The 144,179-nt window shown below is 40.4% G+C and overlaps 1 long non-coding RNA gene across 1 annotated transcript; it reads right to left on the reverse strand.

The window, feature by feature from the left end:
• Positions 1 to 53,328: 53,328 nt before the first annotated feature.
• On the reverse strand, positions 53,329 to 115,326 carry LOC124286224. The gene is made up of 2 exons (XR_006900986.1): positions 115,159 to 115,326; positions 53,329 to 54,057 (listed from the first exon to the last, which is right to left on the reverse strand). It is a non-coding gene; the product is annotated as an uncharacterized LOC124286224 (long non-coding RNA).
• Between the last annotated feature and the right edge of the window lie 28,853 nt (positions 115,327 to 144,179).

Raw genomic sequence — 144,179 nt, forward strand, 5'->3', positions numbered from 1 at the left:
TCAGTATTGCACTGAACACGTATACCATTTCTTTGTTTTCTCTTGTTCCAGGAGTTTGATGTTTACTACTGCCCCTCAATAATTGTTATGTCTAATATATACAAATATTTTGTCCTCAATTCCAATAAGATGAATATTTTTCCAGATTGTCAAGATTGTCTGGTAATTAAACAAATTAAACACGTCCTTGAATGGAAACATAAACTAAGAAATTACTTGGCTCTTATTGTAATTTAAAGGTACCAAATCACTATGATCAGTCTTGATTAAGATAGCCGATCACTGCATAGGCACATTTTATCGAAAGGACTTTTTCTCAGATTAGTCGTGCTTTTGAATAATTATTTATGATCAAAGTCTACGAAATGCAAAAGTATGTGTCTATCAAATTTTGGGTACTAATAATTAAAAAGTACATTACAAAACAATGGGGTATTATTATTATTTGTTTTGAACAGTCGTTACAATTTAAGGCTTCTGTTACCTACAGCCCAAAGCAGCTGACGACACAGCCTGGTGTGATGACACAAATCTGGAAGGGGTATAGTGCAAGAAGATCAGGTTCCCTTAACCGTATTTTGATAGCATAGAATTGAAAGATGATAAATAGGTTCATTCAAGTGTCCTGGTATTTGATGTGGCCAGTTTCTGTTATATTAGATACGGCGCTAACATTACACTGTCCTTCGTGAGAGTAATTCAGCAACGCAATTGGTCCCTTCACTTTGTGAAATACCGGCAATGAGACGTGACATTTCAACTCAATCATCTCCTCTGATATTTTGGGGGGAACAGAGAGCTTGAGACCCTGACACTTTTCATTTCCAGTGTGACGTCTTTATAGACGTTGTAGAAAGCACTGTAAATCTTGATATATTTTTGTTAGGAGGGCTGGTTGATGGTGAACTGAGAGTGTCAGTGTTACAAACATTTAATACCTTCATAGACACGAGTTATGGATGACAGAAACATACACTGCTTCAGCACAGAAAGTGTCACTTTTGTCTGGTATGTTTATATCGTATTATACAGAATGTATGCTGTTGAGCTAAATATCAAACGGATAAAGGAACTCATCTAAAAAACTACAACGGCACACTTCAGAAAGCTTACATAGCTACCTTACGGTGTAGAAATGCTAATTCAATTTAGCATATTGAAATGTAATCAAGCTGCATCTGATTCTCTTAACATATGCAAGCTGCGAAGATGCAAAGTCTTTGAAACGTACATAAAATGCGTTTCCAATCCTGAAGAATTGATTAATTAATACGTTGATCAAGCAAAACGGTATAAACATGACATTTGCTGGTTTTCTCTGTTCAAAGTGATCATGTATGAGATGGAATATATAGCATTTCGTTATGGAGATCCTTTCCCATCTCTTGATTTTTCCGAAATGATTACATTTTCTTGCAGAACAAATGCTTTAGGCTGACATGTCATATAAGCAAATGAATTACAACGTTAATTAAACCCGCGTGTCTGGTCCGTTGAGGCACTGGTTTTAACAAATAACCTACCGAGCCACAAAGGGCTAATTCCTTAAAATGTAAGAGTCTATATGCCCAAACACATAGTATCAGAGGTATCATGTATCGCGCTGTAATTTTGCACCATGTGTGTATGTTCGTACGGGTGTGTACATGTGTATGCCTGTGTGTTCTCAAGGAACTATTTTATATGATCTGATTCGTGGATAGAGCAGCAAGAATAGTGGAAGTACATATGTAACTATATCAACATGATACACAAAACCATCAATGACAATAGTATTACTGTTTTATTGCATTCAATGTAAGTTTAATGATTAGTGCATAGTATGGTATGGAAAGAATCAATGTTCTATAATCGGCCAAAAATAGCTAATGAGTCGATGTGTTTTCAGTATGGACGAGAAAATCACCGGGAAAGCTAGTCACATTCATAACTTATATATACCACTCTCAACGTTTTTAACTCCCTTACCTTGACCGATTAGATTGATATCCCTTCGAGCGGCGCTAACTGATCAAAATGTCATAGTCATAATGCGATCAGTTGTACTACAATTCGACCTGTACGTGTCTGTGCGTGTGCGTGAGTCTGAGTCTTTGTGTGTGTGCATGAATGCATGCGTGCAGACGTGTCTGTGTATGTGTGTACGTGTGTAGCAATGTTTGTATCACTCATGATGGAATCTTTAGGTAAACACAATGGCAGTAGGTGTTTCACAGCAAGAACAATACCTTTTCGGACCAGGCATAGCAGTGTTTGTCATAAAGGAGGGTGTAGTTTAGAATGGCTGTGAACCAAGAACTATAAGATATACATACATGCATAAATCACACTTTTAGCTCGTCTTCCATATTCAGTAGGTAAATCAGTTCAGGTGGGAATGTCACACAATAGATAAGTATTATTTCATTATCATTCGAGAAAAGTAGCTTAATAAGTATAGAGAAAGTATGGAAGGACATCCTGTGATGTTTCTTTCCACGGTTATGCAGGTAGTAGTATATACAATGGGGGTTCTGGACCACTTTCAACCAAAGCCTCTGCAAAGCCTTATTTCACAAGTAAGGCTTTGGTCGGGCCCTTAGCTCTTGCTACCATTACCCCTACTATGAAAAAGTTTGGGACGATAGCGGGACCTCCTAGCCGCGCTACCGGGGGCATGGGTGAAGTAACGGGACACCGCTATGCTGGAGGTAACACTGTGCCGTACGGTACGATCAATAATTCCGCTCTTACAAACCCCCTACCTGGCCCATCCCTCAAGTAGTACAAGTTAGGCTCGTCTGCTTTGATGTCCACTTTATCTATGTTGTAAGTTTTGACTGACCATATAGGATCAGTGGCTCGCTTACGGCTATCACCCTCGTGTTCCCCTGGCTGGTATAGATACCTCACTAGGGCCCTATCTGGTATCTGTTTCTCCTTCCCACGCAATGGAGCAGCCGGCTCTGCAACTATTGATTTTAGTTTGATAGCGTCTGCAGGTTTCTTATCAGTGAGCCGGGTGGTTTCATGGTTGATTGCCGACACCACCTTGGGTAACCTCGCGACCCATTCAGTCGATCGTTTTCCGGGTTGCCATCTCCCTAGCATACTGATGTCCGAATAAGCGCCAGCCAAAGTCCTATTAAATCTCTCAACTATGGCTTGGCTGCTGCGATGGGCTCCAGCCGTGCCACGCCTGACCTTTGTATCGTGTTTGTCTAGCAGTTGTGACACGGCACCCATGAACTCCTCCGTCCGGGTCATCTTGCAGCTCTGTTGGCCACGTCAGCGGACTGCGCTTGTATATGCGTTCGAATCCTCTGGCTACCTGGGCCGAATCTTTCGTGGTCAAGGGCTCGGCTTCCTTTGTAGCGACTGGCTACGTCCACTACGGTTAAGGCATACTTGTACCTCTTGTCGTCGGGTAGGAACAGTAGGTCTGCCTGGTGAACGCTTATTAGGTATGTTAATACCGAACCTCCTTCTAGGCACGTAGCGTGGTGCCGGCAAATAGATCTGCCACAGGGCTTGTTTTTCAAGCCACGCTTTGGCCTCTCCGGGTACTTCGCGCCATTTTAGCCAGCTTATCTACAGCGCTAGCTCCTTTCCAGTACCCACGCGGACTATAGTAAATAGCCTCAAACTTTCTCTGGTTCCGTGACATGTTCAATTTTCTCATGCCCATACGCGTACGTGTTTATCCCATCAATAGCTATCCAACGTTTAGTGTCCATAGGCGACAGGGACGTCTTGTTTATAGTCAGTCCGTATATCTTATGGCCATCACTTCTAAGTGTGTTCATTTTATGCCTAAAGGTACGGGTCTTGAACAGTGCTTCCTTGAATCTGGCGTGTTTGATGTGTTGTTTCACCACGTACTTCTTAACACCCTTAGCCTTCCGGATTTCACCATTGTCGGCCTTCAGTATGGAGTAAATCTTAGGCCTCAACCCTATGTACTCGGCTATGGGCGTGCCGGCACACTCGTCCTTCATCTTACCTAGGACCTTTTTATTTACCGTGCTGTGTATGGCATGGTCCTTGGGGTAGTCGCTGGTGTCATACAAATCGAGGTGTTTTTTCATGTCCTCGTACACGTCCTCGGTTCGAATCTCCATCAGCAGGGAATCCGTGTCAGTGTACAGCACTTCGCACCTGTCGTCGTACTGTTTCTTAAGCTCGTTGTAGTAAAAGTCGTACATCAGGTGTTTGATAAGTCGAGGATGCTCATCCCCACGCAAAACAGGCCGGTTGAATTTTATGTGGCTTTTCTTCATGTGTAGGGCAACTAGGTCATCGGTGAATATTTTGCTCCGGTTGAATGCCGGGCTGGCTATCAGTCTCCTGAGCTTGTCTTCCTCATTCGACCGAACCAGCTTCACGGTCACGCGTTTCCTAAGGTTCTCCATAGTCTTACCAAACACCGAGTTGTTCATGAGCTTGTAGAGATTTTTCTCAAAGTCACTGGTTGCAAGCTTTCGGAGGTCTGTGTTCATTCTGATGTAAGGCTCCATCCATGGGCTCTGGTTGAACACGAGCACCCTGTGTATTTTGGTCAGCCTCATACCCAACGACAGGTACAGCTGTAGGTTGCGATAGTGAACGATGTACTTGGTCTTATTCATTAAGTTGGGCACGAGTTTTTCAACGTCTGTCACCCGCCCACCTAACAAGTTATGTTGGTACTCAGACATCCAGTCTGGGTTAACCCTCATACGTTCGGGGGCCAGGGGGTAGCTGTTGTGTGATGTGTGTAATGCCTTGGGGTATTCCAAGTCAACCTCGAGGATATAACCTTTATTCGAATCTGGTGCGATGCTCATAACATCGACCTCCTGTGACGCCCATTCGAATCCCCCTGTGGGTAGATACTGGCTCATGGCCCAGCCGTACAGGTTGTTGGCGTGGAGGTAGAGAATGTGATTGGTTGGCTTGCTAGGGTCGTAGCCCTTAACGTATTGATTATTTGCTTTTCGCGTGTGACGCTTGGTTGCCATGGAGATCCCACCTCGCAAGCCTTTCTCAATGAATAGGTGCATGTCATAATCTGTAAGCAATTCCAACTTAACTCCGGTCTTTTTAAGCAAGGCATCCCACGACAGACCTGGGCTGGGTGTAATACCATGCGGGTCGAGTTTATACTGCTTGAAACACGTCCGCCTAAACGTCTCAAACACGTCGGCTAACAGCAGTACATCTGTCCTCAAGTACAGGTCGTGATAATCCCCCAGGTTCTTACAACCTAGTTTATTCCATATATTAATAGCGTGCGAGTAATCGTCTTGGGATATTTCCGAGTCTGTCAGATTGCTGTAAAATTCTCTGATGGGGGATAGTCTGGTCTCGGTGAACTTGACCCAACTATCCATGTACTCATAAGGGTACACACCCTTCCTCATAAGCAGGGGTCTAGTCTCGGCGTCTGTGTATCGGTCGGTGATAGGGAAGGTATCGTTGGCCTTGACCAGACTGTCTAATGAAGACAATAGAAATTGTACTGAATCTATGAACCTAAGGCCGTTTAAGCTGAAGGAGATGTATCTCTCCATGTTGTTGGGGATGCACGTTATATTACCATCGATTTTCGCGATGGCCTGCATGATTAAGTGAGAGTCGTACCCTCTCAAGTTGTGAAAGACCACGGGATGTTTATTGTCTTAGGGATGATTCTAAGCTTGAGGTTACACGCTGTGAGCGCCTTATACTCTACCGGTTACGTGGCAGTGATCTCTCACCGAATCACCATTCAGTGGTGAGTCACACACGTGACAGTTAGTGCTACAGGCGTGAGCTAGCCTGTCGGCTCGGGTCATACGCATGGGAGCGACTCTATACAGTGCATTCCTAATAATTTTTTCTTCCTCCTGCAAACACTTAAGAAACCTCTCAGCCGCGTCAGGGCCCCTATACACTACCGGAGCTTTCGTTTGCCCATCACATCGGACGACAATGTATCCAAACCCACAGGCTTCATGCTCCTGTGTTTTGAGTGTGGTGGGGGTACCCCCAACAGCCTCAACTGGTTTGACCAAGGCTTCAAAGTCGGCGTATATGATATAAGGCACAGACATTTGGTTCTTGTGGTTACCGAATTTTAGGATATTGTCACCTTCTTTAGGCATGTCGACTCGTATAGCCGTCTGCCCCACACCTTGGCAATCCTCCCGGTGGGATTCTAATAAATCAGCTCGTGTGAAGCCATGAAGGCACCGTTCGCAGAAGTGGGTCTTTTCTCTGTGTGCCGATTGGTCATACAACAGCCTGCTAAAGTGTTTTATCCAAGTGTAGTGGCACTTGTCACCTCGCTGGATCATGAATATATTGATAACACGAGGCCCCTGCCCCCCCTGTTGGGGTTTCCCCAACGATGGGCTGACTCTGTGCACTATTGTTGTGTTACCTTCGTGCCCAAAGACATTTATAGCTAGATTATTCTGTTTTTCGATTTTAGTGATCTGGGATATGGGGGTTGGTTCATCTATACCATCCCAGTTGAGCCCATCGTCTTGGGGATAGCTAGAAAGCCTGTCTGAATGAGTGTCAGCTGGAAACAAGGCTGACCTGATAGCTATCCTCAGGCAATCGTCTCCTCTATTCTTGACATTGACCATGGCATGTTTTTTCCTATAGTAGGGAGGCAAGTCTAGGTATGACCCGCCTCTGAACGGCACGTAGTTAGCTATGTCTAGATAGACATTATCGATTTTATCTACAGTCCACCCGGACCCCAGGTGTGTGTAGCGTTCTAGGTATTCCGTGATCTGCTGAAAACTGGTATCGATTGATGCGTCAATGGTCTCTATATGGGTCACGACCTGTTGTTTGCCACGGAAGTAAGGCTGAACGTACTCAGTGACACCTCCCCCCACTTGCTTATCGAGCGACATTTTCACTGTGATTTGAAATTTGATACTTCCTAGACTGTTTAGTTCCTGGTTTATTTTATCAGCTATCAGAGGCTTGATATCAGTAATGTCTATGTTCCTATCAATATGCATGCGCCAGCCTCTCAAATAGTTGCCTACAGCGCGCTCAGTGGGTATGAACTGTAGGTCAATAGCTCTATTCTGCCGTAATAGTTCTACAAGCTGTGGTTTCCTCATTCGGGAATACCCACCTAAACCCAAATCACGTGCCTGAACTTTCAGTTCTTTTACAGTGGGAGGTTTTGCCACGGGGTCATGTGATAACAATGCGACTAACCCGGCTCTCCCCAGGTTTGAATAACCCGTGTGCCCAAGCTGTTTTGCTTGAGCTTTTAATTGTTTTACCGTGGGAGGGGTTTGTATGTTAAGTAATTTCAACAAGGCTGGCTTCCGCATTCGAGAATACCCAATAACACCTCTCTGCCTGGCGACCCGCTTAAGTTCACCAACAGTAGTCATAGTTGCGTACACACCTAAGAGAACCAATGTCTAATTGGCCCACCGTAAGGTAAAAAATCAAGATACACCTTATCGATTATTCCCTCAACCCACCCGGAATATGCGCAGCATAGTAGGGTGTTTTGTATTACTTGCAACGAGTCGCCAACAAGTATATCTATATCCCCATGCACATCTACTCGCCCACCATCAAAGTAATTCCAAGTGTGCCCAGCCCATGGCACATCAAACCCTACTTTACAATGATTGTAAACGAGCACCCCTTATATAGTTCCCTAATAATCATGGGTTTGAGGACACTAATATCTATACTTTTCCCCACATCCATCTGCCAGCTGCTCAGGCAACCTTCCTGGGCTCAATTTCCACAAACATAGCTATATCGTAGGTGTGTATAATCTCTAATTGGGGCACTGGCAAAGGGACCTGCCTTACACTGCTATCTTGAGAAGTCGCCCACGTTCTTTTATGTAGGCCTTTTATTCTCGTAGATGAGGTGATGTTCGACTCACGTTCGCCCCGTGAGCTTTACATAGACAGTAGTGCCCTTTAACCCCTATACCGCACACAGAACACACGTAGTTAGGGCTTCCCATGTGGAAACAACAGTACCCCTGAGTCCTGCATTTCCTACCACAGGCCTCGGTCTTCCCCATAAGTATGTATTCGCATCGGTATGGAGCAGGTCTCATGTTTAGCATACTTATATGGGTATTTAGTCTAATTGTTTCGCAACCAACGCAGTCGCTGCTATACCCAGCGCTATGAAGCCCAGTTCACGGTCCATTTGCCCCTTGGATGGTGTGTAGTACTGAGCGAGTGTGGGTTTATTGAGTGGTTGCAACTGTTGACCAGTTAATAAGTAGTATTCTTTCGCTGCCTCGTCAACATCGTGTTAGACATTATGTATATGATATAAAAATATTAAATTATAACATGATATGCGGGTCGACCTCTAATTGTGGGTGAGGGTTTCCCTCCCCGGAATCCCTGTGTGGGTCTCCCTCCCTGGGATTCCTGTGTCGTGTATATAACCACGAGATAGCCACGGCAGCAGTTGCGCATACAACTAACAAGAGGCGCTCCGGGTGAGTCACCCTGATAATTTTATGTTGGTTACACCACCGTTTTTTACCGGCAGCTACTCTCTTAGGATTCTTCTGCCTGGTTACTGTTTCCCCCAACTTTGGGGTCTCCACCGCCACCTGTGAAGGGGTCGCCTCCAGTTGGGGTTTCCCCAACGTGGGGGTTTCCTCCAGTTGTTGGGGCTTCCCCAACGTGGGGGTTTCCTCCAGTTGGGGTTCCCCCAACTTTGGTGTCTCCTGTGCAGCATCCATCTATACTATTATTATTTTTCCTCTCAAATTGACAATGCTTTGTTGTAATAATCGCCGCCGGCCACCGGGCTAACAACATACCGCTTTTTGTGGTACAGCTCGCAGCTAATAGAGCTCAAGGCGTGTTCGATAAAAGGGTCTTTCTCGAGGTCTTCCCACAATCGACGCTCCTGGGGAATGGGAAGGAAGTATGCCGCAATACCAGTGTATATCTGGGTCATAGCCGATCCTATTGTCTTTGTCATCTCTGCTCCGAGCCGGGACTCGTATCTAGCGTACAGCTTATCGATTTCTTCGGCTGACATTTTGTGAATTTTATCTGGAGTGTACTCCCCAAAGTAATGTTTGGCTTTGCCACCAACAGCCAACGCCACCAGTTTCTCTCGCTTGTCATCGTCCACCTGTGGTGATTGGGGTACCAACAATTGTTCGAGCAATTCCTCACACTCCATCTTATAATATAACAAGTAAGATTTAGTTTTAACTATATAATACCCGATGCAGGCAAAACACAGGGAAATGAAGGTTAAGTTGCACACGACGCACACTTCAAATATCATAGCTATAACTAAATGCTAAGCATTGCTAAGCTTTGCTAAGCTTTGCTAAGCTTTGCTAAGCATTTACTAAGCATTGCTAAGCTAAAACACCCTATATGCTACTGGTTGGTCGGTCTTGAGCACGAGCTTAGCGTGTTTAGTTTCAGAGAGCTGTTTCTTCACCCGTCCCCGTTCCAATTTGCTCATCACATCGTTCTCTCTCAAACACTCCTCGAACGAATCCCTGTCCTTGCAATGAAATAAGGCCACCCATCGCGTCTGCTCCCTGAGGTCTTTCAACACCGAGTTGAACTTCTGCGTTAGCACCCAGACACTGTGATTTGCGTGCCGGCCGTAGAAGGCCAGGTACGATAGCATGTCTCTCTTTTTTGTTATCTCACGATTAGCGCTGCAGTCGTCCAGTATGAACAGCGTCGGTTCCCCTTTAAATTTCTCGTGAAGAGCTTTCAACCAGTCCTGCAGGCGTGTTCCCGGGTCGACTTTGTGTACGTCCGGGTCCGTCATCACCCAAGGTCTTTCCGTGTACGTTTTATTCATGCTCAGAGTAGGGCACATGATAACAATGTTATCAAACACATCCTTGTAGTAACCCTCCAACATATCCAGCACGAAAACGGTCTTCCCACAGCCAGTCTGCCCGCACACTATAGCGCAGTGTGGGTCGCGGGGCAAATCAGTAGGCAGTGATGGCTTGCCGGCAGGCAAATCAGTAGATGGCCTGCACGAATCTCCCATTGTCTATATTAAGTTGCGCGTCCATAATAACGTACAGATATAATTTCAACTTACCAGCGGGTTGAGCCTTCTTGGTAATCTGGATAGTAATCCCCTCGCTGCCATTGTCTATGCGACGGCCGCTACCATGGAGTTTATCGTCATCCGTGGATCGCATGTCCAACCATAGGGCGTACTTGGTGGTCAGGTATTCACCGATCTTCACGGAGGATAGGTCCAGGTCCTTGGTTATGTGGTGTTGTTTGGCTGGTAGCTTTTTTATCTCATCCCACTGCTGGTATGGCCTCATACCATGACTGAACAGCTGGTTGGGCACGCCCTCGATGGTCACTTCCACCTTTTCAATCTCGGGGTTGAAAAACTTCTCGCTGTCCCTCCGGAACGGCTCGTAATCCTCCACGGGGACGACCAGGATGCCTTTCATCGATCGCGCCGGCACGTTCAGGTTGATATTCCACACAGTGTCGCTCTTATCTCGCACGACTGATCTATGCCTCAGTATGCGGTCGTACAGGATGGCCATCTTCCCAGAGTACTGGCTTCGAACCTGCCTGGCCAGCTCCGGGCTAGTGACCATGTCAAACTCCAGAGAGATGTTGTCTATGGCGTAACTGGCCTCATCGCCGTTCGGCGTACGCACTACTTTGCTGTAGTCATTAAACGTTAGCTCGTATTCAAGCCTATCACCCAGCGCGGCCTGGTAAAACGGCGCGTGTCCCGTGAGCAACTCGAAGTCGAGCGGCACGCAGAACCGGTTCCCGTACGCTTGAGCGATGGCCTTTTCACCGTCCGTGATCTTGTCTAGCTGGTCTTGCGTGAAGGCATACCCTATGCGCGACCGGGTTGATTTGCTGATACCCTGGTACACATCATTGACACGTTCTCCCTCGCTTTTCCAGAGGTCCCCGTAGCAGTGAAACACGTCGCTGTCGTCGATGCTCAGCACCTCGTTACCACTGATCTTGATGGTGGTTTTCTTGATAATGGCCCGACCTACGTTCCGCACTAGCTCACGTTTGTCGTTGGTGGAGGTCAACGTGAGGTTGAACGCAAGTCGAACCGTGCCTGGTACAATGAGGTCATTCTCGCCAAGGTTTGGAAATCTAACCAGCAGCGTTTGATTCTGGTCTATCTTGCTGGGATTGTTGGTGATGGTCACCGACTGGCGCACGGCTCTGGCACCTAGAGGCTCTCTTGATCTTCTGAAAGGATCTAGTTTTCTACCGTACATTGTTATATAAATGAAATATATTTTAATACTAAATAATGGCAGAGTACATACCTATGGATGATATGTGGGATGATAGTGCCCAGGCATTCGAGGATGACACCACATTCACTACCCCCTTAAGTACTGAACTTGTACAGCCTGCTGTCGACGATTATTACAACGCAGTTGAAAATAGAGACAACATCAAGCCGTTGGGAAGGGACTATTCCAAGTTTACCGTCGATAAGAAGGGCACGCTGCGATTGAAGGCTCACCCGGGGGTCGATATCATAAAAAGACGGGAAGCCGTGATGCTTTGTCAACACTCACCAGTCGCCATGGTGGGGGTCAGCTGATCCGTGATGAACTAGGTTTCATAGATTACGGCGGCAAGACGGCCAAAGCTTCCCCGAAGGCCGTCCAAGATCTGCAAGCAGCCAGACCAAAGACGATACTGGGATGCTAAAGAAACGTCAGACAGTATCGAAAATATTGGCCACGTACCATGACAAACCCTTGCCGGGTCTCGAATTTCCCCTGAGGGAACTGCGAGGCCTAGACGAAGCCTTGAAACATGTACGCGGAGAACTAGTGAACAACATGGGGAAACTTAATGAAATCGATGAGCACATCGCTCGCGAGAAAATAAAACTCACCGAAGCGGATGGTGATATGAAACGGCGTATTGAGGAGAGAATAAAAAACTTGGAAGACGAGAGACGGACTCGGTTGGAATCCGCTTCCTCTAACCGGGAAGCCCTCCGATCCCAGATCAGTCGCGTACGGGAAACCATCGATCGAGTCCTAAATGAAGACACCACGCTAGCTGACAGGATTCGGATCCTGTTCCGGGAGCAAGGCATCACCATCGCCAGCATTCTGACCGCATTGGGCTTCATCATATCAACCCTGGTGGTGTCACTGACAGGGGGTACCCCCACGCCTGCCGGCGGCAGTGGCACACCACCAAGTGGTGGGGATGTTAAAGACTGGATTAAAAAACACCTGAAATCCCTCGGGGAGGCCCTGGCTAAACTGGCTGGTAAGGCTGCCGAAGCCCTGCCCGGCATCCTGGGTAGCATCGTCTCGTGGCTGCTGGGTGCTCTGGCTAAAACTGCCACGTGGCTTAGTCAAAACCTGTGGGCAGCCATTGTCACCATGGTGGGTTTGGTGTACGTAGCGGCTAAGAAATTTTTAACCAAATGAGCCCCAAAGCTACCCCACCAACCACCAGGGCTGTTTTACGGTCGATGTGCTGTGAACCCACAGTGGGTGACCCCACAGGGGGTGTGTGTTGAACCCTAGGCTCCGGGGGTGGCGCTACTATACCCGTTTCACCGGTCGTGGGTGGTGGGACGTGGGGGATGTTGACATCGAGGTTGACGCCCAACTTTTGGCCCGCCGTGGCTATAACTATTTCGTTGTTGTAGCCCACCACTTTTTTTACTCTCAGTTGCATATCGCTCGGAGCCATGTACAACCCCACGTCGAACACGTAGTCGACTTTCGACCTGGCATATTCCAACACGTCTTGGTAGCGTTTGATAGCACTCGGGAGATCAACTGGAGCATTGATAGCATCCTCAACGTTGACAACGAACTGTTTCTGAGCGTCGTAAGCAGTCCCCTTACCGATAATACTGGAACGCGTTTGCGTCTGCGCACCCAACAGCGCCCACACGTACGTTCGAATCGAGTCGTTTAACCTGATTACCCCGGCACGAGTGAACCCTTTCGACGTGTCCAACATGAACTTTTTCCAGTCATCCGCTGCCCCTCCCTGATCAAACCTCCAGACTCGGTAATCCTTGCTGTCATTGAAAGCCATGTAACGGTCATCCCACTCGTTGGTTGTTAGGTGATGATACGACTTGTATCCCCATTCTTTCAACTTCTCGCTGGCTTCCACGAGGGGCATTTGGTGAACGATGGGGATACCCAACCCGTGGTTCGGCCCCGGCAAACGCCAATCCGTCTTCGGGTTTAGTTCGAATTCGTTGCAAATACGTTCGTAGGCCCGTCTATTGTACTGGTTGTTTACTGCGTCCCATGCTTTGTCCTGTGGGAGCGGGGCACTGATCTCTTTGAGGATACGTCTGACCTGGTAGTACACGTGAAACATGAACACAGACTGACTCAGCGGTCCACGCCGAGTGTCGGTTAATGCCACACCACACCCCGTTGTAGCACACCACACGGCAAAGTTGAGTTGATTCTGCCAGAACTGCATAGGGTTGTTGAACCAAGCGTGGACTGCCTTGACGTTAGTCACCGAAAGCTTATACAAGCTGAACACATCTAAAAGCTGGGAGTCGAAATGCACCCCATCAGCGACCGCGATCTTCATGGGTGAGAAATCTACGTCCAGTTTAGGGTAAAACACACCAGGGGAGTAAGACACTCCTTGAGAGGATGCTCCTCTTTGGGAATACATTTTAAAACTATTATATAATGAGCATATATACTCTAACATGTACATAACACTTCCAGGAATAACGAGCGGTGAGGCCGTTCAGCTGACGCACGCGATCGATAATACGTCCGGTCAACTCGAAGTCGCACTCTGCGATATCACCTACCTACCGCAATGGACTAACATCAACGCCAGCAACAATAAGCTGTTCGTTAGTGGAGCCCGCAGCCAGATAACTGACGGTTACTACAGCGTGTGCTCTCTAAGCGATGAGGTCTTCAAACCCCTGGGAGCCGAACTCAAGATGAACGACTCAAACGGCACAGTGGTGTTAATCAACAACGGAAGAAACTCCTTGAGACTCGGCCGGCCATTGGCGAGGACACTCGGTATGACGCCTGACGAGATAAAACCAACAACAACCGTCACAGGTACGAAGTTACCCGACCTAGTACCGTACCGAGAGCTGTACATTCATCTCGGTCAGGTGAGCACAACGTACAACATTCAAGGGGGTCACCCTTCCACTATACTGAGAGCCGTGCGGTGAAAACAGAGAAATACAACGACGGTAGAACTGAGTCATTTTCACCGCGGCAGTATAAGAGGTTAACCCAGGGTAACATACCTGAGCTGATAACATCGGTGTTAGATATAAATCATAATCCCGTGAATATAGGATACCTCAGCTTAACGCTTCACATAAAATGACCAGCGCACAAGGGCCCGGGGTAAAAAAATGCATCAATGTGGGGATCTCCGACCTCGGGGACACCGCAGCGGTTTCGACGCCCTCGAGTAGATGGTAAATTGTAACGCCTTGCAACTGAAAAACAACATTTACAAACGCGTTGAAGTCCCCTCCGGTGGAGCCCTAGGTGATATAGTAGATACCGCAAGAGCGGTTGTCAACACTAAGTACACCCTTGTCAACACCGGTGATGATAACTGGATAATATACCCATCGTTCGGGGGCAAATTGTTCGACTTAGACGATGTTGAGAGCACTACCGTCGCCCGAAACAAGCCATATACACTCGTCTTCACCGAAGATGACAAGTGGGTGTTGTTACCTGATAAAGACGACTGGTTTCTCAATATTAGGCTCGGCTCCCCCTACGTGTTCACGGATAACAAAGACAACCACCTAAACAAAGTCGTTAACAACGGAACCCTGCTCGTGGCTTACGTCCCGACTCAGAGACGTAGCGTAGCCATCAGCCCAGTCGCCAGTATGGCGGCCCATATGCTATCGAGTAAACCGAACATGCAAAACGTGACATTGCAGTTGGTGTCTGAATTCGAAGGCGTGGTCAGGATACTGGAGAGTCTACCGGCAAACTCAACACTGATCATCAAAGTCTACCTAGGGGAACCATCGCGGGTGATGTCGAGATTGTGAAGGGGATCAAACTCGGGTGGGGGAAACGACACCAGTATCAAGTTTGCACAGTTTACGTGCGGGTGGGTGTCGGCTCCAACACCAGTCTGCAGGGTGTCACCGTGATCGTGGAAAACACGATATCACTAACCAAGATCTTCCTACCCGACAACATACACTTCATGGGGGTGAAGTTCACCCCCTGAACTATTATCAGAAAACCAGTTGGAAATTATCTCGTAATAGTATTATAGCAATGACCAGTCATCGGCCCAACACTACGCTTAATGACCTAGGGGACACGGAGGGATTTGATCAACCTGGTGAGGAAGGCTCATACGTCCTACACTTGAAAGACAACGTGTATAGGCGGGCAGCATTGGTCGATCATCTACCCAAGCCCACACTCGAGGGCCTAGGGGACACGGAGGGATTTGATCAATCTGGTGAGGACGACTTATACCTCCTACACTTGAAAGACAACGTGTATAGGCGGGTGCCGTTATTTTATTTTAAAGAGCCTGAATGGTTACTCAACTTAACCCTCGCCTCACCTTATATCTCATTAGACAAAGATGGTTATGTCTCTGAAATTAAGAACAACGGTACCTTGATCACGTCTTTCATTCCAACTGGAAAGGTGATACTTTCTGACTCCGAATATTTACCTAGGGACACCCTGTTAATTTCACCCAGGCAATCCCAGTTAATAGCCACCCACCATCATAACATAGTAGGGGTTAAGGCTATGGAACCAGGCTCCACACTCATCGTAGAAGTCGCTCACAAGGGTAAGTTTGATTCGAATAGAAATGTCCCATCCCCAAACTTGCAGATTTTACCCGGTGTAACAATACGTTGGAGTGACTTAACTGCAGGAAGTGGTTTTACACGTTGCAGATTCGTTATACGATTTGGAAGCTCCCAACAGGGATTACTACCCCCAATAATATACTGCTTTGGTGTTGAGATATACCAAAAGTTACCTATTGACCCTTCCCTTATCTATACATACGAGAATCTCAGTTTTATAAACCTCAGGTACATTGACCGACTACTAAATGAAGCCCAATTAAAATATTTTTTTGTAATATATATTATAGGATGGGGCTATACCCAGTCGTAGAGGAAGTAGCGAAGACACTGGAAACCGTAGATGGGTTCCGCTTGAGGCAGTTATGTGATGTGAAACGCCAACTAGAACAAGACCGCGACACGCGGAAAGCACTATGTAAAAAAGTACCATAGAGCTTTCAATATCGTGGACGGGGCTGACACTGCCCTTATGGCAACCAGCATGGGACTAGGGGCGGCAGGTGTTGGGTTGTTAGCTACCATCGTGGCTGCACCTATAGTGCTAGGCATTGAAATAACAGCTGGGGTGGCAGGGGTGTTAGGGTTGGCGCTTAAGTTGGCATCACGCAGACTGCATCGTAAGGCATTGAAACACGACCAGATCAGGGTTCTGGCTGAAGCAAAGCTGAACACAGTAAGTGAGCGTATTTCCACTGCACTCACTGACAGTAAGATCTCAGAGGAGGAGTTTAGTTCAATCCTCTCTGAACTCACAAAATATAACAAAATGAAACAAGAGATTCGATCCAAGTCTCGTAAGTCTACTATCAGCGAGGACGAGAAAAAAAAAAGTACATAGAACAAGGGGTGAAAAAAGCCCGGCAAGCCTTTATTACAAACACCAAAGAGATCATAGGCGATTCACATTAAACTGTTTCATCGAGGTAAACATGGCATAGTGTCATAGCGGCACGTTAGACGCAGCCCAGTATTGGATGGTGCAATACCTGTTAAACCGACCTGCTTCAACCATACCCCCGGTAGCCCAGTAGCGCGGTTGTGAGGTGCGATCGCATCCCCCAACTTTTTCATAGTAGGGGTAATGGTAGCAAGAGCTAAGGGCCCGACCAAAGCCTTACTTGTGAAATAAGGCTTTGCAGAGGCTTTGGTTGAAAGTGGTCCAGAACCCCCATTGTATATACTACTCAGGTAATATTCTATGTGTGGCAAATGCCTGTGTGCTGTTTAAGCTATAACCCCTGAAATATGACATTTTATATGTATGTTTGGGAGCAGAGACATAAACCTCGCACACATACACTGCTTCAGCATACAAAGTGTGACATTTTGTCTGGCGTTTATACACAGGGGGTAAGCCCTGTCTATGCTCAACCTGAAGTTAGTCGTCATCTACCATCGGCTTGTACAGTTATTGTTGTCGTTAATATCTCAGTTTGTATGTTTTGACAGAAGCTGACATCTTGACACAGCGGCTACATAACCTTATTTAGCCTAAAAAATGCACAATACGTGACATGAATTCACTTGATTATGTTGTAAAGACGTCGAAAGTGCTCGATTTCTGGGCTTTTCTGATTCGCGCCGACAGACGTGTCAAGAAATGTTTCATATGTAAATAAAATATAATGTGTCATTGCAAAATGATATAGGGGTGATAATCAATGACCATTCAGCTTATAAGTCAAGTCGATTTCATAAACATTTACTACTTGGAAATGTCAAAATCTTGCAAAGTTTGGGACTCCCTCTCTATCGGGATCAACTGCCTATCGGGGAAATGGCATGTATGGCGACCAACTTCCGGTTGGGCATAGACAGGGCTTAACCCCTGTGTTATATATCGTATTATACAAAATGTATGCTGTTGAACTAAATATCATCGACCGGAAAACGGAGCTCATTTAGACCTACCACGACACACTTCAGAAAAACATATATAGCTACCTTACACTGCATGTATAAATGCTAACTCATTTCAGCATGTTGAAATGTAACAAGCTCCTTTTTTGAAAAGTGCAAGCTGTGAAAATGCTTTATAGTCCTGAAGAATCGATTAGTTAATACGTTGATCAAGCAAAACGGTATAAACATTACGTTTGTTGGTTTTCTCTGTTCAAAGTGATCATGTTTGAGATGGAATGTTTAGCATTTCGTTATGGAGAACCTTTCCCATCTTTTGAATTTTCCGAAATGAATACATTTTCTTGCAAAACAAATACTTTAGGCTGACATGTCATATAAGCAAATGAAATGCAACGGACATAGTCTTACATCACAACTCAAATAATACTTATTTGATATTTGATTATATAAGTATACTATGCATTTTGTCAGAATAGATTTTACTAGAACGGGGTGGCGGGGTAATATAGTGCTTAATGTGGTCGTTTTTCACTCACTCACAACCACACACTCACTCACAGCCACCCACCCACTCAACTCACTCGCTCACTCACTCACTCACACAAAGCGAAAACAACTGACAGACGTTGAAAGTGATGTTTCAGATATCAAAGACATGTCTAATATATTATTCAGAAATGGTGAATAATGTGTTATTTCTTTTGCAATTTTTCTAGGTTCACTGACCTGAACCAACTGGCTACCGGAAGAGTGAGTGAGCTTAGCTTTATTCCAGCAATATTATGGTGGGGGACACCAGAAACGGGCTTCACACATGGGGGAATCGAACCCGTGTCTTCAGCATGAGAAGCGGACGCTTTAACCAGTAAGCTACCCCACCGCCCCGGCTACTGGGAGAACCTGGGGCCTGAATATGTATACATAGTAGGAACCAAAGTTTAACTATTTTCACTCAGATATTTTAAGTAAGTCTGCCAAGGCCTTCTGATTTGATTTGTCTGTTGTTAACCCAGTGACGTGACATGATCTGGGTTTGTGTTCATACCTTACTTTATGTAACAACACATAAAGATGTTCGCTGTTTCTATTGGGGCAGTGTTTAGTTACATTAAATTTGGAGAAAGATAAAGTCTAGACAATTTGCAATAATTTGAGCTTCTGGTCATTATGCATATTCCGCTGGAACTCACGTGACCTTTACGCTCGTGACGTCATATATGACATGGGCCCGCAATATTGTCAAAGAACAAGCGCTACAGTAATACACATCGTGTTGTTTCTTTCTTTTTTGTAAATGGCACGATGGTGTATTCCGATGCCTGGGGATGCACGGAATCATCGAACAATGGAAAGAGCCACCATGTCTTCCGTTTTCAAGTAAAGAGACAGATTTAGGCAGGAGAAATGCTCCGATCATTCTGAGTCGGACGCATATAAAAGAGACATGCACACATGCATGGGGTATGAAAATCCCAAAACTATGCTGAAGAAGGAAGAAGTACCAAAGAGATTCATTTATACTCCATCATTCCCTGTTACAACTTAATGTAAGTGGTATTTTCAACATAAATTAGATTAAAGTCAGATTGCCAGTCGAAGTGCCCCCGCTACAAATTGCCCCTGCAAATTTAGTCAAATTTCCCCAAAGTTTTGGTCAAATTGCCCCAAGGGGTAGTCGAAATGCCCCAATTTATTTAAAATGATTAGATATAGGCCATAAATGGATAGTTTTGTCAACTTTGATATACTATTCCAAACAAGAAACGCATAACCCTGAAATCTGTTGCGAAAATGTTGTATTTTCAAACATGTATAACTCGTCCACAAATATACTTTAGGACATGAATTTTTACATCAGTTTAGAAGAAGGTAATGTTTATATATCCAAGTGGATAATTTTAGATAACGGAGACGTTGAGAGCGATGGTGACCACGTAGCATGGTCCCGACGTCGGGTCTCCTGGCTCTCAGTCCAAATCTCTCAACCTGTTCCGTACAGTTTGACCGGATATCCTCCGAAGTCCAGGCACCCTGGCTGCTGTGCTCTCACCCGTGGCAGTACGATCACGCAAATGTAGTACCCGGATGTACCGATCTTGGGGTGCAGTGGTGGTCTGCCTGTACGGGGACGGTCATTTGTTATACCTGTTTGGTTGTAACGAGCTGCAAGCAGTGATATCGTGCTCAGACTAACATTCAGACGCCTGGCAACAGAAAATTGGTAATCTCCAATGTGGATTCTTTCAATGGCGATGTTCCGTGTCGCAGCGTCAAGACGCGGCGTAGTGATTTGACCTTGAAACACATTCAAAACGAATGCCGATTTCCGAAAATAATCTGATTGTTTTATAGCCAGACAGTGCCTGCCCTTTGCTGCACAATTTATAAAATATATGTACAAAATAAGTGATCCCCTGCATAGCATGTACAAAACTGATACATGACCACCCTCCCGTCCCCATAATTTCTAAGCATAATTTTATGCTGACCACCCCCCAACCCCCTACTACATGTGTACAAAATTGCCGATCCTCTCCCCAGCTCCCCAGAACAAAATGGCTCACCCCTTAAAGTCATCATGACCCTCATAGCATTAAAATATGAACGGTCCCTAATAGAACTTTTTCAGAAATATTACTTCCTAATAACTTTTTTACGAATAATATAATATCAAAAACTATGCATTTACGGCATATGTTTAATAATTTTAAATAAATTTGACCAAATTAGAATGAATGACCAAATTTGCTGGGGCATTTTGTAGCTAGGGCAGTTCGACTGGTACCCATGAGATACATATTATAAAAATCAGTAAGAGATTTCACATGAGCTTGAAAATGTTTCGCTAAAACGTTCTTTTCGGTTTGGAGCCCTAAATGGAGTCTACCCGAAACAAATACAACGGCATATTATGAAGTACTTGTTGCTTTCATTCAATTTGTTTTCCATTTTGTCCAATTACACACGTCGGCATCACACTCGCTATTTGTCAGTAGTGTGTGCCATGAAAGTTGTTCTGTATTCTCATTGGCTGACAAGATGTCATTCTAAGGCTATGACCGAGTACCATAACTATTTCCATAACCAAAAACTAGGGAAACATACATTGTCCTGACTAGTATAATTCATCAGTTTGGGGGAATAACTTATCTGCGTTGCGAATATTATCTCTGCTTGCCCAGGCTTGGATATTGTATGGAGACTTGATACGTTATTAATGAGAACTAGGATCCTAATTTTTTTCAACAAAATAATTCCATGTAATCCCTTTTTTGTAGCAGATAGTTTCTAACCCAGACTTCCACCCTCAACACAAAGGAACTGCAATCACATTTCTTAAAGTATAAATTGGGCATGGTTTGCTGGTTGAACTGTATCACATTTTGCTGACAAACAGTATTCTTATAAATGATATGGTCTATTTTTAAATTTATTTTGACCTCAAACGGTGCCTCCGTTTCGCTTGATTCTTCTTCAGCATCTTCACTGGAAGGTTGTCTTGCAAGAGGTATTGACACGGTCTTGCAAGATCGTATTGATGCGGTCTAACATCCATTTCAGAAGTGACATCACGAGCATCTTTTACTGCTTCAGAATCCTTGGACACTGTTAAGTTGTGAGGTAAAATCAAAGAGGAAGCCATCAGCAACAGGCACATATGACGTCATGTCACGTGATATCCCCTCTGCACATTAACTGTCGGGTGTTTCCGTAATAGGCGTTAATGCGGGCGGCTCCCGTTTTGCCGGACGATTTTGTTCTAGATAAAAATTCACTGATGCGCGATAATCCTTAAACAATAGGGGATTAACTTATAGTCTTTTTCGGCTATATGTACACACTATAACTTCATCTCGATGTTTTCATTTCAGCAATTCAACATTTTTGTGTATTTTCTCTTCATGATAAAATTCATAAATACACATTTCGTACATTTTCAGAAAATGAGAAAATGGTAACTGAAGACATATAAATAAATATGCATAAATATTTTTCCATAAATATACATAAAGATTTTTGTTCATAAATATACATAAATAATAATTATTCCAACACAGGGACACCAACTAGGTCTGACACAAGATCCCCTTGAATTTGGAATGAACTGAATTTTGCAATGAGGGAACCATGTCTACATTCTTTATATACAGGCACAATGGCAGAAATAATCATTTGAATAAGTTTCACTCAATTTAGCTGATATAATTCGAGTTCACTCAAATTAGTTACTAGAAATCGAGTTCACCCAAAACAAATTGGTGCCTTGTAATTATTGAGTTCGAACTCTGCCAAACGCTCATGTCCCCCAAATGAGACTATGGGTGACAACTACTCACTGAAAACAGACTATAGCCAGCAAACTAGCGGACCGTTACTCTTAATCCGTGATAATCACATCAGCTGTCCGGCAATGTGGGGTATGACCGTAGAAACGAGTACGTTTTTTTGTGTTTTTATTGCTATTTTACAAACTTTTAGTTCAATGTTAATCACTGAATGTGACTTTTAGAATATCCTTTACATTATATCTAAAGTTTTGTTTTTGTTCGTATTCTCCTTTAACGATGTCCTTTTATTTAAAATAATAATAAATGTTTGATTGAACCATACTATTAAGAAACGGCGAATAATGTGCTCTTTGTTTTGCAGTTTGTCTTGGTGATAGGTTTGTTGGTTTCAGGTTGGGTATGTAGGTTTCAGCTTTGGTATGTAGGTTTCAACTTGGGTATGTAGGTTTCAATTTAGGTATGTAGGTTTCAACCTGGGTCAGAAAACAAAACAAAATGTATATCTCAATGTTGTGTTTGAGTGGGTGAGTAGTTTCAGTCTGAATGAACCTGACAAAGTCATTTGGATACCATCTGGGACGTGGAGGCGCTGGTTCGTTTTAACTGATAATCCTAATTGCTCAAAATGTTACAGTATTTATGCTCAAACACATAATATGAGAGGCATCATATTTCGCAGCACGTCAAGCGTGTGCATCTTCGCGAGTGTGTGCCTGCGTTCGTGCATGCGATTGTGTTCTCCATTATTTGATATGAGTCATGAATAGAGCACAATGAATAGTGGAATTACAAATGTAACGATATAAATATGACACAAAAAGCCATCAATGACAATAGTATTACTATTCTATTGTATTCCAAAGAGGTTTAAATTAAGTAATGTGATAGGATAGGGAGCCCCTGAGATGTTTTCAAGTGTTATGTGATATTTGAATGGATCAGAGTTCCAACCTCGCTTTACAATAGCCAGGGAGCGGTTCCCGTGAACAATTTATCGAGTAGTTTATGATATTTGATTACTAACTACCAGCTTCCCGGGGATAAAACGTAGATAGATCCATTATACTGAGACTAGAAGTTCAGGTGGGAATGTCTCCTGATAGATGGGTATTGTTTCATTATAGCTTGAGAAAAGGCAGAAGCAGATTTGATAATTAACAAGACAGTATGGAAGGAATATGTGCGCTGTTAACCCCTGAAATGTGACAGCCTATATGTATATTTGGGAGTAGTGACATGTACCTGTGCATATCACCTGGCCGACTATGGATTTGAACCCACAATCGTAAGTTCCTAGCAGCGAATTGCCGCGCCATAGAGGACTGCGTCACCTGTGTCTATTAGTAGCATTAACATCAAGGCATGTACTTCACTTACAATGACAATCATCAAAGACATACATTGTTATCACTTTTACTTTCACCTGAAGCAGTCTCTCAGTGGAGCATGGTATAGCCTGGTGATTAATATTAAACCATTCTCTCTTCACTGGGATCGTTCATATCGTCACATGAATACAATGTTTTGAACTCATTCTTTTAATGTTGTTTTAAGCCGGGAAAAAACCCCGTATCGTTTAAGATTTCACTAAGTCTTAAAAGTTTTGATCTCTTGTCGCAAGTGAGACATTTAAAGCCTATTGCTTTATAGGCTCACAATAACTCATGTCATCGCAATAAAGCTGTCAAAATGGTCAAACTAGATATAAAGTATTGCATTGTTATTGAATATTCTATATAGGGTTGTTCTACCAATGTAACATTTGGACCACAACTGCTACGACTGGGCAGCAAGCAATATATGATAGAAACAATGATGCATAGACCCCTGTTTCAAATTCTGCAAATTATCTAACAATCTGATGTGATTTTACAGCACACTAAAATGTATATTTTGCGTTGTTGCACATGTTGTGTACTTGCTTGCAGCATGAGTTTTAACTAACAATAATGAGGCAGTGTTAGACGTTGTGCAACCAAGTTTCAATTTAACATATGTTATATTTGGGGTTACCCATTCTTAGTAAAGTACAGATTCTAGTTCTTTGGGTTGAGACCCATCCGGGATTCGAACCCACACCCTCAGAGCCAAGTACCTAACACACTAGGTGAATATTACTACCATTGTTCTTATTGCTATAGTCAATGCTCTTGAGTTATTGTGATACCCCTGTATTGAGGCTTGAACTGATTTCATTCTGAATGGGAGTGTTAATTCCATCTCATTTCATTGTTGCTTGTTGGTTTTAACGTTTTACATTTGGAATCAACATGTGAAAGAATCAATTGCTTAAAACGCAGCTTACACACTTACTCACGGCGTCATTCCATTTGTGAGTTAATGGGTCAGTGTTGCATTGACAATACCGTTTCCGTGTTTTACCAGGAGTTGCCATTACACACCGGCATCTGGAGTAAGGTAGACATGTACAGTATTGCTATAAGTCAATCATTGTTATGTCTAACATATACAAAAATTGAATTCTCATGGATCAGTTTCATTGTGGTTTATATTCTTTACATTATTTCAAAACCATTTTGGTAATCTTCACAATTTAATGATTTTGAACAATCTTCACAATTTAAGGGGCCTATAGCCAACACAGATAACAAACTGATAAATCTGGCCGGGATATAATGCAAGAAGATACGTCCCCATGGTCCCTGGCATAAGTTTGTCTGTCTGGGGGTTGGCTATAATGCCAAAATTTGTTAAGTTTAGTATTTAATGTGCATAGTTTTTATTAAAGAAGTTAATGTGCTCACATTTCGCTGTCCTTCGTGAAAGGAAAACTGTTCTTGTCACTATATGAACAACTGACGATATAACTTTGAGTTTTTTACTCAATAACTCATTAGCGACTCTTATATTATTGGAGAGAAGAGAACTTGATAATTACTAGTAACTTCCAGTATATGGGGTTGAACAGTGTCAGTGTCATAAATTTAATTCCTTCATAGACACGAGTAAGGTCTCACTCACTCACACAACTCACTCACTCACTAACTCACATATTTGTACTGGTTTGTGATGTTAAAGAAACGACCAAATTATCTCATCTCCTGAGGATTCTGTTTGGGAAGGATAAATGACAGAGTTGCTCCTCCTTGGCACCTGTCTTCCACTCTATGCTCTTTTTCATGTCTATGTGTCTCTGCCTATCACTATTTGAAATAAGTTGCATATAACTCACACGTGTTGTAAAGAAATAAGGGGTGTATGAGCCCCACGTACTGAATAAAACAGACAGGGTATATGAGTATGGTGTATGTTGATTTGCAGATGGTGACAAAGCATTGATTTTGCCAGCGTCGCCTGTAGTTCTTCAACTAAACATTTATCGATATATCTTGAATGCATTCATTATTCAAAAAACAAAAACAATCACTTTAATTAACCAGATTGCAAACACCTTTTAACAAATTATTCATGCACTGGCTACTCTGGTGAGTTGAGTTTACAGAAGTGCATGTGTTTACATTTGTGGCGGGGTACATGACGAGCCCTGCTTTGTTTCCCCTGCTGAGTATGAAAAACCGCTAGAGTGCAAACTTGTCAGCTGTAACGGATTAACATAATTATATATCTTTCTGGCCAACCTGACTGATTTAGATATTCTGACGATACGTGCATATTGCTTTGATTGATTGAAGTTACCATTTCTCTGCACGCTAGAGGCTACAATAACAAATGTGAAAACTGACACAGACGTTGCCAGACAGGTGTTTCAGGCATCAGTGACATGTCTCCCACATTATTCAGAAATGGAGAATAATGCGATGTTTGTTTTGTATTTTAGCTAGGTCACTGACCGGAACCAACTGGTTACCGGAAGAGTGAGTGATTTACTTTTACTCCACTAATATCAATATTCCCGCGATATCACAGGAGGAGATTCCAGACAGGGGGAACCCATCGTAAAACTGTGTCTCCCCATTCCTATAGCAATTTTAAAATACGTCAATGAGGCGAAACGGTATGAACGTTACATTTGTCTGTGTTCCCAGTTCAAAGTGATTATTTATGGGACGGAATGTTTAGTCTTTCGTTTCCAAATTAGGTTCTTCAAATCAAATAATTTAAGCCAGTATGATACCTGTTAGCCAATGAAAGCCAAAGTCAGTAAGGGTATTGTTGTGTCATAACCTGTAATTCCTACCGCCATGCCCCCTCAGTGTTAAGTGGCAATTGATGTTTTTCAAAACAGCCTGTTTTCTTATGCAACCTCACTGGTAATGTAATTATACAATTAAATCCCAACCATACTGACAACATTTAATTTGTTCACACTTCCAAGATAAGTTTTAATCAGAAATTTCAATCATCTAATATATATTGTTATTCAACTATGAGATTTGTGATAACACGTAAGTGGTTTCTACTTTCACTAACATACCAGATGCCTGTAAGTGCCTTTTTAGAAAGGTCAATGACGTCGGACTTGACAGACTGATTTCAACTTTATTGGCGTTTCGACACAGATAATAGTATCTTTATTAAGCATTTGAAACAGGTTACAGCTAACACACACAAAAAACTTTATTGGAGGAATAAAGAAGTTAAAAACCATATGCGAACGAACCTGTAGATGCTGAGGTGATACGAAACATCTCTGGCATATTTACGGGACACCGGTTGGTAACATTATGCTATTGTTATACAACTACAGGTACACAGACACTACACCATTCTCCACTTCTCCTGTCAGCTGACATGTACTATTACTGATCTGGTTCACTGTATGGTAGGTGGATGAAGTGTCTGATAAAGGTACTTACCAAACATTGTCTGTAACGTTCCTGAAACAGAAGATGTTTTGATAAATTCACAAGCCAATTTGCCACAGGTTGCACGTCAAAGCAAAGTAAAACAAATGAGGTACATTTCAGGTAAGAACACAGATGAGTCACTGACCATTTGTGCATGTCCGAATCGACCAATTGGTGTGCAGGATGACCCCCAACTGATCGCCAAGAATGCAATACACAAAAAACTAAGACATCCGCGACTCATCTGTACAATTGTATCAGTGCCAATGACCAATCACCGCGACTTACGTCTCCCAGTCATCTGAACCAAGTCCGTCGCTGTTTGAAATAGGTTTCGTAAATCTCACTGTGTCATGTCGATCAATGAAACAAACTCATACTGTGTTGAATGTAGTGTATGTGTTCGCACTAGTGACAGGGTAAATGATGAGCCCTGCTTTCCCCCACAGGCTATGAATGAACGCCAGAGGGTAGAGATGAGAGATTGTCAGATTTATTTCCTTTTCTTGGCAACATGAGTGACTTAGATATTTTGGCTAGATTTGTATATTGGTTAGATTGATTGAAGTTTGCTTTGCGTTACATAAATATTTGCGTGAACCACTGACACAGACGTTGAAAATGATTCAGATATTAGAGACATGTCTACCATTATTATTCAGAAAAGGTGAACAATGTGCTCTTTGTTTTGCCATTTGCCTAGGTTCGATCACTGACCAGCCGACCAACCAACGAAATGGCTACCGGAAGAGTGAGTGTGTTTAGCTTTACCCAGCCATATGACGGTGAGGGACACCAGAAACGGGCTTCACACATAGGGGGGCAGAACCCGTGACTTAAACATGAATAGCGGACGCGTTAACCAGTAAGCTACCCCACCGCCCCGGCTACTTGGAGAAGCTGGGACCTGAATATGTATACATACTAGGAACCAAAGTTGAACTATTTTCATTCATATATTTTAAGTAGGTCTACCGACACCTTCTGATTTGATTTGGCTGTTGTTAACCCAGTAACGTGACATCACCTTGGTTTGTGTTCAGACCTTACTTTATGTAACAACATATAAAGATGTTCGATGTTTCTACTGTTCAATGATATTGGGGCAGTTATATTAACTATGACCTATATCTGATATGCTGTGGTCATCGGCATTGTCTTTGAGAGGAACTATTTAACCAGACTTGGCAAATTAAACACATGTTGTTTTGTGATTTGGTATACTGCTGCTGTAAATATACATAGTACAACGTTTAGATACATGTTATATTCTGGAATTATCTTTAGAATGTTGCTATCTGGCTGGGTATGTAGATGTCAGGTCGGGTATCTAGGTGTCAGGCTGGGTATGTAGGTGTCAGGAAGACCATTACTGGAAGTAAACTCACCCACTCACCCAATCACAACATTGAGATACACGTTTTTTTCTGAAGTTATTATCTATCTGGAAACGTTGTGTTTGGACACCATGTGCAGGTCAGGTATGTGGGTGCATGGCTGGATCAGGTTCAAATTTATGGTATCTTTTAGGATAAGCATGTAGGTTCTGTATGTTGGTATCAGGCCGGATATGTAGGCATGAGGTATGTAGGTATCAGTGTAGGTATGTAGGTATCAGGTATCAGTGTAGGTATGTAGGCATCAGTGTAGGTATGCGTATGTAGATATTAGTTGGGGAATGTATTTCAGTATGTCCGTATCATATTTGGAATGTCAATGGTTCAGGTTGGGTATGTATGTAGGTATAATGTTAGGTTTGTCACAATTGACTGGCTATGTAGACACGTAACTTGATTGTGTTTTATACTAAGTGGCGAGAGGCAGATGCGCACGGGTCTGTACTCATGTCAATAATCGTTTGAAGTTAAGTAAAATCGATTATAGAATAAACTTTTATGGATGAGACTGCCCGGCAGTTAAACCAGAGAGGATGTCTTGCCCTTACACTGAAGCACTTGTACCATGGGATTTCCTTATGCAGGTAATGTTTACAGAAGTGTTGAGAATGAATACTCTGTGGAGAGTGTACGGGTTATGGGTGTGAACCTATCCACCAGACTAACACATCTGGGTTGCACGACGAGTTAGCGATTGTTCAGAATTTCAGAATGAAAGCACGAACCGATTGAGAGACACGCAATGAAACCATCCTATATAGCCCCAACTCAGATATTGGAAATCACATTCATCCAGACTCTTGCGCAAATGTAACATCTTGTTCTCGTCGCTATATGGCTGACAAATTGTCGATGTGACGTTAAATTTACACTCATCCATTATATCGATGCATTTTGATTATGAGAGAAGGTTATACATGTCAGGTGAACGGCGAGTTATTTTCAATAGTGCACGTGATATCAACACAACGAATCAACGTCATCCTGTCACGGATATCACGTGCAATTCTCGTGCGGCACGAGCCAGATTTTACACTGCAGCGGGAAGTGAGAGCTGCTGTTTGGACGAGGCGGGAAGAACGTTCCATGACTGTCAGTGGCTTTATCTCATGTTTTGTATTTTTTGCAGCATCATTACTTATAGAAAATATGATATCAATATCCATCTAGGCAAGTGGAGTGGGGATGTACTTCAGCCAAAACATTTTAACATCGTAGGGTGAATGAGTTGAAGTCGTGTTTACATGCAATGTTCAAGTATGAAAAGATGCAAGTTGTTGGTTATAAGAAAACGACCCACAGTGTACTATTCCATAATATACGACAGATCATACATGTCATGATTATCATTTTTTGGTTGACCTGACTTCACAATTATTATGACTTGAGTGCCATTTCGTCCTCTTCCCAAACAAACATCGAGGATGGAGAATATATCTAATCGGGACTGGGCTCAGCACAGTATTTCAAGCATTTGCTCCTCACGCGGAAGGCATATAGTTAGGTTCACACATGTGTTTAGTTAGTGAAGTCAATTCAAAGTATTCTCTATATTGGTACCATAATACTTTATCGGTATAAAACAAAACGGACTTGCGCGTCTTAAGTGAGAACGTCATGGTACCAACAGTTAAATAATGTTGACCCGTGTTAACACTGTAAACATCTCTGTAGGTTAGAACTAAAACACCAGGATACACCAGGACAAGTGGAAGCAGCCACACACAAACACTTTGGAAATAACGATGCACAGGTTTAAGATTCTGCAAACTTTTGAAGTTGAATTGGCGTTACACGTGGTTCCACATGTTGTGTACTAGCTTACAGCACCACCTTTAATAAAACTAATCCAATGAGGAGGGTTGTTATGCAGCAGTGGTATACGTTGTGCGACAGTGTTTTAACTGGTTTACATTGTACCTGGGTGGTGGGGCACACTTTATTTTCAACCGATTTCACGAGTTTCATTGGTCATTTAACAAACTTTCAGGACAGAATGCGTGTGTGGGGTGGGGGGTCGGGGCACTCCTGCATCCCTCCTGTGGGCCCGCCTAGATGAGCTTTCTGCAATCACTTAGAGTCTTCTATGCGGCATCGTTGTCAAGCCTGCACCAACGCCAATGTTGGACACAGGTGATACTGAATTTGTGAATTGACTTTCATACACAAATTTTTCAAGGGCATGTCACGATGCCTAGTGTCAAATCATACATATTCCGATATTATCCTGTGAACAGTTAACAACGATTACGGAAAAGCCCACAAATCATTTTATGTTTTAGCAATAAAAATGGCACAACGTCAAATAATGCACAGTTACTTTATTCCAGTAGTATATAATTATGTGTGGGGAGCGAATTATTGCCTCACGTTGCATCTCAAGCCACTTATTGCCTCACGAAGAAGACAAGCATTACATGTGATGCTCATAACCTGGCTACTCTCTGCCTAGACATGTCTTCCAAGTTGGATTACTGTTACTGAGAAGTGAATGTTACCACAATTGTTCTTATTGCTATAGTCAATGCTCTTCAGTTTGTACTGCCACAATCGTGATACCTTTATATTGAGGAGTGAACTTAGTTAATTCTAGAATACAATTGATAATTGCATCACATTTGGTTACACACGTCCTAGTTCTTTTACGGAACGATAACTTGTTAACGTTTTAGTTTCAGATTGGGAATCAACAAATCCAAGGGTCAATTGCATAAATCGATGTCTATATACTTATGGGGAAATACCAGTTGTGGGTTAGTGAGTCAGTATTGCACTGGACACGTATGCCATTTCTTTGTTTTCTCTTGTTCCAGGAGTTTTATGTGTACCACTGTACCTCAATAATTGTAATGTCTAATATATACAAATATTTTGTTCTCAATTCAATAAGGTCTATATTTTTCCAGATTGTCAAGATTGTCTGGTAATGAAACAAATTAAAAAACACGTCCTTGAATGGAAACATAAACTAAGAAATTACTTGACTCTTATTGTAATTTAAAGGTACCAAATCACTATGATCACTCTTGATTAAGATAGTCGAGCACTGCATAGGCACATTTTATCGAAGGGATTTTTTCTCAGTTTAGTCGTGGTTTTAATAATTATGATTATAGGTTACGAAATGCAGAAGTACGTGTCTATCAGATTTTGGGTCCTAATAATTAAAAGCTACATTACAAAACAATGCGGTATTATTATTATTTGTTTTGAACAGTCGTTACATTTTACAGCTTCTCTTACCTACAACCCAAAGCAGCTGGTGACACAGCCTGGTGTGATGACACAAGTTTGGATGGGGTATAGGGCAAGAAGATCAGGTACCCTAACCGTATTATAATAGTATGAAATTAAAATCTGATAAATAGGTTCATTCCAGTGTCCTGGTATTTAATGTGGCCAGTTTCTGTTATATTAGATACTGCGCTAACATTATACTGTATTTCGTGACAGTCATTCATCAACGTAATTGGTCCCTTCACTTTGTGAAATACCGGCAATGAGACGAAAAATTTCAACTCACTCACTCCTCTCATAGTTTGGGGGAGAGCAGAGAGCTTGAGACCCTGACACTTTCAATTCCAGTGTGACGTCTTTATAGGCGTTGTACAAAACATTGTAAAGCTTGATATATTTTTGTTAGGAAGGTTGGTTGATGATGAACTGAGAGTGTCAGTGTTAGGAACATTTAATACCTTCACAGACACGAGTTATGGATATCGATAGAAAGCAGCACAGAAAGTGTCACTTTTGTCTGGCATTTTTATATCGTGTGCCTTTCCAATCCTGAAGAATTGATTAATTAATACGCTAATAAAAACAAAACGGTATAAACATTACGTTTGTTGGTGTTCTCAGTACAAAGTGATCGTGTATGAGATGGAATGTTTAGCATCTCGTTATAGAGATCCTTGCCCATTTTTCCGACATGATTACATTTGTTGCAAAACTTTAGGCTGAAATGCTGACATTAGCCAATGAAATACAACGGAAATAGCCTCATATCACATCTCAAATAATAGAGATTATATAAGCATACCTGAATTTATAGATTTATAGAATAGATTTTACTGACAGCATGGTGCGGCGGGGTAACTTAGTGCTGAATGCATTCGCTTTTCACGTGAAAGGCCTGTGTTCGATTGTCCACCGGGATACAATATGTGAAACATATCTGATGGATATTGCTGAAATATTGCACAAACGGCGTAAAATACTCACTCACTCACTTTCTCGCTCACCACCAGTAGTATAAAAAGAGTTCACACATTCCGCACACTCCGTTCGACGTGCTCGACAGTGATAAATTGCTAATTGTTAATCGACGATATTGCGGCCCGATTCACAATAATGACCTTGGGTATTGTTTATGTCTTGCATCCTAACAATCATCACGATTTCGGAGTAGTCATTTTCGAATTGCTACCGTTGCTCGTCAGGTAAAGCAATTTATTTGCAGGTCAGGATGTGGCAGTTCTCTCTGACAACTGCTGTTGTTTAAAACATCCTGTTTTCTAATGTAGCATTCTATTTATTGAAAATTAAAAGCCAAATCTGACAGATAAAACTTACACTTACAAGATTAGTTTTAACCAGATATGTCCATATTCTCAGATACATTGGTGTTTAGCTGTGATGTTTGTATGCAAACTGTAGTATGACGTACGTCGCACCAGTATGTGGCTTCTACAATGCTACATCAAAGTACCTTATTATAGTGTGGAATCGTGTAGACACCTGTTTTACTTCAGTATGGTGTGGTGTAGTATGGCAGTAGATGTAACCTACACTAACATTACAGATGTATTTAACTGCCATTGTAGATGTAACAATGACGTCAGACTTGAAAGAATGTTTTCGACTTTATTGACGTTTCTTTTCCGATGCTAGTATCCTTAGCCAGCAATTGAAACATATGTCAGTTCACGTTTCCCAATAATTTGACCCGTGTCTGTCATTATTAACTTTCATATAACATAATGTCAATAAGTCACATAATCATCAACGTAGGCCAAGACGATATAACATTGATAAATCCAAAGAATTCATTAAAAACTAAGAAACCTCTAGGATAAATAATCTGAGCCAGAAGGAACATTTAGCCAGGCTTGAGAAAGTTGACCAAGTACTGGTGAGTGACATCACTGATGAGGTCGCGCACGTGCTGACAGAGGCTGCACGAGCAACCTTCGGAGCCCGAAGTAAGAGAGAAAGAAGGAAGGAAAAATATAAATAACCTAAACCATGCTTTAGTGTAGCGTGTCATAATGCAAAGAAAAGATTCTATAAAACCAAACGACGATTTCAAAAATAACATTCTGTTTATAACAAAGGATTTTATAGAACAACATGAACAAGGAGATAATGATAATACTGACAATGCTACACAGGTTACATGTAATGTTTTATAAGAGGAAATAATTTCTGAAATTAAACAACTCAAGAGGGATAAGGCATCGTCGATAGACAGAAAATAAAATGAATATTTTATAGATGGTGTTGACTTGATGGTTCCATTATAAGTTGAACTATTTAATGTCATATTTGAGAAGGATGTTTTACCAGAATCATGCTTAACGGAAATAATTAAACCGATCACGTTGGCATTTCTGGGAATACAATGGCTGATCTTGCTGCCAAGGCAGCACTCTGTGACACCACTTCAGATCCCATACTCTGATTACAAAGCTGCCATTAGATCTTATCTCCGTGATCTAATGCAAAAGAAGTATGACACCCAGGTTGGTATCAATAAATTACATGCAATAAAACCAACTATCGGTTACACCTACTGGGGTTGTAAGTCAAGATTTGAAGAGGTCATCATACGACGATGTCGTATTGGCCACAGAAGATATACTCATGAGTGCCTATTCAAAGGTGAGGATCCTCCGTCTTGTATCCCTTGTGATGAAAGAATTACGGTCAAGCATGTTCCATCACAAGGGATATCTTTTCAAATCACGAACTATGAAGGATCTTTTTTAAGAATATAAGTTTTCATTTAGTTATTGCATTTTTTAAAGAATTAGATTTGTTAACTGAGGTTTTTACAATTTACCATTATTTACTATGTATAACATTAATTGTTCCCGTCACGATATGGCTGAAATACTGCCGATGTGACGATAAATTTTAACTCACTCACTCACCAAACTTATATCAATATATCTTGGAACAGTAAATTATTTGAAAAAACCCCAATCAGTTTAATAAAACTAATTACGATTATATTTAACAAGTTGTACATGCATGGCATAATCTTGTGTATTGAGTTGACTGTAGTGTATGTGTTGTGGCAGGGTAAATGGCGAGCCCTGTTTTGTTTCCCTTACAGACTATGAATGAACGCTTGAGCGGAAGGATGAGAGCAAGACTGTCAGCTGTAACGGATTAACATTATTATTTCTTGCCAACCTGCCTGAATTAGATATTGGCACTACGTTCATGTTGATTTGAAGGATTTAACATTGTCTTGCATCGCATATATATTCGCGTGAGCCGTTTTCTCTGTATGCTAAATGTAAAGTATTGGAACTATATGTAAATGCAACAACTGACATAGACGTTGCGAAAATGATGTTCCATATTATGTGAGCCATATTATTCAGAATAAAGAATAATATGTTGTTTGTTTTGTAATTGTTCAAAGGTCAGTGACCTAAATCAACCGGCAACCGGAAGAAGCTGGGTAGCCAAGTGGTTAAAGCGTTTGCTCATTACAAAAAATACCCGGTTCGATTCCCCGCATAGGTGCAATGTGTGAAGCCCATTACAGGTGTACCCCGCCGTGACATTGCCGAAATTTTGCTGAAAGTGCCGTAAAAGTAAACTTATTATCTGTCTGGTAACATTGTGTCTGGACACCATGTGCAGGTCATTTATGTGGTACATGACTGGATCAGAGTCACTTTGATGGTATCTTCTAGGGTAGGCATGTAGGTTGTGTATGTTGGTATGAGGCTGGGTATGATGGTGTGAGGCTCGACATGTTGGTATAAGATATGTAGGTATAAGTGTATGAATGTAGATATCAGGTCGGGTGTGTCGGTATCATATTTCCAATGTCCGCTATATAATTGCAGTGTCGGGTTCAGGTTGGGTATGTGGGTTTAATGCTAGGTGTGTCACAGTTGGATTTGAAATGTAGGCATATAACTTGATTTGTGTTTTATAGTAAGTGGCGCGGGGCAGATGCGTCTGATGTGATGTCTGTCAGGTGGGTCTGTACTCATGTCAATAATCATTTGAAGTTGAGCAAAGTCGGTTATGGATTATACTTTCATGGATGAGCCCGTCCGGCAGTTTAACCAGTGAGGGTTTCTTGCCGCACACTGAAGCACCTGTACCATGGGATTTCCTCAGGCAAGTAATGTTTATAGAAGTATGCCTCACTCAGCAGTACCATGGCATAGATGGTACTGCCCCACCCAGCAGTACCATGGCATAGATGGTACAGCTTACATGGCATTGTGAATGAACATGGCGTGGACACTATTCCATTGACAGGGGTAACAATGTCAGTGCGTTCTGCATTCTCTGTATTACATTTTCCATTTACAAACGTTCGACAACTTTCATTTGTTTTGAGTTCTCCACTTTCTTCACTGAAGTTTTGTTTAAGCAGTTCAAACTTATAGTGGAGCAACGCCCTCTCTTTATGCCTATTTGCACCCCATAGAACGTCACAGATCATACATATTTTGCTGCGTGGAATTGAAATTCTCTCAATATAAAACAATGACGCTACATTATGAAAGCAGTAAAATGTGTGTTACTTTTGAAAATGTTTCCTGGGGTAGGAAGGTACTTACTCAATTTGTAATATTTTGTCTCATATCTAAACAAACAACTGCCATAATAGGCACAACACACCTCCATGACTAACACATGTGTGTGTATATTTGATTCTATAATAAATGTACATAAAGCCATCAACGACAATAGTATTGCTATTATATTAAATTGAAAAGAGATTTAACTTTAGTAACTGATAGTATGGGGTTCCCTTTAACTATTTTCAAGTGGTATATGATATTTGAATAGATCAGAGTTCCATTCCCGCTCCAAAATAGCCAGGGAGTTGTTTCAGTATGAATGTACAAAGTCTTTTAGATACCAGCTAGGCGACTGTACACTAAACCCCCAACAAACCCGTTACCCTCCTACCTTTACGAATTAAAGATATGTTAGAAGGTATAAGTTTACAAGAAAGATAAACAGCGCAGCGGTATGCAAATCACGAAACAAGTTATTCAAATGCATACGTATTTAGGTGAAATGCATGTTTTTCAGAAGAGGTAAATCGTCCTATTTTCGACCATGCCGAAATTAACCAATAACAGTGATTTAGATGTCCAAAAGGAAGGTTGAAATAAAATTCTGCTTCGAGACGAAGATAAACCATTTAAAGTCACGATTTTTCAACTATTAAAACAACAAACAGCTCTTGTTTGTAAAATAATCATTCCTATGATTTCAGTCTCTTAAAACATTTTCTGCTGATTTGCTTTAGTGAAAACAAGTAAAACGTGTCTTTGATATTGTTACAAAGTGTTTAGGAACATCTCAAATTATCTTTGTTAACATTTCTTATTGCAAAGTAACATTTTTCTATTTTCTGTTTACACATTGCAATATCAATCGCCAAAACGTAGCAATATTCTAGCAGTATTTGCATCCATTTCACATGTAGAATGATTCTAAGGGTATAAAGAGAGACTAGAATACATGATATGATACACAAGTACGAGAAAATGCCACCTTTAACAGCTGAAGAGAGAGGAAGAGCCATTGGGATCCAGATGGGGCCGACATACAATGCTGTTGCCAACGCCCTCGGATGCCACCGTATCACGGTTATAAGACTTATTCAGCGCTTTAAACAGACTGGGGTCACCGTCGACAGGCCAAGAAATGGACGTCCAAGATAGGTACCTCCGTCATTAAGGAAGGAGGGTAACGTTTCCTTTGGCGTTTAGTGTACTTTATGCTCGTTACTTTAAGTGACTACATTGAGGATGGTGAAGCAACTTCGACCACTGAGAGCAGTTGGTTATCCCAAAGAGAGGGAGGGACTGGACTGGAGCTGATCGGCTGCCCCAGCAAACTAGACGATCGTAAAGCACAAACCACGTGTGGCTTTAAACCTAATAAACCCGCGTGTCTGGTCCGTTGAGGCACTGGTTTTAACAAATAACCTACCTAGCCTCAAAGGGCTAATTCCTTAAAATGTAAGTGTATATATGCCCAAACACATAGTATCAGAGGTATCATGTATCGCGCTGTAATTTTGCCCCATGTGTGTATGTTCGTACGAGTGTGTACATGTGTATGCCTGTGTGTTCTCAAGGAACTATTTTATATGATCTGATTCGTGGAGAGAGCAGAAAGAATAGTGGAAGTACAAATGTCACTATATCAACATGATACACAAAGCCATCAATGACAATAGCATTACTATTTTATTGCTTTCAATGTAGGTTTAATGATTAGTGTATTGTATGGTATGGAAAGGATCAGAGTTCTATAATCGGCCAAAAATAGCTAATGAGTCGATGTGTTTTCAGTATGGACCTGGAAAACCATCGACATACTCACTACCAGCTCATCGATTGTAGAACGTAGATGGATGGTTCCATGGTTACGTTTTGTGAAACTTATCCTTGATAACTGCGGTCTATCCTACGTGTTTCTAAATCCGTCTGTATGCTCGACGCCCTGGCTTGTCTCAATGGTCGAAAACACCTAAAGAGCCCAGTTTTCCCAAAATTGTAAGTCAAATGTTGATTCAAGTTCCAAGGAGGATTATTATAAATAGTTCAAAACCCAACCAACCTTAGAAAAATATCTTCTTCTACTTCCAAAAAATATATACTACCCAATTTTGAAGTTTAGAACATCTAACCATAAATTACCAATTGAGACAGGCCGATGGTTGGACATTCCACGTGAAGACAGACAATGTCTCACTTTGTGTATCATTCGCTGTTGGAGACGAGTTTCACTACTTCTTTCGATGTGAAGCTTTTCTCCAACTGCGACGTCAGTCTCTGAACACTAAATACCTAGAATTTCCAAATTTGTCCATCTTTAAGAAACTCTCGTCTACTACTAGCATAAGCGACCTTAAAGGCCTTTCTAAATTACTGAATCATTTATTTAATGCATTTAAAAAATGAAATATTGTTGTTATCTTATATCTTGCAATCGTGTAAGCTGCTGTCTTGTATATTATGTAAATGTATATACGTTCATCTCATGTACCGCCGTTGGCGGTTTGTAGAGAATAAAGAGTTTGAGTTTGAGCTGAGTTTGGTACCTTATGCTGAGACTAGACTCGAGACAATCGGCTCACCCAATGAATACATGCGTGCAGACGTGTCTGAGTATGTGTGGACGTGTGTGGCAATGTTAAAGTTTGTATCACTCATGATGGAATCTTCACGTAAGCAATATGGCACTAGGTGGTTCTTTTACACCAAGAACAATTCAACTTTGATTTAGGCATAGCAGTGTTTGTAAAAAGGAGGATGAAGTTTAGAATGGCTGTGAACTAAGAACTATAGATATGCATACATGCATAAATCACTCGCTTAGCTCGCCTTCCAAACTCAATGGGAAAAGCAGCTCAGGTGGGAATGTCTCACAATAGATAAGTATTATTTCATTATCATTCGAGAAAAGCAGCTTAATAAGTATAGAGAAAGTATTGAAGGACTTCCTGTGATGTTTCTTTCCACAGTTATGCAGGTAATATTCTATGTGTGGCAAATGTCTGTGTGCTGTTTAAGCAATAACCCCTGAAATTTGACAGATTATATGTATGTATGGGAGCAGTGACATGTACCTCACACATACACTGCTTCAGCATACAAAGTGTGACATTTTGTCTTGCATTTATACATAGGGTTTAAGCCCAGTCTATGCTCAACCTGAAGTTGGTCGTCATCTACTACCTTTTCCCCGATAGACAGTCGATCCCAATAGAGAGTGAGTCCCAAACTTTGTAAGATTTCCAAGAAATAAATGTTTATGAAATTGACTTGTCTTATAAGGTGACTGGTCATGGATTATCACCCCTATATCATTTGGTCATGACACGTTGTATTTTATTTACATTTGAAGCATTTCTTGACACGTCTTTTGGCGCGAATCAGAAAAGCCGTGAAATCGACAACTTTCGACGTGCTTACAATATTATCAATTAACTTCAGTTCACGTATTGTGCATTTTTAGCCTAAATGTGGTTATGCAGCCACCGTGTCAAGATGTTAGCTTCTGTCAAAACATACAAAATGAGATATTAACGGAAACTATAATTGTATGCATCGATGGTATAAACATTATAAACAGTATTAATAAATGGCATAAACATTACGTTTGTTGGCTTTCTCTAATCAAAGTGATCATGTATGAGATGGAATGTTTAGTATGGAGATCCTTTCCCATCTTTTGATTTTTCTTGATTCCATTTTCTTGCAAAACAAATACTTTAGGCTGACATGTCATATAGGCAAATGAAATGCAACGGACATAGTCTTACATCACAACTCAAATAATACATTATTTGATATTTGATTATATAAGTATACTATGCATTTTGTCAGAATAGATTTTACTGACAGCATGGGGTGGCGCGGTAACCTAGTGCTTAATGTGGTCGTTTTTCACTCACTCACAGCCACCCACCCACTCACAAACCAACCCACTCACTCACTCACTCACTCAATGCGAAAACAACTGACAGACGTTGAAAGTGATGTTTCAGATATCAGAGACATGTCTAATATATTATTCAGAAATGGTGAATAATGTGTTATTTCTTTTGCAATTTGTCTAGGTTCACTGACCGGAGCCAACTGGCTACCGGAAGAGTGAGTGAGCTTAGCTTTATCCAGCCTTTCGCACTATTCCAGCAATATCATGGTGGCGGACACCAGAAACGGGTCACTCATGGGGAATGAACCCGTGTCTTCAGCATGAGAAGCGGACGCTTTAACCAGTAAGCTACCCCACCGCCCCGGCTACTGGGAGAAGCTGGGACCTGAATATGTATACATAGTAGGAACCAAAGTTTAACTATTTTCACTCAGATATTTTAAGTAAGTCTGCCAAGACCTTCTGATTTGATTTGTCTGTTGTTAACCCAGTGACGTGACATGATCTGGGTTTGTGTTCATACCTTACTTTATGTAACAACACATAAAGATGTTCGCTGTTTCTACTGTTCAGTTACATTAAAGGAGAATACTAGACTACTGCAAAGATAAAGTAATTTGAGCCAATTTTTTTAAAACAGATCATTATGCATATTCCGTTTCTGAACTCACGTGACCTTTACGCTCACGTGACGTCACGTCATATGACATGCGCCCGCCATATTGCCAAAGAACAAGCGCTACAGTAATACACATCGTGTTGTTTCTTTCTTTTTTGTAAATGGTACGATGGTGTATTCCGATGCCTGGGGATGCACGGAATCATCGTACAATGGAAAGAGCCACCATGTCTTCCGTTGTTCAAGTAAAGAGAAAGATTTAGGCAGGAGAAATGCTCCGATCATTCCGAGTCGGACGCATATGAAAGAGACATGCACATATGGGGTGTGAAAATCCCAAAACTAGGCTGAAGAAAGAAGAAGTACCAAAGAGATTCATTTATACTCCATCATTCCCTGTTACAACTTACTGTAAGTGGTATTTGTAACATAAATTAGATTAAAGTCCGATTGCCAGTCGAATTGCCCCCGCTACAAATTGCCCCTGCAAATTTAGTCAAATTGCCCCCAAGTTTTGGTAAAATTGCCCCAAGGGGTAGTCAAAATGCCCCAATTTATTTAAAATGAGTAGATATAGGCCATAAATGCATAGTTTTGTCAACTTTGATATACTATTCCAAACAAGAAATGCATAACCCTGAACTCTGTTGCGAAAATGTTGTATTTTCAAACATGTATAACTCGTCCACAAATATACTTTAGGACATGAATTTTTACATCAGTTTAGACGAAGGTAATGTATATATATCTAAGTGGATAATTTTAGATAACGGAGACGTTGAGAGTGATGGTGACCAAGTAGCATGGTCCCGACGTCGGGTCTCCTGGCTCTCAGTCCAATCTCTCTCAACCTGTTCCGTACAGTTTGACCGGATATCCTCCGAAGTCCAGGCACCCTGGCTGCTGTGCTCTCACCCGTGGCAGTACGATCACGCAAAAGTAGTACCCGGATCTACCGATCTTGGGGTGCAGTTGTGGTCTGCCTGTACGGGGACGGTCATTTGTTATACCTGTTTGGTTGTAACGAGCTGCAAGCAGTGATATCGTGTTCAGACTAACATTCATACGTCTGGCAACAGAAAATTGGTAATCTCCAGCGTGGATTCTTTCAATGGCGATACCGTGTTCCGTGTCAAGACACCGCGTAGTGATTTGACCTTGAAACTCCTTCAAAACGAATGCCGATTTCCGAAAGTAATCGGAATTCTTTAATAGCCAGACAGTGCATGCTCTTTGCTGCACAAATTATATAAAATATATGTACAAAATAAGTGACCCCTGCATAGCATGTACAAAACTGATAAATGACCACCCTCCCTCCCCATAATTTCTAAGCATAATTTTAAACATATTTTCATGCTGACTCTCCCCTAATACATGTGTACAAAATTGCTGACCCTCCCCCAGCTCCCCAGAACAAAATGGGCGACCCCACCTTGAAATCATCATCACCCCCATAGCCATAAATGGAGCATTTTTCGGCAATATAACTTCCTAATAACTTTTATATGAAGAACATAACATGAAAGTTGACAAAAACTATGCATTTACGGCATATGTTTAATCATTTTAAATACATGTGACCAAATTAGAATGAATGTGGGGCATTTTGTAGCTGGGGCAGTTCGACTGGTACCCATGAGAGACATATTATGAAATCAGTAAGAGATTTCACATGAGCTTGAAAATGTTTCGCTAAAACGTTCTTTTCGGTTTGGAGCCCTACATGCTGCAGTCTACCCGAAACATTGCCAAATACAACAGCAAATCATGAAGTACTTGTTGTTTTCATTCAATTTGTTTTCCGTTTTGTCCAATTACACACGTCGGCATCACACTCGCTATTTGTCAGTAGTGTGTGCCATGAAAGTTGTTCTGTATTCTCATTGGCTGACAAGATGTCATTCTAAGGCTATGACCGAGTACCATAACTATTTCATAACCAAAAACTAGGGAAACATACATTGTCCTGACTAGTATAATTCATCAGTTTGGGGGAATAACCTATCTGCGCCGCGAATATTATCTCTGCTCGCCCAGGTTTGGATCTTGTATGGAGACTTGATACGTTATTAATGAGAACTAGGATCCTAATTTTTTTCAACAAAATAATTCCAGTGTAAGTTTTGTAGCAGATAGTTTCTAACACACAGACACGCAGACACACACACACATACACACACACACACGTCTGAGGACTGGTCATATAAATATAGGGGTGGGTTTGCTTGTTGTAACTGTGTCACATTTTGCTGACAAATAGTATTCTTATTAAATGGTATGGTCTATTTTTAAATTTATTTTGACCTCAAGCGGTGCCTCCGTTTCGTTTGATTGAAGATTGTCTTGCAAGATGTATTGATGCGGTCTTGCAAGATCGTATTGATACGGTCAAATATCCATTTCAGAAATGACATCAGGAGCATCTTTTACTGCTTCAGAATCCATGGACACTGTTAAGTTGTGAGGTAAAATCAAAGAGGAAGCCATCACCAACAGGCACATATGACGTCATGGTACGTGATACCCCCTAGGCACAGTAACTGTCGGGTGTTTCCGTAATAGGCGTAAATACGGGGGGTTCCCGTTTTGCAAGACGATTTTGTTCTAGATAAAAATTCACTGCTGCGCGATAACCCCTTAACAATAGGGGGTTAACTTATGGCCTTTTTCGGCTATATGTACACACTATAGCTTCATCTCGATGTTTTCACTTCAATATAAATATTTTTTCCATAAATATACATAAAGATATTTGTTCATAAATATACATAAATAATAATTAATCCAACACAAGGACACCAACTAGGTCTGAGACAAGATCCCCTTGAATTTGGAATGAACTGAATTTTGCAATGAGGGAACCATGTCTACATTCTTTATATACAGGCACAATGGAAGAAATAATCATTTGAATAAGTTTCACTCAATTTAGCTGATATAATTCGAGTCCACTCAAATTAGTTACTAGAAATCGAGTTCACCCAAAACAAATTGGTGCCTTGTAATTATTGAGTTGGAACTCTGCCAAACGCTCATGTCCCCCAAATGAGACTATGGGTGACAACTACTCAATGAGAACAGGCTATAGCCAGCAAACTAGCGGACAGTTACTCTTTATCCGTGATCATCACATCAGCTGTCCGGCAAAGCGGGTTATGACCGTAAATATGAGTACGTTTTTGTGTGTGTTTGTTGCTATTTTACAAACTTTTTGTTCCATTTTAATCACTGAATGTGACTTTTAGAATATCCTTTACATTATATCAAAAGTTTTGTGTTCGTTCGTATTCTCCTTTAACGATAACCTTTTATTTAAAATAATAATAAATGTTTGAGTGAACCATACTATTAAGAAACGGCGAATAATGTGCTCTTTGTTTTGCAGTTTGTCTTGGTGATAGGTATGTTGGTTTCAGCTTGGGTATGTAGGTTTCAGCTTGGGTATGTAGGTTTCAACTTGGGTATATAGGTTTCAACTTAGGTATGTAGGTTTTAACTTGGGTCAGAAAACAAAACAAAATGTATATCTCAATGTTTGAGTGGGTGAGTAGTTTCAGTCTGAATGAACCTGACAAAGTCATCTGGATACCATTTGGGACGTGGAGGCGCTGGTTCGTTTTAACTGATAATCCTAATTGCTCCAAATGTTACAGCATTTATGCTCAAACACATAATATTTGAGGCATCATATTTCGCAGCACGTCAAGCGTGTGCATCTTCGCGAGTGTGTGCCTGCGTTCATGCATGCGATTGTGTTCTCAGTTATTTGATATGAGTCATGAATAGAGCACATGGAATAGTGGAATTACAAATGTTACGATATAAATATGACACAAAAAGCCATCAATGACAATAGTATTACTATTAAATTGCATTCCAAAGAGGTTTAAATTCAGTAATTTGATTGGATAGGGAGCCCCTGATATGTTTTCAAGTGTTATGTGATATTTGAATGGATCAGATTTCCAACCTCGTTTTACAATAGCCAGGGAGCGGTTCCCTTGAACAATTTATCGAGTAGTTTATGATATTTGATTACTAACTACCAGCTTCCCGGGGATAAAACGTAGATAGATCCGTTATGCTGAGACAAGCAGTTCAGCTGGGAATGTCTCCTAATAGATGGGTATTGTTTCATTATAGCTTGAGAAAAGTTAGAGGCAGATTTGATAATTAACAAGACAGTATGGAAGGAATATGTGCGCTCTTAACCCCTGAAATGTGACAGCCTATATGTATATTTGGGAGTAGTGACATGTACTTGTACATATCCCCTGGCCGAATATGGATTCGAACCCACAATCGTAAGATCCTAGCAGCGAATTGCCGCGCCATAGAGGACTGCGTCACCTGTGTCTATTATTAGCATCAACATCAAGGCATGTAATTCACTTACAATGACAATCATCAAAGACATACATTGTTATCACTTTTACTTTCATCTGAAGCAGTCTCTTAGTGAAGCATGGTATAGTCTGGTGATTAATATTTAACCATTCTCTCTTCACTGGGATCGTTCATATCGTCACAGGAATATAATGTCTTGAACTCATTCTTTTAATATTGTTTTAAGCTGGGAAAAAACCCCGTATCGTTCAAGATTTCACTAAGTCTTAAAACTTTTGATCTGTTGTCTCAAGTGAGGCATTTTGAGCGTATTGTTAAGTCGGCTCACAATAGCTCATGTCATCGCAATAAAGCTGTCAAAATGGTCAAACTAGATATAAAGTATTGCATTGTTATTGAATATTCCATATAGGGTTGTTCTACCAATGTAACATTTGGACGACAACTGCTACGACTGGGCAGCAAGCAATATCTGATAGAAACAATGATGCATAGACCCATGTTTCAAATTCTGCAAATTATCTAACAATCTGATGTGATTTTACAGCGCACTAAAATGTATGTTTTGCGTTGTTGCACATGTTGTGTACTGGTTTGGAGCTTGAGTTTTAACTGACAATAATGAGGCAGTGTTATACGCTGTGCAATCAAGTTTCAGTTGTAACATATGTTATATTTGGGGTTACACTTTCATAGTAAAGTACAGATTCTAGTACTTTGGGTTGAGTCCCATCCGGGGGATTCGGACCCATACCCTCAGAGCCAAGTACCTAATCGCCAGCACACGCTAGGTGAATATTGCCATCATTATTCTTATTGCTAGAGTCAATTCTCTTGAGTTATTGTGATACTCCTGTATTGAAGTTTGAACTGAATTAATTCTCAATGGGATTGTTAATTCCATCTAATTTCATTGTTCTTTGTTGGTTTTAACGTTTTAGATTTGGAATCAACATGTTATAGCCCGTATTTTAATAGCATCAAGCAAAATGTGTTAAGATCATTCACATGTTTTAGTATTTGATGTGGATAGTTTTTATTAAAGTAGTTAATGTGCTCACGTTTCGCTGTCCTTCGTGAAAGGAAAAAACTGTTCTTGTTACTATATGAAGTGCTGACGATATAACATTGAATTTTTACTCAATTACTCATTAGCGACTCTTATGTTATAGGAGAGAAGGTCAAAGCAGGTCTAAAACCGAAGATACGGCACGACAAGCTAATCATCGATGGAAAAGTGTACATTCATGACCGGGAAAACAACGTAAATAGGTGTATTTCGGATGAAAAACACCAACCACAAGTCACAACGGAATCACACGACCACGCCCCTTTGTTTACACATAGTAACGGAAGTGAAGGGGAGAGCACTCTACACAGGAATACGCGATCGAGCAAAACAGCGAAATGAGGACTCGGCCAAGGCTCCATTAGTATTATCGGCTGGAATATAGAGGGTTTAAGTAAACTCTTGAGTTCCACCTTTGGTGATTTTGAGAGTTGTTGTTGTAAATATGATATAATTGGATTCTGTGAAACATTTGCTAAACATCCTCACCGATTACGACATGTTATTGTCCGGATTTCGATCATACCACTACTGCAGACCCAAACAGAAGCATTTGGGTAGGTACAGCGGCGGAGTGTCTGTTTTTTGTAAAACCCGATATTGACGAGAACATGTACAGAGTGCTTGAAGATTGTGAAGATTGTGTTGTTCTTTTCTTTCAATCCACGGGACTTGGACTTGACAAAGATATTGTGTTAATGTTTGTCTACGTATCACCCGAAAACTCCCCTATATACATTGGTAAGGATTTTGATGGCATTCAGCGTTTGGAACAATATGTCGAAACCATAAAGCATAATTTCTATCAGCATCATATATTACTTGTGGGTGATTTTAATGCAAGAATGGAACATTTTTAGATTATGTTCCCTGTGATGATCTCTACTCTGTCCAAAACAACAGTGAGGACTACCCAAGTGATAACTTCCAAACTCCGCGCAATACGAAAGACAATATCAGATATAACAACTATGGAGTATCGCTTGCAGAAATGTGTTCTACACATGGTCTACATGCTTTGAATGGAAGGTTGTTTGATGATAAGGAAGGCAACTTCACCTGTTTGACCCATAATGGTGCTAGTGTTGTGGATTACTTCCTAGCAAGTACTGATCTATTCCCCTATTTCAGCGCTTTTGGTATTCATGAATGAGGCGAGTCAAACCATTTCCCTCTATATTGTTCTATTGATCTTCCTGGTGCAGCTTCAACTCAAAGGTGTAAAGATAACAATTCCAATCAGTCATGTGTTATGGATCAAGAGGCATGGATAAAACACAACTGGTCCCCTGAAATGTACAACATATTTTTAGTCGATTTTCATGAATTGTTTATGATGCAGTATGACACAAAACATAAACAGATTGAAGAAAATGTGGAAGAAAGTGTCAAAGCATTAAGTGATCTCTACCAGGCTGCAGCAGTTAAATTCAAGAGAGTTTACAATAATTCTCTTTCCATGTATTCCAAGCAGCCCCCCTGGTGGGACTCCGAATTAGAGCATATCAAACAAAAGAAATACTCAGCTCTTAGAGCACACAGATCAAGGGGTGAAAACATTGATTCATATATATGTCAAAGGAAACTTTTCAAATCTACATTTCAACTGAAGAAAGACTTATATTTTCAAGATCAAAGGAGAAAACTTAGTGACTCAAGAAATGACCCTACACAATTCTGGAGTGTATTAAAATCAAATTCAGTTTCTCGTTCAGAGACTCCTAATATTCCTGTAAATGAATGGCATGATCACTTTCGGAACCTTTTATATTGTGAATCTGCCAATAATGTTATCCAAGAGACATTATGTGAGGATATAAATGACAACATGGCATCACAGTTGAATGATCCCTTTTCAGAACATGAAGTGTTTTCTAGTCTTCAAAACATTAAGAGTGGCAAATCAGCAGGACCAGATGGCATAGCCGGTGACTTCCTCAAGGCTTCTAAAAGTTATATTGCACCATTATTAACTAAACTATTCAATAAGTTATTTGAAGATGGCATTTTCCCTGACACTTGGGGAAAGAGTATCATCTGCCCCTTGCATAAATCTGGAAGCAAACTGGACCCAAACAATTTCAGAGGCATTTCTTTGATCAACTCAATGTGTAAAATTCTTACATCCATAATCAATAACAGATTCCAACAATGGTGTGATGACAACAACATAATCTCAAAGTGTCAAGCTGGCTTTAGACATGGTTATTCAACCACTGACCATATATTCACCTTACAAGCTATGGTAACCAATTATTTATCAAAATAGAAGGGAAGATTCTATTGTTTGTTCATAGACTTTACCAAAGCTTTTGACTGCATTAATCATCAAATATTGTTTAGGAGTCTTGTGAGCATTGGTGTGAAGGGGTGTGAAATTTATGAAATTTATCATCAAGATGTACTCATCATTATGTGCTTGTGTCAGAACTGATACTGGATTATCATCTTATTTCAACTGTAATGTTGGCACAAGGCAAGGATGTATTTTAAGTCCTCAAATCTTCATTAGTTTTATAAATCAACTATCACAAATGCTGGAGAATGATGGTGGAAGAGGTATTTTTATATCTTCACAAGCCAAGGATGTTTATTCTTTCCTATTTGCTGATGTTGTCTCATCTGTATCTGACAGTGCTATGCAGCTCCATAGGAAAATTAATGTTGTTGAAAGGTTTTGTGCAGAGACTGGAATGAAGGTGAACCTGAAAAAGACTAAAATAATGGTATTTCGCAATGGATGTCCGCTCAGGGATTATGAGAAGTGGTTTTTAAATGGAACACAAATTGAGGTTGTCATTATGTATAGATACTTAGGTATTGTGTTTACTCCAAGATTATCATGGACAAAAGCGAAAACCTGTTTATCGTCTCAAGCGAGGAAGGCCATATTTTCTATCAACAATTATCAAAAATGTTTTGGATATATTAACCATCATGAATTGTTTAAGATATTTGACTCTACGATTGCACCAATACTCTGTTACGGATCTGAAATATGGGGAACAACCTACTGTAAAATTATTGAAACTGTGCACACCAGATTTTGCAAGTCATTTCTTAAAGTTAGTAAAACTACCAACAACAACATGGTTAGATGATTGATTGGCATTTTAGAAGATGATATTTGATGAACATAGAGATTTTTCTGGGTATCTTTTTATTCTCGAGTACTCGAGAATAAAAGAAGATGTAACCCAGAAAAATCTCTATGTTCAACAACATGGTTCTGGGAGAGTGTGGGAGAGCTCAACTCCAGTATCAATATATCTCAAGAGCAGTCAAGTACTGGTGCAGACTGATACAGCTTCCACGAAACAGACTTCCTTATCAGGCATATCTAATGATGAAAACTCTCGATGATAATGGTAAAACAACATGGGCTTCTCATATTAGGTTAATATTATTCCAATATGGATTTGGTTTCTTATGGATATCTCAAGACATAGGCAGTGTATCCACATTCATGGTAATTTTTAAACAGAGATTCTATGACTGCTTCACTCAAGACTGGCATGCATTACTATTTTCGTCACCCAAATGTAAATACTATTCACAATTTAAATCATCTCTAAGCGTCGAACCATATATAACCAGTGAATTGCTACCAAATCAACGTAAAATCATAACTCAGTTTCGGTGCTGTAACTTCAGACTCGCAGTGGAATGTGGCCGTCATACAAACACCCCGTATAATGAATGTCTCTGCCTCTTTGTCATGCTGCTGGCCTTGATTACATCGAAGATGAATTCACACATTTATTAATATGTCAAAATATTCCCAACAAAGATCTGATTGTTTTTCAGTATATCTGACTCAACCACCGACAATTGAAACCTTCATCCGATTGTTGTCATCAGACAATATACATATTATAAAATCATTGAGTAAATATCTTTCACAAGTTCGCCGGAATGATTATCTGTAAAAGAAATCAATACTAAATTTTACTTAGCTTCACTCAGTATGTATTTACTTTTGCCAAATGTATGTATTATGGGCCTTGGGCCTAAATTACCGAATAACCCTGTCTGTCTGCTGTCTGTCTGGAGAGATGAGAGCTTGAGATTTACTAATAACTTCCAGTATGTGGGGTTGAGCAGTGTCAGTGTCACACATTTAATTCCTTCATAGACACGAGTAAAGAGTCACTTACTAACACAACTCACTCAACTCACTCACTCAACTCACCCACTCAACTCTCTCACTCACTCACTCTCTCAACTCTCTCAACTCACGCACTCACTCACTCACTCACATATTGGTACTGGTTTGTGATGTTAAGGAGCCTACCAAAATAACTCATCTCCTGATGATTCTGTTAGGGAAGGATAGATGACAGAGTTGCTCCTCCTTGGCACCTGTTTTCCACTCTAAGACGTGTTCATTTGCGTGAACCTTTTTCTTTGCATGCTATATGTTTTGACTATACTTGAGAATGCGAATACAACGCTCACATACGTTGAAAATGATTATTCAGATATCAGAGACATGTCTACCATTATTATTCAGAAAATGTGAACAATGTGCTCTTTGTTTTCCTATTTGTCTAGGTTCACTGACCAGCCGACCAACCAACTAACTGTCTACAGGAAGAGTGAGTGTGTTTATCTTTACCCAGCAATATCACGGTGAGGGACACCAGAAACGGGCTACACACATATGGGGATCGAACCCGTGTCCTCAACATGACAAGCGGACGCTTTAACCAGTAAGCTACCCCAATGCCCCGGCTACTGGGAGAAGCTGGGACCTGAATATGTATACATAGTAGGAACCAAAGTTGAACTATTTTGATTCAGATATTTTAAGTAGGTCTACCAACACCTTCTGATTTGATTTGACTGTTGTTAACCCAGTAACATGACATAACCTGGGTCTGTGTTCAGACCTTACCTTATGTAACTACATATAAAGGTGTTCGCTGTTTCTACTGTTCAATGGTATTGGGGCAGTTATATTAACTATGACCTATATCTGATATGCCGTTGTCATCGTCATTGTCTGTGAGAGGAACTATTTAACCAGACTTGGCACATTAAACACATGTTGTTTTGTGATTTTGTATACTTCTGCTGTGAATATACATAGTACAACGTTCAGATACACGTTATATTCTGGAATTATCTTTAGAATGTTGCTATCAGGCTGGGTATGTAGATGTCAGGTCAGGTATCTAGGTGTCAGGCTGGGTATGTAGGTGTAAGGAAGTCCATTAGCTTTAAGCAGACATGCCCATCTTCTCACTATCTTTGATATTCAGCTGTGATGTCCGTATGGAAACTAAAGTATCACTGACATCACTGGAGTATGTAACTGCTACAATACTACATCAAAGTACCTTATTATAGTGTTGAATCGTGTAGACATCTGTTTTACTTCAGTATAATGTGGTGTTGTATGGCAGTAGATGTAACCTACACTAACATTACATATGTCTTTAACTGCCATTTAGATGTAACAATGACGTCAGACTTGAAAGAGTGTTTCGACTTTATTAGTGTTTCTTTTCCGATGCTTTCGGGTATCTAGGTGTCAGGCTGGGTATGTAGATGTCAGGAACCCCATTACAGGTGTCCCCCGTCCTGACATTGCTGGAACTTTGCTGAAAGTAAACTCACCCACCCACCCAATCACAATATTGAGATACACGTTTTTTTCTGAAGTTATTTTCTATCTGGAAACGTTGTGTTTGGACATCATGTGCGGGTCAGGTATGTGGGTGCTTGACTATCAGGTTCAATTTGATGGTATCTTCTAGGATAAGCATGTAAGTTCTGTATGTTGGTATCAGGTCGGAAATGTAGGCATGAGGTATGTAGGTATCAGTGTAGGTATGAAAGTATCAGTGTAGGTATGTAGGTATCAGTGTAGGTATGTAGGTATCAGTATGCGTATGGAGGTATTAGTTTGGGAATGTATATCCAGTGTTCGCTTTATATTTGCAATGTCGGGTTCAGGTTGGGTATGATTGTCTGGTCCAGACTCGATGATTTACAGACCGCCACCACATCGCTGGATTATTGCTGAGTGGGGCGTAAAACTAAACTCACTCACTCACTCTGGTTTGGTATGTAGGTATAATGTTAGGTGTGTCACAATTTACTGGCTATGTAGACACGTGACTTGATTTGTGTTTTATACTAAGTAGCGAGAGGCAGATGCGCGCGGGTCTGTACTCATGTCAATAATTGTTTGAAGTTAAGTAAAATCGATTATGGATTAAACTTTTATGAGACCACCCGGCAGTTGAAACCAGAGAGGGTTTCTTGCCCCACACTGAGGAACTTGGACCAAGGGATTTCCTTATACAAGTAATGTTTATACAAGTATTGTGATTGAACATGGCGTGGACACTATTCCATTGACAGGCGTAATAATGTCAGTGCTTTGAGCATGCACTATATCTATCGATTCTCAATATAGGTTGACACATGTCTACATTTTAGCATACAACATATTACATTTACAAACGTTCGACAACTTTCGACATTACAGTATTCGACAAATTGAATAATAGAGATGTGTTTCATTCGCACACATATTTTGAGTACCTAACCTTCATAATTGAGTTTCTTTTAAGCAGTTGAGAACTGTAGTGGAGCAAATCATACATATTATGGCATTTCTCTGCTTTGAATTGAAATTCTCTCAACTTAAGGAAAGATGCTACCTCATGAAGGTAGTAAAATGTGTGTTACCTGTTTCCTGAGGTAGGGCGGTATTTACTCGATTTGCAGTAGTTTGCCTCATATCTCAACAAGCACCCTCACTAACAGACATAACACACTCCCATGACTAACACATGCTTATATTTGACTTTGTGGATGCTATAATACATAAAGCCATCAATGCTATTATATTAAATTCAAAATAGATTTAACTTTAGTAATCTGATAGGATAGGGTGCCCTTAAACTACTTTCAAGTATGTGATATTTGAATAGAGTTCTATTCTCGCTCCAAAATAGACAGGGAGTTGTTTCAGTATGTACGAGCCTGACAAAGTCATCTGGACACCAACTATGCCCCTGAACTTTATGATCGTTACTTAAAGTCACGACATTGAGGATGGTGAAGCAAGTTCGACAACTGAGAATAGATCGCAGTTTGATACCTCAAAAATGGGGACTGGACTTGAGCTAATCGGCTGCCTCAGCAATGTAGTCTCTTGACATTCATAAACCACAAACCATTTCAACCTCTTCATGCCTCTTGTCTAGTCTGTTGAGGCGCTGGTTCGTTTTAACTGATAACCCATCGAGGCACAAGGGACTAATTGGGAAAAATGTAAGAGTATCTATGCCCAAACACATAGTATCAGAGGCATCGTGTACCGCGCTGTACTTTCGCACCATGTGTACATGTTCGTGCGTGTGTGTGTACGTGTGTATGCCTGTGTGTACTCAAAAACACTAAATGATACAATTCATGGATAGAGCAGAAAGAATAGCAAATGTAACGGTATCAACATGACACACAAAGCCATCAGTGACAATAGTATTACTATTTTATTGCATTCAATGTACGTTTAACTATAGTAATGCGAACGAATCGGGTTTCTTGAACTTTTCATGATTAGTGTATGGTATGGTATGGAAATAATCAGAGTTCTATATCCGGCCAAAATAGCTAATGAGGCAATGTTTTTTAGTATGAATGGACCTGGAAAACCATCTGCATACTAGCTACCAGCTCAAGCTACCAGCTCATTGATTGTAGAACGTAGGTGGATACCTTAAACCGAGACTACTCGCCAGGAAATCGGCTTACCCAGAAAGTTAGACTCGTCACATTGATAAATAGTATATACCCTCTAAACTTTTTCAACTGTCAGGTCTGTTTAAATTGATATCCCTTCGAGCTGGGCTGATTGCTCAAAGTATCATAGTCAAAATGCCAATAGGCGTGATATCAAATGTATCATAATTAATATGTATGTTTGAGAGTAGTGACATGTACCTCACTCACACTTTATCTGTACACTAACCCGATTGTCCAGACTTCACCACGTGTCTGTTTAGAGACTACTGTTGTCCACCTTAACTACAGCATCTGCTGACGGACGAATACAGTCGTCCTGCTATCTGTGTCTGCAGACAAGTTACAGTCAACACTTTCCTTCACTGACGGATGCGGTACTCACAACGAATTCATGAAATGGATGCTTGATTGCTTCCTCTGCCTCCATTGTCTTCTCTCCTGTAGACATCAAACGGGACTGAAACACAGCAAGCACATTCTTGAATATCGACACGATGATCTTGTGCAGCAGTATTTCTTGTCAGTAACATTTACGAATCATCTCGGAACATGCTAACAAACTGAATATATTGATGTTTCATGTCAGCACATGATATATAATCACATGTTTCAATGCTGACCTTCAGCGGTGTTTAGAATAAGTATGCGTCCACCATCAGACCTTTAGCACACAATATAAGTGGCATGTCCAATGCTCAATTCTTATTATAATGTAGAAAGTTAGATCCGGTCAGAATGCCTTTTGTCTTTTTTTTATATAAGTATCATACATTTACCCAATCACTGTCGTCGTCGTCATCACAGTCACTGACACTAATTGACATCGTTATAAATGAAACCCCGTCATTAAAAATACTCATTTCGATCTGTAATCAACTTAAATAGACCTTTTTGACAACAGTGTACCATTCTCACCCGCGAACGAAATTTCAACCAATCAGAAGGGCGCGTCTCCGTGACGTAACGTGAGGAATAGATATAAGGGCCCATGTATAACTCACGTACATTTCAGGGGTAAATTATCTTGTTTACAGGTTTGTGTAACCTGAAATCGTGACAATTGTTGTTAAAAACGAAAGCTACAATCTACTGTCATCTAATTTTGTCACCTGCTTTGCCTAGCTTTCGAATTACAACTTGTTTTCATAGACGACTCTGTCAAATCACTTGGTGTCGCTCTGCGTTGTTTGTTCGAGCCAGATGCTAGTGATAGCGCAAGCAGGATTAAGAAAGAATCACTCTACAACTGGTAACATCTTTGTCTTGGATATGCTTATTCAGATTCTTAGACAAAGTAAGAGAAAATTATATTGCACTCTTATTGATTTCTCAAAAGCCTTCGACAATGTGTGGAGAGTCGGCTTATGGCATAAAGTACTAAAATGTGGTGTTAAGGGTAAATTCCTCCAGTTAGTCAAAAATATGTATGCAAATATAAGGTCACGTGTGTTCTATAAATGGCGCCGTATCATAGTATGTCCCATGTTTTTCAGGCGTACGGCAAGGAGAAAATCACCTCTGTAATTTTGTCTCTTCATCAATGATCTTGAAACATTCCTACTGAAAGACGGATGCACGGCTGTTAGAATTGGCGATTCGAACAATTTATATGTGCAATTATGTATCTGTTTCTTAGTCCTTCTCTACGCAGACGACACGGTCCTACTTGCTGATTCTGCAACTGAACTCCAGAAAACATTAGATTCCTTTAAAGACTATTGCAATATCTGGAAATTGGATGTTAACCTGAAAAATTACTAAAGTTCTTATCTTTGGAAGCCGGCCGTCCAAAAAATGTAGGTTATCTTTTTATTTGGAAAATACCGAAATTGAGATCGTAGATAATTATACATACTTAGGTGTTATATTCAGTAGCAACAGGAACTTCAGGTCAGCAATCAAATGTTTATCAGAAAGAGCTTCTAAAGCCATGTTCTGTCTATTAAAGAAATCTAGAAATTATAATGTTCCACTTGACTGTTTGCTGAAAGCTTTTGACGAGATCATATAACCGATATTATTATATGGTTTCCAAATCTGGGCCTACCAAAATATGAATATAATTGAAAATATTCATTTAAAATTCCTGAAACTAGCCTGTGGGCTTAGACATTCAATCCCAAAGTTTATGGTCAATGGGGAATTAGGTAGGGTGCCCTTATCGATCTGTGCAGCCAAACGGGTAGTTAGTTCCTGGCATAAACTCTGTAAACCTGGGCCTTCCTCGAAATTATCACAAATTATCTATCAGTTTGCCTATTTGCGATCTGTAGCTATTAATGAACAAAAATGTCTGGACGAGTAATGTAAGGCAAATACTTAACTTATGTGGCCTATCCTATGTATTTCATGACCCATTAAGTTTTTCAAGCCAATGGCTAACGGCTCGAGTAGAACAGACTCTAAAAGATCAGCTCTATCAAAACTTGAGATCTGACGTAGAGAGAAGCTCGAAAGGTCTTTATTATAAATGCTTAAAAGACATTCCTTCATTTGATAACTATATCCTTCTACCTAAACAAATATACTACCCTCTCTTAAAATACAGAACTTGTAACCATAATCTGCAAGTCGACGTTGGCCGTTGGCTTGGCATAGAGATAGAATTTAGGACATGTAAACTGTGTATGTCGCCAGCTATAGCTGATGAATTCCACCACCTGTTTGAATGTGAAGGTCTTATGAATGAAGTTTGAAATTTATCCAAAATAAATACATTCAATCCCCTAATATAATAGAGTACAAAAAAGTGCAAATTATTGTTATTTGTGGAAAACCTTTCTCCTGTACCAACGTGGTTAAATTCCAGTGGACATGTCCCCAGGTTACCATAAACCGTGAATGAAGGGGTGCTTTGTCTTAGTGAGAGGGGTGGGGTCCTTTAGAAAATTTAAATGAATATGTTCTACCCAAGATTTCCAGTTTTGAAACGGTATTTATGATCTTTTTGGAACCACGAAGTATAAATATATTTCTAAGGGATACTTTTATTATAAGTCACCATATTTATCAGCGCAATCTAACATGTGTTGTAAATCCTTTGGATCTGAGGTTAGCAGGATAGTGCAATCTGCATATAACAAAACAAATAGGTTTATCATTGTTTCTAATTGTGAAGGTCACCAAGATGTAATTTTATTTTACAAATTTGTCAATTTGTGGATTATATTGAAGATCATTCAGAAATATCTTAAGTAGTATCGATAATAGATTTTCACCCTGTTGGACGCCAGATGTCCAGGGTAAAAACTGATCTTTGCTTGATTTCAGGATACACAAGATGTAATATTTTGATACGTTTTATGAAGAACGTTAAAACATGTTCCGGTTATGTTGGTCGATATCAATTTATTTATTTATTTATCAGACAACGCAATTATACAGGCAAATGTGGATATTACGTGTAGGAATTCCAACGGTAGCGGTCTTCATGATTTTCACCATTAGATTATAAGGCACTTAACTAGCAAACCACATTCTGTGGTCCAGCTGTCATTTTGCCAGGCTAAAACAGATCGAGTCATGGTGGCTTGGCCAAAAGCAAAGGTGGTAGATGTTCGCGATGTATTTGATACAAACGGGCGACCGGGATTAGCAACACATAGCCTATAATTCTGACCATGAGTCGATGACAACTATGTTTTAGAAAGAAACAGGAATGGCTGTGAGACGTATGACCGAGTTTTGGAGATGGCTCAGAGGTAAATTACCATACCTAAAGTTGCATACCGATCCCAAGTTCAGATTGGTCCGATAGACAGATGTATTGATTGGACAGGGGGTTTATTCCATGACCGATTTGGAGGAGTGAGTGAGTTTGGTTTTATTTAGCAATATTCCAGCAATAATGACACCTGGGCTTCACATACATGTGGGGAATCGAAAAGGTCTTCGGCATGATCCCAGGTATTCTGCTGTTTTGCACTATTGCTTTTAGCCTCGATGAGAGGATTTACTCATGTCATGCACCTCAAAACGGAAAATATTTGTTGTGTATTCTTCATATATGGTAATAATAACAGTAGTCATTATGGCCACCAAATAACTCAGAGTAGCTAGATGCTTCACTTTATGTATACAATTACTGAGATATAATACGTTTAGCAATGATGGCAGTTGGTAGATGGTTGTCTGCTTTCCTCTTCATGCTTTACTTACTGAAGCAAAACATTTCGAACTTTCCTTAAAAACAGTTTTTACCGCGAACGGAGTCAGCAGTGAGATAGTCCCTGTGGTTAATGGTCACATAAACCCTAGGGGTACAAATACATAAATCACTAACTGGTTATAAATAAACCCCGTCATTAAAACACATGTTATTTCGTGACAACCATTCGAGAACTTGATGACGTCATATGAGGTTAATTCATCTAATTTATAACAGGCTTGTATAAAATGACAATTGTTGTGGTAACATGAAGATTATGTTCTCACAACAAAGTCATTTAATTTTGTTCCTGCTTTGCCTATTGGCGAGTTACAACTTGTTTTCATAGACAATTCTGTCAAAAAATCGATTGGTGTCAAGGCCCTATTTGTATAATGATTGATCCAAATTGATCCCATTTCATCGATATTTACTCATGTCATGTAAAAATTTGTTTGTATTCCTAAAACAGTGTCGGCCTGGGAGTTTTCACATGCAATACAGCAATTGTTGTAAATACCCCTTGTTGTAACCCGTATTAATTACATGTTATTTGTCATTCACTTGATGGTCAGTTAATAAATTTATAACAGGTATAATAAGTGGAATTACCAGATTAATCCGACAAAGGTTCCTAATTTCTTGTGTCTCGAGTAAATATTGTATAAACATCGATCAAAGGATGCTGATTGATTAATTTTTATCTTACACAGCTGAATTGTCTAATCTATACTGAATACACTCTGTCGTGTCGGTGTCTGCGTAAAAACAACGTCCTTCTTTCAAAGAATTAACCGGCAATACATTGATTGATTGCCCATTATTGGCTAACTAAATTACTGTTTTTAAAGAAAGGCGGACATTATGCAATTAGTTGCCAGGTGTGCTATCTTGGGTGACCAATGAGACTATACACCAATACCTGAAAAGATTTATCACTTTTTCGTATATTAAACTGTTAAAAGACACATCATTTGGAACAGTTTTGTGGATATTGATGGATACATTCCTCGAACAAGGTAATGGCCTGATATTGTTCCTATAACTTTAATCTGTTTTAATTTTAATATTTGCATTTTGTTTTTATTCATTTGTCGTTGCATTCAACAGAATCATCGTTTTCGCCATGAAGTGTAATGAGACAGACAACATGCACTAGGGTGTGTGTGCGAATTATGATTCACATTGGCAAATTATAAAATATCTAGATATTACAGTTCTGTTATAAATTCACTACAAGTATCAGCAGATTGTCTGCTTTTTATTTAGTTTCAAAATGCATACAAGTATGATAATAAACTAATTAGGATTATAAGACCAAATATATAGACGCACATTGACTAGTATCTGCATACTGGTGAGAGGACATTAACCATGTGAATGTAGCAAGAAATTTATCGCGCAGTATTGTGACTTCGCCCCCACCTCGCTTCCGTGGAAGAAATCGTTATGCTATAAGTTGTCATGCAAAATCCGTTTGGTTATGATTCCAATACATATTTAACTACGAGTAGAAAGTAGTCTTGGTTTTCTAACTTATTGAAAACAAACTATAATCTCATTAATTCTAACAGATTTTTTGATTTTTAAAAATGGCGGCGCCCTGTCGGGAACCTCCGCCAGCCAGAGGATAAATGGTATTTAGGTTTGTTTTCACCGAGTTTCAAAATCAAATCTACTTTCTACTGGTAGTAAAATATGTATTTTATTGATGGCCAATAGGGTTTTGCATGACATAGTGTATAACATAACAATTTCTCTCCTGGCAGCGAGGTTGGTGCCAATATAATCCTACTTACAATATTATTGTTACTTCGATACCGAAGATGTAATGGTTAAAAGACTAACAAAAACCATTGGTGAAGCCTATATCTGGGGTCCCCAGCCATGACATTCCTGGGCCCACTTGTTCAAAGCGATCTTAGCGCTACGACTATCTTAGCCTATGTTGGAGAATGGGAGTTACAATCATTGTAGCGCTAAGATCGCTTTGTGCAAGTCAGTCCTGGAGTATTGCTAACAGCTAACTCAGACTCAAAGGCAAGCGTTTTCTAGCTGTTTGACTCGATCGCTAAAACATACATCGAAACAGTCCTAACTGGGACATTCTCTTCATTTAATTACCAGGGAGAGTGGATAGTCTCAATGATTCTTTACATCATATCATGGTGAGAATAATAATATACTATGTAAGAACAGATCTCTTCTACTGGCGAGGTCGGAACTACGTATTAAACAACGGTACTTAACTAATGGCACCAGAAATGTATGTGCTGGAAAGACGCTTGGTGTTAATAACAATGGGTATTGCAGAATACAAGAAAGATGTAAATGAGTGAGTGAGTGAGTGCCTTTAATTCCTCATGGATAAATAGGAGATACTGTAAAGGATACATGAGGCTCTCCGTTAAGTAAAACCCAAACACCACCAAACCACTAAACCACCAAACACATTTTCAAAATGTTTTCAATACTTTATCCTGATTATAGTTTGAAGAAAACAACGTTATTTTACGATCTGGTGAATATTGTATATCTCTCTCATCCATTTACAGCTTACTTCAATTACATGAACACTCCATTGCTTACAATCAAAGGGTGTAATCGTGTACTCTTCGAGAGTACTGTCATAAATAATCTTGCTTAGTTACTTCCACTGTGAAAGACATAGTGTTCTGAATGCGGAAACTACTTATCTACTTTACTGCCAGGGAAGGGCTGATTTCACTTTTTCTGATGACATAAAGCTCAGGCCCCTTTTCTTGAAGCTCCGTGTGCCTCTTAGTTACACAGTTAACATTTCCTTCCTCATTTGTTCAGAGTTTACGGGATTAATGGGTTGAGTTTGCTGATTTTGAACATAATAACAAAATAAAAGTAATGAATATACATAATGCAATAATGTGGTGTAATCTATTCAGTCTTGTAATCTGTGGTATATGTATGCACAGTTGACATTTCTCAAGGTCTAGCAACAAATGTAACACATAACCTGGCTACTCCCTACCTGACACATACGTCTACGCAGACCGTACTTCTTCACTAACGCATACATCTCCCCACAGTCTAACGCCCACCCTAAAATATTCGTCTCAACGGAATCTGACTCTCAGACAAACACAAACATCTTCTAGCTACCAATACCTCTAACGCATACCTCTTCCAGTAGTTTGTCTCCCTGGATCGCATGCCTCCGACAATGACCGATTTTTAGAGTGGATGTTTCCCTTCCGTGTGGTATAGGGGAATGACAGCTTGCTGTTTTGTAATAATGCTGAAATTTCAGCAGCCAAATAAGAGAGCGAGAGCACGCCTGGCGGAAGGAAGGAGAAGATCACATCACCTGCCATCTTCTGGTTGTCATTGTTTGTCTAAGTACCACAAACTAAATAAGTAATATACATTCTTAGTGTATGAGTGCATATGTCTTCATCCATGGTAATAATATGTTTTTCACATCTTTTGTAGCCATTATCGAAACCGGAAAACTTAGAGTAGTGCTAGCTGCCTGCTGCATGTAGTTGTCTGATGTGTAGAATTACTGAGGTATACTACTGTGTACGTTCAGCATGTCTGTATGCTGGTTGTTGGTAGATGGCAGTCTGCTTTCTTATGCCGCATCTGTAACATGACGCTATCTCACGTGACCCCATCTCATTTGACATATAGAACCCGTGATGATCCGGGGTAGAATAGGTCTTCAGCAAACCATGCTTGCCACAAAAGGCGACTGTGCTGTCGTAAAAGGTGACTAACGGGATCGGCGGACACATATCATCGGTTCCCAATTGCGCAGATCGATGCTCATTCTGTTGATCACTGGATTGTCTGGTCCAGACTCGATTATTTACAGACCGCCGCCATATAGCTGGAATATTGCTTAGTGCGGCGTAACACTAAACTCACTCACTCACTCATGTGACATATACTGAAACTTGTGTCAGGGAATACGCAATGAATAGGTTGATGTTGCGTTTTTAAATAGTGTCATTATAAAAGTGATATAATTTGTCACTTTAAATAATACATTAATGTAGTGAACTTTGTCCAACTATTTGTACATTTTATAGCATAGTCTATTATAGCAAAACCTAATCTCCCACACATCGCCCTAGGCCCATTACGTAACTCTCCCCTCAGTCTAACTCCCACCAGAAACGTAAGTCTCTGCAGACCTGACTCTCACACTAACACATGGAACTTTCAAGGTTTAACTCCAATTGTAACACAAAGCTTGATGACACATACGTCCACCCGGATCTAACTCTTTCACTGTCTTAATTGTGTCCTCAACGCATATATCTCCCAAGACTCTCTGTCTCCGTAAACCAAACGGCCTCGGCGGCCTTACACCCACCTTAATACATCCATATTACAATAGCCTAACTCCCACCCTAAAACATGTCTCTGAAGTCCTCACTCGGATGACAACATGTCTATCTTCCCATCGTCTGGATAAGTGACATAGCTATGGCATATGATGAATATGTCCCGTCCCGTATCATCTCTGATCCTGCTTCTGCCTTGGATTGTATTATATCTGTCGTAAAAATAATAGAATTCTGGTACTGAATTTCCCGACTTAACGAGTAGACAAGTGAATGAATAAGGTCAAGTATAATTATGTATGTATGTATGTGCGCGCGTGGGCGGTGTTAAATGTCAGACGTGATCAGAGACTTCCGACTCGAATATTTATCAAAACAATGCACACTTTGGGTTCTGTGTGCGTGTAATTTGACTTTGTTTGTGATCAGGTGTTGCACTCCCATAACACACGTCGTTATTATACATGTACACCTGAAACATAGCTACGTTCAAAGATGTATATATGATCAGGTCTTAAAGGGTATTTGGCTCACCAATGTATAACCATGACTCCACGTCATACTGAATAACAACAGCTACCATAACATATCACCCTCCCTTCGCTCCCAGACAACCACATATCGAACATAAGTACTATGTACTAGCACATGTGTATTTGTTTGGTGAATAAGAAGACATTGCATTATTTTTTAAAGAGAGAGAGAGAGAGAGAGAGAGAGAGAGAGAGTGAGAGAGACAGAGAGAGTGAGAGAGAGAGAGAGAGAGAGAGAGAGAGAGAGAGAGAGAGAGAGAGAGAGAGAGAGAAACATACGTTTCTTATCATCTGCATATTTACTCACATGTTGTTTGCAGAAAACATAGACATTTTCTAACTGTCTGACTCATACAACTACACGAAGAAAACCCCATCCGTCTTAACGTGGCCTCCAAGGGTTTCCAGCGGTCCCCGTTTCCCTGATGCATCAGTGGAATAGCAGGCCGTTAAATTTACACGCGTACATTATTCCCCATCTTGCCTGTATACATTTCCCCAGGTATGAGTAGCCTTTCGTGTCTAGCTGCGAGTTGTAGATACGTTATAAATTATACATATTTTCAAACAGCACATGTTTCCAGTACACCATCCAAGTCCTTGCTCTCTCACAAACACATACGATTTCCAACGCTAACTTTGACAATTAATCCCTCCCGAAGAAAAAACGTCTCTCAAGGCCCACGTCACATACTAACATATACATCTCCTTATAGTCTGACCCAAACACTAAACGATACACCTCTTCAGTCCTAACATGGACACTAACACATACAACTAGGACAACGTCGGCGACACAGTCTGGTAATTAAAGCCTTTTCTCGTCACGCCAAGGACCCGGGTTCGATTCCCACATGTATGGAGCTCATTTCTGGTGTCCCCCGCAGTGATAATGCCGGAATATTACTAAAAGCTAACTCAGACACTAACGCACAAACTCCAAATGGTCTGACTCGAACACTAAAAAACACATCTGCACAATCCTTACTCCTGATAATCTGACTCAGACGCTAGAATAGACATCTAAACAGTTCTAACTCGGAAGGGGTCGGTAAGATATTCTTGAGGTTAAACCTTTTCTCGAGGTGCCGGAGACCCGGGGTTTGATTCCAAACATGGGTACAATGTGCGACAATGTTTTGGAGGAAAGTATCATGAGGGTAACAACTCTGTCCTTCCAAGTCACTTGTAATGATGACCCGGGGCCATGCACGTGCATTGCGCTCTGACCTAACCCGTAAGCTGTTACGTTTACTGCGACCACACCCAATCTCTTGCAACCACAAAAATCAGAAATTTTAATGACAGTCACTTAAGTAACCTTTTCCCCAAGTGCCCAACAAAATTGGAACTATTTTTTCTTATTACGTCAAAGGGAGGTCATTAAGATATACATTACTGGCATGTGGTCAGTTGGTGTTATTTGGAAGATATTTTACAAAATATGGGGTGTCCCAAAAGTTGGGTTGACAGACTATAATTACCAGGGTGGATAGTCTCAATCATTCTTTGCATTATATCATGATGAGAATAATAATGTACAATGTAAGACTGGATCTCTTCTGCTGACGAGGTCGGAACTACGTATTAGATACGTTGCTTAATTCATTACACCAGGCACGAATGTGTTGGAGAGACGTTTGGTGATAATAAAATAGGTTTTGCAAAATGCAAGGTGAGTGAGTGAGTGAGTTAATATTTAACGTCACATCGGCAATATTTCAGCTATATCGTGACGAGAACGTTTTACATTGTAATGGAATATGTATATATTATAAAACCTGTCATCGAAGGACAGTAAAGCAACTAGAGTATCACAGATATATATATATATATATATATGCAAAACTAGTCATTGAATCTAAAACATTTTAACCATAGGGACAAATATTCTACACAATCTAAAAAGGGCTATAGATCGCTAACAACTGAAGGTAGATCACCAAGATTAGGGACCATGGGGACTTACAGTACATTTGAATGCTATGCATGAATGCCCTAGCTGGATTTATATCATCCTCAGTCGTTAGGCAATTAATTACATATCTAGCCATACAATAAAATAACAAATATTCTACGATTAAAACGGAAAGTTGAAATTTACTTTGAATGTTTTGGACTTACGTACCCTCTCAGGAGGACAATAATTTTTACAGTACTTTAACCCCCTCGAGGATACGTTGCACTAACAATCTATGTTACTTAATTCAAACTTCCAATCATAAAACATTTAGCTATTTACAAATCTGTGAAACAAATTTAATTCTTTTTAAAAAAGCAATAATTAAATGAGGACTTACAGTAGTAAAAAGATCCTTCATAGTTCGGGATTTGAAATAGATATCCCTTGTGATGGAGTACTCAACACAGTCAAGCAAGACATGCTTGACCGTGATTCGTTCATCACAAGGGATACAAAACGGAGGATCCTCACCTTTCAATAGGTACTCATGCGTATATCTAATGTGGCCAATACGACATCGTCGCATAATGACCTCTTCAAATCTGGACTGACAACCCAAGTTAGTGTAACCGATATAGGGTTTTATTGCATGTAATTTATTGATACCTACTTGGGTGTCCCGCTTCTTTTGCATCCGATCACGGATATAAGATCTTATAGCAGCTTTGTAATCAGAGTATGGGATCAGAAGTGGTGTCACAGATTTGTTGAGTGCTGCCTTAGCAGCAATATCAGCCATTGTGTTCCCAGAAATGCCAACGTGGCTGGGTAACCAACAAAAAAAGACGATGTCGCATTGGCCAGTAGCAAGTTCATTGTACAATTCAATAATTTCTAATAAAAGCGGATGTTTGCAAGAAAGATTTTTAATAGCCTGAAGACACGAAAGAGAATCGGAAAAAGATGATATATTGTTTATATTTACGGTGTTTATTAATATATTTAAGAGCTGTTAGTATTGCGTTTGCTTCTGCTGTGAAAATTGAACTGTCATTGGGTAGTCTGGAAGATATTGTTTTGGACCCAATGACAGTGGCATAAGCAAACCGCTCCACCATCCTTGGACCCATCTGTATATAAGGATTTATAGGTATTATATTTATTTCTTAATTGACTAAATTCTTGTTTATACTGTAAATCATTAGTTTCCGATTTTTAAATGTGGTTAATGTTGAGTCAACTTCTGGCCTCACCAATTGCCAAGGAGGAGAAGAAAGAAGACGAGAAGGAGATATATTCCCTCCAACTCAATACCAAAAACAGCAGAAAGGAATGGTTTAATTCTGTGCCGAAGAGGCGGAACAAGAGAAGGCTTTTATTATACAAAACCTCATAAAGAGGATTGAAGACATAGGTAAATGCAGGATTAGATTCGTTTGAATATAGTTTTGTAATATACTGTAAAGTTAATTTTATACGGCGTTGTGTAGAGATGGCTCATCAGCCTCGACGTAAAAGCCGCCAACAGGTGAAGTTCTAAAGGAACCAAGACATAGTCTTAGACCTTGGTGGTGGACAGAATCTAAAGTTTGAGATTACTGTTGCAGGCTCCACCATACACGATGGAGCCATAATCAAGTTTAGAACGTACCAATGATCGATATAATTGTAGGAGGGTAGCTTGATCCTCCCCACTTAGAATTGGAAACGACTTTCATCAAAGTCAAGTGCCTTCAAGCATTTAGTTTTTAGTGACTTGATATGGGGAAGAAAAAGTTAGATGCGAGTCAAAAACCAAGCCCAAGAACCTGGCTACTTTCACAATTTTGATGGGAGTGCCATTGAGGAACAGTTCCGGGTCTTTATGCGGTTTATATGTTCTACAAAATGTATACAATTAGTTTTGGATTTAGAAAATTTAAAGCCGTTTTCGGCACACCATTTATGTATTTTATTTAAAAACACAGCTGCATTTGCTGTTCAATAGTATGCATATTCTTACCGCGACAAGAAATATTAAAATCATCCACAAAAGTGATCCATCAATTGAATCATTTAAAACCTGTGATAAACTGTTAATCTTGATACTAAACAATGTTACAGACAAAATACTGCCTTCGTGGGACTCCCTGATCCTGATTGTAATGGTCAGACAGGGTTGAACCTACTCGGACTTGAAATTGCCTGTCATTGAAAAAGTTGATATAAAGTAAGGCAAACGGACTCGTAATCCAAAATCATGGAAATCTTTTAAAATCCCATGTTTTCATGTTGTGTCGTATGCTTTTCTAAATCGAAAACATCGACACTGCATGCTGTTTATTAATTATGGCATTTTTCACAAAAGATTCTAAGCGCACTAAATGATCGATGGTACTACGGTTTCCTTTACGGAAACCACATTGTATATTAGTTATAAGGTTATTGGTTTCAAAGTACCAAACAAGTCGATTATTGATCATGCGTTCCAATGGTCTTGCAAACACAGCTAGTTTATGAAATTAATTTATAATTGGAAGGATCAGTATGATCACGTCCAGGTTTAGGGATGGGCACAATTATTGCATCGCACCACGACGAAGGAAATTGTCCAGATGTCCAAATGACATCAAAATAAGTGTTTCAGGAGTTGATAATGTATACCATCAGCTCTTGAAGCAGTATCGTGAGCTTGGTCAAGAGCAGTATGAAGCTCATGTATCGAAAAAGGTTTCTACGTAGTCTTCCCCATTGTCTGAATTGAAATTAATAGATTTCTTTTTTCCTGCTGTCTTTGATATTTCTGGAATTCAGGTACATAGTTTGATGAGGAAGAATGTTTGGCCAAAAGTTTCTCCAAGTGTATTTGCTATGTCAGATTTATCAGTTTATAATTCATCTCCGTTTTTTAGATGCTTAATGCTAGATTTTGAACCCTTACCTTTTATTTTCTGAATCATGTTCCACACCTTTGATATTGGCGTGCGCGAATTAATGTTTGAGACATAGTTTCGCCAAGATTGGCGTTTATTTTGTTTAAAGGTACGCCGTGCTTAGGCGTTTAAAATTTTAAATTTGTTTAAATTGTGGACCATAGGATGGGCCACGGAAATAATGTTCAGCTTTCTTCCTAGCCTTGCGAGCTTGTTTGCATTCAGCGTTAAAACCATGGTTTACGTACATGATGAACTGCAGAGGATTTTGAGGGGATCCACTTGACAGTTATTTGTCTGAGCTCATCTGAAAAACATTTGAGGCATCAGGAAGATCATGAAAAAGTTCAGGTTTGAGGTTGTCAGCACAGAAAGTTTCATATAGCCAGTTAGCCTTCTTAAAGTTCCATCTTGATGATGGAGGAACATCAGATGGATTCACGGGTTTGAGAATTGTTGCAAATGGTCACTTTCCACAGGTCGTCGTCGGATTGACCACTCAAAATTCATTCAATAAGTCTGGAGTCTGTAATTGATAAATCAAGGGTTGAATAAGTTCCTGTGCCAGGATGTAAATATATTACTTCGAACCGTCATTATATATGCATACATCATTATCTGAACAAAAGTCTTCTAATAGTTTACCTTTAGCATTAGTTGTTGTTTCCACCCCAGAGCGGGTTGTGGCATTTAAATCTCCCATAATGATACAAGGTTTTGGGAGTTGGTCATATAAATTTTGAAGGTCAGTCTTCCGAAGAGTTGAAGACGGTGAGATGTACAATGAGCATAATGTGAACGCAACATGTAACGTCAGTCGTACTGCAACCGCCTGGAGACCAGTATTAAGTATAACAGGGCTGTGGATAACACTTTGTTTGATAAGGATCGAAGATCCTCCAGTCTAGCGATCGCCTGGAGGTGAAAGGAGTGGTATGCATTGAAATTACGTAATTCAAATGTATCCGTCTGTTTTAAATATGTCTCCTGGAGACAAATAGCTGATGATTGTGAAGTCCTGACTAATAGCTGCAAATCATTCCTTAGCCCTCTGCAGTTCCATTGTACAATATTATTAAAAGACATTATCTTTTGGGGATTTATTGAAGATCACCCCACACTTTTTGGAGGGCGACAAGCTATGTGCCCTAGGGATGGACGTTTTCACATACGTCCATGGCCCCAAGAGATCCATATTTGTTGTACAGCTGAATTTCTTTTCCCGACCCTTTGGGGCTCTGCCACTTTGTTTTTGCTTCGGTTTAGTCTTGCTTTTAACAATGTCTTGAGAATCAGATGAAGATTGAGACTGTGAACGGACTGAGAGGATGACTGATGATCAGAAGATGACTCTGGCTGCTTTTCGGACGTACTAGGAAGTGATTCCAGTAGTTTGGGATGATATAGCAGGATGTCAAAAGCTGTGGTTTTGTCGCCTTTGACCCAAGTGAAGTTTGTTTGACAGCTTGTCGATGCTGTATATACTTTAGGGCTTGATTCTATTGATGTTTTGGCCATTGAAGCATAACTTTCTGTAAAGTTCAGAGCTCTTTATTAAGTTTTTGGCATCAGAAAAACTGATGTTCATGAAGGTGAATTTGATCTTGTTGATCTGCATATGTTCTTTCAAATCGGACACACTTTTCAGAAAGATGAATGTTCTCCTGAACAGTTAGTGCATTTTTAAAGGTGCCTTGTGCAATTTTCAGTTGTGTGTCTTCTCACCACAGTGAGAGCACACACAACAGACAATGTTCTGAAGTATTTACATAATGTCCATACTTCTGGCATTTAAAGCATCTCAGCGGATTGGGGAATGTAGTGTCAACATTGATATTGCAATAACCTGCTTTCAGTGATTTGGGAGCAGTTGGTGACGAAAAGGCAAAACAGATAAGTATTTGTCTGAACAGTTTCATTGTTTTTACGAATTGAAAAAGCGTTTTACGTAGAGTGCACCCATTTGATCTTTCATTTCAGAAACGATGTCAAGTTCCTGACATGTTAGAAAACAACCGATCACAATCTCTGATGATACCTTTGCTTGTGTTTAATGTCCCTGTGAGCAGATACAACAACCGGAATGCCAACAAACGATTCAGTGGTCAACAGATTGGCTGATTGATGCCGTTTCCCGCGACTCAACCAGTAAACGCACCTGAACGTAATCGTTTAATGTTCTTAACTTCGCCGGCAATACCTTGAATACCCTTGGAAGCCGCTAAAGGGTTCAACTTTAATGGTGTTTTATCGAGAGTTTCGATCACATGGCTGCGTGGCCAAAAGTCAATTGATTTGGACGGTCTAAGGTCATCATCATCAGGATCATTTTCAGAGAGGACGTTTTGTTTTTTGGTGGGGGATTTCATGGTTAGTGTAGAGATTTCATCAACCGAGCTCCTCTAACCCACCACGGAGGTATCACAAAGACAATGCTGTATACAAGTGGATCTCCGACTTGCAGCAAACCAAGGATACCCGGATGATATACTCAAGCAGAAAGATTAAACAAGTAATCAATTCTGCCAGATTGGCCCATGAGCCATCGCCTTCTGGGCATAAGACTCTAGGCAATATAAATTGTACATATTTCAAAATCAACTGATATTTTATAAACGAAAATGAGTCAAGACCTAAAGTAAAATGCTGGTACATAATATAAATTTTGTGCAGATACAATTTAATGCACAGGGCTCGACATGATGACCGGCCGATTGATGATAGAACTGGGCCCATTCTACCACCCGTCTAGGTAGTTAGGGCCGAAGTGGTGTGTTACAGCAGAAACACTGTTCCTGGAACCAGTGCCCTCAACCACCAGACTCACTCCTCCACCGACATAATAAGAACCCACGGCCAACAGGTTGGTGGACCAAATATCCCCGGGTCCACAACGGGGGTTGAAGGCGCTTTAGCGCGTTACCCAGCACCCACCACGAGGAGGTGGCCCTTCATGGTGCCCAAAATGCAAGGCATAAGAAAGATATCAGTATTTGTCCTTGTTGCTGGATCCCTTCCTACAGACTCAAATCTTTATTATCAGAGTGGCTAGTGTCATTATCTGTGGATAGGCAAATCAATGTACACGAGTCTCTCCATTACGTAAACCCCAACGATCCACCAAACACATTTTCAAATGTATTCAATAGTTTATTCTGATTATTGTTTGAAAACTAAAAAACTGATTCATAAACTGTGATACCATTAACTGGGAATAGTGACAAAAAGCATAGCACTTACCCGCTGACGCATACTGAAACAGAGAAACAAAACGGCAATGAAAATACGATCCTTCTGGGACTGTTTATGAAGAGCACAATATGGCATTTAGGACCAAGAGGCGGACTCGTATGGTCCAATTCGACAAGTGTCTGTAGAGCATCGGCAATTCACCACCTATTCCATCAACGGATAATTGGTTACAAGGGGATACATGCATTTTAACAGTTACAAAGGGTTAGAGTCCCTGGACAAGTTATTCTATTAACTTACAGCAACAATGAGACAAGCTTTCGCCGCAGGAATTATCTTTCCTTGTCAAACTTCATCATTATGTATGTAACACGTGGTAGAACTTGACAAAAACACGAGACTAAATGATGCATATAGAACAGAAATTAATGCTAATCACAAGATTTTCAAACACTTAGGGTTTTGTAGCCATAACTCTCACTAAAATGTGGCGTTCTTTGCAGTGACAACAAAGACTTATTTTGGTCTAGCACTCATTATGACGTCGCTCAATGGTCATAGAACATGTGTATAACGCTCCGACCACAATATCATTGTCGCTTGATTTGTTTTATGACGCATATTTGCCTCATTCCATTTGTCAGTTGCAACCAAACACCGTGTAACCTGCACACTTGAAGAAACAAAGCACGTGCAGACCAAAAAGTATTAAAACTGGAGTATGACACCTTAAATTTACACACCAGGGTTGATGCCACCGAGATGACAGAATCGGTAATTTATAACGTTGAGACAAAGAAAAAAGACGATGTCGCATTGGCCAGTAGCAAGTTCATTGTACAATTCAATAATTTCTAATAAAAGTGGATGTTTGCAAGAAAGATTTTTAATAGCCTGAAGACACGAAAGAGAATCGGAAAAGATGATATATTGTTTATATTTACGGTGTTTATTAATATATTTAAGAGCTGTTAGTATTGCGTTTGCTTCTGCTGTGAAAATTGAACTGTCATTGGGTAGTCTGGAAGATATTGTTTTGGACCCAATGACAGTGGCACAAGCAACCGCTCCACCATCCTTGGACCCATCTGTATATAAGGATTTATAGGTATTATATTTATTTCTTAATTGACTAAATTCTTGTTTATACTGTAAATCATTAGTTTCCGATTTTTTAAATGTGGTTAATGTTGAGTCAACTTCTGGCCTCACCAATTGCCAAGGAGGAGAAGAAAGAAGACGAGAAGGAGATATATTCTCCAACTCAATACCAGCAGCAGAAAGGAATGGTTTAATTCTGTGCCGAAGAGGCGGAACAAGAGAAGGCTTTTTGTTATACAAAACCTCATAAAGAGGATTGAAGACACAGGTAAATGCAGGATTAGATTCGTTTGAATATAGTTTTGTAATATACTGTAAAGTTAATTTTATACGGCGTTGTGTAAGAGATGGCTCATCAGCCTCGACGTAAAGGCTGTCAACAGGTGAAGTTCTAAAGGAACCAAGACATAGTCTTAGACCTTGGTGGTGGACAGAATCTAAAAGTTTGAGATTACTGTTGCAGGCTCCACCATACACGATGGAGCCATAATCAAGTTTGGAGGCGTACCAATGATCGATATAATTGTAGGAGGGTAGCTTGATCCCCCTCCCACTTAGAATTGGAAACGACTTTCAACAAGTCAAGTGCCTTCAAGCATTTAGTTTTAGTGACTTGATATGGGAAGAAAAGTTAGATGCTGAGAGTCAAAAATTAAGCCCAAGAACCTGGCTTCCTTCACAATTTTGATGGGAGTGCCATTGAGGAACAGTTCAGGTCTTTATGCGGTTTATATGTTCTACAAAAATGTATACAATTAGTTTTGGATTTAGAAAATTTAAAGCCGTTTTCAAGACACCATTTATGTATTTTATTTAAACACAGCTGCATTTGCCGTTCAATAGTATGCATATTCTTACCGCGACAAGAAATATTAAAATCATCCACAAAAAGTGATCCATCAATTGAATCATTTAAAACCTGTGATAAACTGTTAATCTTGATACTAAACAATGTTACAGACAAAATACTGCCTCGTGGGACTCCCTGATCCTGATTGTAATGGTCAGACAGGGTTGAACCCACTCGGACTTGAAATTGCCTGTCATTGAAAAAGTTGGATATAAAGTAAGGCAAACGGACTCGTAATCCAAAATCATGGAAATCTTTTAAAATCCCATGTTTCCATGTTGTGTCGTATGCTTTTTCTAAATCGAAAAACATCGACACTGCATGCTGTTTATTAATTATGGCATTTTTCACAAAAGATTCTAAGCGCACTAAATGATCGATGGTACTACGGTTTTTACGGAAACCACATTGTATATTAGTTATAAGGTTATTGGTTTCAAAGTACCAAACAAGTCGATTATTGATCATGCGTTCCATGGTCTTGCAAACACAGCTAGTTTATGAAATTGGCCTATAATTGGAAGGATCAGTATGATCACGTCCAGGTTTAGGGATGGGCACAATTATTGCATCGCACCACGACGAAGGAAATTGTCCAGATGTCCAAATGACATCAAAAATAAGTGTTTCAGGAGTTGATAATGTATACCATCAGCTCCTGAAGCAGTATCGTGAGCTTGGTCAAGAGCAGTATGAAGCTCATGTATCGAAAAGGTTTCATTGTAGTCTTCCCCATTGTCTGAATTGAAATTAATAGATTTCTTTTCCTGCTGTCTTTGATATTTCTGGAATTCAGGTACATAGTTTGATGAGGAAGAATGTTTGGCCAAAGTTTCTCCAAGTGTATTTGCTATGTCAGATTTATCAGTTTATAATTCATCTCCGTTTTTTAGATGCTTAATGCTAGATTTTGAACCCTTACCTTTTATTTTCTGAATCATGTTCCACACCTTTGATATTGGCGTGCGCGAATTAATGTTTGAGACATAGTTTCGCCAAGATTGGCGTTTATTTTGTTTAAAGGTACGCCGTGCTTAGGCGTTTAAAATTCTAAATTTGTTTAAATTGTGGACCATAGGATGGCCACGGAAATAATGTTCAGCTTTCTTCCGTGCCTTGCGAGCTTGTTTGCATTCAGCGTTAAACCATGGTTTACGTACATGAGGAACTGCAGAGGATTTGGGGATCCACTTGACAGCTATTTGTCTGAGCTCATCTGAAAAACATTTGAGGGCATCAGGAAGATCATGAAAAAGTTCAGGTTTGAGTTTGTCAGCACAGAAAGTTTCATATAAAGGCCAGTTAGCCTTCTTAAAGTTCCATCTTGATGATGGAGGAACATCAGATGGATTCACGGGTTTGAGAATTGTTGGGAAATGGTCACTTCCACACAGGTCGTCGTGGATTGACCACTCAAATTCATTCAATAAGTCTGAGTCTGTAATTGATAAATCAAGGGCTGAATAAGTTCCTGTGCCAGGATGTAAATATGTGCTAGAACCGTCATTATATATGCATACATCATTATCTGAACAAAAGTCTTCTAATAGTTTACCTTTAGCATTAGTTGTTGTTCCACCCCAGAGCGGGTTGTGGCCATTTAAATCTCCCATAATGATACAAGGTTTTGGGAGTTGGTCATATAAATTTTGAAGGTCAGTCTTCCGAAGAGTTGAAGACGGTGAGATGTACAATGAGCATAATGTGAACGCAACATGTAACGTCAGTCGTACTGCAACCGCCTGGAGACCAGTATTAAGTATAACAGGGCTGTGGATAACACTTTGTTTGATAAGGATCGAAGATCCTCCAGTGGCCCGATCGCCTGGAGGTGAAAAGGAGTGGTATGCATTGAAATTACGTAATTCAAATGTATCCGTCTGTTTTAAATATGTCTCCTGGAGACAAATAGCTGATGGTGTGAAGTCCTGGACTAATAGCTGCAAATCATTCCTTAGCCCTCTGCAGTTCCATTGTACAATATTATTAAAAGACATTATCTTTTGGGGGGATTTATTGGGGATCTACCCCACACTTTTTTGGAGGGCGACAAGCTATGTGCCCTAGGATGGACGTTTTCACATACGTCCATGGCCTCAAGAGATCCATATTTGTTGTACAGCTGAATTCTCTTTTCCGACCCTTTTGGGGCTCTGCCACTTTGTTTTTGCTTCGGTTTAGTCTTGCTTTTAACAATGTCTTGAGAATCAGATGAAGATTGAGACTGTGAACGGGACTGAGAGGATGACTGATGATCAGAAGATGACTCTGGCTGCTTTTCGGACGTACTAGGAAGTGATTCCGTAGTTTGGGATGATATAGCAGGATACAAAAGCTGTGGTTTGTCGCCTTTGACCCAAGTGAAGTTTGTTTGACAGCTTGTCGATGCTGTATATACTTTAGGGCTTGATTCAGTTGATGTTTTGGCCATTGAAGCATAACTTTCTGTAAGTTCAGAGCTCTTTACAAGTTTTTTGGCATCAGAAAAACTGATGTTCTGGGTGAATTTGATCTTGTTGATCTGCATATGTTCTTTCCAAATCGGACACACTTTTCAGAAAGATGAATGTTCTCCTGAACAGTTAGTGCATTTTTTAAAGGTACTTGTACAATCTTCAGTTGTGTGTGTCTTCTCACCACAGTGAGCACACACAACAGACAATGTACAAGTATTTACACCATGTCCATACTTCTGGCATTTAAAGCATCTCAGCGGATTGGGAATGTAGGTGTCAACATTGATATTGCAATAACCTGCTTTCAGTGATTTGGGAGCAGTTGGTGACGAAAAGGCAAACAGATAAGTATTTGTCTGAACAGTTTCATTGTTTTTACGAATTGAAAAGCGTTTTACGTAGAGTGCACCTTGATCTTTCATTTCAGAAACGATGTCAAGTTCTGACATGTTAGAAAACAACCGATCACAATCTCTGATGATACCTTTGCTTGTGTTTAATGTCCTGTGAGCAGATACAACAACCGGAATGCCGACAAACGATTCAGTGGTCAACAGATTGGCTGATTGATGCCGTTTCCCGCACTCAACCAGTAACGCACCTGAACGTAATCGTTTAATGTTCTTAACTTCGCCGGCAATACCTTGAATACCCTTGGAAACCGCTAAAGGGTTCAACTTTAATGGTGTTTTGTCGAGAGTTTCGATCACATGAAAGCGTGGCCAAAAGTCAATTGATTTGGACGGTCTAAGGTCATCATCATCAGGATCATTTTCAAGAGGACGTTTTGTTTTTTTGGTGGGGATTTCATGGTTAGTGTAGAGATTTCATCATCCGAGCTCCCCACCCACCACGGAGTATCACAAAGACAATGCTGTATACAAGTGGATCTCCGACTTGCAGCACCAAGGATACCCGGATGATATACTCAAGCAGAAAGATTAAACAAGTAATCAATCTACCAGATTGGCCCATGAGCCATCGCCTTCTGGGCATAAGACTCTAGGCAATATAAATTGTACATATTTCAAAATCAACTGATATTTTATAAACGAAAATGAGTCAAGACCTAAAGTAAAAAATGTAGTACATAATATAATTTTTGTGCAGATACAATTTAATGCACAGGGCTCGACATGACCGGCCGATTGGTAGAACCGGGCCCATTCTACCACCCGTCTAGGTGAAGTTAGGGCCGAAGTGGTGTGTTGGGCAAAGAAACACTGTTCCTGGAACCAGTGCCCTCAACCACCAGACTCCCTTCCTCCACCGACACAGGGGCGCAACCCACGGCCAACAGGTTGGTGGACCAAATATCCCCCCGGGTCCACAACGGGGGGGTTGAAGGGCGCATAGCGTTACCCAGCACCCACCACGAGGAGGTGGCCCTTCATGGGTGCCCAAAATGCAAGGCATAAGAAAGATATCAGTATTTGTCCTTGTTGCTGGATCCCTTCCTACAGACTCAAATCTTTATTATCAGAGTGGCTAGTGTCATTATCTGTGGATAGGCAAATCAATGTACACGAGTCTCTCCATTACGTAAACCCCAACGATCCACCAAACACATTTTCAAAATGTATTCAATAGTTTATTCTGATTATTGTTTGAAAAACTAAAACTGATTCATAAACTGTGATACCATTAATTGGGAATAGTGACAAAAAAGCATAAGCACTTACCCATGACGCATACTGAAACAGAGAAAACAAACGGCAATGAAAAATACGATCCTTCTGGGACTGTTTATGAAGAGCACACAATATGGCATTTAGGACCAAGAGGCGGACTCGTGTTGTCAATTCGACAAGTGTCTGTAGAGCATCGGCAATTCACCACCTATTCCATCAACGGATAATTGGTTACAAGGGGATACATGCATTTTTAACAGTTACAAAGGGTTAGAGTCCCTGGACAAGTTATTCTATTAACTACGAAGCAACAACGAGACAAGCTTTCTTCGTTGCAAGGTATCTTTCCCTTGTCAAACTTCATTATGTGTAACACCAGGTAGAACTGACAAAACACGAGACTAAATGATGCATATAGAACAGAAATAATGCTAACTACAATATTTTCAAACACTTAGGGTTTTGTAGCTATAACTCTCACTAAAATGTGAGGTTCTTTGCAGTGACAACAAAGACTTATTTTGGTCTGGCACTCATTATGCATGCTCACTGTCATAGGACTATGTATAACGTCTGACCAATATCATTGTCAAGTTGATTTGTTTTTGTGACGCATATTTTGTTCTCATTCCATTTGTCAGCTTAACCAAACACCGTGTAACCTACACTGGAAGAAACAAAGCACGTGTGCAGACCAAAAAGTATTAAAACTGACATGACATCTGGAATTTACACACCAGGGTTGATGCCAATGAGATGACAGAACTGTACTATAACGTTGAGACGAATGCCCATGTACGCCTTCCTATGGGGAGGTCATGGTTCCCCATTAATCCATGATGGCGGTAAAAGACAATGTGATGTTGACCTGTTTCACGATATCTGACCAACAGTATAAGGTTGGTGCCATTTATCAATGGTTGAATATGTATGAGTGTTAAGATATAATCCTAATGTTCGCAGAGTAGGTCAACTGTTCACGCTCGTCTTCAGTGACCAGTTACTGAGACACCAGTACTGGTGTATCAGGTACAATTATCGCAATTATGGGGGAATACATCATCTTTTGATGATGCGTTACTATCTGCCATAAAGTAGAAACAATATATACGAACGACTCTTTCACCTTATGACACCAGACACACATGTATTCCAAAGAAGTGAGATGTTTGTAGTTGTTGTTATTTTCTCCCAATTCGATCCCCTCTAACACGCTCTTCATTTAATTACCGGGGTGAACACTCTGAATGATTCTTTGCATTATATCATGCTGGGAATAAGCATATACTATGTAAGATCTCCCTCCCCGACATCTTTATATCGACCATAAGTTCTATGTTCTGGCACATGTGAGTGAGTGAGTTAAAACGTAAATTCACTTGGGCCATATTTCGCCATATCGTGACTAAAACAAGTTTCAGATTAATAGTAATTAAAGGTAAATTATAAATCTGTCAACGAAGTACAGTAAAACAACTAGGATATCACATACACTAGTAATTAAATTTAAAACATTTTAACTATAGAGGAGAACACAATATAAGAAACAGGCTACAGCTTGCCAACAGCTGAAGGTAGATCACCATACAGGAACCATGGGGACTTACAGTACTGTTGCTACCTGCATGTACACTAGCTGTATTTTCATCATCCCCTCAGTCGCTGGCGATTGTAGTCAAATTTAGCCATAATTTTCTTAAAAAAAACGTTAAAAAATACTACGTTTAAAAACCTGATAAAGTTTTAAATTTCCTTTGAATGTTTCGGAACTTACGTACCCTAAATATTGCCGATGTGACGTAAATTCCTACCTCACTCACTATTACATGCTAGTTTTAATTTTAACAGTGATAATCGAGTTAGAGTGTCCTTTGACGACAGGTTTTATAATGTATAGATGTTCTTTATAAACGTCAAAATTGTTCTCGTTACGATACGATGAAACATTGCCGATGTGACGTTAAATATTAACTCACTCACTCACGCCTAGCTAAAGCTTTCATTGGCAATCGGGGTGTAGGTATTCCAAATTCTACTTAATGCTCAACGTATCATATTATTAAAATGTCGATAAACTTGAAGGATATTGAAAAACAAACCACGCCTATTTTTTGCAGTTCAAAATTTGTGCCATTAATTCCAAAGAATATTACCTAAAATATCACACGCCAGCCTAATATCCGTTGACGAGAACATAATATGTTTGCCTGTCATGTGTGATATCGACTCATACAATTGGAACTAGGGTGAAGACCTTGATTCATCTGTAAACCTTGTGTAACACCATTAGAGCAAAGTGTGCCTCTTGCTTAACCCAATCTTAGCGCCAAAGGACAGACCTTTTGTTTACAGATTGCATTTGCCAGTAGGACCAGATTTGGACCTATTGTGTAGTGTTTTCTACTAAATGAGGCAATCTTGTCTATGGTTCGCATTTCCATCACTGCTAACCTCAGGGCTCACTGCAACCGCGATCGTTTGTTCCTAAAGCGGGGAAACAACACTTTTTCGTGTGCCGGAGATTCGAGGAACTAAGGGCACTGACGTCCCAACTATTCCCCATCGTTTCCACAATTCGCCATTGTGTCAACAGTGACTCGGGGGCATATTAAGCATTGGCATCATAACGAGACATGTCATCTGAAGATGATCCATGCAGCTGAACGCTTTGGTTGTGGTTTAGTGACAGTGTGGGTTTGCCTTTCGCATGAGCGCACGTTTTATCGCATTACCGTTTCCGGGGGGACTAAAAAGTCAAAACGTTTTCAACACGAAGTACTTTTTACACTACTGCCGTGCCAGATTTTGATCAAGTCTTGTGAATCGTTTAATGTTCCTTTTGGAGCTGTCATCACCCATTTGCAGGGAAACGAAACATTACCATAGCCCACAAGAAGAGTCGATATGACCCCTATTTACCATCCTTGGGATTATCTTGCAAGCAAGATTTAAGGTTGAGATGGTCCTGATTAAACTTTGCAGGAATTGGTGAAGACACTGCATGAAACATGTGGAAGTCACGGTGGCTGAGCGGGTTAGGCGGCTGACTTTGTGTGCTGGCGATTAAGTGCCTGACTCTGAGGGTGTTGGTTCGAATCCCAGGTGGGACTCTACCCAAGAAAGGTAATAGAATTTAAACTTTACTAAGAAAGTGTAATCCCAAATATAACATATGTTACATTTGACCACTTTCTAAATCGCATTGTGTATTCACGACACTGCATGAAGTCTGGCAGAGAATTCGACGCTTAATTGTCAGCATGGCGAGGAGACTGACAGATGTTAACCATGATATGGACATTGTCGGATCATACCATTCCAACCATTATTATTTGACAACTTTGTGACAATCACATTTGTAGCGTATTCAAGGATTACCATAACTTCCGGTATTGCTCATATTTTGGAGATTCCAGACAAATTGTTTCCAAAACGTCATTTTCAATTTTGGGTTTGTAAACGTAATAATTTCAATTTGGTTTGGTGGAATATTACGTAACGCTAGACTCATTCACGCACCGACTATCAGTTTCACCTACTTGGGTTGTCAGTCCAGATATGAAGACGTCATTTTGTCGTATTTTCCATTTTCAATATACTCCCTGATACTTCTTAAGAGGTGAAGAGCCTCCATTCTCTGTTCCTTGTGATAGCAAACTTGCAGACAAGTATGTCATGCTTGACTTTACAGATATTTCCGTAACAAGGAATCGATGTTTCAAATCTTCATCTTCGAGAGATTCCTTTACTGGTATCAATTCTCATAGAAATGTTATTTTGTTAAGGAAATTGAATTTGTTCATAGTACAATTGCATCATATATAACGGCTGCGTATACAAATGAAGCTACATGAAGTTTGTTAGTGGCTGTGTCCCAGACTCAGGTTGAAATATTGTAAAAGTATTGTCGCCCTTGGTGGGTACCGTAAGGCCTTTACTTAAATATATGTCATTTGTGCCATCGCAGTGTAACTGACAATTTCAGTTGATGGCTAAAACTGGGTACAATCGCCAGAAACGTAAACGATGTCGTAGAAATATCGCAAGTCCATAGTCTCCCTAGTGTGATGGTTGGACTTTAGTTAATGGTGATTTCTAGCTCTTTTGAACAATGTGTTATTGTGTAAATGATATTCTATCCTTTTATACATACAAATTAGTTTCAGTTCAAATCTGTGACACTGGATTTCACACTGTGGGTTTCTGGAAGCTATTGTGTGTATTGTAAATGTCCGAGACCAGGATACATCTGTTACGTGGGGATGTTACAGTAAAAGGTCCCTAGAGCTTCCTGCTATAAAACTGACATAAAGCGATGTCCGACGGGACAGAATATTGTGATGGGGTTCAAAATGTCATAGCATCTATTGATCCAAATCCAATACACCACCATTACACGATGATTTATTTTTCTTAATCTGCATGCAATAGTTCGTTATATATCCAGTTGCTTTGATTGGGAATATCGGGGTTGCCGCCCCTTTATTCGTCGTCCAAGCATATCCCACACATGCTCTATGGGGGAGAGGTGGGGCACATCGCTGGCCATGGAAGGGTTTCGATTTGGTGCTGCAGGAGATGATCAAGGACAATGCGAGCATGGTGAGCCCTGGCATTATCATCCTGGAAAATGAAACCTTGTCCATGGCGGCGTGCAAACGGCAGGACGTGTGGCGTGATGATGTGGTCACGGTAGCAGACACCAGAGACTCTCCCTTGGCAGATGTCGGTACTGCACGTAATCGTGATCCCATCCCACACCATAACAGACCCTCTTCCATATTGATCACCACTAACATCACATGGGACCATCGGGCATTGTTCCACCGTTGGTGACGATGACACCAGTCATTCCGGGCCTGCCTGTGGTGGCTTGTTACTGGCAACGGGGTGCGTGGTCGCCTTGCTTGAAGGTGTGCAGAATGGTCTGTGTGGAGATGCGGTTGCCAGTGGCCTGTCTGTGTACTTGCTGCAGTTGTGTCGCATTTTGTCGACGATCACGGAGGGCTCCAGTGATGATCCGCCGGTCATGCAAGGTCTCTTCCAGTGGCAGTGTAACGTGCCCACAGCCCGCTGACCAGAGACTGCGACAGACCCAATTGTGTTGCTGTGTGGGCTTGTATTCTTCCGGCCTGGAGCATCCATATGACTCTCAATCTATTGTCTTCTCGTAATCTTTGCATTATGGATAAAAAAAGGTGAAATGATGGCTGGCCATGGTCCTAGACCGACATCTATAGCCACCCTTGCACATGCAGCACATGCATTTTTGCCATTTCCACGTCTGAAACATGGTGTGAGTTTTCATTCCCACCCCCAGGTGCGTTTGATTCCATTGTTTTCGGATCCAAGGACACAAAGTGGTCAAAGTGCAACATGGTGAGGTGGGCCAATGGTTATCCTCCACATACCTAATGTACTCGGAGGAAAATACATTCCTGTTTTTTGCCGCTATGTTTAACTTAAATATCTCCTACATTTTTGTGAGCAGTATAGTAAGAGTTTACGAGACTAATGGGTTCAGATTGGTTATTTTGAAAATAATGAAAACAAAATAAAAGTTATCTCTATACATAATCCAATAATGTGGTGTAATTTGTAAAATTCTGTCATTCGTATTGTAGGTCTGAGAACAAAAGTAACACATTACCTGGCAACGCTCTTCCCAATTCCTTCACAAACGCATACACCTCCCTACAGCCTAACAACCACTCTAAACTATTCGTCTCTACGAGTCGAGCTGATAAGGTAAGGATGTCATCTGTCGGCTAACTCCACGCCCTGCTCCGTACTGCAGCGTATTGTCTGACGATATCGTGACTGTAAAACGTCAAGTGTTCGTTCCAACTTCAAACATATCAATTGCAGGCAGACATTCCTGACGTGTCATGTCAAAATACCTTTCGTATGAGTTACAACGATATCAGAATAAATTTTCGTCTTTTTTTGTCACTGAAATGTTCATTAACACACATCCACTTTGAAGTCTACCTTGCATGGAATTGGACCATTCATGACACGTTGTGAATAGAATAATCATTTTCTAAATCTATATACAACCATTAAAACTGTTAAAGTAAATATCGGAGGCATGCTTTTACGAACGACTGTTGGATCTAAGGTACATGGACCATGCTCTATTATATGTAACTGATTAATATCTCAAAATATCCTGGAGTTGCCGCTCCTTACTAATCTCATCGTACACGTGATCCAAAGAAAATTAGAAATTGGAGTAATTATCGAAACAGCAAGAAAACGTTGTTTTTCTTCTCCACATCGAATGTACAAAATGTGGCATGCCCAGCTTCTTTGAAATCATGATTTAAAAATATATTGACATTTCCTTCTTCCTTCTCTCAGCGTTGCCTCAATTCATGGAAGAACGGCTGAAGTCGAACCTGTTTAATTTGGTTGATTTTAGTTCTAGGCATAGATCAATGTAACCATACAATTATAGATGTCTCCAAAATTGTAAATGTCTGAAACCAGTTGACATGTGACTGGACACATGAATAGAACATGAAACCAGGAGCTTATAGCACCTTTTTCAGGAACACTGATAACATACATTCCGGTTAAGTGTGTGAAATATGTATCACTCCTACCCCAATATAAACTTAACTGCGAATCCTTAATCCGAATTTCAACCCACATACTAGGTGAGATGATCTATCCTGAAAATCTAAAATGTTTTTTGTTGTATGTGATTGACTATGTGGACGTTTCAATTCATAGTCAAGAATCATATGGACTACTGCAGCTGCGACATCGCAGTCGGATTTCACCTCAAGTAATCTGATCCAGGATGAAACATAACTGAGGAACTTTTCTTTTGACTGCAAATTATTTGACCTTTTTAACATAATATCATGCATTCCTAATGTGTTTCATCGACAGAGATGCTGGTGTTCTGCACTACTGAGAGTCTATGTATGATAGAAAGAGCTCAATAGGAAAGTTTTAATGGTTTGGAGGTGGCATGTCACCAAAGTATTTGACGAAAGTAAGTATACTAAGTATACTGAAAGCCATTAAAAAACCCAATTTGATATTCATACTTTCTTTACTCACACACAAGTCAACATACATAAATGTAACTGGCAGATATGTTTCAGGCAAACATCTGTGAATAATTTCATCTGAAACTGTCCAATCAACAACAACATCAGTGACCCAACAACGACATCAAACAAAGGAGGGGCCACTTGCAGTCAATATCGTGTGTGTCCACTTGCAGTCAATATCGTGTGTGTCCACCGTGCGCTGCAAGATGTGCGCGGAGTCTCCGGGATATTGAATGACACAAATTTCTTAGGAACAGCTGTGGGATGGTCTGCCAGTGATGTTGAAGGGCCTGTGTCAATTCAGCAACTGTCCTTGGTGGCACAAGTAGATTTCGAACTCTCCGTCCAAGTTCATCCCACAGATGGGTTCATGTCTGGTCCCAATGAGGGCCAGTCCATCACACGAACATTCTCATTATTCCCAAAATCCCTTGTTGCCCTGGCTGCATGGGGACGTGCTCAAACACAAAATGGTTACGACCACCATGTTGATCCATCATTGTGAGAACAGCTGGACGAAGGATATTGTCCACATAACGTTGAGCATTCAGATTGCCTTTAACCACTTCCATCTGGGATCGGAAGTTGGCATTGATAGCACACCAGATCATGACACCACCTCCTCCAAAATGGTCATGTTCAAGGACCCACTTTGGCTCAGTTCTTTCTCCTCGACGTCGATAAATCCGTTGACGTCGATCTGCAAAGGATACGTTAAACCTGGATTCATCTGCAATAATGACATCTCGCCATGGCCTGTTGCCAAGATTGGCCCCATTAGCTGCCCATCGCTGTCTGGCAAGTCTCTGGCAATGCAATGAGGTTGGACCACGGTACAGGATACGACACCGGATGTTGAAAGTCTTCGCAACGTTTGGGCGCCGACATAACGTTGTCTTGTCCCAATTGTCCTCCTTGCCATATCAGCAGCTGTTTGGAACCGATTTCGCAAGTGTAAAACTCGGATATTGCGGTCCTGTCGAGCTGTCACAGGTGGTACACCAGGTTGCGGACGATCAGCAACACTTCCGGTGGCCCGAAAACGTTGTCTGAGTCGACCAACAGTGGATGGATGCACATTAAAGTGCCTGGCAATCATCACATCTGAAGCACCTTGGCTGACCATGCCGATTGCCTTATTCCTTTCTTCTTGTGTCAAGCGTGGGATTTTCTCAGTGATTGTGTTTCACAATTCCTTGTGCATTTAAGGGGCCTAGGTGCAGGTAATGCACGTGCACAACGTGTTTCATGAATGTGGTTGTGTTTACGAGAACTGTCAAAGGTTCAGGTTCATGTGAGAGGAATGCTCGGGGACTCGAACTCGAAATGGGCCAAAATAACAGCCTTTTTAACTACATCCTCTGTATCGCAGGAGAAAAATCGTAGATAGAACTTTCGTAAGTTCCAGGTCAACAAATACCAATTGCGTTTCTAATCGCTTTCAGTATGTATATACAGTTTTTACCTCGACCTCAAGTTCTTGGTATACTTTTGTGGAGTTATCATTCTATGCCCATCTTAAATCGCAGTGACTGTGTAGCCTTTTTTGATGCATTTTAGTTAATAGGCAGTGATGTGAATAACATAATGCAGACAAATTGCGTCTGTATTACGAAACATTTTGTTTGGCAGTAGTTACTTGTGATAATATCGCGAGAAGAGAGCAATAACACGATTTGGGGAAATTATGAGAATCATTATCAACTGAGATAAGCCTGTTCTCTTTGAAGTAAACGACCAGCCTAAAATTTTATTTCGCAAAGAAAGACAATATGTCCAGTGTTTAGAACGCGATCACGGATAATCAGATGCATCGTTAAATATAAGAAGTCGTCATTAAGAATTGGTGTAGAATTGATGAAATAGGCAGATAACCCAATCACACAAATCAGTCAGTCAACAGATATCACCACGCGTAGCAAACGCCGATGAACTTCGGGTTCACGTTCGCCTAAGAGACCTATGTTGAGTGTAGTTTCTTGTGTATTGTGTATTCTGTATGGTTTCTGTAGAGAAGAGTTCTGCAGTAAATACGCAATAATGAATTCTGATATATATTATACTCGCACGATAGTGTTTTTCCCCAAATTCTGAATCGATGTGAGGATGTGTGCATCATACGTGGGTATGGTACTTCGTTCAGTTGTTCATCACAATACAAATTGGAATATCAGTTTCAAAGTTAAATGGCGTATGACCTTTACCGGATGAGGGATGAGGGCAGTCGCATGTATCATATTTCTAATAGAGGGCGTTTATTTGGGGAGAGGGGCCAATTGCGTGGAATACGGTATATTTATAGGCAGATAATACACAAGACAACGTTTGTCTCATTCTTTTTTCCTCCATATTTAAGGTCTGTGTTTTAAGTAACAATTAGTTAGATGTTAAATTTGACACTTTGCAGTTCTTGACAGCGCATGAAATCAATGCCAGGAATAGCGTCTGTCTCCCTTCTGCCCTATCTGCAATGAAATGCTCTAAATGAAACATGTCTAGATTTACTCTAAATCTCCGATGTCACGGGAGCTCCTTTTCAATTTAAAATTAATTATTGCTTTCTGTCAAAATTGTATGTATTCAGAGACTACGCGTTTGTCAACCAAGAACACAGCAGAACATATAGCGAGTGGAGTGTTGGAATGATGTTGATTGTTGCTTAGCCGGGTCATTTGCAGGAACCTCGGGTTCAGTTGACTGACCAGTACTTCTGGCTAGACCAGACTGGGTGGACAATAAACTGAGCACCTAGCTGTAGACAGCGTGTGACCATCCCAAAGAACTTCCACCATCTATTCACTTTACATGTACGCGAGTTGTCTCTCCATTCGGTGTTGATAGGACTGAGACGTATCAATAGACAGTGTTCTGACATGTTGGCAATGCCAGGCTCCTCACTTACAGAATAACTTACCCGGCATTATCACATTCAGAATCAGAATTATCTCCGGATTCGTCTTGGATAACAGATAAACAACGCCCAAACCTGTAGGACAACGTGCAGTGATCTATGTCAAAAATGGGTTGTCGTGTCTTAGGATGTGAGGATGTCATACAAGATACAGATACTGTCACCAAACGTTCAGAATCTGTTATTCGTTTTTCATTATCTCTTTTCCCGTAAAAGGTATCCCATATGTATTTGGTTGCTTTCTTTGCCACCCATCCTAAGTATCATACAATTTGTATTGTTGCCTTTTGTCTTGTTTCCTAAATGGTTTAGCTTTCATATGAAAATGGTACATTTTCTCGGGTATTTATGATCTATTCATTTTGATCGAAAGTATTGAGACAATGCACCAATACTTCTGCACTATGTAATTCTAAGCCTTGACATGTGCGTAATCGCATTCCTACTTACGATCTCAAACATATACCTTCCCCAGTCCTTCCACATCCATATTCTACATTCCTACTTCAAAAATATAACATATGCCAAGTACTTACACCATCTTAACAGATACTATTACCATCGTATAAACTACCACCCTTGTACATCTTCCTGTTTTGCTTCCACCGTGATATTTCACCTGGTCGCAACTCCCTCGCTCACAGTGCTGACTTCTGCTTTGACTTTTACAACTCAATTAACCGCAAACAATTCACGACACATACTTCCTCCCTGCTCCTATCAGCTTCTTTATGCACTGTTGGTTTTTCTGACAATTTCAGGATTTAGCCTTGCCTTTTGAAAAGATAGCTGGACTAATGTAATCATATCAGAAATAAATTTGAGGATCGTATCATATTGTTTTAACGTGTAGGCAGAATGGGTGAGTGAGTGAGTGACTTTAGTTTTACGCCGCACTCAGCAATATTCCAGCTATATGGCGGCGGTCTGTAAATAATCGATTCTGGACCAGACAATCCAGTGATCAACATCATGAGCATCGATCTGCGCAATTGGGAACAGATGACATGTGTCAACCAAGTCAGCGAAACTGACCACCCGATCCCGTTAGTCGCCTCTTCACGACAAGATAGTCGCCTTACAGAATGGGCAGATACCAGCTGAATTTACCATCCATTTCCTCATTTTATTTCCTCATCAGTTAGCATTTCGCTATTTGACTTAATGACAATTTTACTTTCAACTTTTATAGAGGAGGTGATCACATATGTTTATTTATTTGTAAATCATAGAATCAGAGTTTTGGTCATTATATCAACCAAACGTTGGCTTTGGTCACTTTAGTCCATTTGTCCAGGTGTCCTTGTTATACAAACCATCTGAGAGCACTTCAAGCGATACAACAATGATCTATACTTTGAGCAACACGAGGTTTGACACAGAGGAAGAGCGTCGTTTTATTGACGCCCTGTGGATCGAATCCAAACTCCTTTTGAAAAAGTAGATTAGTCTATGGAGCTTAGATAATCATACTAACAGATGCGGAAACCTTTCCTGATGTCAAAGTATGACATACGAACTGGTGGATAAATGTTTCAATGAAATACATTTGACATCCAGGTCAAATGATCTACGATTTTGTTGGTGATAACTGATTCAATTAATTAAAATACCAGTGTGGGAATGGTATTACCGTCACTGGAGAGTACGTTCAGTTTGAAATCAACTCCTGTAGTACAATTAGTGAGTTTGCTTTTAGCAATATTCCAGCAATATCAGAAAACAGAACATCAGAAATGGGCCTCTCAAACACTTTTGTCTTTACGAATGTCTCTACCAACAATCTGATTCCCACCCTAAAAACATACGTCACCATAGTCCTCGTTCTGTCACTAAAGCATACATCTCACAAAAGTCTGTCTCACTGAAACACACGGCCCCAACAATCTCACTTCCACCTTAATCCATCAATATTAAACATATGTTTTAGGGTGCGAGTTAATATATCTCTAGTGCTCACTCGTATGATCACACGTACATCTCCCAATCCTCTGTTTAAGTGATACAGTTATGGCAAATGATGAATATATCCCCTTTTTCACCCCTGTGATATTGCTGCCTGGAACTGAATTATATATTCCTCTTGTCGTAAGTGAATAAAGTACACCATAAAAACAGAATAGAATTCTTGAACTGAATTTCTTCTGACTTCTACTGACATATTTTGCAGCACATTAGTGAATGAATAAGGCACAGAATAATGTTTATGTTTCATGTAATGTGTTTAATGTTTAGGGTTAAATGATGTTATATATTCAACATATGCTTTGGCTTTGGTCGAGTAAACATGAAGTCACTTCAGGACTGACCCGTGATCTATGTTAAACGCCGGACTGAATTTATGTTTCATCCCTGAAAAACGCCTTATACTGTCATTTCAGTCAGACAACCACGACAGTTGATGCGTGAAATTTACTGTTTAAAAACAGTTCTTTTACACCGGTGTTAAAGGGAACATAAAAACAACAATATTTAGTCATATACTGATTTATAGCAGTATATCGAAAGGTAAGATATCCATGCTTACAAGTGAATCACAAGATTGATAGTTTTTCAAAATGTCCACAGTTCACACATCTCAGAAGGAGGAGGGTTCAGTGCCGTATGGCATAGCCGCGAGCCTGAATCACTGCCTCAAAACAACGATGCATCGAAGAAATATGCCATTCTTCCCGAAGGGCGGCACGGACTGACTGGCTGAGTTTGCTTTTACGCCACTTTTAGCAATATTCCAGCAACATCATGGCGGGGGACACCAGAAATGGGCTTCACTCATTGTACCCATGTGGGGATTCGAACCTGGGTCTTCGGCGTGAGTAGCGAACACTTTAACCACTAGGCTACCCCACCGCCCCACGGAGTTTTTGAAGGTTCTGAGGTGCAATGCGTCGCTCACGAACACGCCGGTCAAGGGCATCCCATAAATGCTCAATAGGCGACATATCTACTAAGTCACAACATGACGTTGGAGAATCTCATCACGATAGCGCACACCAGTTAGATTCCCTTCCATGTCTGTCTGTTCTTCTATCAAAACGTATTCTTGCCCACACCATAACGCCTCTAAAACCAAAACGACCAGCCTGCTGGACACAGTTGGCGGCGTAGCGTTCCCCGCACGACGTCGATCAGGTAACGGGATTCGTCTGTAAACAATATCTCCATCCACTGATTCCTGGTATATCGGCGTCTCAATCTACACCACTGAAGACACTCTGCGTCATGACGTGGGATTAGGACGTAACGTTGTAGAGATCTTCTGGCTGAAAGTCCCGCCTCTCTTAGTCTTTTTCCAACAATTTGGTCCAAGATCCGGCGTAGTCCAAGAATGGCTGTAGTTGTGCTGCAAGCACTGAGGGTTCGATCATGCAAATGAAACAGTCAAATGAAGCGGTCCTGGGCAGCAGTAGTGACCCGAGGTCGACCTGACCTTGACCTGTCGCGGACGTAGCCATTGGCATTGTAACCACACCAGAGGTTGTTGTAGATAGTTTGTCTGGAAACAACAAAGTTGTTGGCAACATCTTGTTGTGTCGCTCCTGCTTCCCGGCAGCCAATAACATATTGACGTTGTGCTTTCGACAATGTGACCTGTCACATGGATTCAATTTATGGCATTTTATAGACAGCTATCAGCATGCGTAAGTGAGGGAAACACGAGGGATGCGTTTTTGGCGATATGCTTAAAGGTTAAATGCAACAAGAAAAATAAACATAATTTAGACACAATTATTATTTATTCATGACATATGATATACATTGCTCAGTATAGAAAACTGAATAAAAAAATTATAAGCGTACAATCGTAAATCAAAAGTGCAGTATTTTGTGCTTGGGTTTACTACCCTCGAAACGAAGCATACGAAGATACTGAACCCATTCAGAGCGGGCGGGCGTGCACAAAGTTTTCCATTGGCTGGTTCACTTCTAAATGCCAATCAAGCATCTGGTTCATTTGCCGATATGCTAAATGCTCTTTGATTATTGCGTATAGGCTGATAGGTGTTAAGTTCAAACTACATGTGGTCAGTGATTGAAGTTGTGTATTGTCATTAGCAGACAGGCAGGCAGACACATTGGTGTCAATAAAACAGATATTGAGTTTTGTCTGTAACAGATGCTGCTTATCACAATCAACACGGTTTTTTTCTGAAACGAGTAGATTATTTAGTATTTCTTGCTTGTGTACACAACCAAGATTACTCTTCTCCTGCTCAAGACCTTATATTCCGGGCATTACGCTTCAAGCTGTACAAAAGCGCGCTGGGCAGCACAGCTGTTAAAGCTACTTTTTATCCCAGCTGGGTTGAAATTAGTGAATCGTTTGAACTCCGATTTCGCGGGATGTTTTTCATCGCATTATTTTTCAACTTTATATGTTGAGTTACTATAAGTCCATACCGAAAGGTATCAGAATCTGCAAAGTTGTATTTTACGTTGCATGTAAGCTTTAAATGCCGTTCAACCCTTAACGTTAAAATGGCATTGGTTCACCTTCATACAGATCTATTCAATTATCCTTTGCTTTATTATCCTACATCCAGGCGAGTTATGTATCTTTGCAACCTTAAACACTTTTGCTTTGCTTACCTATGTTAACGAACTTTTTTAACAGTATATCTAATTTGGTCCACTCGCTTATATCACTACTTGTTTGTTGCCCTTTGCATACGTTGCTTTATGTCTGTGACCTGGATTTGGGTGTCATGGCAATCGATGGTAGGAATGATGTTACAGTAAAGTTGGTATTGTAACTCTTAATGTTAGGATGATAAGGGGCGTCACTTACTAAAGCTGAATTGAGGAGCATATGTAACACCAGATCCGAACATGTGAAACAACACTTGCATACTGTTAGGAATTTGTTTCCCTTCCTTCACAACCAAAGAGGCTTTTGAAGACATACATTTGTATGTGCTTCTGTCAGGAAATCCAGGTAGTAATATGTAGCAGGTCATTATCTTGAGGGTAGTAAGAAGGGGATAATGAGATACTTCCCGAACGGAGATCGAACAGGTATAAAACTTTCGAGTGCTTGCATATTTGTGTTGTAAGTTTTCTAAGCTATGTTTGTAGTTTTCATGTTCTCCCAGGGCGGTATTTTTATCTAATATTGCCTAGACACGTGCGTTGTGATTGGCCGAGTTTTATGCCAGTGACCATTGACAGTGACAAGGGTTTGTGTGCTGTGGCTTTAATATCAACAGCCAAGTCAAAGATTGAGGCTTAATTGTTTAAGTGTATGATAATGTAGCAAAACAATTTCTCCAGTAGGTATCATCTGTGTCCATGCCCTCTCTACAGACGGATACGTCTCTTCAAACTTCCCTCACACATCTAGCACATGGGTTCTGTGTTAACATTTGATGTAAAGACTTTCCAAAGACATCGAAACCATTGGGAATTTATCATTTGGTATTTCGACCTAATCCTTTCCTACAGTCTCATATTTATCAGAGGAGCAAGAGTGAATCATCATTTGCCGACAGGGAGATCAACACAAAGACGTCTCCCCATAACGTAGTCCATTTCTTCAGACAGATTTCCAAATACATTCAACACTTTACCTGGATGAGAGTTTCAAAAACTGCTTAAACTATTGTCATGGAAAGGTACTCACCGGCGGAAAAAGTATCTGAAACATAAAAAAAACACAAATGTCAATACAAAATATTGTTTCGTACACATACGATATAAACGGAACCCCGGCATTAGTACTGATAGCCTATTATTCTGATCTGGTGTTGAAGTCTCGGCTAATACTTCATTACTAGTTGGCATAAAATGAGAGCTGTGTTCATACAAGGTAGAAAAAAACAGGAATGATGTTGGGGTCAGTGTATGACCGAACATTGGAGATGGCCCAGAGGTGAATTCAATTCCTAAAGGTGAATAACGATCCCACTGAGGTCAGTTTATAATTGGTTATGCAGTGATAAATCTGGCTTTCCCGATATATAGATGTGTTGATGGTACATGGACCGGGGTTGATTCTAAGACAGATTTGAAGAGTTTCCCTTCGGTATGGTACGGGGGAACGACAGCTTGCTGTTTTGTACTATTGCTGAAATTTCGGCAGCCAAATATAAGAGCGAGAGCACCCCTGCCGGAAGGAAGGGCAAGATGACATCACCTGCCATCTTCTGGTTGTCATCGTTTGTCTAAGTACCCCAAACTGAATCAGTAATATACGTTGTCAGTGTCAGGGTGCATATATGTCTTCATCTATGGTAATAATATGTCTTTTTCGCATCTTTTGTAGCCATAGTGACGACCGAAAAACTTGGTGCACTACTAAATGCTTGCTGCATGTAGTTGCCTGATGTTTAGAAATACTGAGGTATACTACTGTCCACGTTCAGCACGCTATCCCACGTGACCCCATCTCATGTGACATACACTGTAACGTGTGTCAGAGTTTACGCAATGAAATGGGATTATTTTGGGTTTTTTTTAATTGTGTCATTAATTTATCACTGTAAATAATACAATAATCCAGTACACTTTGTCCACCTATCTGCGGTATATGTATGTACATTCTATAGCATAGTCTATTTTTGCAAAACCTCATCTCCAACACACCGCCCCAGACGAAAAACTCTCTCACTTACGCATACATCTCCCCTCAGCCTAACTCTCACCAAAACCTTAAGTATCTGCAGACCTGACTCTCCCACTAGCACATGCATTTCTCAAGGTCTAACTGCAAATGTAACACAAAACCTGACTGACACATACGCTCATTAGTGCTGGTATTGGCATACAACCTGCAATACGATATATCAGGATACTAAACATTTAGTCACGACAATATCTTGCCAAAGTATTGTCCACTGAAGCTGCGATACGATACGAATCCCGATATATTGGTGGCGGTACGATACGTATCACAATACTAAAATCTTTAATTCTAACACCACCTATAAAACACCTTAAGATCAAAACGAAACAATGTTAAAGTATTTCGTCAAATTCCGCAGGGTTTTCCAATGTTCATTGGGAAATGGGGCGGTGGGGCAGCCTAATGGTTAAAGCGTTGGCTCGTCACGCCGAAGACCCGGGTTCGAATCCCCACATGGGCACAATCTGTGAAGCCCATTTCTGGTGTCCCCCGCCGTGATGTTGCTGGAATATTGCTAAAAGCGGCGTAAAACCAAACTCAGTCAGTCAGTCAGTCATTGGGAAATAAGAAAATGAAGTTTATAAACAGACATTGAGAATATTAATAAAATGCGAGAGCTATGTTTGACACAGTTCCTGACGCAAGAACTTCCGATAAACTTATGAAGGGAAAAACAGTATGCATATATCTTAATCATCAAACAAAAGTAAGTCTTTCTTGACAGATATCGCGATTCGGCAATATTCAAAGTAAAACATTGATGTTTTGTGGCCCATTTGAAGTGTCGTATCGGGGTATACGACAATGTAAAACCTTGTATCGATTCACTGTATCGGCGGCCCTTGGATGCGTATCGATGAATCGACACACCACTAACCTCCACGCGGATCTAACGCTTTCACTGGCACAAACATCGTCCCACAGCCTAACTCCCAATCTCAAAATTTATATTTCCCTCCTGAACAAATACTAGGCCAAACACCTATGCTTTATGCATGCATCTACCAACAATCTGATTCCCAGGTGAGTCCTAATTGTGTCACCAACCCATATATCTACCAAGTCTCCCTGTCTCCCCAAAACACACGGCTGTAGCTACCTCACACCCACCTTAATACATCTATATTACAATAACCTAAAGCCCACCCTAAAACTTGTCTCTCCAGACCTCACTCGGAATGCTGCACACTTTGAATTCTGAGTGCGTGTTATTGGACATTTGTTTGTGATCACCTGTTGCACTCATATAACACGGTGTTATTATACGGATTTATGTACACATCAAACATAGCTACGTTCAAATATATATAATTAGGGCTCGTATTTTCTATCGGTCGCTAATTCCAGTCTCAACCATATGGTATTTGGCTCACCACTGTACAACATGAACGATGTTCTACATCCGACTGGTTGGTGTAAATGTACATATAGTTTACTGTCTGTTATATCAAAACAACTTTTCACTTTAGATCATGCACGAAAATGGTAAAAAACTCCAAACGATAATCCCCGAAAGAAGGAAGAAATAAAAAAGTTATGAACCATTGTTTACAACGGTCTTGAACTACACATGTCAGAAAAGAAGTTATGTAGCCTGTCCAAATGTGCGAATTTGGTTGTTGCTACTTAGCTGCTGATTATTTAGTCAATACAATTTCATGCACAGCAATTTTCGGCGCCTCGGCCAATAGAACCATCCTTACCCCAACAGCCTGTCAGACGAAATATGATACTGATCCAAGATAAGTGGATGGAGGCAAATTCACCCTCACTAACTGGTCAGAAATGGCCAGTGTGGGCATTCACCTTACGATAGTATACGACCATAAAACGTCAAAATAAACAAATATATTCAACATGTATAGGGAATGAAGAGAAGCCAGCTTGCTTTAACATATGATAACAATGGACGTTGTATAAATTATTTACCACTTACGTTTCTAGTCACCTGCATGTATACTCACATGGTGTTTGCAGAAAACATAAACTTGTCTAACTGTCTGACTCGACCGCTAAAACATACAACTAAACGAAAAATATCCTGTCCGTCTTTACGTTGCCTCCAAGGTTCTCAGCGGTCGCCGGTCCCCTGCTGCATCAGTGACATAGGAGACCCTTAGAGTTACACGCGTAGATTATTCCCCATCTTGCTTGTATAAATTCCTGAGGAATACTATTTAGATACTATATTGGTATGAGTAGCACTCGTGTCTAGCTGCGAGTTGTAGATACGTTATAAATTATGGATACTTTGAAACATGACATTTTTTCCAAGTACATCATCCAAGTCCTTCAATTTCTCCCTCACAAACACATACGTTTCTCTAAGGCTAACTTTGACCATAAATCATATTCAGACATAGTAACTCCCTCCCGAAGAAAAACGTCTCTCAAGGCTCGCATCACATATACATCTCCTTATAGTCTGACCCAAACACTAAACGATACATCACATCAGTCCTAACTCAGACACGAACACATCCAGCTAGAACAGGGTCGGCAACACAGTCTGGTAATTAAAGCCTTTTCTCGTCACACCAAGGACCCGGGTTCAATTCCTCACATTGGTACGTTGTATGGAGCTCATTTAGCGTGTCCCCCGCCCTGATAATGCTGGAATATTGCTTAACGCTAACTCAAACACTAACACACACAACTTCAAATGGTCTGACTCGAACACTAAAACAAACATCTGAACAATTCTTACTCCTGACAATCTGACTAGGACCCTAAAATATACATCTAAACAGTCCTAACTCGGAAGGGGTCGTGAGATAGTCTTTTGTTTAAAACCTTCGCTCATGGTGCCAGAGACCCGGGTTTGATTCCAAACATGGGTACGACTACAGTTTGCAAAAACATTATTTTGTAGTCCTCCGACGTGATATTCCTGGAATATTGCTAAAAGTTAACTGAGACACTAACATAGACATTTTCTTATTGTCTGACTCAATCGCTAAAACATACACCTAAACAGTCCTAACTGGGACACAAGCACATACCTCATAGTTTAACTCCGCCGTCCAAACTCACACGTCAATAGATAAGTCCTTCTTGTTTGAAATAGAATCCCCACTTGCATCTCATATATAAGTGATGCAGTTACATGGATCTTGATTTGATCTGTGGTCTTATACCACACTGTCGAATTGTTGGCCATGACAATTCTATGTTATTGTGTGATTAATCTTGTTCAATGTAACAATGGAGTTTATCTGTCAATGAGGTCTGAACGGTGACTCAACGAACGATGCTGTCACCTAACGACACCATACTCACATGTATTCCAAAGAAGCCAGATAAAGTGACATGTTCATATTTATTGTTGTTGTCGCCCGATGCGATCCCCTCTTACTCGCTCTCATTTATAGTCTGCCAACTAAACTTTTGGGACACCCCCTTTTGTGAAATATATACCAACTTACCACATGCCATTAACGTATTATCTTAATGATCTCCTTTGACATGAAACCAAAGACTTCAGTAAAGTTGGACACTTTCAATTTGAGACTAATCAGAGACATAATTTGCCGTTTTTTATCAGAGAAACCAACATCTCTGGTCAAGAAAACAGAAGAAATTCTTGTGGATGAACACGACTTCTGCATTTCCAGATTTACAATATGTAAATGTTTTAATTATTCGTGAAATTCGGATTTCGTTATAAACGAATATCTGGCACAAAAGTTTCACTCTGTGAAAGAGGTGATCACTTGAGGCTTTGAAGTAGTCTATTTGGATGAAACTGGGATTATTGCTAACCACATCCCTTCAAATCAGTAGCTGCACTCTGACTCCAAAGAAAACAGGATGATTCCTCCAGGCAAGGGTGAGAGACTTGTCATTGTACACGCAGGGTCTCATCTGGATTTCCGACCAGGATGTGACTTGGTGTTCAGATCCGAATCTACTGATGGTCGTGAATGTCACACAGAGATGAAGTCCACAGTGTTCACAGAATACGTCACAGAGCAGCTGATTCCTGCTCTATCTGACAGGTGTTTGGTGGTGATGGACAACGCACCATACCACAGTGTTAGAGATCCCCTGGAGAAGACCCCTACCTCCGCTTCCAGTAAACATGAGATGACTTCTTGGTTGTCCGGGCATGGTATCGACTTTCAAGCTACAGCTACTAAAACTAAACTGCATGATATCATACTAGCTCTCAGACCACCCATGTTTACTTGATCCAAACCATGTTGAAAAAGCACGGTCATGAAATTCTACGTTTGCCGCCCTATCACTGTGACCTTAATCCAACTGAACTGATCTGGGGCAATTTAAAGGATTCAGTTGTACAAAAACATGTTTCTGTCAAGCTCAAAGACGTGAAACAAATTGTCAACGAAGTAATAGCAACAATTTCACCAGAATTTTGGCAGCAATGTGTCAATCATGCGATCAAGGTGGAAGAAGAACACTGGGTTAAAGATGGTCAACAAAGGAAACGTGTCCAGCCCATCTGGATCAATCTAGACACTGATGACGACCATGACACTGGTAGCTCTGATTTTGAAGCGGGATTGTAGTGACGATTCTTTAATGCTTTTGAGACGTTCCCCGTCCCCACCCAAACCCCCAAAACTTTAATAATAGTTACTTAAGTAACTTTTTTCTGAAGTGACCAGCAAAGCTAAAACTATTTTTTCTTATTACATCAAAGGGGTCTTTAAAATATACGTTAATGGCATGTGGTAAGTTGGTGCTATTTGGAAGATATTTCACAAAATATTGGTTGTCCCAAAAGTTGGGTTGACAGACTATAACTACCAGGGTGGATAGTCTCAATCATTATGTCATGATGAGAATAATAATATACAATGTAAGACTGGATCTCTTCTACTGGCGAGGTCGGAACTATGTATTTAACAACGATGCTTAACATATAAAACCAGGCACGAATGTGCCGGAGAGACGTATGGCGTTGATAAAATTAGGTTTTGCAAAATACAAAAGAAAATATACAATTGACTATCGTTGCTGGATCCCTTCCTACAGACTCAAATCTTTATTGTCAGAGTGGCTAGTGTCATTATCTGTGGATAGGCAAATCAATGTACACGAGTCTCTCCATTACGTAAACCCCAACGATCCACCAAACACATTTTCAAAATGTATTCAATAGTTTATCCTGAACTGAAACTGATTCATAAACTGCGATATCAATATTGGGAAATAGTCCGAAAATAACATAAGTACTTATCCGCTTTCTAATCTGAAACCGAGAAAAAAAGGCAATGACAAATAAGATCCGTACCAATATGCAAAGGCAAATGCATTATCGAGTAAATGCTATTGAATAGTATCACCAGGAGAACATGGCATATCAAATTCAGTTGATAAACTGACTGATGTAACGAGGTCACATGTCAGGCGTACACTGCTGTGTGGCCAGATATACTCTTGGAGTTCATAAACTGTTGTTTATGAAGAGCACACAATATGGGGGAAACGTGCAGTTTTGACAGTTACAAAGGGTTAGCATCCCGGGACAAGTTATTCTATTAACTACGAAGCAAGAACGAGACAAGCTCTCATCAGAGATAAGATGTCTCTCTTCGTTGCAAGGTATCTTTCCCTTATCGACCTTCATTATGAGCAACGCGAGGTGGAACTGACAACAGACGTGAGTAAATGATGCATTAACATACCACTTAATCTCTTTGAACTCTGTACATCTCATCTAAACACATCACTTAATCGCTGTACATCTCAATCTGTAATACTATCTTACTGACTTCCTGTGCATACTATATATTTTGCTTGTATCATATTCTGTCATTCACCCCATTAAGGGACAAGAAGTAGCCCAGAAACGTCGTGTTGTAAATATTAAAGAAGTTGTAAATCCATACCATACGTTGTTGTGTGAGTAAATGATGCATATAGAACAGAAATAATACTAGCTACAACATTTTTTCAAACACTTAAGCTTTTTAGCTATAACTCTCACAAAAATGTGACGTTCTTTGCGTTGACAATAAGTCCTTATTTTGGTCTGGCACTCATTATGTATGAGCACTGTCATAGGACTACCTATATGAAGGCATATTGTCTGACCAATATCATTGTCAGAGTGATTTGTTTAAGTGACGCATATTTTGTTCTCATTCGATTTGTCAGTTTAATCAATCAATGTGTCACCTACACTGGAAGAAACAAAGCATCAGTGCAGACCAAAAAGTATTAAAACTGACATGACATCTGTAATTTACACACCAGGGCTGATGCAAGTGAGATGACAGAACTGTACTTTAACGTTGAGATGAATGCCAATGTACGCCTTCCTACGGGGATGTCATGGTTACCCACTGAACCATGATGGCGGTAAAACACAATGTGATGTTGACCTGTTTCACAATATCAGACCAACAGTATAAGCTTGGTGCCATTCATCAATGGATGCGTATGTATGAGTGCTTACATATAATCTTTAGTTTGGCACCGAATTTTCAGAGTAGGTCAAAATCGTTCACGCTCGTCTTCAATGACCAGTCACTCAGACACAAATATTGGTTAATCATTTGCAATTATCACCATTATGGGGGAATATGTCACCTTTAGTTGACGCGTTACCGTCCGCCATAAACTAGAAACAATATATAGGACCCATGTTTCCTCCGTCAATCACTAGTACTTCATTTCTAGACATGGTTAGACATGACAAAGACATTTGATATAAAATGCCATATACTGGAGATGAGAGTATGGTATTTGCGATGCGAGTACCGATTTCTAAACGAAAGCCTGTCTCTAACAGCTTCACGTTGCCCTTTTTAAGGCTTTCTTGTTTACAGGCTGTCGTAATCGGTCAAATAAGATACATGACAGTGCTGCTTAACAAACGCTTCCACCAGTTCAGAAGTACATACACTGACGTTTTTAACTATCATGTTGGACATGTCGAATTGATGAAAGATGCCTTTATTGTCTCTGTGTCATAAAGTGTAAGACTCAATAACATGAGTGAGTGAGTTTTACGCCACTTTCAGCAATATTCCATCAATAACACCAGAAATGGGCTTCACACATTGTACCCATGTGGGGAATCGAACCAGGGTCTTCAACATGAAGAGCGAACTCTTTAACAAGTAGGCTACCCCAACGCCCCAAGACTTAATAACCGCATCAACGCGACAAACATGTCTTCTATGGTCCACGGCCTGTTGATCTGCTGAGAAGTAAAATATGTTATTTTGCACATAGTGGAACGGGGTTTTGTTATTAAGAATCAGTAAATGTACAACATCAACTGATCATGCATTCTTTCAATAACCTATGAGGAATATAAGGTTAAAGATTCATCTTCTAAACAAGTAAAGTATAACTAACCATTATTGAGAATTGCGGTTATTTCGTGATATAGTGGATGCTATCACTGCTAAGTAATTAATAAAGGGATATATAACACAATAACTGGGAGTAATAGACTTTTAAAAATTAGCTATAGGTGAATCACCCATGGGTACAGACTGTAGTTAACAGTAATTCTCCGATCACGAGATACGACTTGAGACCAATCAGAACTATATCATCGGGACATGTGACAAGGGTGGAGCGGAATCGAACACTTTAAAAAGACATTGTCAGAACTAGCAAAGTGGTGCGGGTTTCAAAGACAGCAGAACGTTCACATCGTGATCGTTGCAGTTCCACGTTTGGTCAAAAGCTTGCCCTGTCCTGTCCAGTCCGAGTCACCTTGTAATGAAGAGTGAGTGAGTGAGTTTGGTTTTACGCCGGGGCGGGGGGCACAAGAAATGGGCTTCACACATTGTACCCACGTGGGGAATCGAACCCGGGTCTTCGGCATGACGAGCGAACGCTTTAACCACTAGGCTACCCCACCACCCCTTGTAATGAAGTGGGTGAGTTTAGTTTTACGCTGCACCCAGCAATGCTCCAGCTATATGGCGGTTGTAATGAAGAGACGGAATGAGTAAACCCATGTGAGTGTAGAACGAGGGGTTGATTTCATTATTTGTATGAATGTGCGCCAGTACATGAATGCAATGTGGTTAGTTAGGACTCCTGGTCGTCCAACTCCTCACTCCTTGACTTAGCATCACTCGACGGACGACATGAGTGTAAAGCTTGAGCTTACATCTCATCAGAATAATTTAGAACGGCCATATTAATAGGTAACTGTTGTAGGGTCTAATGACATCCAATCGGCAGTTATGACATAGCTTTTCATGTCATCACATTAAATATGTAACATAGTGACACTTACTGCATCAGAAAAATGTGAAGTGTTGCATTGCCATTGAAAATTCCATGTATGGTTGTTAGACCAACGCAGCATTTGGACCTCAACAGCTATGACTGGATGATGTGCGCTATCGGATGGAAACAACGATGCACAGGTTTAAGATTCTGCAAACGTTTGAAGATGAATTGTGCGTTACGCGTGGTTCCACATGTTGTGTACTAGCTTGCAGCACCATCTTTAATAAAACTAATCCAATGAGGAGGGTTGTTATGAAGTAGTGGTATACGTTGCGCGACAGTGTTTTAACTGGTTTACATTTTACCTGTAGCTTCAGTAGTGAGGGGAAGCGATGTACCAGCCTGACAGGTTTCCCCATTGACGCTGTGAACAGCATAGACATTTATCGAATTTTTCTAAGGTATACTATTGGAAAAAAAGTAACTGTGCACAACATAAGATCAACACTATTTGAAAAATTACAAAGGAAACCCTAAGAAAACATGTAGCAACGAACTGTGCTTGAAATTTGAAATTGCGTATAGCACGTGAACTTACTTTCTTTTTGCGTGCTTTTCGACACCTGAAGTACACACTCACGATACATCCCATAGTCGGATACAACTTGTCATTTTCAATGGCAATAGAACAGGGATAAGATCATTGGGCCACGTGCGGACTTTCATTCAAGGACAGAGACGTAACTTTGTGTGTGTGTGCGTGCGTGCGTGCGTGCGCGTGCGTGTGTGTGAGAGAGTAACGAATTATTGCCCCACATTGCATCTCAAGCCACAAGAAGACAAGCATTATATGTGATGCTCATGACCTGGACACTCTCTGCCTAGACATTTCTTTCAAGTTGGATTACTGTTAATGAGAAGTGAATGTTACCACAATTGTTCTTATTGCTACAGTCAATGCTCTTGAATTTGTATTGCCAAAATCACTGGCACTGTCTTAGTGAAAGCTTTGTATTGAAGACTGAACTTAGTTAAATCTAGAATACAATTGATAATTGCATCCAATTTGGTTACACACGTCCTAGTTCTTTTACGGAACGATAACTGGTTAACGTTTTAGTTTCAGATTGGGAATCAACAAATCACAGGGTCAATTGCATATATCGATGTCTATATACTTACGGTGAAATACCAGTTGTGGGTTAGTGAGTCAGTATTGCACCGGACACGTGTACCATTTCTTTGTTTTCTCTTGTTCCAGGAGTTTCATGTGTACCACTGTACCTCAATAATTGTTATGTCTAATATATAAAAGTATTTTGTTCTCAATTCAATAAGATGTATATTTTTTTCAGATTGTCAAGATTGTCTGGTACTGAAACGAATTATACACGTGGTTGAATGGAAATATACACTAAGAAATAACTTGACTCTTATTGTAATTTAAAGGTACCAAATCACTATGATCAGTCTTGATTAAGATAGCCGATCACTGCATAGGCACATTTTATCGAAAGGATTTTTTCTCAGATTAGTCGTGCTTTTGAATAATTATGATAATAGGCTACGAAATGCAGAAATGAGTGTCTATCAAATTTCGGGTTCTAATAATTAAAAGGTACATTACAAAACAATGGGGTATTATTATTATTTGTTTTGAACAGTCGTGGATGGGTTATAGTGCAAGAAGGTCATGTACCTTAACCGTATTTTAATAGTATAAAATTAAAAGCTGATAAATAGGTTCATTCAAGTGTCCTGGTATTTGATGTGGCCAGTTTCTGTTGATCTAAATATCAAACGGATAACGGAACTCATTTAAAACTACCACGGCACACTTCAGAAAAACTTACATAGCTACCTTACGCTGTAGAAATGCTAATTCAATTTAGCATATTGAAATGTAATCAAGCGGCATCTCTTAATATATGCAAGCTGGGAAAGATGAACAGTCTTTTAAACCAAATGACAAAATGATATAGGAGAAAAATCCATGCCCATTCAGCTTATAAGACAAGTCGATTTCATAAACATTTACTACTTACTGCTTGAAAATCTAACAAAGTTTGTGACTCACTCTCTATCGGGATCGACTGCCTATCGGTGAAATGGTAGTGAATGACGAACAACTTCCGGTTAGGCATAGACAGGGCTTAACCCCTGCGTTATATATCGTATTACACAAAATGTATACTGTTGAACTAAATATCATCGAACGGAAAACGGAGCTCATTTAGACCTACCACGGCACACTTGAGAACAAAACTTATATAGCTACCTTACACTGCATGTATAAATGCTAATTCATTTTAGTATGTTGAAATGTAACAACCTGCTTCTCTTAATATATGCAGGCTGCGAATATGCACAGTCTTTGAAACGTACATAAAATGCCTTGCCAATCCTGAAGAATCAATTAATTAATGCTTTGATCAAGCAAAACGGTATAAACATAACTGTTGTTGGTTTTCTCTGTTCAAAGTGATCATGTATGATATGGATTGTTTGGCATTTCGTTATGGAGGTCCTTTCCCATTTCTTGACTTTTCAGATATGATTACATTCTTTTGCAAAACTTTAGGCTGACATGCCATATAAGCCAATGATATACAACGGAAATGGTCTCATATCACATCTCAAATAATTCAGAGATTATGTAAGCATATTATGCAATTTTGTCAGAATAGATTTTACTGAGAGCATTGGGCGGCGGGGTAGCCTAGTGCTGAATGCATTCGCCTTTCACGTCAATGGCCTGTGTTCGATTTTCCACCGCTGCGGTTTAAAACATCCTGTTTTCTTATGTAGCATTCTATTGAAAATTAAAAACAAAATCTGACTGACAAAACTTTATTCCTTCACACCTACAAGAATAGTTTTAACCAGATATGTCCATCTTCTCAGATACATTGGTATTCAGCTGTGATGTTTGTATGTAAACTGTAGTATTACGTACATCACACCAGTATGTGCCTGCTACAATACTACATCAAAGAACCTTATTATAGTGTGGAATAGTGTAGACATCTGTTTTACTTCAGTTTTGTGTGGACCCGTAAAGGTCCGGGTTAGAATGAGGCTTCAGTAACCCATGCTTGTTGTAAGAGGCGACTAACGGGATCGGGTGGTCAGGCTCGCTGGCTTGGTTGACACATGTCATCAGTTCCCAATTGCGCAGATCGATGATCATGGTGTTGATCACTGGATTGTCTGGTCCAGATTCGATTATTTACAGGCCGCCGCCATATAGCTGGAATATTGCTGAGTGTGGCGTAAAACTAAAGTCACCCACTCACCAGTTTGGTGTGGTGTAGTATGGCAGTAGACACTAACATTACCGATGTCGTTAACTGTAATAGTAAGTAACAATGAAGTCAGACTTGACAGAATGTTTTCGACTTCATTAACGGTTCTTTTCCGATGTAGCATATTCTTATCAAGCAAGTCAAACAAGCGTCAGTTCACTATTCCCAATCATTTGACTCGAGCCTATCACTGTTTGAAATAACTTTCGTATATCTCACCGTGTCAATGAAACGAAGTATATATAACTCATATGTGTTGCAAGGAAATGGGAGGAGTATGTGCCCCACGTTTTGAATAAAACAAACAGACAGGGTATATATACTCTCCCAAAAGAGAAAAGCATCATGAAAATGGCAATTTCATGTAGCAATGAATTAAAACGTGATTCTTTTTACAAATGGTTTTGCACTGTTTATGAGTCCTATGGTGTTTATGTTTTGAAACATCACAGCAAAACGCACCATCCGTAAAATACCTGTAGGTTGATCGCTGTTTGTCGATTATTCACTGTATTTGGAATATTGTTTACGAACGCAAAATGCCACGTCTAAGTGAAGCCAACCGTCATATCGCCATGTGTTTGCTTGAAGCTGGCCAGTCTCAACGTGCAGTTGCCCGACGAATGAATGTTCACCAAAGCACCATGTCATGGCTCTGGGAGAGATATCGCCGGCAGAATGCTGTAGCAGATGCCCCTCGCAGTGGGCGACCTCGAACGACCACTGCAGCGCACAATCGCTACATCCGGGTACATCACTTGCGTCATAGAACAGCTACGGCGACCAGTACAGCTTGACAAATACCCGGATTGAGGCTTTCTGCACAGACCGTCAGGAATAGGTTGAGGAAGTAAAGGCTATGGGATCGCCAGTGACCTGACTCACAGACAGAGGAAAATACTTCAAGATCTACGAGCACAGAACAAACGTGGCTACTTCAGTGGAACGGCGAGCTGGTAGTAACGGAGAACACGGACGCCTTGAACACAGGCACACTCTAGCTCCAGTGCAGCGGAAACTCCTCATGTAAACACACCTTCCACAAGTACATAGGTGTGATCACGCCCAGCTACACAACCCTACGACGTTGTGCGTAAGCAAACAATTTCTTTTGGAATATCTCTGGTTTCCTCAATAAACTTTCAGATACATGCTTTACCGACTACATCACTGATTCAGATATTATTGGACTTCTAGAAACATGGACTGTTGATTATGATTATGACCATATTTTCCATAAACACATATCTTACAGTATCAACGCTCTTAAAACAGCTATATAAGAGGAAGACCGTCAGGAGGTATAACTGTTCTTGTGAAAAAAAAGTCACTTAATATTTATGTGAAAACTTCTAAAAATCACAGAGAAAGCTGTATTCAGGTTATTTGACAAGACCGCCTTTTTACTGGATAAAGACGTCCTATATGCCAGCGTATATGTAAATCCAAGTAGCTCTACCTGGTATACACACAAACTATAACTATAACTCACTTGTTGGAAAGTACTCGGATCTATAAATAAAGATGTGCATGTGATTGTTGGTGGCGACTTGAATGCTCGAACAGGAGCACTATCCGAATGTCATCGATAATGATATCTCCTGATATTTTAGGGATGAGGATATGTCGTCCTTTGGAGGATAGTGTGAACATTGATAGGTCATGGTGTGATAATATTATCAACAGTGCTGGTCGTGTTCTGGAGTGAATATGTGTGCCGCTCTTAATATGTCCATCCTAAACGGCCGTTGTGGTGCAGATTCCAGTATCGGCGACTTCACGTTCATTAATCAGAGTGGATCTAGTGTAATCGATTATATTATTGTATCTAATAGCCTATTTCCATATTGTAAACATTTTGAAGTTGTTTCACGAGCCGAGTCATGCCATCTACCGTTAACGTGCTCATTTCAGTCACGTGATCCTGCCACCGACGACAGAGCTGAAGGAGCACGTGCAATACGTGTGACGGACCGCTATGTATGGGACATAGAGTATCTCCAACAGTTCAGGGAGAACTTGTTGTTACCTGCTGTTGTTGACATATTTGAGAAATGTACACTACTCGTTGAAGACATTGATGAGGTTGTCACTCAGTTTACAGAAGCGGTATGTGAAGCAGCCGGTAGTATGAAGCGCCATAACAAAACTAGACTCATACACTCCGAACCATGGTTTAATGCGGAATGTAGATCAGAAAGGGAACGACTTCTTAAAGTATTTCGTCGTCACAAAATGATGTTCATCTAAATGATTATATTAAAGCCCGGAATGCCTACACATCTCTACTTAGAAATAAAAAGAAAACATATTATGAACTTGTGAGCAATAAAATTTCAACATGTCTCCATGACAGTATATCATTTTGGTCTACATTAAAAGGGCTGTCCCATACTGCTTATACTCGTGTTCCTAATATAACCATTGTTGAATGGGCTGATTATTTCAAAAACCTGTTTATATCAGAGGATGTCACTGCCGAAGACGTCAATGTTAACGATGAAACCGACTCTGAAAATTGTGATGATATGACACGCTCCATTTTAGACTCTCCTATAACACAAGAGGAAATTTTAACCGCCATTGAAGGACTGAAGTGTGGCAAATCCTCAGATACTGATTTATTAATTCCTGAATTTTCAAATATACAACAGACATTCTGGTACCATATCTTACAGTGCTTTTCAATGTCATGTTTGAACATGCTTACTTTCCAGAATCATGGTCGGAGGCTATCATTGTTCCTTTATATAAGAAATGTGATATACACTCTCCATCTAACTACAGAGGTATTTCTCTTTTAGTGTATTTAGCAAGCTTTATGTGTCTATACTAAACAGGAGGTTAACGTATTGGTGTGAAGCATATGGTAACATTGCAGAGTCACAGGCTGGTTTCCGTCATGATTACTCCACCATTGATAATATCTTTACCCTTCAGTCTATTATCCAGAGGTTCCTTAGTAAGCAAAAAGGTTAAACTTTATTGTGTGTTCGTGGATTTTGCTAAGGCATTCGACAGTGTAAAGCCGTTTGAAATTATGGTCAGTTTTGAAATCTAGAGGTGTTTCCCCAAAATGGTTAACTCTATACAGTCCATCTATTCATCCGTTAAGGCTAGCGTAAAATTTAATAATGTGTTGTCAGGATCTTTCCCTTGTTCACGTGGTGTTCTTCAGGGCTGTGTCCTTAGCCCTCTGTTGTTTTCGATTTTTATGAACGAGTTGGCTGTTGAGGTAGAACGAAGTTCAGGTCCAGGTATTAAATTACATCCTGATGTTATTCAAATATTTATTCTTCTTTTTGCGGATGACATCGCACTTATATCTGATACTATTGGAGGGCTACAGAAGCGCATCGATGTTTTAGAAAAGTTTTGTATAGAATACGGTCTTGAGGTGCATTTGGATAAGACAACAGTTTCAGAAGGGTGGTATTTTTATCAAAAAAAGAGAAAGTTGGCTTTATAATGGAAGGAAGTTGGAAGCGGTAACTAGGTATAACATTCACAAGGGGCTTGTCTTGGTCTAGTCATTGTTCTAATGCAGCTTTGCAAGTAAAAAAAGGCTTTATTTGGTGTTCTTAAAAATATAAGTAAGCTTGGTAATATATCTCATGAATTATACTTTAAGATATTTGATATGAAAATAGCTCCTATTCTGCTGTATGGTGCCGAGGTCTGGGGATTCTGTCAGAATGATTATGTTGAATCTGTGCATACATTGGCTTGCAAACGGTTTTTAGGCGTTAAGATCTCTACAACTAATAATATAGCTCGTGGTGAATGTGGGCGGTATCCCCTATATATCCCAGCATATAAAAGGGTAATAAAGTATTGGTTAAAATTATTGAGTATGTCTGATTCTCGTCATCCCCAAAAATGTTATTATATGATGTTAATGGCTTTAGATCATAATAAAGTTAATTGGGCGTCGAAGTGTCGAGATCTGCTGTACAGTTTGGGTTTTGGTTTTGTTTGGGAACAGCAATCGGTTATTTCTCCTACCTCGTTTTTATCTGAATTTGTGAGTCAACTTAAATGTATTCATGAACAGAATTGGTATAGTTCACTTCAAAATGGCAACAAATCTATGCTTTATTCTTACTTCAAAATAACATTGTCCAGGGAATTGTATTTAAATGTGATTAACATTTAAAAGTAGCACTCGCTCAGTTTAGATGTTTTTCACATCAGTTACGTATAGAAACTGGAAGGTATTATAATATAGATAGAAATGATAGATTATGTTTACAGTGCGATGAAGGTTAGATTGAGGATGAATACCATCTTCTCCTCGTGTGTTCCAAATTCCAACAGCTCGCTTGAACCATTTACCTAAAACCTATTGTATCAACCAAAGTAAAGCCAAATTCAAACACCTCATGTCATCATCAGATTGTAAACTTATAAATAACTTAGCTAGCTTTATCTATCATGCAATGTATCTAAGATGTTAAAATTATCAATCTATACTGTACACACCATGTTTTACCATGTAAATGTAACCTATGTAGTTATGGGCCGATGGCCTACACTTCTGTAATAAAGAATTGAATTGAATTGAAAGTCATCTGCACACCAACTATTCCCTGAACTTTATGATCGTTACTTCAAGTCACGACACTGAGGATGGTTAAGCATGTTCGACAACTGAGAATAGATCGCAATTGGATACCTCAAAATGGGGACTGGACTTGGAGCTAATCGGCTGCTTCAGCAAGGTAGTCTCTTGACATTCATAAACCACAAACCATGTGTGGCTTTCAACCTCTTCATCCCGCTTGTCTAGTTTGTTGAGGCGCTGGTTCGTTTTAACTGATAACCCATCGAGACACAAGGGTCTACTTGGGAAAAATGTAAGAGTATCTATGCCCAAACGCATAGTATCGGAGGCATCAAGTCTGGTGCTGTACTTCCGCACCAAGTGTGCATGTTCGTGCCAGTGTCTGTACGTGTGTATGCCTGTGTGTTCTCCCCAAAACTATCTGATACAATTCATGGATAGAGCAGAAGAAATAGCAAATGTAACGGTATCAACATGAGACACAAAGCCATCAGTGACAATAGTATTACTATTTTATTGCATTCAATGTAGGTTTAACTATTGTAATGTGAACGAATCGGGTTTCTTGAACTTTTCATGATTAGTGTATGGTATGGTATGGAAAAATTCAGAGTTCTATAGCCGGCCAAAAATAGCTAATGAGTCAATGTGTATTTTTGGTATGAATGGACCTGGAAAACCATCTGCATACTAGCTACCAGCTCAAGCTACCAGCTCATTGATTGTGGAACGTGGGTGGATACCTTAAACCGAGACTACTCGCCAGGAAATCGGCTTACCCTGAAAGTTAGACTCATCACATTGATAAATATTATATACCCTCTCAACGTTTTCAACTGTCAGGTCTGTTTAAATTGATATCCCTTCGAGCTGGGCTAATTGCTCAAAGTATCATAGTCAAAATGCCAATAAGCGTGATATCAAATGTATCATAATTAATATGTATGTTTGGGAGTAGTGACATGTACCTCACTCACACTTTATCTGTACACTAACCCGATTGTCCAGACTTCACCACGTGTCTGTTTAGAGACTATTGTTGTCCACCTTAACTACAGCATCTGCTGACGGACGAATACAGTCGTCCTGCTATCTGTGTCTGCAGACAAGTTACAGTCAACACATTCCTTCACTGACGGATGCGGTACTCACCAAGCCTTCATCAAATGTAAACTCCTTTCCTTCCTCTGCCTCCATTTCCTCATTTCCTGTAGACATCTCAAGTGACTGAAACACAGCAAACACATTGTTGAATATTGACATAGTGATCTTGTGCAGCTGTATTTTTGTCAATAACATTTACGAATCATCTCGGAACATGCTAATAAACCGAATATGTTGATGTTTCATGTCAGCACATGATATATAATCACATGTTTCAATGCTGACCTTCAGCGGTGTTTAAAATAAGTATGCGTCCACCATCAGACCTTTAGCACTTAAATATAAGTGGCATGTCCAGTGTTCAATTCAATTCTTATTATAATGTATCATACATTTACCCAATCACTGTTGTCGTCGTCATCACAGTCACTGACACCAATTTACATCGTTATAAATGAAACCCCGTCATTAAAAAATACTCATTTCGATCTGTAATTAATTTAAATAGACCTTTTGACAACAGTGCACCATTCTCACCCGCGAACGAAATTTCAACCAATCAGAAGGGCGCGTCTCCGTGACGTAATGTGAGGAATAGATATAAGGGCCCATGTATAATCCATGTACATTTCAGGGGTAAATTATCTTGTTTACAGATTTGTGTAACCTGAAATCGTGACAATTGTTGTGAGAAACGAAAGCTGCAATCTACTGTCATCTAATTTTGTCACCTGCTTTGCCTAGCTTTCGAATTACAACTTGTTTTCATAGACGACTCTGTCAAAATCGCTTGTTGTCGCTCTGCGTTGTTTGTTCGAGCCAGACGCTAGTGATAGAGTAAGCAGGGTTTAGAAAGAATTACTCTACAACTGGTAACATCTTTGTCTTGGATATGCTTATTCAGATTCTTAAACAAAGTAAAGAGAAAATTATATTGTGCTTTTATTGATATCTCAAAAAAGCCTTCGACAATGTGTGGAGAGTCGGCTTATGGCATAAAGTACTAAAATGTGGTGTTAAGGGTAAATTCCTCAAGTTAGTCCAAAATATGTATGCAAATATAAAGGTCACGTGTGTTTATAAATGGCGCCGTATCACGAGTATGTCCCATGTTTTCAGGCGTACGGCAAGGAGAAAATCACCTCTGTAATTTTGTCTCTTCATCAATGATCTTGAAACAATCCTACTGAAAGACGAGATGCGCGGCTGTTAGAATTGGCGATTCGAACAATTTATATGTGCAATTATGTGTCTGTTTCTTAATCCTTCTCTACACAGACGACACGGTCCTACTTGCTGATTCTGCAACTGAACTCCAGAAAACATTAGATTCCTTTAAAGACTATTGCAATATCTGGAAATTGGATGTTAACCTGAAAAAAAACTAAAGTTCTTATCTTTGGAAGCCGGCCGTCCAAAAATGTAGGTTATCTTTTATTTGGAAAATACCGAAATTGAGATCGTAGATAATTACACATACTAAGGTGTTATATTCATTAGAAACAGGAACTTCAGGTCAGCAATCAAATGTTTATCAGAAAGAGCTTCTAAAGCCATGTTCTGTCTATGAAAGAAATCTAGAAATTATAATGTTCCCTTGACTGTTTGCTGAAAGCTTTTGACGTGATGATATCACCGATATTATTATATGGTTTCCAAATCTGGGCCTACCAAAATATAAATATAATTGAAAATATTCATTTAAAATTCCTGAAACTAGCCTGTGGGCTTAGACATTCAATCCCAAAGTTTATGGTCAATGGTGAATTGGGTAGGGTATCCTTATCGATTTATGCAGCCAAACGGGTAGTTAGTTCCTGGCATAAACTCCGTAAACCTGGACCTTCCTCGAAATTATCACAAATTATCTATCAGTTTGCCTATTTGCGATCTGTAGCTATTAATGAACAAAACTGTCTGGACAAGTAATGTAAAGCAAATGCTTAACCCATGTGGCCTATCCTATATATTTCATGACCCATTAAGTGTTTCAAAGCCAATGGCTTACGGCTCGAGTAGAACAGACTCTGAAGATCAGCTCTATCAAAACTGGAGATCTGACGTAGAGAGAAGCTCGAAAGGGCTTTATTATAAATGCTTAAAAGTCATTCCTTCATTTGATAACTATCTCCTTCTACCTAAACAAATATACTACCCTCTCTTAAAATACAGAACTTGTAACCATAATCTGCCTGTCGAGGTTGGCCGTTGGCTTGGCATAGAGAGAGAATTTAGGACATGTAAACTGCTGTGTATGTCGCCAGCTATAGCTGATGAATTCCACTACCTGTTTGAATGTCAGGCTTTTTATGAATGAAGATTCAAATTTATCCCAAATAAATACATTCAGTTCCCCTAATATAATAGAGTACAAAACAAGTACAAATTATTGTTATTTTTGGAAAACCTTTCTCCTGTACCAACGTGGTTTAAATTCCAGTGGACATGTCCCCAGGTTACCATAAACCTTGAATGAAGGGTGCTTTGTCTTAGTGCGAGGGGTGGGGTCCTTTAGAAAATTTAAATGAATATGTTCTACCCAAGATTTCCAGTTTTGAAACGGTATTTATGATCTTTTTGGAACCACGAAATATAGATATATTTGTTTGGAGGATACTTTTATTATAAGTCGCCATGTTTCAATATTTATCAGCGCAATCTAACATGTGTTGTAAATCCTTTGGATCTGAAGTTAGCAGGATGGTGCGATCTGCATACAACAAAACAAATAGGTTTATCATACTTTCTAATCGGGTGTGAAAGTCACCAGGAAGTAATTTTTTAACATTTGTCAAGTTGTAGATCATATTGAAGATCATTCAGAAATATCTTAAATAGTATTAGTAATACATTTTCACCTTGTCGGACGCCAGATGAACCAGGTTAAAATTGGTCTTTGCTTGATTTCATGATACACACGATGTAATATTTTGATACATGTTATGAATAACATTAAAGCATTTTCCAGTTATGTTGTTTGATATCAATTTATCATAGTCCCCAACGCCAGAGGTGACAAAGACTTTTTGGAAATCAACGATGGCACATTATAATTTCTTTGTTCTAGTTTTAATGATTCCCAGAGATGATAAAAATATTGTCCTAACTTCAGTTTGTGCTTCAGATAACATTGTAGCAGAGTTCAGGAAATCTGTGGGACTATTGTTTAAAACAGATAATGAATAATTTCACGAAACGGCTCAAAAGTGCAATGTGTCTAACATTTTGTGGCTTATTATGATCACCTTTGTGTTTACTGAATGACATTAATAGTCCATTTAACCAACTTTCTGGGTTCCTCCCGTGCCGTAAGTTTTGCACAAATTATATCATTGGTGGAAGAAATGTCCTCCTTTATGACATCACCAGGTCCAGCAGCTTTATTATTGTTCAGTTTATCTGCCTGCTTGATCCTTGATCCTGTGTGAACAACTGGCTGTGTTGGTGATTTCTATGCACCTCACTGAAGTAAGTAGCTGGTTAATCGGTGTTGCTATCAATAGATCCACGTTGGTCCTATGACGTAACACTCATAGGCGCTGGTTAATCTTCTGATACACCTGCCAGTATTGTTACCTCCCTTTGTATCATACGACACTCTTCATTTTGTATTTTGCAAAATGGCATTTAGGTCAATATCTGAAATGCGGTTGGCGTCATATAACTGAAGAAAACGGCACTATAGCCAGTGAATCAAGTGTGTAGATTTGTATGGTTGTGACATTTCAGTACAGAACAATTAAGTTAGCAAAACCATTAGCTGAGATAGAGCACCATCTTTGCATCGTGTCAGAGGTAGGGCTGTATGTTTACACATGATCACGTTGGGTCATATCTGATCTTACACCACAAGACAGAACGATGTCAATCAACAAGATTATTGTTGCTGTGAGCCTCCTACAGTCTCCTAATATGTCAACACTAACAGATTAACAGAAAACTTTTTACTAAATGAATTATGATTGATGTCAGACATGAAATACGTAATGTTGACGCATAATTTATACATCAGTGTTGGTTTATCGTTTGCCTGATCTCAAACTGTGCATACATTTACGTTTTGTTGACATGTTAATATTTTTCAATATTGGGAATACATGCCTATTTCTACTGAATGTCGTGTTTGAACTAGATGCACTTAGTGAAGTTACGACAGTTCACAATTGACATTGATCAGGTTCTAGTGCGGTAGATTAATCCTGCCTTTTGCGAAGCGTCACGTGACTAGCATTCAACTCGGTATGCTTGTACTGCATTTCACTGCTTGTGACACACATCTTGCCAGATTAACCACCACACGCAATGTCTCACTGTTATTGTCAGACATACATAATACAAACACCTTATAAGTTTGGTCACACTGTGATCCCTGAATAAGTCGCAACTTTGGAATATTCGTGATAACGCTACACGTTCCTAAGCGCAAGAAGCACACACAATAGTTTCGAGTAATGTTACTGTGTGTCTTCCTACCTATAGTTACCCAGAATAACTCACAAAACACACAGGTATATCCTTTTATGACCACAGTGAATGTCCTGTGTCCACCCAGACATGTAAATGTCTACCTACAAAGAGTTGCCCAGAATAACACACAAAACAAACAGGTATATCCTTGTGTGACCACAGTGTATGCTGTGTGTCCACCCAGAACATGTGTCTACCTACCTAGAGTTGCCCAGAATAACACACAAAACAAACAGGTATATCCTTGTATGACCACAGTGTATGTCCTGTGTCCACCCAGACATGTATCTACCTACCTAGAGTTGCCCAGAATAACCCTCAAAACACACAGGTATATCCTTGTATGACCACAGTGTATGTCCTGTGTCCATCCAGACATGTGTCTACCTACCTAGAGTTACCCAGAATAGCCCTCAAAACACACATGTATATCCTTGTATAATCACAGTGTATGTCCTGTGTCCACCCAGACATGTATCTACCTACCTAGAGTTGCCCAGAATAACCCTCAAAACACACAGGTATGTCCTTGTATGATCACAGTGTATGTCCTGTGTCCACCAAGACATGTGTCTACCTACCTAGAGTTGCCCAGAATAACCCTCAAAACACACAGGTATATCCTTGTATGATCACAGTGTATGTCCGGTGTGCACTTGGCCAGTGTGTGTCTCCTTCTGTTGTCAACCTGGGTCTCTGTGTGGGCTGCCTACATACAACCCGGAAGTTATTTCACTGATGGTTAACCTGGTGCCAAAATTAAATCCACGTTGGATCAATGACTGAAGTCTCACAACTTACAGGTTAATCTGTCTCTCAGGTTTGCCTATGAGGCATCCATTTATTCACGTGGAGACATACTTCTGTGAATGTTTTTGCTATAAATATTTCACTGTTTTCATTGTTATTTAAAGGAATTTATCATTTAAAGGAATTTATCATCGTGGAAGCTTCCTGTAACAATGTTCGAGCAACACTATGAAGAAAGACACCTGGGATGAGCTCACTGGTTCTAAACATGTGGGGGAATTGAACATGCGTCCAGTTACAGGGTTGCACATTTACAATAACAACATTGTCAGTACACTTGAAGTGTGAGACTTAATCTTACTGCTACAAATACATCCACGTTGGTACAACGTTCGTCTCTAACCGTTGTGAATAGATATGCTCATGGCATTTCCTGCTTCCACGCTGGACCGTTATATGAACACTGGTCTACGTCTGATGTATACTGAGTCATAGCAGTGATAGTTTCAAACTGATGTCTTAGTTACAGGCAAATTTATGTATTTGGCACAAAGTGTTAAAAGGTGATGCTTGGGATTAAGGAAACAGGACAAAGTTTTTGCTCGCCTCGGAGACACACTGCAGCATAGTATATAATTCAGTTGACTATCTCAATACAAAGGGCATGAGTCACGCACGCTCCACATGTACACGCACGCTCATACATTGACACTGAGGTATGTGAGGTTGTTTGTGATGTCAAATCTCGACTCATGTTATTGACAGAAAGCAAATGCTTTATCAGGGTAAATCACATTTAACCTCAGCTATTGGGTTTCGTATTCTACCTCAACAAGGGACATAACTCGTGTCTGTTCTAAAGGCTCCTGTCACTGACTCGGCCGCGACTGGTTAATCTTGTAGATAAATACCACAACGTCAGTGGGTAAAACCAGGATACTATAAATAGATCATTTACGTCACTGCACTGTACAGCAGATTAATCTTCCGTCGTTTTAAAATACTGCATATTACGACTATTGTATATCTGAATGGTACGGTTGCTATGGAAACAAATACCATGCAGACATGAGTACATGAATCCGGAAGTGTGTTTGTTTTCAAAATGCTATGCTATCTCAACGGCACAATTATATCGGAAATAAAAGTATGTATATAGTCACACATGACAGCAACAGTGACGCTGTATATATCGTCAGACGCATGTATTCCGACTGATGCTCATCCGTCTGATCCTCTTCTATGTAGCCATGCCCATTGTAATTATTGATATATCACAACGAATGAAAAACATGAGTGATATAGTTCAATCTTCTCAGCCTTCTTCGTTATGCAAATGATTAATCTCAATCATATATTATTACATTTCAAACCAAAACACTCTCAACATTTTAATTTTGCTAATGTGCTTGTGTTTCAGATATTACATGGAGAGCTTAATCTTAGGGCTATTTGTGGATCAAAGTTGGTCCTTTGACATAACCTTACACAGCAGGGGTCAGTCTTCAGATACATCGTTCTTTGTATCAACCAATACAACTCATTTGGATAATGGCATTGATGTTAAGAACTAGTACAAATATTGAATTTTAAGTTGTAATATTCCAGTTATCATGAAACAAACTGGTAAACAGATTCAGCAGATGTTACGGGTGTGGTGTTTCACGGAGGATACCGTCAGATTAACCCTTGTCGGTACAGATTCAGCAGATGTTACGGGTGTGGTGTTTCACGGAGGATACCGTCAGATTAACTCTTGTCGGTACAGATTCAGCAGATGTTACGGGTGTGGTGTTTCACTGAGGATACCATCAGATTAACCCTTGTCGGTACAGATTCAGCAGATGTTACGGGTGTGGTGTTTCACTGAGGATGCCCCGTCAGATAACCCTTGTCGGTACAGATTCAGCAGATGTTAACCCTTGTCAGATTAACCCTTGTCGGTACAGATTCAGCAGATGTTACGGGTGTGGTGTTTCACTGAGGATACCATCAGATTAACCCTTGTCGGTACAGATTCAGCAGATGTTACGGGTGTGGTGTTTCACTGAGGATGCCGTCAGATTAACCCTTGTCGGTACAGATTCAGCAGATGTTACGGGTGTGGTGTTTCACTGAGGATACCGTCAGATTAACCCTTGTCGGTACAGATTCAGCAGATGTTACGGGTGTGGTGTTTCACAGGAGGATTTCACTGAGGATGCTGTCAGATTAACCCTTGTCGGTACAGATTCAGCAGATGTTACGGGTGTGGTGTTTCACTGAGGATACCGTCAGATTAACCCTTGTCGGTACAGATTCAGCAGATGTTACGGGTGTGGTGTTTCACTGAGGATACCGTCAGATTAACCCTTGTCGGTACAGATTCAGCAGATGTTACGGGTGTGGTGTTTCACGGAGGATACCGTCAGATTAACCCTTGTCGGTACAGATTCAGCAGATGTTACGGGTGTGGTGTTTCACTGAGGCTACCGTCAGATTAACCCTTGTACGATTCAGTACAGATTCAGCAGATGTGACGGGTGTGGTGTTTCACTGAGGATACCGTCAGATTAACCCTTGTCGGTACAGATTCAGCAGATGTTACGAGTGTGGTGTTTCACGGAGGATACCGTCAGATTAACCCTTGTCGGTACAGATTCAGCAGATGTTACGGGTGTGGTGTTTCACTGAGGATGCCGTCAGATTAACCCTTGTCGGTACAGATTCAGCAGATGTTACGGGTGTGGTGTTTCACTGAGGATACCGTCAGATTAACCCTTGTCGGTACAGATTCAGCAGATGTTACGACCCTTGGTGTGGTGTTTCACAGCAGATGGAGGTGGTGTTTGCCGTCAGATTAACCCTTGTCGGTACAGATTCAGCAGATGTTACGGGTGTGGTGTTTCACTGAGGATGCCGTCAGATTAACCCTTGTCGGTACAGATTCAGCAGATGTTACGGGTGTGGTGTTTCACTGAGGATACCGTCAGATTAACCCTTGTCGGTACAGATTCAGCAGATGTTACGGGTGTGGTGTTTCACTGAGGATGCCGTCAGATTAACCCTTGTCGGTACAGATTCAGCAGATGTTACGGTGTGGTGTTTCACGGAGGATACCGTCAGATTAACCCTTGTCGGTACAGATTCACCAGATGTTACGGGTGTGGTGTTTCACTGAGGATACCGTCAGATTAACCCTTGTCGGTACAGATTCAGCAGATGTTACGGGTGTGGTGTTTCACTGAGGATACCGTCAGATTAACCCTTGTCGGTACAGATTCAGCAGATGTTACGGGTGTGGTGTTTCACTGAGGCTACCGGAGGATGCCGTCAGATTAACCCTTGTCGGTACAGATTCAGCAGATGTTACGGGTGTGGTGTTTCACTGAGGCTACCGTCAGATTAACACTTGTCGGTACAGATTCAGCAGATGTTACGGGTGTGGTGTTTCACTGAGGATGCTCTTAAGTAAGTCAGATCAAAACCCTTGTCGGTACAGATTCAGCAGATGTATGAAGAAACGGTATAGGGTGTGGTGTTTCACTGAGGCTAGGCCGTCAGATTAACCCTTGTCTGTAGGTTTTGAAGTATTCGTCATCATGGTGTTATAGTCATCGCAGGAGTCAAGAAGCATGTGACTAGCACGTGAAGTGACGTGTCTACATTACAGCATGGTGCATTTCAACACAAACACACAGACACACACACAAAACAAAAACAAAACAAAACAAAAACAACCCAAAACAACCAGCAAACAAAACAACACACACACACACTCTCTCTCACACACACACACACTCTCTCTCACACACTCTCACACAGACACACACTCTCTCTCACACACACACATACACTCACATACTCTCTCACACATACTCTCACACACTCTCTCTCACACACACACACACACACACACACTCCTATCATATCCGTCACTGGAGTGTTCTATTGTTCTCATGTTAAACAGTCGCATGAAAATAGTCCAGGCGTTGAAGTGACACTGGCGCTTTGGAAACAGTAACCTTACACAGATGAGTGAGTGGGGGTTTTACGCCGCTTTTAGCAATATTCCAGCAACATCACGACGGGGACACCAGAAATGGGATTCACACAATGTAAATGTACCCATGTGGGGAATCAGACCTGTGTTTTCGGCGTGACGAGTGAATTCTTTAACAACTGGGTTATCCACCGCCCCATACACTGATGAAGAAAATATAGCATTATGTTTTAATGAACTATCTTGAAACAGCCCCGTAGTAGAAAGTGTTTTATGTTCTAAGAGCACGATAGAAGAGAGCATGACTTTAAGTTCTAATAACATTTGCCAAGCCTGCTCTGGAAATATTTACATGACACTGACAGGACTATACATTTAACGACTCCTGCTTTAAATATTAGCAGTCCATGTGCTGATGTGTGTGTGTACTGAATGTGTTATGCACATTACATAAGGACAGCAGTTGACAGCCTCCTCAATACCTTGTGACCAGTTCCTGGCAGGGCAGGTTAATCTCATGACACTTGTGTGACGCTGATACTGACTGTTTGTGTAGCCAGGGAGAGTAACCGCCATATATGATATATTTGACAAGTCCAATTGTGAATGATTGTTATTCCTGAATAATTCATTACTGTGGAGTATTCTTGTACAGTCATAATCTTTCTACAACAAGCAAATAGTTGCTATCGATTAATGTTATTGTGTGTCTACCTACCTAGAGTTGTCCAGAATAACACACAAAACACACACTGGTATGTCCTTGTATGACCACAGTGTATGTCCTTGTATGACCACAGTGTATGTCCTTGTATGATCACAGGTATGTCCAGTGTCCACCCAGCTATGTGTCTCCACGTCTTGTGTGCCTGGGACTATGCGTGGGCTGTATATAAACAACCCGGAAGTTATATCACTGCTGGTTAACCTGATGCTAAAAATAGATCCACGTTGGACCACTGGCTGTAGTCTCACGACAACACTGGTTAATCTTTCACTCAGGTTATTCACGTTGAGACATTCTTCTGTGAATGTGTTATAGACTTTCCACTGTGTCCCCTGTTATTTAAATGAATTTAATAACTCTGGTTAGTAAGTTTTCGTTGGAACTTCTTTTAACAATTTACCAACAATATCAGGGTGGGAGACACCAGGGGTGAGCTCAATGGTTGTGCACGTGTGGAAATCGAACATTGGCAGGGGCGTAGCTACCATTGTAAAAAGCCCGGGCTTACACGTGATTTCGAAAGGAAAGTTGGGCAAGCCCTCAATACTATAAACATATGGCTTTGCAACCGATCGGGCTTACACGAATAAAATGGCTGACGGGTCCAGTCGTGGACTTGCACATTTACAATGAACGACATTACATTGTGTGCCTGAATCCTGGTATGGGCTGTCTATATTCTACCAGGAAGTTATATCCCTGCTGGTTAACCTGATGCTAAAGATATATCCACGCTGGCCAGTCTCACAACAACACTGGTTAATCACTGACTACAGTTACCGTGTAATCATAGTTTACTCACTGTGAGAAATGTCAGATATTTTACTATGGAGGTGCCACTGGGCTTAGTGAGATAGTGTTCAGTCTCCTCTAACAATGTTCCCGCAATATCAGAGCGGGTGACACCAGGGTGAGTTCAATGGTTGTACACGTGAGGGGAATCAAACAAGGGTCCAGTCACAGAGTTTAACATTTATCATGATTAATACCATTTCAGTACATTTGCCGGTACACACACTTAAAATATGTGACTTTTCGGGCATTCCGTGGAGGTGATTAATAAACTGTTGAAAATTTGCTCAGCTATATTAACATCTCCAGCCTACCTCAGCACACGACATACATAAATCTCCTAACAGCTCAAGTGGCTCTCTTGAATGATCCGACTGTGGCTGGTTAATCGTGGACAGTAGATACACCCGCGATGCTATAAATAGATAGTTTACGTCACTGTAGCGTTCAGCGGATTAATCCTGAGTCATTTTCTGTCATAATAAAATATTATTACAAAGACACATTCATGTGGTATGTTGTGAGTGAGTATGGTTTTATGCCACTTTTAGCAATTTTCCAACAATATCACTAGAAATGCATGGGCTTCACACACTGTACCTATGTGGGAAATCGAACCCAGGTCTTTGGCGTGACGAGCAAACGCTTTAACTAGGCTACCCCACCACCCCTTGAGTGGTATATAAGAGTGTGTATAAAGACATATATTGACAGAACAAGAAACATGTACCCTGATCGATAATGACCATACAGGTCCTCTCTTCAGCTATATTGTGAATTGATTTTAAACAATACATTTCAAACTAAAACCTGTCAACAAAAGACAGTAAAACAACTAGATGATAAGATTCTCTTGAATGTAGCCATGACGACCCCTGTGTTACTGGATATACCATATAGAAAGTAAAATAACACTCTGACGTGGCTGAATCCTCTCTGTTTATAACGTTCTTGACAGTTGCCAACTGCGTGTTGTCGTATTTATCTTAAAACAACCCGAAGCAACGTTTAGTGAAATGACGCACTCACTCGAAAGTGTCCTCACTTTCATTGTGCGGTTTAAACATGAAAACGTGCACTCACGTAGCCCTCTCTACAATATCTTGTAACAATTTTCTAGTTGGAAAGATTAACCCTGACGCTTGGTGTAAAGTCACGTGGTAGGCATATCATGTGACTTGCATTTCAACGCTCCATTGCTTGTGACATGCAACTGACCAGGAAGATAAACTAGCACCTACAACACTGAATGTCTGATGGTGAATGAACATACATATAACTGGTGTAAGTTGGGACACTGATTGTAATCCCTGAACAAGTCATCAAGGTTTAATATTCGTGATAACAGTCTTGAATCGATGTGACTTGAACTTCAACTGCATTTCGCACATGCACGCGCGCCACACACACACACACACACACACACTAACGCACCCACTCACATACACATACACTCAAACTAACACAGGCATACTCACACTAACGCACACACGCACATACACGGACACACACAAACTAACTAACACAGACACATATTAATACTAACACACTTTAACCCACGCTAACACACCAACACATACACACACACTTGGCGAGATTAACCATGATCATATTCGACACTAAGTGTCCTATTGTGAATGAATACAGATGTGAAATATACCACTTAGGTCATACAGAATGTGATCCCTCATGGAATAGCTGCTGTAAAATAAACACAATAGCACTTAGTAAACGCATGCATGGATCAGTGGTGTAGTTGTTACCTACCTACAGTTGCCCAGAATAACAAACACACAGATATATCCTCCTTGTATGATCACAGTCGCTGTCCGAGGTGCACACAGCTATGTAGCGTCTGGTGTTCTGGGCAAGGTTTCAACGTAGACGCTTTATGTACTACCCGGGAGTTATATCACTGCTGGTTAACCTGATACTAAAATAGATCCACGCTGGACCAATGAGATACGTCTCACAACTCGGGTTAATCTTCCACTCCGGTTTGGATATGGGCAGAAAGTTACTTATGTTTAGATATAGTTTGGGAAAATCTTTATTTCAGACGCTGTTGGGAGTAAATAATGTATACATATATACTAACGGAAAAAAGTAACTTTGCACAATATAAAACTGCATGAAACAAAGTTACATGAGAAGTTGTAAAACAACCCTCAATACCCATGTAGCAATCAGTTTGCATGAAAGTTGATATGATGTATCGTGCGTGGTATGTGCACTTTGTGCACAATGAACTTCTCACTTTTGCTGGCTTTTTGACACATGAATTACACACACCTGATATTGAATACTGAAGAACGGTTGATACTAAAGTAAATCCACGCTGGACCAATGAGATACGTCTTACAACACTGGGTACTCTTTCACTCTGGGAAGGGTGAAATCAAGAATGGTCAAGGGGTAGACGGTATACTGTGTCAAGTGTCCCGTTAAACAGTTTCATGGCATCTCATTGTGGTAGCCAAATATAACAAGCCGGAGTTGACAAGGAGATAACAAACATAAACACACGCGCACACACGCACACACACACACACACACACACACACACACACAGGCAGAGTACTAGGTATGATGTATTGTTGGCTGGCACAGTATGTTGTGTGTAATGTGTTGTGATAGTTAATGGTTAATTTGGCGTTGAGCCACATCTTGTCCTGTGTGTACGATTAACGAAAAACAATACTAGCAGTGGAGACAGGGCAATGTCTTATCAATGCAGATGTGGGGAACTCCCTATTGTTGTGGAGGTGGGCCTCAAGAGACCCGTGGCTTTGGTCTAGTTTCTGTGTTTGTGATCCCTAACGTTAAAGCTAAAAGTTTAACCTCAGCTACTGGGGACTGTATTCTACCTCAACAATGGAGACACCACAACTCTGGTCGGCTTTTCAATAACTCGACCATAGCTGGTTAAGCTTGTACTATAAATACACCCATGTGGAGTGGGTTAAACCCCGATACTATAAACAGCTTGCGTCGCTCTACTATTCAGCGGATTAATCCTCCAGTCTTTTCATCGTCGAATGTTTCCCCTAGCGGACATCCTAATAATAATGTTTCTGTGGAAACAAATGTTATAGACTCAATAGAAGAGTAGAACTAAAACTGCTGCTCGAAGCTTATGCCATTTACATTGTACCTATAAGTATTTTACATTGACAGCAAGGCACTTTTTCCAAACATATTCCTTCCTATGTCAATGTGTGTTATTGTATATTGCGCTAGGTTCTACTCCTGTGTCTTAGGCTCAGGTGTTGATGTGTTAGTTCAGATCAGGTGTTCATGTGGCGGGGGTATCAGTATTGACATGTTAGTTCAGATCAGGTGTTCATGTGGCGGGGTATCGATGTATTGACATGTTAGTTCAGCTCATGTGTTGATGTGATGGGGCATCAGAACTAGGCTGTTAGTTCAGCCAGGTGATCACGTGGCAGGGTGTCGGTATTGAGCTGTGGTGCAGTGGTACATAGCTGTGAGTGTTTGTGCCGCCAGTGTTTCCCTGCCGTGGTCCTAGTTGTGAGTGTTGTTCAGAAGTTGCGGTAGCTGAATGGGTTAGGCGGCTGACTTTGTGTGCTGGCGATTAGGTGCCTGACTCTGAGGGTGTGAGAGTTCGAGATCCCGGATGGGGCTCAACTCAAAAAGTACTAGAATTTTGTACTTTACTAAGAAAGTGTAATCCAAATATAACATATGTTGCATTTGACCACTTTCTAAATGGCATTGTGTATTCATGTGAGTGTTTTGCCATCAGTGTTTCTCGGTCGTGGTACACAGCTGTGAGTGTTTGTGCCATCAGTGTTTCTCGGTCGTGGTACATAGCTGTGAATGTTTGCGCCACCAGTGTTTTCTCGGTCGTGGTACACAGCTGTGAGTGTTTGTGCAGGCAGTGTTTGTTTGTCGTGGTACATAGCTGTGAGTGTTTTGCCATCAGTGTTTCTCGGTCGTGGTACACAGCTGTGAGTGTTTGTGCCATCAGTGTTTCTCTGTCGTGGTACATAGCTGTAGTGAGTGTTTGTGCCATCAGTGTTTGTTTTGTCGTGGTCCCTAGCTGTGAGTGTTTGCGCCACCAGTGTTTCTCGGTCGTGGTACACAGCTGTGAGTGTTTGTGCCATCAGTGTTTTCTCTGTCGTGGTACATAGCTGGTGAGTGTTTGCGCCACCAGTGTTTGTTTGTCGTGGTACATAGCTGTGAGTGTTTGTGCCATCGAGTATTTGTTTGTCGTGGTACATAGCTGTGAGTGTTTGTGCCATCAGTGTTTGTTGTCGTGGTACATAGCTGTGAGTGTTTGCGCCACCAGTGTTTGTTTGTCGTGGTACATAGCTGTGAGTGTTTATTGCCATCAGTGTTTGTTTGTCGTGGTACATAGCTGTGGGTGTTTGTGCAGGCAGTGTTTCTCCGTCGTGGTCCCTAGTTGGCGGAGTGTTTGTGCCATCAGTGTTTCTCGGTCGTAATTTACACAGCTGTGAGTGTTTGTGCCATCAGTGCTTGTTTGTCGTGGTACATAGCTGTGAGTGTTTGCGCCACCAGTGTTTGTTTGTCGTGGTACATAGCTGTGGAGTGTTTGTGCCATCAGTGTTTGTTTGTCGTGGTACATAGCCTGTGAGTGTTTTGTGCCATCAGTGTTTTGTTTGTCGTGGTACATAGCTGTGGGTGTTTGTGCAGGCAGTGTTTCTCCGTCGTGGTCCCTAGTTAGCCGAGTGTTTGTGCCATCGGTGTTTGACGGTCGTGGTACACAGATGACAAGCTTTGAGTGTTTGCGCCACCAGTGTTTGTCTGTCGTGGTACATAGCTGTGAGTGTTTGTGCCACCAGTGTTTGTCGATCGTGGTACATAGCCTGCGTAGAGTGTTTGTGCCGCCAGTGTTTGTCTGTCGTGGTACAAAGCTGTGAGTGTTTTGTGCCCCCAGTGTTTGTTGGTCATGGTACATAGCTGTGAATGTTTATTGCCGCCAGTGTTTGTCGGTCGTGGTACAAAGGTGTGAGTGTTTATTGCCGCCAGTGTTTGTTGGTCATGGTACATAGCTGTGAATGTTTGTGCCGCCAGTGTTTGTCGTGGTACATAAGTGTGAGTGTTTGTGCCGCCAGTGTTTGTTGGTCATGGTACACAGTTGTGAATGTTTGTGCCGCCAGTGTTTGTTTGTCGTGGTACATAGCTGTGAGTGTTTGTGCCGCCAGTGTTTGTCGTGGTTCATAAATGTGGAGTGTTTGTGTCGCCAGTGTTTGTCGGGCGTGGTCCTAGCTGTTTGTGTTTGTGCTGCCAGTGTTTGTCGGTCATGGCACATAGCTGTGAGTGTTTGTGCCACCAGTATTTGTCGGGCGTGGTCCCAGCTGTGTGTGTTTTGTGCTGCCAGTGTTTGTCGATCGTGGTACATAGCTGTCAGTGATTGTGCCGCCAGTGTTTGTCGGTCGTTGTACAGAGACGACAAGCTGTGAGTGTTTGTGCCGTTTGTCGGTCGTGGTACATAGCTGTGAGTGGTTTGCGTCACCAGTGTTTCTCGTGGTACACAGACGAAAAGCTGGAAATATGTCCTCCTACCCAACGCTCGGAATACGTCTTGCTGTTGCTGCCTGTGTGCCTTGTGACCGGAACACGAACGGAAGAAAGATAAGGATTTGAAGAGTTACTTCCCTTCCCTCGAAATCGTCGCTAGTAATCATATGACAGTTCACGCGAGGCCCACTTGTGGAGTCGTCCTCCAAGTGTGTCATTTCGCTGTTGTTGAATAGCATAAGCAGTGAAGAGTTATCTCCCATTAACCTCACCTCTATTGCTTGCTGTGGTAGGATGGCGACAGGTACGGATTTAGTCAATATTTAAATCCGGGATCATTGGTTGATGATCTGTGACGCTTCATCACGACATTGGACCATCAGCAGTGGCCAAAATACCTTCAGTTGGTTCAAAACTATGTAATAATTGCCGACTACTCACGTACCTCTTTGTTCAACGGAGCAAGTCCATCTACCTAGAGAACCTTAAACATTATTCTGACTACGGTCGTCCTAATTAAGGTGAAGCACTAACTGGATGTTTGAAATGGTGGAGGAGAAATGATAATGGCAGCGTGTGAGGTAGGTAGATGTTGAATAATAGGAACTGGTAATGAATATTATCGGGCCCCTGAAGGGGTGTCATGAATTTGCCCAGGGCAGTATAAAGCTCATTTCATAATAATCCTCCCATTGTCTGAATTAAATTGTAGTTTCCTTTTTGTCTTGCGGTTTTATTTTTTTTCATACTGACAGGTTGATAATAGATTAAGTAGGAAAGATGATTAGGAATTTTATAGAAACAATATGGGATTGTTTCTGTTAGATGAGTGACAGTCCCCTTCAGATGTTGATTACTACATTTGGACCCTTTACCTTTAATTGTCTGTGCCATATTCCAAACCTTAGAAAGCAGGTGTTTCCTGAATTAATTTTAGAAACATATGTTTGCCATGATTGTCATTTATTGAGCTTAAATGTGCAAAAGAACCTTTGCGTTTGAAGTTTTAAATTGACATTATTAACAGTTAATATGGCGACCGAAACATTGTTCTGCTTTCTTCCTAGCCTTTCTAGCTTGACTGCAGTCACCGTTAAACCATGAAGTACGAATGTGTGGAACTGTATCGAGGACTTTGGAATCAGCAATTATATATAATATTCAGGAAACTGTTTCCTGTCACAAAAACGCCCTGTATGGTGATTTAACCACAATTTTACGGACTTTCAACGTACAAAATAGCATCATGGCTTAAATGTTCATGAAATTCATAAATATCAGAGATCAAGTTGAAGAAGAAGTCACTTCAAAGCACATTAAATGTCAGGTTCGTATGACCGTCTTGCCAAAGTGTCAGTCCCAGTTTCGTCGAGGGTGATAAAAGTGCTGTGATGATTTGATATGTATTATAACCGACGTATAACCCTGTCTTTGATAAGCATGTTTAACTGACACAAAGCTATTGTCAACCCACAAGTATTATTATAGTTAGGTCTAGTGACGTCTTTATATAACGAGATTACTCATACGGATGGGAATGTGTAATGAAATGTTATGAATAGGAACCAAGCAAATTTGAAATCATTGCTATTAAATTTGAAATGGGTGGAATGTTGCTCATGTCTATAAATTCATAGCTGATTCTAACCGCTTTCAATAAGTGCTTGGTACCATAAGTAATATGTTCATTAAGTAGTACATCTTATTTGTTAACACTTGTAAGCTAGTCTGTCGTACAGACCCTGAAGCAAATATATCCAAGAAAGCCCACGCAAGTCTAGAAAATGTGGCAAGTCTAGATTTCCTCAGCTTCTGAAAATGAAGAAAGTCTCAGGGCTCCTTTTCATTATATTATTTTTTTACTATGAACTTTTTTCAGTAAAATATGTTCATTTCAGAGACTAGTTGTTAGTCTAACTTGTAAGCATGCATCACTTCTTACGTTATATTCCATCACAATTCCAACATAGAAATGCAGCAGTCGATATTTAGCCTGTTTGCTGATTCTATTTCCTTTAATATGTAATATCAATGTTCAAACCTTGTACATATAGCTTCTTTGGAAATAACATATTGTTGAAATCAAATGGTTTGAAAAGAAGTACAAACACATGTCAATATGAATGGAAGGCTTAGCCTGGTGAGTCATGCAGACTGGAATGTAAGTTGCTGAAATTGAAGATGTTCACACAAACGCAACCGTCCACGTTAAAGTGGGGTCGAAAGTTGGTCATCTCGCCTCAAAGTTGTGTTTTGGCGCTACACTCCAGCGGATCGCAATTTTTTCAATCTAAGATATACTACCCATCAAAAGCTTAAACTCACTAGTGAAAATTAAGTAAAAATACAGGTTAATGGTACCTGCGGCAAAGATTAATTATTTACAAAACCCTGCAAGATATCATTACACAGCCAACTTGCATGAATTCGATATGGGTCATGCTTCCACAAAACAAAGTCATTTCCGATTTCCGTAATTCTGCAACAAACATAACTCTCTGAGATTGGAATGTGTATTGAATTTCAACTGAGTATTTCTCTACTCCGGTAGGTAAAGGGTTAACAGACTGTATGAAATACAGCTCACCTTTTCTAGCTCATTGTACATGTCTGCATATGAATATAATTCTGCAGTATACAAGCAGGTCAAAATTAAGACTATTCTCTGCAAAGAAATGAAATATCAAATGCTCAATGGATGAGAGAAATGTTACTTATAAGTCAATCAATTCTAACAATTTGTACAAAGTTTCAATTACATACCTTCAACCAGGGAGACTCTATAAGGTTGTAGAGTATCCCTGCTTCAACTGAACAACATAGAGTTTGCAGAAACACCGTTCCTGGTCTTGAATTGATAACACTTTTTTTCACTTTGCTTTGTAGGATAGGTATAGTTTCACACAACTGCTTATCATTCAGCTGAATCAGACGCCCGGCAGAGATGTGTGCGTTCACCTGTACCTGTGATATTTTTATACCAACATAAAATAAAATCACGTATATCTTCAATGTCTTACCACTTTATTTTGAATGTTTAATGGTAGACGCTATTCAGAAAATGTCACGATTTATATTACACTATATCATGACTTACAATTACTTTGAATTTTCAGTACACATATTCTATTAAAAATGTCACGATCAAGATTTGCAAACATTTTTGTTTGCAGACAAATAAGAAAGTATACCATATGACATCGTTACACTATTATCTGATTATTGCATTGCATTGCAATAGTTGTGCCACAAACTATTTTATTGATACTTCATCAACTACAACCTTTATATTAAACTGAGGTCAGATTTAGTTTCATGTGTTTTCTGTGGAAGGTTATTTAGTATGTATGTAACTCATTAATAGCTGGGGGCGGTTGGGTAGCCTAGTGGTTAAAGCATTGGCTCGTCACGAAGAAGACACGGGTTCGAATCCCCACATGGGTACAATGTGTGAAGCCCATTTCTGGTGTCCCCCGCCGCGATGTTGCTGGAATATTGCTAAAAGCGGCTTAAAACCAAACTCAGTCAGTCAGTCAGTCATTAATAGCTAAAGATATGCATGACGTAACAAGTCTGCCAAGTCATGGTTGGGTGTATTGTTCGCATGCACTGATACATTCAGCCATCTCAGCCTTCATTAAAGCAAAACAATGGATAGTATAAAAACATAGTAGCCATTTCCAAATAGGGAAGTGCTGACACAGAAAGGAATGTGTATTCACGTAACAAGCTCACTGAGTGGTCATTGTTGAGATGTTATTATAGATCATGAGCCACTACTGACTAGTGTGGGGGCTGCCACTTGACACTATTGAAAAGTGATGCAGTGTGTCAACAACCTGTTTGTGAGCTTTTTAGGTAGATAGCAGAATTCGAAGAACAGGATTTTGCAAAAAATATGAAATTATCTAAGCTGTAATCGTTTATGTTTTCTTCACACGAAAAATTCCAGTTCAACAACACCACCTGGATGTATTGTAGGAATACTTCACTGGTAAATACTTTAGGTTTTTCTGTTTATTTGGTCAAAGCTTCTTTAACTTGCTTTGTTGTTACCGCTCGGTAGTTATGTAAAGTGCATGAACACTCATACACACGCAATGTATGCATGACATCAAGGTTAGACGTGATGACAGATGCTAATACACTAATGCTATATTAACCTAGACTCTTTATTCAGCCAAAACAATGTATGAAGCCTATTTCTGGTGTCCCCCGCCGTGATGTTTCTGGAATATTGCTAAAAGCGGCGTAAAACCAAACTCAGTCAGTCAGTAACAGCCTGTTCAAGATCATATTGTTTTAAACAATAGGATTGCTGAAACATATTTACAATGTGTATGACACCATAGAAACATGAATTAAAAACAATGAAACAAAAATTGTAACAGACCTTTTATTAACAACATAAGGTGTCAGTCTTCACAAGTGTAGGGTTCAAGTGATTTTCACAAGAAAAAAAAGCAATCTTGATGGTTCAATGATTTTAAAGCTTGTATTGCGTTTTAGTCTTAACATGAAACATGAAACAACTCAGATACAGCAGGTATGAAACAGAGAAGACTATTGTTTAGCGGCATTTATGCCACAGAAACATGTTTGTGTCCTGGGGGTCCCAACTTGGCTGCTCTCCTGATGTATAGGACCAAGTGTTTCTTTGATAGGGAGCTGTTGGTGTCATTTCGAGAAAACTGTTTTGTCTTCTTGGCAGGTTGTGTTTTTAAAATGTGGACAAGTCCACGTCTCTTCCTTCCTTTATGTCGGCTTGGTGACTGATTCTTCTGTGTTATTATTATGGGATGATAAAATCTCGACTGAAGGGTTGTAAAGCAAGACAAGGATTTTATTCTTGCTGACCCTCATCATCATCATCATCATCATCATCATCATCATCATCATCATAATCGTCATCGGCAGCCATGACAGATTCACTGTCACTTCCACTTCGGGCATATCTATACGAGTCAGAATGTCTTTCATGATCGTTTTCATGAAACGGGTTATCTTGTTTTTGATGATAGATTGATGAGATCGGGCGATACTGATGGCAGTTTCTCTTCTAAGGTCTTCATTCGCTCTACCATCTCGGTGTACGTGGTTTTGTACAAGTCACTTGTTCGCATCATAGATTCATGCAAATGTACCTGAGTATTCACAATTTCCTTCACTTCTTGATACACACTAGTAAGTAACTGGTCTGTAGAGAAGGCTATACGTCTCATGTTCAACATCTTCTGAGCCATATTGATTGCGAGCAGAAGTGCTTTTCCAAAACTCTTCTGGTCTATGATAGCAATGATAACTGATTTGAAATGTCTCGTAGTGGAAGGTGCAACATGGGATTGTGTAGTGTTTGTGCTGTCTGATTGGATGTAGAGTAGTACACATGCTGTCTGATTGGTTGGTTAACAAGACACGATAAATGGAATGGCAAACAACACAAATATTTAAAAGATGTAGGTGGCCAACATTTCACCCATTTCAAATTTAATAGCAATGATTTCAATATATCAAATTTGCTTGGTTCCTATTCATAACATTTCAATACACATTCCCATCTCCGTGAGTCATGATGTTAAATAAAGACGCCACTTAACTCTTTACCAGCTGGTATAGAACCATAGTGTAGGCTCTCATTGTATACAATAGGGTTAAGGGTTCAAAGGACAGCTCCTGTAATTGATGGAATGTGCTCCTGAAAACTCCTTTGGTATGTAGGAGTACTCCTTAAAAAATGCTATTGTTCTCCCCTTGAATGCTATTGTTCTCCTTAGGAATGCTATTGTTCGCCTTAGGAATGCTTTGATGTCCGGAACTGATTACTTATATGCTACTAACCTCAGCTTCTCCATCTGTATCATTAATATCAAGCACTTTGCCAATATACCATTCCTTCTGATAAACAGCTGCAATGATGTCGCCAATATACCATTCCTTCTGATAAACAGCTGCAATGATGTCGCCAATATACCATTCCTTCTGATAAACAGCTGCAATGATGTCGCCAATATACCATTCCTTCTGATAAACAGCTGCAATGATGTCGCCAATATACCATTCCTTCTGATAAACAGCTGCAATGATGTCGCCAATATACCATTCCTTCTGATAAACAGCTGCAATGATGTCGCCAATATACCATTCCTTCTGATAAACAGCTGCAATGATGTCGCCAATATACCATTCCTTCTGATAAACAGCTGCGATGATGTCGCTAATGTACCATTCCTTCTGATAAACAGCTGCAATGATGTCGCCAATATACCATTCCTTCTGATAAACAGCTGCAATGATGTCGCCAATATACCATTCCTTCTGATAAACAGCTGCGATGATGTCGCCAATATACCATTCCTTCTGATAAACAGCTGCGATGATGTCGCCAATATACCATTCCTTCTGATAAACAGCTGCGATGATGTCGCCAATATACCATTCCTTCTGATAAGGGCGGTGGGGTAGCCTAGTGGTTAAAGCGTTGGCTCGTCACGCCGAAGACCCGGGTTCGATTCCCCACATGGGCACAATGTGTTAAGCCCATTTCTGGTGTCCCCCGCCGTGATATTGCTGGAATATTGCTAAAAGCGGCGTAAAACTAAACTCAGTCAGTCAGTCCTTCTGATAAACAGCTGCAATGATGTCGCCAATATACCATTCCTTCTGATAAACAGCTGCAATGATGTCGCCAATATACCATTCCTTCTGATAAACAGCTGCAATGATGTCGCCAATATACCATTCCTTCTGATAAACAGCTGCAATGATGTCGCCAATATACCATTCCTTCTGATAAACACCTGCAATGATGTCGCCAATATACCATTCCTTCTGATAAACAGCTGCAATGATGTCGCCAATATTGAGGCTCAGATGAAGCAGTGCAGGGTCACTTTGACTTCTTGAATCAGCAACAGCTGCATGAGTTGCAGGCTCTGCTTCTCGTAGTAGCTGTGCGGAAATATGTATCTCAGACACATTGGGACCAATGCATTCCGTGCGCCATGTGTCACATAGGTCATTCCCAATGCATGTGTCACAGTAGCAGCTGACATCTCTCACGGCAAGTGTTGAATTGGAAAGTCCAACAACAGCATGTACTTTGAGTGTCCCTTTCAAGGGTTTCACATTTCTCTGTGAAAGCTGTACACTTGCTGCTTGGCATTCTTCAGATGAGACAAAAATAAATCTGACTTCTTTCAAGCTTGAACTAACGGCCCATGCGAAAAAGTCTTTGGCATCCTGCATAACAACTCTTCCACTCTTCACAGCCTCGTCAGCCATTCTTTTTGTTGTCCCGATCAGGCCACCACATGGCCCTTTGCCATGCCCAGCTTCAAAGTAATTCCAGCGACTATCAACACCAAACATGTCCTTATGATTGGCTACTGTGTAGAAGACCTGCTTGTTACGATATTGGCTTGTTGGTCCATCGATCCAGTAGTGAATAGCCTTCAGCTTAGGGTCAATATCTTTCAGCTCAGGAATAATGGCTTCCAGTATGGCATGAACAGCAGATGCTGAGTGGGACAACTCGTCCGAGACTGCCACGAAACCTTGATGCAGTAACACATCGTCCTTCTTGTAGTAAGCTACCATTGGATGCAACGTAACACTTGTCTGATTCCAGTACGCACTTTGAATCTCCTCTACCGATTTGCAGATATAATTTTCTGGGAAGTCCATTTGAAGCATGATTGAGACACATGACCCTGAAATTCATCTAACTGCGACTGAATGTATGTTATTGCCTTAGACTTCTCCAGCTCTCCTCATGACCTCTCCAGCTATCCTCATGACCTTCGACTCTCGTCCCTTTTCAATGACTTCGATGACTTTCACTGTAAACGAAAACGAATGATCATTTTCTACAAGAATATAGCCTGCATCTTCTGCATACAGGAGACCGGGTGTTCATGAAACATCTCAAACACAAGTGAGGCGGTGGGGTAGCTCAGTGGTTATTTAAATCATCCGGTCATCCGAAGACCGGGTTCGATTCCCCACATGAATACAATGTATGAAGTCCATTTCTGGTGCCCCACGCCGTGATATGTTGTTGCAAAAAGCGGCGTAGAACTCACTCACTTACTCACCGCATACAAGAGTTAGTACAAGACGTACAATTTGCATTATTGTATATTTCTACAGCTAGAATTTGAGAACTAAACAATCAACTTAATTCTCGATCATTATCTTATTAATTCAAGAATGAATTACAACCAACATATTTTTTTACAAAACGTACTACTTTCACGTCTGATAGAATTTGAATTAGTGATTCCTGTTATTATTTTATTTTATCAATGAAAAATTCGATATCTAAGTTAGGTTCACTTACATTTATACCAAATCTAAATTCAAACAGTTATTTCGTTGTGTAAACAGCATTCAGCTCGGCGAGTATTGAACCTTAAAATTATTGATCACTAGTCGACCCCAGTTAGACAACGATCTATCCCCGAAAACCTCCATTAAGTAAGGATGGAAAGACTTCCACCCGTATCCCCCCTTAAATTTCATTCTTGTTAAATCATATCACCTGAATATATATTCCTCATCTGATAAGGACGATTTTAACATGTATCTTTACTGTATTTTAACATACTGAAATACATATCCCGACCTCTAACAATGCCACTCAAATAAATCTTTCCTCCTCGTTAAAATTTAGGGGGGATACGGGCGGAAGTCTTTCCGTAAGGATTATTTAACGGGGCGATGGGACATTTATCGAAGGACCATAGTCACAAGTTGTATAAAATCGCGTAGACTAACATATTCAATTTTGTTTCAATGTTAGCCAATCAGGTTTGCGGAAATTATGATAGCATATATTTTCTAAATTATGGAGGTATATAACCCCGAGATCTCAACTTCTTCTTTCACCCAACTATGCACACCACAGGACCAAATATGTCCAGCTACCTCAATGAATCGTGATAAACATAAAATTTTGGGAGACAAACTTTTCGATTGAAGCAATTTCGCTTCGCTACAGTGCACCGGTGCGTTGTTTGGCAACAAAACCACGTGATCAAACTATCAAACCCGGAAATGAGGCATTCTAATACTAATTCCTTCTCAACTATCTTTATGTGTATTATATGCTTTCGATTTATTACCATCACAAACTAATTACGTATATGTAAAGATTTGAAAACTATTTATTGTTAAAGAATACACAGCTGATTCCAATTATTATGAATTATATGTTAGTGAATTAATACTAGATGCGGCATTTGTTTTGGAGTACGAGATAGTCTATAGGGTAGTAGTATTAAATCACAGCGCACTTGTCAAGAACTTCGAAAGATCAACACAGCTTCTTAGCTTAATTAACAGCTGATTGGCTCAGATGGGTTGATTACCTTGTATAGGATTAACGACTTTGTGAGTATTGTGTCAACACGTTTGCCATTGTTTTGTAATTAATCTTAGACAGGAGCACACGTGGTGGGAGAAAGCGGAGTGAAATTCAGTAATAAGCAGCTCGGGTCAATTTGGATGAGGACGGATCAGATCTGTGATAACCAAGACATTGCTGAAGACCTGCAATTTATTTAGTACGTTGATGTAAGACATAATCCAAGTGATAACACTGTAAGCAGAGTACAAACTAGGGCAGGCCGAAAAGATCGATAATCGGAAATATCGTCGATGGGAAAACATGAATGGTTACCGATACTGCGTAGTGTAGTGCGTACCAAAACAATTGTGATGAATTATAAGTTTAATTTATTCCCACGGTACACAAAGTTGGCCTTTATTCATGAAAAGGCTTGAAATTATGTTCTGAACATGCATAGATATGCCACTACTCTCGCCAGTGAAAGATGTTGAAATTCTTTCAGATGTGTTTAAGTAGTTTTGCTCAAAGTTACTTCGTCCGATTTATAAGTGATGTATTTAGGGACCGTTCATATACAGTAGTCTAATATAACTTAACAAGGGAAGTGGAGTATGGGCAGTGTGTGAAATAATATCCAAATTCAGCAAAAGTTTGTACATAAAAATATTTAAAATGTATGCTTTACAATTAAGGGAAGAGGGTTGGGTATTGGTTATGTACATGACATGCAGGGTGGGTCTCAAACTTTGTACATAAATTTTAGGTCTCAACTTTGTACATAAATTTTAGGGGGGAATTGGTGGTGTCATTCACATTGTACAATTTGCTTCTCCATAAGAATCATCATATCATATTCCCCAAAAATGCACATTCACAATGCAATAAATAATATCTGTAAAAATAGGAAACCCGGAAAAGACCACTTACACATAGGGCAATAACAGATGTTATACAACTGGCTTTTAAAAATATTGTGTATATTAGTACACAAGCAACTCAAATTGTTTATGTATGTATGTGTGTGTGTGTGTGTGTGTGCGTGCGTGCGTGTGCGTGCGTGCGTCGCGTGCGTGCGTGCGTGCGCATGCGTGCATGCATGCATGTATGCATGTGTGCAGGGGTGGAAATAACTTTAAAATTGCTAGTGTACTCCGGAACAGTGGCACATTTAAAATCACTTGCCCTGATAATTTTTCCACTATACCGGCCGCTTTCTTGTTGATTTTTTAAAACAAACAACATAATTAACATTGGAAAGTCAACTGGACACCGGTACAGTGTGATATACAAATTTGCTTGCCCGACAGAAAAAAAACACTGGACTCGGACGTCGGGCAATGGGCTATTTCCATCCCTGTGTGTGGTGTTTTGGGCAATATGTACACAATATTTGTCACTTGTATCACAATCAAAACACTTTTCAAAATATTTATGTTGTATTTTTAGAAAATAATCCCCTAACCCCAGGTGTACCTTGTTTTGTATGTCAGTTTGTGTATGTAAACACAGATTATCCAAAGCTGCGATCCCTAATCTAGCAGCGAGCTTAGGGTTATGTAGGACAACAACAGCAGTAGGATAATCATTAATGGGAAAATCAATGGCCAGGTAAACTACCAGTACGAGAGACAGAAATAAGTTGCACTTGAAGACTAATTGGATTAGACATGTAACATGGCTTTGTGTTGAGGAGAGCTGGCACTTCTCGGCTCAACCTGAGGGAACGGCATTTACAGGTAGCGTTCACTGTGTTTACCACCCTGCTTCCTGAACATACTTTAGAAGCAGGGGCGGTGGGGTAGCCTAGTGGTTAAAGCTTTGGCTCGTCACGCCGAAGACCTGGGTTCGAATCCCCACATGGGTACAATGTGTGAAGCCCATTTCTGGTGTCCCCTGCCGTGATGTTGCTGGAATATTGCTAAAAGTGGCGTAAAACCAAACTCAGTCAGTCAGTACTTTAGAAGCAGCGTTCGAATAAAAACATAACTTTGTGTATCATGTCTGTTATTTAAAACTTTATTCCATCTCCGTGGATTAAGTACAATATTATCTGTGACACAATTTTCATTTCGAAAATCATTGATAATTCTGATTATTGATCATTTAAGCCAGCCTTAAAAGTCTGACTCTTTCATCATCATCATCATCATCATCATCATCATCATCATCATCATATCCACGCAACTCTTACATGCTCAAGGCGCTGGTAATTTTTCGCTCGATCATTGGATGTCAACGGCACATTGTATTATCATTCTCAACTCCCTCGGGAGTATACAAAAAATCATAGTCTTCATTTTTGTGTGTGTATTTCAAAGTTTTAGAACAGAATGCATGTAGGTGGGGTGCATTACACACAGTCACTTCAGCCCCAAATCTGCACCAAAGTCTATTAATACCACTATATTTGAATTTCAAAGTTCCCCATTCTTGTCAATATGATCAATACTGGAACAATTGATCCTGTGTATTTGGATTGTTCAAAGCAGCGTTACAGTAGCCTCTCTCATACAAGATTTAGTATTGGTTGTTGTTTAACGCTGCACCCAGCAGTATTTCAGCTATATGGCGGTGGTCTGTAAATATATGAGTCTGGAATAGACAATCTAGTGATCAACAGCATGAGTATCGATCTACGCAATTGGGATACGATGACATGTGTCAACCAAGTCAGCGAGTCTGACCAGCTGATCCTGTTAGTCGCCTCTTACGACAAGCATGGGTTACTGAAGATCACCTGGATTGTCTGGTCCAGATCCGATTATTTACAGACCGCCGCCATATAGCTGGAATATTGCTGAGTGCAGCATAAAACTAAACTCACTCACTCACTCACTGAAGATCAATTGTAACCGGGACCTTCACAGGTACACTCATACAAGAAGAGATGCAATAGGCTGGGTACAGATGTACTTAATTACTCTTAAGTGTCTGCATGTTTCTATTTCAATGTGAATCCAGTTATTTACAAAGTAAAACATTGTTTGTACAAATCACATACCCCAACCCTGTGAGTGTTTAGTTCAGGCTGTATGATCCCCAGGGAGTTGAAAAAGTATCGGAAAGTATGATAGTGTCCTATAGTAATGTATGTAGCAGTGAGCTTTGAAAATACAATTCCGTCAGGGTAATAATGTAACGCCAGAGAACAACATTTTGTTGGATTCTAGGCAAAAAAATTATTATTATTATTATTATTATTATTATTATTATTATTATTATTATTATATAAGCAGACTAACTTACCCCTCCTACCCCCCCAATAAATGGATAAATAATCATTGCAGCTTGTGGTTTACTTGAAATTGTTGATATAAATACGCAACAAATAATTTTTTCTGGAGGCACTATCTTGTGGAATGCAGGCTGAATGAATGCAACAGTATCGTAAGCTCAGTATTTTATCAAAATATTATTTATATTGTGATAGTTATTAATTATATATTTTACCCCAGACAATAAGTTTGTCAACTAATCTAAGAATGTCCCTGCTGACTATAGAAGGGTTTACATTAACTCACAGAACTATTTGGTGGATGCTTGTGATTGTATCCCAGTTGATGCTCATACTGTTGATCACTGGATTGTCTGGTTCAGACTGGATTATTTACAGACAGTTGCCATATAGCTGGAATATTGCTGAGTGTGACTTTAAACCACAAACAAACAAACCTACAGAACTCGAGGGTGGTGGGGTAGCCTAGTGGTTAAAGTGTTCGCTAGTCACGAGGAAGGCGTGAGTTCGAATACCCACATGGATACAAAGTGTGAAGCAAATTTCTGGTGTCCCCTGACATGATATTGTGGGAATAATGCTAAAAGCGGCGTAAAACCCAATTCACTCACTACAGAACTATATGTCAAGGGCATGACTGGTGTCAAACGTGCTTTACTCTTAATCAGGGTTTTCTGAAGTAATGAGTGAGTGAGTTTAGTTTTATGCCGCACTCAGCAATATTCCAGCTATATGGTCTGTAAATGATCGAGTCTGGACCAGACAATCCAGTGATCAGCACCATGTCCATCGATCTGCGCAACTGGGAACCGATGTCATGTGTCAACCAAGTCAGCGAACCTAACCACCCAATCCCATTAATCACCTCCTACGACAAGCATGGGTTACTGAAGATCAATATTCTAACCCTGACCTCCACGGGTTTCGAAAGTAATGAAATAGTGTAGGATTTAATAATTACCTTCGTTTCCTTTATATTTCTTGTAAAGCATTTATTGCAGCTAATATTCTTTTGTGTCCCGCAACACAAAATGTATTTTAACAGTTTATACATCTGCACATATTGGGTTCACATTTATGTAAGTCGTAAAATCTTGCTCATGTCACTAAGCAGAGAATTGCCCAGGGGTTTACATGACGCGTGATTCCTGCGACTATTTGATGCAACAATTTTCTAAAAGACTCTCAAAATGTTATCATACGAGTCAAGTTTGATGAAAGTTTTATGAGTGACCCTCAGAATTCAGTTCAATAAAATCTATTTGATAAGCAAACAATGATAATTTTCATTTCATTGCAAACTGTGTTGAAAATGCTGGGTATATTAACAGAAAGTATGAGAGTGGCTAAATTATACAGGTAGTAAAGATACCAGCCAATAGCATTTGAGGATGTCATTCACTATATTTAGGCAGCCAATAGACTCCCAGATGTTGAAAATGACTCCCAAAAATAAATACTGTGAGTCAGCATGACTCCCATTTTTCAAAGTCAGTGTAAAACCCTGACTGCCTTATTGAATCACTTTCATACTATACTGAGTCAAAAAAGAAACTTCACAAAATGTAATTTGAAAAATAATGAATAATTTTACTCTGATGATACATTTATGTATCCGAAATAGAATCCCTATCTTCCCACTCAAGAAACACGTTAGCAAAACCCACTCAAACCCATCCATTCGTCATGCAAATGACGTTAGTGACAAATCAGGTTTTGCACGTGCAGTCCATCACGTGATCTTTGCATCAAAGTTTTCTTCATATGCACGTGTTTGCATTGGCCTCAAGAATTGAAAAAAACTTTTAAACCACAGTTCTAATGGTACTTGAAATGCCACGATTGTCAAATGTGCAACGTGAACGTGCATGTTGCAAGCGGGAAGATCGGTTACTGACGTCGCAAGAGCAATGGGATGCACCCGTCGTACTGTGTATGACTTGCGATGTTGTCTACAACAAACTGGCACCACTTCTGATCGCCCAAGGTCGGGTCGTCCACGTGTGACGTCACGAGCAGAAGACCGTCAAATCGTCCTACGTCACCTACGTGACAGATTCCTGCCGGCTACACGAACCAGGGCTGAGATGTTTAGAGGTCGACTGTCCTCACAGACCAATCGAAATCGGTTGCGGGCTGCCAATCTCCATTCTCGACGTCTATATCGTGGGCCAATATTGACGTCTGCTGTGGGCCCAACGTCATCTCCAATGGACCCAGAGAGACTGGAATCAAGTCGTCTTTAGCTATGAATCCAGGTTTACCCTCAGATTTGCGGACGGCAGGCATAGAGTCTGGAGACGACGTCGTGAACGGTATGCCCAATGTTGTGTACAGGAAGTCGACAGATTTGGGGTGGAAGTTGCATGGTGTGGGGTGCTTTCTGTGGGAACAACCATTCCCGACTTCTGGGCATCCGTGGAAACCTCACAGCTGATGCTTACCGCGACCAGGTGCTCACCCCTGAACTCCTTCCTTTAATGGCGGCTAATGGGCCGGGTCTACAGTTCCAGCATGATAATGCTCGGCCGCATACCGCGATGTTGACACGAAAATTCCTTCAAAACGTTGGAATCAACGTCATGGACTGGCCATCGGGGTCCCCTTACCTTAATCCAATAGAGCACGTTTGGGATTCCCCTAGGAGAAGGCTTCGTGGTCTTAGGAACCTACCTCAGAATTTGCAGGAACTTGGCGCTGCCTTGCAAGAGCAATGGCGCAGAATCCCCAACCACGTGTTCATAAGCTTCAGGCAGTCGATAAGGAGACGGTGTTTGGCAGTGGTGAATGCGCGGGGCGGCCATACACGATATTGAACTGAGAAATTTCGCATTTTTATTCTTGTGACTTGACATTCTGTATACCCATGTTTTGGAACGGCGGTGTAGCCAAATGGAACTGATTATGGCACTATCAGTGTATCGAGTACATCACACAGATCTCAGCAATGAAATAATAACAATTTAACCATCTTACTATCTCTTGTTCTTTTATAGTGCCCTGAAGAAAGAATGTGAAGGGTTTTTTTTGACTTTTTTTTCATGGGTTTCATATATACACAACTTTAGGTATACGGATAAGGACGGAGCACAATTTTTCACAACTATAGTACATTAACCCATAGTACATTAACATGATTGACCTAATCTGAAACCGAAGCTGAAATGTGTATATCTGCAAAGAGAATAATCAGAAAATCTCACCCAAGTGTCTACTGATACCAGTTATATCATGTTACAAACATCTATGTTTGCTGAGGATATTTTAACTTTTATCAACGAGTGTTATAATAATAATAATAATAATAAGGGTACTTATATTGCGCAATACTCCATACCACAAAGGGGCATGCTCAAAGCGCGCACAAATGTTTAAAAACAAACACATCAAAAAGTCATATGAATCAGTATTGTAGTCAATATGAGCTTGGAGAGAGTTACTGTTTATATCGACTGAAAAGGTGTGTTTTGAGGTTACGCTTGAACACTTGAAGGGATGGAGCTGTACGTAATTTAAGTGGAAGTGAGTTCCATAGTGTGATTGCAACTGAAGCAAAAGAACGGGCACCAAATGTCTTGAGGTTGAATGATGGAGGATCAAGCAGGTGTTAGTTACTGGATCTGAGGGCACGAGCAGGAGTGTATGGTGTGAGAAGATCACACAAGTATGAGGGAGCCGTGGAGTTAACACACTGGTAAGCAAGAGTGAGTACCTTGAAATCAATTCTTTCATGGATCCGTAACCAGTGTAAGGAATCCAGAATGAACTGTACGTCACATGACGGCTTAGAACAGCTAACAAGATGGGCAGCTTTATTTTGGAGAAATTGTAGGCGCTTTATCTGGGTTTTGGAGGCACGTGTAAGCAAACTGTTGCAGTAGTCCAATCTTGACAGAATGAGGGAGCGAACAAGCAGAGCGGTGGTGTCTTGGGTCAGTTGGTGGCGAATGCTGGATATGTTACGGAGGTGATAGTGAATAGTTTTGCACAGCTGATTTATTTGAGTTTCCATGGAGAAGAGACTGCTATCCAAGTAGACTCCCAGATTTTTCACAACAGTGGAGAAAGGGATCGAAGAGTCCCCAATCTGAAGATGATGAAAGTGACACTTTTTCAACCTAGCAGGTGGACCAAACAGTATTGCCTCTGTTTTACTGTCATTCATTTTCAGCATATTTGCTGTCATCCAGGACTTGACGTCACTGAGGCACAACTCCATGTTGTGTATGGTGGAGGCTTGGTTAGTCTCTGACAGATCTAATTTATCAAGCAATTGCGAATCATCAGCATAGAAGTGGCTAATGACCCGGTACTGCGCTATAAGGTGACCCAAGGATTTGGTATACATCGTGAAGAGGACTGGTCCCAACACGGAACCCTGGGGTACCATGGTGAGTTGTACCATGGTGCAGCTCCCTTGGGTACCACCTTCTTCAGTTTTACCGGGGCATGTTTGTCCAGTAAAGTATGAGTGTGGCGTTAAACAGATCTACAAGTTCTTTAGCATCATTAGGAGGATCAGAAACAAGAGGGGACTCTACAAGGTCCTTCATAAATCGCCCAAGGTCGATGCTTTTCATGTTCCTGATTTGTACTTCACGTTGTTTCGTACTGGGTCGCTCAAGGTTTAAAGTGAGAGTCACCATGGAATGATCTGAGAATATGGGTTCCTTGACTTCCAAGTTCTGGATAACATGCGGATCATGTGTAATTACCCAATCAATAGTATGCCCTGACCGATGTGTTGGTTCACCCACATGCTGTTTTAAATCACAGTTTTCAAGAATCCTGCACACTTTGGTGGTCAGAGATTCCTTCTGATTTTCAAAATGTACATTGAAATCTCCTAATATCAAGAGAGACTTAGTTTGTTTTCCCAATGATGTACACAACGTAGTAAATTCTTAACAAAAATCTGAGTTTGTCAATTTGTTTGTTTTCGATGGTGGGGGTCTGTACAGACAGACAGACTTAATA

This window comes from Haliotis rubra, unplaced genomic scaffold (genome assembly GCF_003918875.1).
Source record: "Haliotis rubra isolate DU_JTF1 unplaced genomic scaffold, ASM391887v1 Scf379, whole genome shotgun sequence".
In the NCBI taxonomy this organism is placed as follows: Eukaryota; Metazoa; Mollusca; class Gastropoda; order Lepetellida; family Haliotidae; genus Haliotis; species Haliotis rubra.